Source organism: Phocoena phocoena, chromosome 3, assembly GCF_963924675.1.
Source record: "Phocoena phocoena chromosome 3, mPhoPho1.1, whole genome shotgun sequence".
Lineage (NCBI taxonomy): Eukaryota > Metazoa > Chordata > Mammalia > Artiodactyla > Phocoenidae > Phocoena > Phocoena phocoena.
Genome location: NC_089221.1, coordinates 125087043 through 125231221, shown reverse-complemented (window position 1 = coordinate 125231221; position 144179 = coordinate 125087043). Strand labels below are relative to the sequence as shown.

At 37.1% G+C, this 144179-nt stretch overlaps 2 protein-coding genes across 2 annotated transcripts; both read right to left on the bottom strand.

Annotated features, from left to right (window-relative positions):
• Positions 1-778: 778 nt before the first annotated feature.
• LOC136120290 (serine protease inhibitor Kazal-type 14-like) lies at positions 779-5922 on the bottom strand. Its single transcript, XM_065873727.1, has 5 exons — positions 5855-5922; positions 4958-5003; positions 4846-4894; positions 1779-1896; positions 779-824 (listed from the first exon to the last, which is right to left on the bottom strand). The coding sequence occupies exons 1-5, from the start codon at positions 5920-5922 to the stop codon at positions 779-781; spliced, it is 327 nt and encodes a 108-aa protein (XP_065729799.1).
• Positions 5923-37887: 31965 nt separating this feature from the next.
• On the bottom strand, positions 37888-103890 carry SPINK5 (serine peptidase inhibitor Kazal type 5). Its single transcript, XM_065873726.1, has 27 exons — positions 103836-103890; positions 102494-102519; positions 98491-98618; positions 96559-96628; positions 85827-85954; positions 83975-84038; positions 82282-82409; positions 80506-80572; positions 76920-77047; positions 75453-75534; positions 73222-73349; positions 71679-71760; positions 70442-70566; positions 69929-70004; positions 69455-69582; positions 66415-66513; positions 60286-60295; positions 58560-58687; positions 57851-57911; positions 55384-55511; positions 53710-53806; positions 52118-52245; positions 48410-48482; positions 47380-47507; positions 47148-47226; positions 40684-40814; positions 37888-38047 (listed from the first exon to the last, which is right to left on the bottom strand). Exons 1-27 carry the CDS (start codon positions 103888-103890, stop codon positions 37888-37890), a joined length of 2637 nt encoding a protein of 878 aa, XP_065729798.1.
• Positions 103891-144179: the final 40289 nt, after the last annotated feature.

Genomic DNA, 144179 nt, shown 5'->3' with positions numbered 1-144179 from the left:
GTGGCTTCTCCTTTGTTTTTGGATGTGGGGTTATCTTTTTGGTGAGTTCCAGTGTCTTCCTTTCGATGATTGTCCAGCAGCTAGTTGTGATTCTGATGTTCTCGCAAGAGGGAGTGAGAGTACGTCCTTCTACTCTGCCATCTTGGTTCAGGCAAGACTGGTAGTTCTGAGAATGCTCTTATACCTTCATTTAATTTCTAGATAGCAGTTTCCTCTCAGACAAGAGCTGTGAAAGCTTAGAGCACTCTCCCAGGGTGTACTTTTTCTATTCCAAGTCTGTCTTAGACAAACTAGAGCTGGTGGATGGATGACTACTCTGGTTACAGCTGCAAGGGGAAGCTCAGCTGGTTATTTTAGGCACGTTTCCTATTAATATATATATATTTTTAATTCTGAAGGAATATGGAAGAAATTTCTGTTGTGTTCTTTGGAAGACAACCAGGAGCCTTTACATATTGATAGATTATTCCACAGTTTACAGTATCAGAGACCTGATTAAGCCCTGTGTTTGTCTCTGACCTTGGGCTCAAATGTTCATTTTGTTCTACTTCTGAGGCTTGAGATACGGATCTGAGACCCATGTTAAATGAGACTTTCAGAAAAGTTTATTTATTAGGGAGAATATGGAAGGCAGCGAATCGATGAGGGGAGAGGTCTACAAGCTCACTAGGGGTAGCTCTCTGTCACTAAGAACACATCTAAGGAGGGGTGAGTTGCAAGAGAACGATTTTCTCAATGGAAAGATAAAAAAAGGTACTTCTTTCATGTCTGAGTCCACTCAGCATTTTCCATCATGCAGAAATCTAATTTTTCCCTGAGATTTCCTGAAGGAAGAATCAGAATAAATATTTCATTAATATAATATCAGAGCTACAAAAATACTTGTAGAATTATCTATCACCCTTATTTTATATTTGAGGAAACTAAGAGCATAAAGGACATTGATTACAGACAAAAGCCAGGTTATTGGATTTCCTACCCTGTTATCCTTCCATGATTCCAAGATGCCACTGAAGATATTATGACCTATATTATAAGCTCTTTGAAAATAAGTTACTTAATCAAGCCTCAGCTTATGATATATGAGGCATATCAGTCCTCATCTTACTCTGTCAATACTCTTACACTTTGGCTGAATTCCTCATTAGTAGGGGTGGCCTGAGGTTTACACATTCCTGTCTCATTGCTCTTTGTGAAAATTACAAAATGATCATTGGGTGGAGGGCTTCAGTCTGGTGCCACGGGGAGAGTTTTTCTCCCTGTGAACTTCATTGTCTTATACAGAGATCAACCCTGAAGCCACAGTTTAGTGAGACTTAGTGTCTAATCACTGATAATCATGTCACATAAATCCAAAAACTAAACTAGCCAGAGGACCCAAACTTTATAGTCACCTATCCTAGCTCAGAGTTTCAGACACATATGAAGTTGAAGATATCTGAGAGAAGGCAAAAGTATAGTTTGTTTTAAAATCAAAGAATTTTAAGGACTCAAAGGGATATTTAAAGCTTCAAGTGAAAAAAAATCTATCAATTGGCATATGGGAATGAGAGGGCTGAGAGAAGAAAGGGCCTAGCAAACACTACTGAGTACAGCGAGTCTGCTTTCCACTCCAGTGGGCTTTGTATTGCCACATGTTCTCCTGAGCAGGGACTGATTATTATCTGAGCAAACTGGAGCAAATTCCTGGCTTCAAGGCTGTTGTACTTGGTAGAAGAGGTAATCACCTTGCACTAAGCTTTTTCATTGTTCTCTTCTTTTCTCCCAGTATTACTCACATGCTCTCAACACACAAGATGCAGGGATTTTCATAGGTTACCAAATTGTTGCCACAGATGGGTTGATATATACCAGGGCAGGAGTTCACTGTTCCATTGAACCAACTCAATCTACTTTCTTATATGGACATTTCACATGAAATTGAGTTGAAAAGAATGATATGATTAGAATTACACTCACAGACACCCCTGGACTTTACTAGGAAAATCTAAACATAGAATCATATCCTAGTCTGACAAAAGCTCTCTAGCTTCCCCCTCCACAAAGCAAGGGAACCAGAACCCACGTATGTCCATCAGCTAACAACGTACGTGATGCCCTTGTTGTCAGGACCTCCTGACAGGAAGAGAGAAAGGAGGCCTGCTATGCTATAGTGGGAAAAGGAAGAGTGCGTTAACAGGACAGATTTGGGAAATTTAGCTTCTCTCTCAATCTCCTTTATTCTCAGAATATTTGACCTGGAATAAGTCTTAGAGATTTTCTGTGGTAACTCAGCTAAGGAAACTGAAGCCCCATAATTGGAAAAGATGTTTCACTGAAATCTATATGCCTTGACTTAAAATATTTATCACATCTTATCTACTAAAAATATCTCCAAGCTAACTCTTATCTTGAAGTTGTAAAACATGAGATCATTTAGAGTAACTCTCTGATTTTGTAGGGAAAACTGAAAACAAAGAAAGGGGCATGTCTCAGTGGGACCAGAAACCATGTCTGCTTGCAATGTTGGTATCAGTGATGGCTTGAGAGCAGTGACTCTGGGATGATTGAGCTTGATGATGATAGTCTCAGGGGCTCTATGATTACCATAAGATAGGTAGATAAATTACCTCTAATACAAGGTGGGTAGGAGTTTGGGCTATTTAGAGAAAGAGGGATCATATTTGAGCTCTTCTCCCTTCTTCCCTTATCCAACACCAGCACCATGGCCAGGTCACCACCATCTGTCTGTCACCCAGCTACTCCCTCCACTTTCTCCTTTCCTCTGTAGCCTCTAATTTCTGTAATTTAAACATCCATTGAATCATATTATTCCTGTACTTATACTCTTTTAATTGCATTTCACTGCACATAAAAAATTTCTTCTTAGTATAAGCTAAAAGACCCTATGTGATCTGTACCCTTCTGACTTTTCCAACCTTGCCTTATACCACCTTGCTCTTTGCCATTTTCCATGGTTTTCTTTTGGCTTTTTAAAAATTTTGTTTTGTTTTTGCTTCAAGTGCTCCATAGTCCCTCCATCTCAGAGTCTTGTGGTTTGTCACGACCACCCCATCAAATGTATTGTCTTTTTCTTGAACCTAAACTCATTCTGCCTTCAGAGCTCAAGTTATGACCTACTTCCTCAGAGAGTTCCCAAAATACAATCCCAACTTTCCATTCCTTTTTAAATACCTCTAATCAGTGTGTAATAAAGCATTTATACAATTACTTGACTAATTCCACACTCCAAAGAATTATAAGCCCATAAGGGTAAGGTCTGTTTCTGATTAGACTAACCTTTGTGTGTCCAGCACATATATTGGCACTTAGTCTTTCCTGTATAAATATGTGCAAAATGAGTAAGATTTTAAATAGTTCAAACTGAATGAATATAGTCAAATAATAGCAAGAATAGTTAGTATCATCTTTAAATATAGCTTTTTTTTCTCTTTAGAGTAGGATATATTTTCATCGGGTGAGTAGGCTATGTATTCATCTGTGTAACTATAACATCTGCTGCACCCTCTCCCTCCCTCTCTGTGTTCCAGTCACACAGGTCTTTTTTTTTTTTTTTTTTTTGTTGGTACGCGGGCCTCTCACTGTTGTGGCCTCTTCCATTGCGGAGCACAGGCTCCGGACACGCAGGCCCAGCGGCCGTGGCTCTCGGGCCTAGCCGCTATGCGGCATGTGGGATCTTCCTGGACCGGGGCACGAACCCGTGTGCCCTGCATCGGCAGGCGGACTCTCAGCCACTGCGCCACCAGGGAAGCCCTCACACAGGTCTTTAATCAGTGACTCACTGCTCTCCATCTGGGTGGCTCCTTCTCACCCTTCACATCTCAGATATCCCCATGCCCAAGAAGCCTTCACTGACCACATTGTTGATAGTAGTATCTCTACTTTCAAAAGATATTCTCTATTGTACCATCCTTTTTCTTTTATTTATAGAATTATTTATAGAATTTACTATAAAAACAGTCACTCTCTTCGTTTTTTCTGGCTATTTTTGTAAGCTTCATGAGAAAATAAGTAAGAATGAGTAAGGTTATTTTTGTTTATAAATTTATGGACAAGTGGAGGACTACTCTTGCAGGCAACCTTCTTAAGAGGAAAACTTTAGGACTCAACTCTATGAGACTAGAGTATAAATCCTGGACAAATTCTATAGACTTTTTTGCTGGAGCTATAGCCTCTGACAGGTTCTACACTCTGATCTCTGCATCCCTTGAAGGCCAAGCTGCCCTCAAAACATCTTTCTCACCAGTCAACTCATGAATATATTTTTTTAAGAAGTAAAATTTAAAATTTACTAATGAGACAAAAGCTTAAAGTGCAAGTGCTCCTGAAGTGAGGAACTGCAGTGATGCAAATCCACATCAAAAAACCAAAACAATCCTTCATTTCACTATTTCCCCCATTTATTAAACATTTATTTTACCCCATAATATGTTCAGTGCTCAGAGGTATAGCTGAAAATGAAAGAGGTGTCTCTGTCACTTTGCCCTCATACGAGTTGGAAACAGAATTTGAGGCTCTGTTCAGAGATTTCCTGTTCCTTCACATTTCCTCAGTCTATATCTTAGAGTTGGCGTTTGCCATTCACAACTCCCGTAGGCATTCTCTGCATATCACAGGGCAGTTAGGAGCATTCTTTCCACCAAACTGTGAGCCCCTCCAGAGCAGAAACCATGTTATACCCAAGTCTGTGGGCATATAAGAACCTGCCATGCCCCCTGGCAACCGCCAGTGTCCATAAACATTTTCCAGGCACTACCGAGGGCTCTGTGGTATACCTATGACCAAATCTCAGCTTGGGTCCCAGTTTGGATTACTCTCCTCTGAACTCCTATACCTACAGTGTACCTGCCACATTCATGTGACATTGAAGAACATCACTGGCCTCAGTAAGGTTCTAAAATAGTAATTCCAAAGAAAACTCAGAGCCTCGTTCCCAGGAAATTTAGAGGAAAATTACCTTAATATTTCCATGTGGTGGCCACCAGTGTGGAGGGCCTGAAACCATAACAAATGAAAATAGTTAAAGAATCTAGTATCTGGTAAGTCATAGCTTAATTTGTTGACAGAATAAAAGAGTTCTATGTAGTACCAAGAAAGCTTGCAATAATTGAAAACATTATTTCATTTATACATATATTCATTCATTTTTTTAAAATGTGGAGTGACTCTTTTACTCCTGGTAGATAATCAGCAGAAGACTATATAGGTACATCACTGCCAGTCCAGTGTACCAAATAATTTTTTGATTAACAGTAATTAGCCTGGGCTTGAGAGGATTCAGAGCTGACAGCCAATATATGAAAGAAATTAAGAAATGCTAGAACTTTAAAGAGATCTTTTAACCCAATCCCCATATCTTATGAAATGCCCAAGAATTCATAGCAGATATGTAAGAAAACTAAGCTCTTCAGTCTTTGAAGCTAGGTCGCTCTACATGACTTCTCTAAAAAAGGACACAAAAGATAATGACCCAGTCAGATATATGGCAGAGCATTTTCAAAAGTTCTGAATTTTTGTGATGCACTGTCTTGGAGGCATATTGCCAGTCACTTTCACATGTTACCTCACCCAGTCACCCAAGCCCCTGGTCCCCACGAGTTAGGTCTTATAGTCTGCATTAATAGATGGGAAAGCTAAGGCCCCTGCCCATTGGCCCAGAGCCTTTTTTTTTTTTTTTTTGATCACACTCCATTGTCTGTCTCTCTATATATACAGATATATAAGTATAGTATAATGGTACACTTAATAAAAATATATATACACAAAAATCTCAAAGCATTCTCTTCTAGATTATCATGTCACAGCCCAGCAATCAACCTTACATCCCTGCGCAAAACAGTTACATTACTCACCAGAAGGTAACGTCAAATGTATCACGATAAAGAACAGAAGTGAGCAGAGTACTGGGAAGGATTTGGCCATTTTTCCTCCTGGCGTGTCCTTAGAATAATTCTCTGAGATACTGCTTCAGGATGTTGCCTTTTGATACAATCACAAAAGAAGAGGCTATCAGGATATTAAGACCACTTCTGAAGTGAATATTCATCTCCAGTATACGTATTGTATGCTCCTTCTCCGAGAACAAATGCTCAGGAATAAACTTTGGTTAGTTACAAATAAATGTATAGATCTCAGTGACAGACCTGTGACTACTTAGAAGACAGAAGTAAATCAGACGTTACTGTTTGGGAATAACTGTATTATGTTAGGATGGAGATATTTTAAGTGTCTTGAAAAGGCACCTTACCTGACGATTCTCTCAAAATTTTTTTATTTGAAAGGATACAAAGAAAATGATGAGGCTGTTAGAGGCTTCTAGACAACAAGGGCGTCTCAATAGAGGAAGCAGGTCTGTACTTGGTCATGAAGCAGAGATTGCCTCTTGAGATTAAGACAAAGATTTCTAATACTCCAGGCCTACTTGGCTGTGCTGAGAATCTTCTGACTTGGAAAGCTAAACCCTCTTGGAGCATTCTGAGAGACTGCAAACTCTATCTCACAGGAGTTCCAAAGCTATTTCATCCAGACACAGAAAGGGAGAATTCAGTGAGCAAATCCTCCCTTGGGATTGCCTTTCCTTGTAGCAGCCTTTCTGACCCTAAAGAATGGTATATGGAGGTTCCAGGTCCTGACCAAGGACCACATTGAACTCTCCCTGTCTTCCTGTTCCTGCGAAAGTGACCTGGTCCTCCCTATGTCCTAGAGGCCTTTTTCTCTGCTCTGTAGCATATGTTGATAGGTAATATACATGAACTTGCATTTATGCTATGGTGTGATATTTGTTATCTGAGACACTGAGATGTTTCCACAGTACTCCACTCTCCAGGATGTCTGGAGGCTCCTGGCACAATGTCCAGAGCTGTCTGCTTGGCCTGCTCCTGAGACAGTCTATGACTCCAAGTTTTTCTAAATACATCCCCATCTCTTCCTGACATCTTCCCTGGATTCTTTTAGGAATGGAGCTTCAACAGTGGGAGATCCAGCTGTACCAGAACACAATGCCAGATGCCCACTCTCCCTGCAACATGTACCCAGGTTGACTCACCTCAGAAAGGAAGTGAGATGTAATGTAATTCTTTGTGGCTGGTGCCTCTCCTTTAAGGAGCATGTGTTAGAGCCTCAAGAGGGGATAGAATAGCTGTGTAGGAGAGGGAAGACACTGATGCATTGTGTGCTGGGCTGAGCAGGCCCTGGGAGGCCAAACATTTAGGATGAGTCAAAGACAAACTCAGCAGGAGGTGTTGGGGAAGGGAGTACAGAGATGCCTACAAGACTTGGGTGGTGGGAACAGATCGCTGGCCAGGGCAGCCCTGGGTGGGCAATCCAAAGAGGCAATAGCAGAAGAAACATACCACAGTAGGAAAGAGCAAAGAAGTATCGAATGTTCCACAACAATAATTAGTGCCTTTGGCCAGAATGAAAAATGTGGAAACAGCTGAGGAAGAGAGGAGGTTGCAGTGACAGATGAGGTCTGTGGATGCCATTTGCAGTGGGTCCAGCCTTGTCCTGTAGCAATCCAAACCTTTGCAGCTTTGTAACAAAGAAGATACCTTATCAGAGCTGGGTTTCCTCCTAATTTCTGAACTTCCTGCCTCTATGTTACATTTTTTAAAAAGCAATTCTTCTTATGTCAAGAAAATACAAGTTTAGAAAATTCAAAAAGTAGAAATATTCGAAAAGAAATAAAAAGACAAGAAACCTCAAAACCCATAGATAACTGTGAAACATAAACTGTATTGAATTATATCGTTCCAGTTTTTTAAAAAAAAATCTATACATACACAGAAATGAACATATATACACGTTCTTGTCATATTTGATCAAATTTTTGTATATATATTGTTTTACACTTTTTTGACTTAGAAATATATATTTTCTTGATCTTTAAATATAGTCATATAGAACATGAATTTAGATGCCTAGTGTCATATTCTATCACATATATGGATTTTTATTATATTAATATTCTTCCATAGTTGCTCAATTAGGCTGATTTCAATTTCATTATTCTTAACAATACTGGAATGAACAAATTTTTATTTACCTCAGTTAATTTGTCTCATTACTTCATTTCAATAAAAGCCTAAAAACAGACCTACTGGAAACTTCCAGAAAGGACCTGGGTCACTTAGAATATGAAAGAAGTGGTTTTCATCCAACCTGTGGGCTCTGTAAGTCTAATATGGAACAATTTGAAAATACCCTGTCATCTTCCTAAGTAAATCAGTCATCTCCCAGTTCACAGAGGTAGAGGCATCCCATTGTTTAGGAAGGATTCTGGACATAAAAGCAAAAGATCAAGTTACAATATTTTTGTCAACTTGAAAAGTAATTTTTCCTCTCTGGACGGAATTTTCCCATTTTCACAATGGGGTAATCAAACCTTCCTTAAGGAACTCTTTGGAGGTTTAAGTGAGCTAACATTTAAACAGCTTGGAAAACTGCCTGCCTCCGCTACTGATATGGGCTTTATGGGCTCAGAGCCGCAGATTGATTGCATTGTATGAGTATTCAAAGGTAATAATGAGCGTGAAATTACTTCCCACCTGATAATAAATAATTTACATTTTTCTCAACTTTGCTTTGTCACAGATTTTGTTATTAGCAGGGTATCACTGGTTAAATGAGTTCCCGTAGGCCTTCTACTGTCTGGGATTCTGGTTTGTCAGGAGTTGTATGGGCACTGGAAATACAGCCGTGAAAAAGAATGGCATATTCTTTACCTTAATGGAGCTTATACCTTGGCAGGAGAATATTATTAAACAAATAATTACTCGTGGAAGGCAGACTTGAAGAAGCAAATTTTAACATTTGAGTTTCCTGACTCTTGTGACATTCCAGTATGAATCATGGCCCCTCTGATACTCATCCATAACAGCAATGAGAAATCAAACAATAATTTCCACAGATCCAATATATTGACTAGGTAAAAGTGAAGCAAACTTTCCTAAGATAAAAGGAATTGCATATTATCAATATGTGACCCTGTTTAATAGCTGCAAAAATAAGATAACAGAGAGAGGTCTACAAACAGTATTTAATCCTGTAGATTAAATACATAGAGGAAAATACATAGAAGAAAAAGAAAAACATAGGAAAATATCAAGCTAAAATATTTTTAGCTTTTCCAAATTCCAGTTGAACTAATATTGGGAGAGGAGAGTAAATAAGACTGAGGGATCCCATCTTCCTCAAAGAATCCTTAGTCTTTGACTTCCTCATCATCTCTCATACCCATGGTTGAATTCCAGAAGCTACAATTTGGGGCTTTGTTCCTAGATGTCAGGCTCCTATTCCTAGCTATGAAATAATTCAGTTTGTATGTTCCAGTGTCACCTCAAACGAATACTTTAAAAAACCAACTCCTCACTCTACAGTCCAAAGCAGATTCTTTTTTTTAAGTTTATTTTTTTATTGAAGTATAGTTAATTTACAATGTTGTGTTAGTTTCAGGTGTACAGCAAAGTGATTCAGTTATATATATATATATATATATATATTATAAAACATATATATATATTCTTTTTCAGGTTCTTTTCCATTATAGGTTATTACAAGTTATTGAATATTGTTCCCTGTGCTATACAGTGGGTCCTTGTTGTTTATCTGTTTCGTATATAGCAGTGTGTATTTGTTAATCTGAAACTCCTAATTTATCCCTCCCCCACCCTTTCCCCTTTGGTAACCGTAAGTTTGTTTTCTGTGTCTGTCTGTTTCTGTTTTTTTTTTTGTTTGTTTGTTTCTGTTTTTTAAACAAGTTCATTTGTATCATTTTTTTTTTAGATTCCATGTGCAAGTGATATTATGTGATATTTATCTTTCTCTACCTGACTTCACTTAATATGATAATCTCTAGGTACATCCATGTTGCTGCAAATGGTATTATTTTATTAATTTTTATGGCTGAGTAGTATTCCATTGTATACATGTACCACATTTTCTTATCCATTCATCTGTCAATGGACCTTTAGATTGTTTCCATATTTTGGCTATTGTGAATAGTGCTACTGTGAACTTAGGGGTGCATGTATCTTTTTGAATTATAGTTTTGTCCAGATATATGCCCGGAAGTGGGATTGCTGGATCATATGGTAGCTCTATTTTTAGTTTTTTAAGGACCCTCCATACTGTTCTCTGTAGTTGCTGCACCAATTTGCATCCCCACCAACAGTGTAGGAGGGTTCTCTTTTCTCCACACCCTATCCAGCATTTTAATGATGGTCATTCTGACTTGTGTGAGGTGATAGCTCATTGTAGTTTTGATTTCCATTTCGCTAATAATTAGCAATGTTGAGCATCTTTTCACGTGCCTGTTGGCCATCTCTATGTCTTCTTTGGAGAAATGTCTGTTTAGGTCATCTGCCCATCTTTTGATTGAGTTGTTTTCTTTTTTTGTTTTGTTTTTGATATTAAGCTATATGAGCTGTTTGTATATTTTGGAAATTAATCCCTTGTCAGTAGCATCATTTGCAAATATTTTCTCCCATTTTGCAGGTTGTCTTTTCATTTTGTTTATAGTTTTCTTTGCCATGCAGAAGCTTTTAAGTTTAATTAGGTCCCATTTGTTTATTTTTGCTTTTATTTTCATTACTCTAGGAGATGGGTCCAAAAACATATTACTGCGATTTGTGTCAAAGTGTGTTCTGCCTATGTTTTCCTCCAAGAGTTTTATAGTATCCAGTCTTACATTTAGGTCTTTAATCCATGTTGAGTTTATTTTTGTATATGATGTTAGAGAATGTTCTAATTTTTTTCTTTTACATGTAGCTGTCCAATTTTCCCAGTGTCACTCAGTGAAGAGACTGTCTTTTCTCCATTGTACATTCTTGACTCATTTGTTGAAGGTTAATTGACCATAGGTGTGTGGCCAAAGCAGATTCTTACCACCATTAGGAATGTGGAAATCCTTCATAGGATTTTACCTAAGACTGCATGTTCTCCAGTAGAAAGGAAAGTCAATCCCACTGCCCAAACTGTAGAACTTTCACAGTCTGGTCCATTCTTTAACCAATTATAACTCCACCACAGTACTAATCTGCCATTCTTTAGGTTCTCAGAGCTGTTTCTCCATCACAGGAAAGCCACCACACAAGTGATCGGTCCCACCCTGGACCATAGGGGAAAGTCTTTCCCTTCTCAGGGTTCTTTATTGAAGCCACAGGACAACATTGTCCAGACTTGCATATCTGCCTAGGAAAATTTTGTTTAGACAAAAGCAGAGTTTATGTAAGTAAACTCACTTTTTCAACTTATAGGTTAAAAAAGAAAATTATGTAATTATTGTATAATTACATATATTTTTAAAACATAGGTTATATAATGTACTCTACAATATATCCACTCTACAATATGTAGACTTTGTCATTGTTGTTGTTTATAGTTAAGCAAATTATTTATTATTACAGGGTCAACACCCCATGTGCTCACCATTCCAGTCATGAGCTAGCATGACCATCATCCTAAAGGTCTCGCATGTGTTACTGCCTGAATATTTATATCCTCCCAGAATTCATATGTTGTAGTCAGTCCTCAATGTGATGGTATTAGGAGGTAGAACTCTTCAGAGATGATTAGGTCGTGAAGGCATAGCCCTCATGAATGGAATTAGTGCCCTTATGAAACAGTGTCTGGAGAGCAACCTTGCCCCTTCTCCCATGGGAAGACACAGCAAGAAGATAGTAGACTGTGAACCTGGAAGTGGGCTCTTACCTGACACCAGATCTTCTGGTGCCTTGATCTTGGACTTCTAGAACTGTGAGAATATAAATTCCTATTGTTTAAGTCACCCAATCTGTGGTATAGACAGTTCCCTACTTATGGTGGTTCAAATAACAATTTTTTGACCTTATGGTGATGTGAAAGCAATATGCATTTAGTAGAAACTGTACTTTGAAATTTGATCTTTCCCTGAGCTAGTGATAAGCAGTACAATACTCTCTTGTGATGCTGAGCAGTGAGCCACAGCACCCAAGTCAGCCATACAGTCGCCAGGGTAAACAATCCGTATGTTGACAACCATTCTGTACCCATACAACCATTCTGTTTTTCACTTTTTCAATATTCAATAAATTACATGAGATATTCAAGATCTTATTACTTTATAAAATAGGCTGTGTGTTATATGATTTTGCCCAACTGTAGGCTAATGTAAGTGTTCTGAGCACATTTAAGGTAGGTGAGGCTGGTAGGTTAGGTGCATATTTTCAATTTATGATGGGTTTATCGGGATATAACCCCATCCTAAATGGAGGAAGATCTGTATTTTGTTATGGCAGCCTGGCATACTAATACACTAGCTCATTATATGACTAACAGCACCCTCACTCACCCTCCACATTGATGCCAGAGTGATATTTTTAGAAACCAAATCTGATCTTGTTCAAATATTTAACTGATTCCATCAACAGAAAGCCCCCTCATGACCCATGCTTATCTCTCCAGTCTCATCTGCTCTGCCTTTTATCCCAGCTGAATTTAAGGACTGAATTCCCAGTGTTTCCTGCTCCTGAACATCCGTGTGCCTTTGCTTCTCATATTTATCCTACTTTGCATGCCCTTACCCACTTCATCCATCAGACTGACTGCTACTTCTCCTTCAAATATCATTTTACTTTTGTAACAGTTTCATGGCCGCATTTCTCTCCCTCACCCACCACAATGGGTTAGGTGCCCATCCTTAAAATGAACTGTCTTTACTACCACAACCCCATGTTTGCCGTTCTCTTATAGTATCACATTTCAAGCTCTATTAAAATTATTGACTTTCCACTCACATAGCTCTTTACCCCTAAATTATCTCTACTTTTGTGTTCTTGAATTTTTTCGTGCTTTTTAAATAACTTTTTTTTTTTTACTGTTATTAGTGTTCTTAAGTCCCTAATGTTCTTTTCTTAACCTGCTAATTAGTTGCAGTATTAGAAAATAACCACATGTATATCAATCTGCCCCAGTTAAGGGCTACGAATAAAGTTTGTGGAGTCTTCCTCTGGGTAAATAAATTATACTTTAGGTTTTCTGTTTAGGCTGGCCAGGTGTCTTATCTATGACTACTCATAGTCATAGATCATTTCTAGAATACATATCTGAAAACACGTTTTCTCGATGAAAGTGAGAAATTGTTAAAACATTTTATATTAAGAATAAATAAAATTTCTGTGTATACTTACACATTCATCATCATGAAGTTTCCTGAGTTGAGATCCTTTCTGTCTGGAAAAGTAAATTTTATTGAATGGGTCATACAGTTATTTGATATTTCATAATCTACAGAGTAAAACATAGTCATATGTCATTTTGTGTTGTCTGACCTGAACTAAGAATGAAGAGTGCTGGTTAATATTCTACCCTAGTTAGCTGATATTTACCATCAACATCTTTGATAGATGATCATTTTGCAAACAAATAAAAATATAAAAAACAAGATCAACATTAAAAGGAGATTGGGTACTTTTAAAGTAGTCCATGAATATTCAGATGGAAATCAAAAGCATAATATAGTGTGCAAACATTTTTGCAGTTTTAAAAGAAAATATGCACACATACATCTCTGGCACTTACAGTTTATGTAATTTTGTTATAGTCATTTCTCCTTTCTGAGTATTAGATTTCTTCCTTCTAAAAAGAAGATATGAGATAATATAATCAATACCATCTCAGTCTTCAATCTCTGATGGTTTTATTAGGGCATGAATTTGCGTATCTTGAGAGACTTTATTTTGTTGTGTTTTTCTGCGGTACAAGGGCCTCTCACTGTTGTGGCCTCTCCCGTTCCGGAGCACAGGCTCCGCTCTGGACGCGCGGAGCACGGACTCTGGATGCACGGAGCACAGGCTCCGGACGCGCAGGCTCAGCCGCCATGGCTCACGGGCCCAGCCGCTCCGCGGCATGTGGGATCTTCCCGGACCGGGGCACGAACCCGTGTCCCCTGCATCGGCAGGCGGACTCTCAACCACTGCGTCACCAGGGAAGCCCTGAGAGACTTTATTTTGGATAACACTTGCTATTATATTTGTAAATTTTCAGATGGTCTAGAAAAGAAGGAGGAAAATTATAAAAAGGAAGAAGAGTTTATTTCTTTGAGTATTCACTCTGTGTCAGCTGCTTAGCTAAGGTTTGACATGTTTTATCACAGTGAATCCGAAACACTATTATAATTTCTGTCTTACTGAATACAGAACTGTGTAGCGAATTGGGTATTTGCCTAATGTCACAGATCTACTAACTGCAGCCTGGATTCTAATCCAGATGTCTGACACCAAAGCCCGTGATTTTTTTTTTTTTTTTACATCTTTATTGAAGTATAATTGCTTTACAATGGTGTGTTATTTTCTGCTTCATAACAGGGTGAATCAGTTATACCTATACATATGTTCCCATATCTGTTCCCTCTTGTGTCTCCCTCCCTCCCACCCTCCCTATCCCACCCCTCCAGGTGGTCACAAAGCACCGAGCTGATCCCTCTGCGCTATGCGGCTGCTTCCCACTAGCTATCTACCTTACGTTTAGCAGTGTATATATGTCCATGCCTCTCTCTTACTTTGTCACAGCTTCCCCTTCCTGCTCCCCATATCCTCAAGTCCCTTCTCTAGTAGGTCTGTATCTTTATTTCTGTCTTACCCCTAGGTTCTTCATGACATTTTTTTCTTAAATTCCATATATATGTGTTAGCATACAGTATTTGTCTTTCTCTTTCTGACTTACTTCACTCTGTATGACAGACTCTAGGTCTATCCACCTCATTACAAATAGCTCAATCTCATTTCTTTTTATGGCTGAGTAATATTCCACTGTATGTATGTGCCATATCTTCTTTATCCATTCATCCGATGATGGGCACTTAGGTTGTTTCCATCTCTGGGCTATTGTAAATAGAGCTGCAATGAAGATTTTGGTACATGACTATTTTTGAATTATGGTTTTCTCAGGGTATATGCCCAGTAGTGGGATTGCTGGGTCATATGGTAGTTCTATTTGTAGTTTTTTAAGGAACCTCCATACTGTTCTCCATAGTGGCTGTACCAATTCACATTCCCACCAGCAGTGCAAGAGTGTTCCCTTTTCTCCACACCCTCTCCAGCATTTATTGTTTCTAGATTTTTTGATGATGGCCATTCTGACTGGTGTGAGATGATATTTCATTGTAGTTTTGATTTGCATTTCTCTAATGATTAATGATGTTGAGCATTCTTTCATGTGTTTGTTGGCAGTCTGTATATCTTCTTTGGAGAAATGTCTGTTTAGGTCTTCTGCCCATTTTTGGATTGGGTTGTTTTTTTTTTGTTATTGAGCTGCATGAGCTGCTTATAAATTTTGGAGATTAATCCTTTGTCAGTTGCTTCATTTGCAAATATTTTCTCCCATTCTGAAGGTTGTCTTTTGGTCTTGTTTATGGTTTCCTTCGCTGTGCAAAAGCTTTTAAGTTTAATTAGGTCACATTTGTTTATTTTTGTTTTTATTTCCATTTCTCTAGGATGTGGGTCAAAAAGAATCTTGCTGTAATTTATGTCATAGAGTGTTCTGCCTATGTTTTCCTCTAAGAGTTTGATAGTTTCTGGCCTTACGTTTAGGTCTTTAACCCATTTTGAGCTTATTTTTGTGTGTGGTGTTAGGGAGTGATCTAATCTCATACTTTTACATGTACCTGTCCAGGTTTCCCAGCACCACTTATTGAAGAGGCTGTCCTTTCTCCACTGTACATTCCTGCCTCCTTTATCAAAGATAAGGTGACCCTATGTGCGTGGGTTTATCTCTGGGCTTTCTATCCTGTTCCATTGATCTATCAATCTGTTTTTGTGCCAGTACCATACTGTCTTGATTACTGTAGCTTTGTAGTATAGTCTGAAATCAGGAAGCCTGATTCCTCCAGCTCCATTTTTCGTTCTCAAGATTGCTTTGGCTATTCAGGGTCTTTTGTGTTTCCAAATTGTGAAATTTTTTGTTCTAGTTCTGTGAAAAATGCCAGTGGTAGTTTGATAGGGATTGCATTGAATCTGTAGATTGCTTTGGGTAGTAGAGTCATTTTCACAATGTTGATTCTTCCAATCCAGGAACATGGTATATCTCTCCATCTATTTGTATGATCTTTAATTTCTTTCATCACTGTCTTATAATTTTCTGCATACAGGTCTTTTGTCTCCTTAGGTAGGTTTATTCCTAGATATTTTATTCTTTTTGTTGCAGTGGTAAATGGGAGTGTTTTCTTGATTTCACTTTCAGATTTTTCATCATTAGTGTATAGGAATGCCAGAGATTTCTGTGCATCAATTTTGTATCCTGCTACTTTACCAAATTCATTGATTAGCTCTAGTAGTTTTCTGGTAATGTCTTTAGGATTCTTTATGTATAGTATCATGTCATCTGCAAACAGTGACAGCTTTACCTCTTTTCCGATTTGGATTCCTTTTATTTCTTTTTTGTCTCTGATTGCTGTGGCTAAAACTTCCAAAACTATGTTGAATAAGAGTGGTGAGAGTGGGCAATCTTGTCTTTTTCCTGATCTTAGTGGAAATGCTTTCAGTTTTTCACCATTGGGGACGATGTTGGCTGTGGGTTTGTCATATATGGCCTTTATTATGTTGAGGAAAGTTCCCTCTATGCCTACTTTCTGCAGGGTTTTTAGCATAAAAAGCCCATGATTTTAACTACTAATCAGAAAGGAGTGAATTCAAGTTGTTGGAATGAAAAAAAAGAAAGAAAGTTGTTGGAATGGCTGGTAATAACCATTCTTAAAATCTCCTAGAAGCTGAGATGTTGTTTATAGTGAGGACTTAATATTTAATGGGTGGGGCTGGTGGTGGTGAGGATTCCAACTAATTCCAACTCTGCGTTTGGGCTTTTATTCTCTTCCCTAGACTTCTCCAGACAATCAGAGAAGCAACATGATTCTCCTCTGGGGTATGAAGGATAGATCAGTCTTATAACAGTGTCCATGGCTAACAGCCCAAATAGAGACAGCTGTCTTCTGAGTTTCCACTAAGTGATAAGAAAAATGTGACACAGGAGATTCATGAAACTTTGACCAAGAATATATTTCCCGCCTGAGACCCAGTTTCCTTAAATGTAATGTGGGAATAAAAATGTCTATATGTAACAGCTAATCTGAGGGACATTGTATACTATAAATGAGAATTTGGCTGGATAGCAAAAAAATATATACACATATATATCCTTACATATAGCTAGTTTTTCAAAACAAAGCAATGTCCAAAGAGTACTGGAGGATCATGACAAAAGGTAAGGTTTGTCAAACCATGTTTTTAAAAACCAAGCAGATTTTGGCCAATGTGAATTTTGTGATCATAAAACAAAAGCAAAACAGGGCTCCAAATTGAGTACTGTACTTACTGATTTAGCATACAAAACATGCATTCATTACTGTGAGTTTTCTGATCTATGCCACATAATGGTCTCCATTCCCTTGTGCATGCAATCCTGGCACTTTTTCTGTTGTATTTGGTGCAGTCCACCTGTAATTGGAAGAAGAATAATACCCTACATTCTCTTCCTTCAATTCTGCGTCATTCTCATATTGAGATGGTAAAGAGGGAGAAGAGAGTGGAAAGAATACTAGTCTCTTTAACTTTTCAGCAAACATGTCTAGAAGATATTTTATGGACCAGGTGCTGTGCTGCAAAAATAAATCAGACCTAGAATAGTCCTTAAATGAGAATTAGCAGTTTAAGAAGGAAATATTAATCTCTCTTTTTAGGGTTATAATGAGAGTCCAGTGGGATAATGAATGTGAAAAATACTGAGAAAAGTTTAAAATGCTACCAAAAGGTAAAACTTTACTTTATCTGCTCTTCTCCTTTTGCAAGGAGATTCATTTTGTAACCTTTAAAGAAAGAAACACCACCAGGAAAGTACAGTAGGAACAGTTTTACATCCTAGGGAATTATTTCAGCCCACTGTGAGTTTAGCTACTTTCATGACTCATTTACACATTAGCTCTGATTTCATTTTTGCCAAGAGCATGCCGAAAATGTACTCACCTCTGTCCCTATTGCTTGATCGCCAGAAGAGAGTAGGACGAGATTCATTTCGAGAGAAGGAATTGGAGAAATAGAAAATTCCACAATTAGAAATGCAAAGCTGAATTCATTTTGCACAGTAACTAAAACCCATTTCCCAACATCCCTTGCCCAGGCCAGACCTAAAAGAGGTCACTTCTTTACTCAGGGATAACTTGGGGGGAAGTCGGAGATATATGATTCTGACCAAAAATAATAATAATAATAATAATAATGAGGTGGTGGGGGGAATCTCTGGTCATTGGAGAAAGGGCTGTCCAGGAGATCCTGTGGGCATGCCCAGGGTAGAGTTGGGGTTATGGTCTCAAAGTTGTATAGGTGGTTTCTGAAAGGCCAAGTCAGAAACCTGAGAGATCCCGATGAGGAACTGAGCAGAAAGCTCACAATCCTTTTATTCTTCTCAGTCTCTCTTCCTCTTCCTCTTCCTCAAAGTCTGATTCACCCCCACTCTGTTGATTAGACCAATCAAAATAGATGTCTTCTAAATTTTCTTTTGACTTTAACATTCTATAATTACTGAAGGCTGAATATGTTGCAGTTAACGTTGCATGAATATTAAAAAGGAATACTAACTTACTAGGTGGAGTGACAGCTCATGTAGTGGCTGCCGGAGCAAGGATGATGCTCTTCATAGTGATGATGAATAAGGGTAGTAGAGAGATGCTGCTCTGAGGCAAGGAGTTCAGAGAGAAAGAGAGAAAAAGCAGTCTGCCAAATACACATATATATACTCAGGGCAGGGTCCCATCCTCATTAAAATTGGCTTTTGCAATGATGGTTGGCTATTAATCCAAGCTAGGGTATTTATTTCATTTGTCAAGGAAAGCTTCCTTATTATCTTGAGCTATAGACATTTGGAACAGCTACATCCTGAAACTCATCTACCAGAAGATGTTTTACATAATAACCCTTTGATCACTCAGCAAATATAATGGTGTGGCTATATTTGAGAACAAATAAAATCATAGGTGTAGTAAAGAGCAAATAGACATTTAAATGACGTATAAAGGGCATTAAGATTATATTAGATGCAGGAAAGTTGAAAAGGATCATAGAAGCACATTTCTTTAAAATGTACTGTAGTAGACAACATTAATAGCTCTGTAAACCTTGCTTTTCTAGAGCATGAACACACTTCACAACATTTTATGAAGGCTTGTTAAATGGTTAACCTTATGAAACAAGAAGAGCAGTATTATTGCTATTCTGCAGATGAAACAACAAAATTAAAAATATTAAGTATATTCTTTTGGGCTTCCCTGGTGGTGCAGTGGTTAAGAATCCACCTGCCAATGCAGGACACGTGGGTTCGAGCCCTGGTCCGGGAAGCCCCACCCACCAGAACACAAGCACCAGTCCCTTCCACAAGGAAGACTACACAAGGCACTAAACCAATCTCACCTACTGGGGGCAGACACCAAAAACAATAAGAACTACTAACCTGCAGCCTGCAAAAAGGAGACCCCAAACACAGTAAGTTAAACAAAATGAGAAGACAGAGAAATATGCAGCAGATGAAGGAGCAAGGTGAAAACCCACCAGACCAAACAAATGAAGAGAAAATAGGCAGTCTACCTGAAAAAGAATTCAGAATAATGAGAGTAAAGATGATCCAAAATCTTGGAAATAGAATGGAGAAAGTACAAGAAATGTTTGACAAGGACCTAGAAGAATTAAAGAGCAAGCAAACAAAGATAAACATACAATAAATGAAATTAAAAATTCTCTAGAAGGAATCAATAGCAGAATAACTGAGGCAGAACAGATAAGTGACCTGGAAGATAAAATAGTGGAAATAATTACTACAGAGCAGAATAAAGAAAAAAGAATGAAAAGAATTGAGGACAGTCTTAGAGAACCCTGGGACATTAAATGCACCAACATTTGAATTATAGAGGTCCCAGAAGAAGAGAAAAGGAAAGAGTCTGTGAAAATATTTGAAGAGATTATAGTTGAAAACTTCCCTAACATGGGAAAGGAAATAGTCAATCAAATCCCAGAAGCGTAAAAAATCCCATACAGGATAAATCCAAGGAGAAACACGTCAAGACACATATTAATCAAACTATCAAAAATTAAATACAAAGAAAAAATACTAAAAACAGCAAGGGAAAAGCAACAAATAACATACAAGGGAATCCCCATAAGGTTAATAGCTGATTTTTCAGCAGAAATTCTGCAAGCCAGAAGGGATTGGCAGAACATATTCAAAGTGATGAAAAGGAAGAACCTACAATCAAGATTATTCTACCCAGCAAGGATCTCATTCAGATTCGACAGAGAAATTAAAACCTTTACAGACAAGCAAAAGTTAAAAGAATTCAGCACCGTGAAACAAGCTTTACAACAAATGCTAAAGGATCTTCTCTAGACAGGAAACACAAGAGAAAGAAAAGACCTACAAAAACAAACCCCAAACAATTAAGAAAATGGTAATAGGAGCATACATATCAATAACTACCTTAAATGTAAATGGATTAAATGCTCCAATCAAAAGACATTAGACTGGCTGAATGGATACAAAAACAAGACCTGTATATATTACTGTCTACAAGAGACCCACTTCAGACCTAGGGACACATACAGACTGAAAGTGAGGGGATGGAAAAAGATATTCCATGCAAATGGAAATCAAAAGAAAGCTGGAGGGCTTCCCTGGTGTCACAGTGGTTGAGAGTCCGCCTGCCGATGCATGGGACGCGGGTTTGTGCTCTGGTTCGGGAAGATCCCACATGCCTCAGGGCGGCAGGACCTGTGAGCCATGGCTGCTGAGCCTGCGTGTCCGGAGCCTGTGCTCTTCAACGGGAGAGGCCACAACAGTGAGAGGCCCGTGTACTGCAAAAAAAAAAAAAAAAAAAAAAAAAGCGGGAGTAGCAATTCTCATATCAGACAAAATAGACTTTAAAATAAAGACTATTACAAGAGACAAAGAAGGACACTACATAATGATCAAGGGATCAATCCAAGAAGAAGATATAACAATTGTAAATATTTATGCACCCAACATAGGAGCACCTCAATACATAAGGCAAATGCTAACAGCCATAAAATGGGAAGTCGACAATAACACAATCGTAGTAGGGGACTTTAACACCCCACTTTCACCAATGGACAGATCACCCAAAATGAAACTAAATAAAGAAACATAAGATTTAAATGATACATTAAACTAGATGGACTTAATTGATACTTATAGGATATTCCATCCAAAAACAACAGAACACACTTTCTTCTCAAGTGCTCATGGAACATTCTCCAGGATAGATCATATCTTGGGTCACAAATCTTGGTAAATTTAAGAAAATTGAAATTGTATCAAGTATCTTTTCCAACCACAATGCTATGAGACTAGATATCAATTACAGGAAAAAAATCTGTAAAACATACAAACACATGGAGGCTAAACAATACACTACTAAAAAACCAAGAGATCACTGAAGAAATCAAAGAGGAAATCAAAAAATACCTAGAAACAAATGACAATAAAAACATGACAACCCAAAACTTATGGGATGCAGCAAAAGCAGTTCTAAGAGGGAAGTTATAGCAATAGAATCCTACCTCAAGGAAACAAGAAACATCTCAAATAAACAATCTAACCTTATACCTAAAGCAATTAGAGAAAGAAGAACAAAACCCCAAAGTTAACGGAAGGAAAGAAATCATAAAGAAGTAAATGAAAAAGAAATGAAGGAAACAATAGCAAAGATCAATAAAACTAAAAGCTGGTTCTTTGAGAAGATAAAATTGATAAACCATTAGCCAGACTCATCAGTAAAAAAAGGGAGAAAACTCAAATCAACAGAATTATAAATGAAAAAGGAGAAGTAACAACTGACACTGCAGAAATACAAAGGATCATGAGGGATTACTACAAGCAACTATATGCCAATAAAATGGAGAATCTGGAAGAAACGGACAAATTTTTAGAAAAGCACAACCTTCCGAGGCTGAACCAGGAAGAGATAGAAAATATAAACAGACCAATCACAAGCATTGAAATTGAAACTGTGATTAAAAATCTTCCAACAAACAAAAGCCCAGGACTAGAAGTCTTCACCGGCAAATTCTATCAAACATTTAGAGAAGAGCTAACACTTATCCTTCTCAAACTCCTCTTTAATATAGCAGAGGGAAGACACTCTCAAAGTCATTCTACAAGGCCAACATCACCCTGATACCTAAACCAGACAAAGATGTCACAAAAAAAGAAAATATAGGCCCATATCACTGACACACATAGATGCAAAAATCCTCAACAAAATACTAGCAAACAGAATCCCAACAGCACATTAAAAGGATCATACACCATGACCTAGTGGGGTTTATCCCAGGAATGCAAGGATTCTTCAGTATATGCAAATCAATCAATGTGATACACCATATTAAAAAACTGAAGGAGAAACGCCATATGATCATCTCAATAGATGCAGAAAAAGCTTTTGACAAAATTCAACACCCATTTATGATAAAAACTCTCCAGAAAGTAGACATAGAGGGAACTTACCTCAACGTAATAAAGCCCATAAATGACAAACCCACAGCCAATATCATTCTTAATGGTGAAAAACTGAAACCATTTCCTCTAAGATCAGGAACAAGACAAGTTTGCCCACTCTCACCACTATTACTCAACATAGTAATATGTTGGAAGTTTTAGCCACAGCAATCAGAGAAGAAAAAGAAATATAATGAATCCAAATTGGAAAAGAAGAACAAAAACTGTCACTGTTTGCAGATGACATGATACTATACATAGAGAATCCTAAAGATGATACCAGAAAACTACTAGAGCTAATCAATGAATTTGGTAAACTTGCAGGCTACAAAATGAATGCTCAGGAATCTTTTGCATTCCTATACATTAATGATGAAAAATCTTAAAGAGAAATTAAGGAATCACTCCCATTTACCATTGCAACAAAAAGAATAAAATACCTAGGAATAAACCTACCTAAGGAGACAAAAGAGCTCTATGCAGAAAACTATGAGACACTGATGAAAGAAATTAAAGATGATACAAACAGAGAGATACACCATGTTATGGGATTGGAAGAATCAACATTGTGAAAAGGACTATACTACCCAAAGCAATCTGCAGATTCGATGCAATCCCTATCAAACTACCAATGGCATTTTTCAGAGCACTAGAACAAAAAATTTCACAATTTGTATGGAAACGCAAAAGACTCCGAATAGCAAAAGAAATCTTGAGAAAGAAAAACGGAGCTGGAGGAATCAGACTATACTTCAGACTATACTACAAAGCTACAGTAATCAAGACTGTGTTAATGGCACAAAAACAGAAATATAGGTCAAGGGAATAGGATAGAAAGCCCAGGGATAAACCCACACAATATGGTCACCTTATCTTTGATAAAGGAGGCAAGAATATACAATGGAGAAAAGACAGCCTCTTCAGTAAGTGGTGCTGGGAAAAGTGGACAGCTACATGTAAAAGAATGAACACTCCCTAACACCATACACAAAAATAAACTCAAAATGCATTAAAGACCTAAGTGTAAGGCCAGACACTATAAAACTCTTAGAGGAAAACATAGGCAGAACACTCTATGACATAAATCACAGCAAGTTCCTTTTTGACCCACCTCCTAGAGAAATGGAAATAAAAATAAACAAATGGGACCTAATGAAAGTTAAAAGCTTTTGCACAGCAAAGGAAACCGTAAAGAAGATGAAAAGACAACCCTCAGAACGGGAGAAAATATTTGCAAATGAAGCAACTGACAAAGGATTAATCTCCAAAATATACAAACAGCTTACGCAGCTCAATATCAAAAAAAACAAGCAACCCAATCCACAAATGGGCAGAAGATCTAAATCGACATATCTCCAAAGAAGATATACAGTTTGCCAACAAACACTTGAAAGGATGCTCAACATCACTAATCATTAGAGAAATGCAAATCAAAACTACAGTGATGTATCACCTCACACCAGTCAGAATTGCCATCATCAAAAAAATCTACAAACAGTAAATGCTGGAGAGGGTGTGGAGAAAAGAGAACCCTCTTGCACTGTTGGTGGGAAATGTAAATTGATATAGCCACTATGGAGAACAATATGGAGGCTCCTTAAAAAACTAAAAATAGAATTACCATATGATCCAGTGATCTCACTACTGGGCATATACCCTGAGTAAGCCATAATTCAAAAACAGACATGTACCACAATGTTCATTGCTGCTCTATTTACAATAGCCAGGACATGGAATCAACCTAAGTGTCCATCGACAGATGAATGGATAAAGAAGATGTGGCACATGTATACAATGGAATATTACTCAGCCATAAAAAGCAACGATATTGAGTTATTTGTAGTGGTGGATGGACCTAGAGTCTGTCATACAGAGTGAAGTAAGTCAGAAAGAGAAAAACAAATACTGTATGCTAATTCACATATATGAAATCTAAAAAAAAAAAATGGTTTTGATGAACCTAGAGGCAGGACAGGAATAAAGACACAGTTGTAGAGAATGGACTTGAGGACATGGAAAGGGGAAGTGTAAGATGGCACGAAGTGAGAGAGTGGCATGGACATATATACACTACCAAATGTAAAATAGATAGCTAGTGGGAAGCAGCTGTAGAGCATAGGGAGATCAGCTCAGTGCTTTGTGACCACCTACAGGGGTGGGATAGGGAGGGTGAGAGGGAGACGCAAGAGGGAGGGTATATGGGAATATATGTATATGTATAGCTGATTCACTTTGTTTTACAGCAGAAACTAACACAACATTGGAAAGCAATTATACTCCAATAAAGATGTTAAAAAATTCAGGGTTCAAGAATAATGATCTAAAAATTCACTACCCATGTTCTTCTCTTTCTGGAAATACTTATACGAAGAATTAATCTGGTCAACAAACTAACATGACTGCATTTTCCTTTCACCACCTACTCAGTAACTAAGGATTTAAAAACAGTATATAGAATTACCTGAAACTCAACATCATCACAATACATTGCCCAAATCAAAAAACCCTTCAACAAATCCACGCTCATCTCTATTACCAGTTCCTTAACAGGCTCAGTTTTTTTCAAAACTAATTGATTAGGTGTGATTCTGGGGCAGCCAGCCTTTAATGTGGACATACACTGCACAGGAATTCCTAGCAATCCCCAACATGGGTCCCACACAGAGTAGATGTCAGTTTCGATCAATAAGTGTATATGTACAACAGTATCTGTTTCTTTTTCTCTAAATAAAATTATGTCTGACTCTGAGGTCTTCATTCTGCCTAGATTTGGGGAGATTTGGTCTCATTCATTATTGGAGTTTATGAGGATCTGAGATGCTTAAGCAGTGCACAGAAAATGAGAACAGGCCCTATAATCTCTGAACAGGCATGGTTGCTGCCTGCATCTCAGCAGTGCAAGCCAGCCTTAAATGGTTCCCCTCACTGAGGCTGCTCCATGATTCTGTACCACCCATGAGACAGGGTGATTTTTGACTGAGATTGAGAACCCCATGCATCTAGGGTTCAGCAGATACTTTGTATAGTCATACACTCAGCAGTCTCTTCCTCTTCAGGAAGCTGCCGGGCAGCAGTCTTGGTCAATACTCCGTCCCTTTGATTTCTTTTGAAAATTTAATTTCTTCTGCTTTGGTTACTTTCTAATGTACTCAAGCCATTAAGAGTAATTTTTTGCCCCTTTTTATGTTTTTGTCCAGTTTATTTCAAATATCCTGTAAAGTAAAAATACATACCTTTTTCTTCAAGCTTTGTGATAGACAGTGAAGGAAAGATAAAAAGAAAACTAGTTAATAGTTTTTAACTACTGCCTTAGTTGTTGATGCTGTGTTATTCTTGTTTGACATATTGACATTAAAATGACTATGTCAAAATTCCATTCATCTTTAGAAACCTACCTTGTGCTTCCAGATAAGTGCTAACCTGGGGGTAAACAGCTCCACCAGAAATTCTTCAGTGGGTACTTATAATTGGAGGTTCTCCAACTACCTGCACCTCTCCTGGGTGCCTGGGAACAGCCTCTGGGTAGAGACGGATGGGGCATTTCCTTCGTGAATCATCCATGTCTGTCTTGTGACCAGAGGCCAGGACCTAAGCAAATATCCTTTGTGAACACAACTTGTCAGAGCTCATTTTTAGAGACCTTGGCAGTAGGAGTTCTGGCAACTTTCTAACTTAAAATTTAAGGAGCAAAGTGGATCCAGAGATGAGAATATAATAGCTGGCAACTTTCCATTTTATTACTGCTCCCAGGACTTCTTTCGTGTTAAGTCAAGCCATTAGAATTCACTTTTCATTGCTAATCCCATTACTCTATGCTAAAAAATCTGCATGTGTACTGTCTCCTGCCACATGATCCATAGATTTGGAAGTGAAGTATTCCACAGATTAACAGACGTGACTGTTTCTGTAGATAATGAAGTTTTCTAGGATCATTTGATACAAAATCCACCCTTTTGTCTGAAAACATAATCAGATAATTTTCTTTACATGAAAAGCATGGAACTGTGGTTCATGAGGCCAGAGGGAGTGATGTAAGGGACATGAGATTAAAAACCATTTACTTGAATTTGTATTTCTCCTTTGCACTCATCTGGGTAAGCTTAGAAAAATCACTTCCCCTCTTTTGGCTTCAGGATTCCCATATACTAAACATGCTGGATAAATCATCTCTGATTTTCTTCTAGCTCTGTCAGCCTGGGAGTTTATCAATCTGAAATAAAATAACCTTTCCCTGATTGAGATTTTCTTTATAACTACATACCATATATTTAGCTGATAAAGAGCAAATTAATTAGTTGAAAGTTACAATAAGGCTAATTATAACAATACACTTCACAGCATATTTTTTTCTGGGCTCCTACTGCTTTTGCATTCCTCTTTAGCTGCAGCCTTTTCTAATATTTCTGAGAAACATCTCATGAATCTAGCCTTCATCTGGGGAGGAGATACATTTTATAAGTTCATATTTTCAGGTAATTTTAGCTTGTTTCCAACCATCAGTGCCAGCAATTTTAAATTTGTACCAGGAAGGGAATGCAGAATCTCTAAGTTCTTTGAAAACAAAAGTCCTTGTAGGCTTTATGTCATTGACCATAACTGAGAGTGCCTGTTTTAAATTTTCTTTTAAGTCTCTTAAGGGTCTAGCTTTAGTCAACAACTTTTAATAAGCAACACTCCATGCTGGGTATTTTGCTAGGCACTGGAAATAAAAACAAGAACATTAAACCGTCTCTTCTCTTAAAGAATTCACAGTCTAGTGAGAGAAATGGACTTGTAAATAAGCAACTAGGAAACAGTGACAGCTGGTAATATAGGTGTAAGGACAGGGTGTTATGGGAGCATAAGAAAGGAATAACTAATTCACAGAGGGGAAAGAAGTCATGGAAGGCTTCTAGAAAAAAGCTACACCTTTAATGAGGTGAGAAAAAATTATTCTAGAGTTTGAAGGAATGAACCTTGTGAGATGGAAGGAAAAAGTGGGAGAAGGACCAGGGGTGGATAAAGAGGATATGTTAAGAGGAGAGGACATAAAGGAACAAGTTTAAGGAAATTATTCAAGGGTAGAAAGGAAAGAGGAGAGTGTAAGAGCTGAGCCTGAAGAGGTGGACAGAGAGGGCTTGCATGTCAGCAGGAGTTTGGTGTTCATCTTGGGGGCTAGAGAAGCCACGTAAAAGTTTCATGCATATTACTATCAAATTTGGATTTCAGATCATCCCTCTGCAGTGGAGAATGCAATGGATGGGAGAAGGCTGAAGCAGGGAAATCATGTATAAGGCTCTTTCGGTCAATCATGAACGATTGATGATGGTTTAAACCAAAGATTTAATAGATTTAGTGATTAACTGTACAGAGGATAAAAGGTATCTGAGAAGATAATGCCTGGGTTTCAGGTTTTTCTCGTTTTACTGTGTTTTAGTGCAGTGTGGCTGCTTAGTAGGAGTTTTCAAAAAAAAAATTAAAATGAATTAAACAGATCTGTTTTGAAGAGGTCATTTGGAGATTAAAAAACAAGAAAGCTGTAAAGGATGAAGAGGTCATTTGGAGATTAAAAAAAAAGAAAGCTGTAAAGGATGGAGACAGGCAAGTCTGTTAGGCCATTGAAAAGTCCACTGAAATGAGAAAGAGGATCTAAAATTCATTAAAGAAAAAAATAAGGTAAATGTCTTTAGGCTAGAAAGATATTTACAAGGACTGTAACAGATAAGGATAGAGTGCATGGAATAGCCTGGAGGAAGACAGCTCATCATCCCTCAAAGTAATCCAGAAGGAACTACTGTCAAGTGAAAAGTCCATCAAGGATGATGAATGTTTTATGAGATTTTTTTTCTTGGGACTGATTTTCAAATGACCAAGTCTTTCTTTCTATTCTCCCTTCATGCTTGAAGAATGATTTATAGTCACATATTATTTATATTTAACTTTAATTTCAATACTGGAAAGAAAAAGGGACTTGTGTGCCAGGATGGTATCAGAGAAAGAACAAGATGTCTTGTTATGCTTTTTACTATGAGGGAAACAAGTACTATCCATCATTGGTAAAGGCCACAGGGAGTGCTATTTGAGGGCACATTCCCTTCATTTACCATGATCTAATTGTGCTATATATGAGACTGGCCTTGGTCAAAGTCAACCAGCAAGGCCACAGAGTATTGGATTGGAGTACAAATCTGCACTTTGAATGTGATTTTCTCATTTGTAAGCACATATTAAATGTTTAGAAATGTCAACATTTATTATCTTCTATTATTATCATAGAATAAGAAGTGTGGTTGGTGTTTAAGTGTACAGAAGGGAGCAAAGAGAAGACAAGTTACAAAGAAGAAGGATAAGGGAGATTCTTTTTTTAAAATTGAAATATAGTTAATTTACAATATTGTGTTAGTTTCAGGTGTAAAGCAAAGTGATTCAGTCATTACCTATCTACATCTATATCTATCTATATAGAGATATATTTTTTCAGGTTATTTTCCATTATAGATTATTGTAAGATATTGAATATAGTTCCCTGTGCTATACAGTAAATCCCTGTTGCTTATCTATTTTATGTGTAGTGGTTTGTATCTGTTAATCCCATACTCCTCATTTATCCCTCCACCCCTCCCATTCCTCTTTGGTAATCATAAGTTTGTTTGCTATGTCTGTGAGTCTGTTTATGTTTTGTATATAGATTCATTTATATTCTTTTTTAGATCCCACATGTAAGTGATATCATGTAATATTTATTTCTCTGTCTGATTTCACTTAGTATGCTATTCCGTAGGTCCATCCATGTTGCTGAAAATTGCAATATTTCATTCTTTTTAATGGCTAATATTCCACTGCCTATATAAACCACATCTTAAACCAGTCATCTGTTGATGAACACTTAGTTTGCTTCTATGTCTTGGCAATTGTAAATAGTGCTGCTATGAACATTGGGATACATGTATCTTTTTGAATTAAGGTTTTCATCTTTTCTGGATATATGTCCAGGAGTGGATTTACTGGATCATATGGTAGTTCTATTTTTAGTTTTTTAAGGAACCTGCATACTGTTTTCTGTAGCGGCTGTACCAATTTACATTCCCACCAACAGTGTACAAGGGTTCTCTTTTCTTCACATCCTTGCCGACGTTTGTTTATTTGTGTTCTTTTTGATAATAGCCATCCTGGCTGGTGTGAGGTAATAATTCATCGTGTTTTGATTTGCATTTCCCTAATAGTTAGTGATGTGTTGAGCATCTTTTCATGTGCCTGTTGGCCATCTGTGTGTCTTCTTTGGAAAAATGTGTGCTTAGATCTTTTGCCCTTTTTTTGATTTTTTTTTGATATTGAGTTGTACGAGGTGTTTGTATGTTTTGGAAGTTAATCCCTTGTCAGTTGCATCGTTTGCAAATATTTTCTCCCAGTCCGTAGGTTGTCTTTTTGTTTTGTCGATGATTTCCTTTGCTGTGCAAAAGCTTTTAAGTTTGATTAGGTCTCATTTGATTTTTTAAAAATTTTATTTCTTTTCCTTGGAAGCCTAATCTAAGAAACTATTTCTACGATTTATGTCAGAAAATGTTTTGCCTATGTTCTCCTCTAGGAGTTTTATGGTGTCATGTCTTTGTGAGTTTATTTTTGTGTATGGTGTGAGGGAATGTTCTAATTTCATTGATTTACATGTAGCTAAAGAGACAGATTCTTAACTATAACTGAGTTACAGCCTACAGGTCAAACTTGGCCCACCACCTGTTTTTATAAATACAGTTTTATTGGAACATAGCTATGCATATGAATTTACATAATGTAAATTCATTATATTAACACAACAGCAGCATTGAATGGTTGTGACAGAGGTTGTTTATCCCACAAAGTCTATCTGGCTCTTTAGTGAAAAAGTTTTCTGACCTGTAGTCTATACAAGTGCTCTCTGTACTTGTTTCTGAAGCCTTGAGAGAGAGAGAGGGAGACTTCAGGTGAGTTCCTGACATGAAAAAATAAGGAGTTTGACAGTGGTACTTCTATGAAAACCCACATATCTGAAGTATAGTTATAGAGAAATGCATAAGTCTGTGGTAGTGACCAGGAAGAGGTGATAGAAATAGTCTGGCCTTCTTTAGGTCCATCTCAGGATCATTTGTCACTTCCCGGTTTAGAATTTTAGGGCTGGTTTGTGAAACATCAGTAAGATGGGTCTGGTTTTCATTTACCTCCCATTCGGATGTCAAGATATAACTGAGGAAGCAACTCAAAAGTCAGTTTACTTGATAGTTAATAAAGCTATTTTATTGTGACCATTTTGACACAGATGACATTTTATATTTGCCTCCAGATTGTGTCTACAAAATAAACAACTTTCAGTTGTTTTTTTTTTTAATCTCAAGTAATGTGTTCAACACATTCACACTCTTAACCCCAATCCCAGAGCCTCAGTCCATTCCCTGCTTTATTTTCCTTGGTTCTCATTTCATCCCTGACCTCTGTCCCCCACTTTACCCTTGACTTTGACTGGGTCCCTGGAATTTTCTCCATTCCTGTGTCTCATCCCGTTCTAGTCCACCCTATCCTTCACCTCACCATATCCCTGAGCCACATTTTCTCCCTGGTGCTCAGAATTATCATCAAGGGTTGCTTAAGTCTTGAGTGTGAGAGAACATAGTCTTCTGTGCATATTACCTGATAATCATAATCAAAATAATAATGAGGAAGGCAGTACAGGGGGTTTGTTGTTGTTATCTCAATAAAATATTCAAAATGACATAAAGTGACTACTTCTCAAAAATCATATGTCGTGGCCAGGAAAATGGTATTTCTGAATTTCCTAGAAATAACCAGGAGAAGATACAATCTCAGATGTTATAGTATCTGTAAACCCATTCTGTATGTCCTGGAATTACCAAAGAAAATAGCAACATTGTTTTCTCATTTTTTTTTTTTTTTCTGAAATGGCTCTGTGTTTTCCTGCTTGAAAAATGATTTATAAGTCTTCTTTCTTTTTTCTTAATGATAACATAAAAAGAAAAAAAAAACACCATAGGGAATGATTTATCTTCACTCAGTTAGGACAAAGATCATAAAATCCTACTATAATGGGCCTAGTGGCAACTTATCTAAAAGAAAAAGGGCAGAGGAATCAATACAAAATTAACTCCCCAAATCCAAGTAGGCCTGCCATTCCCAGCACAGTTCTAGAGCTGAGAACAACTAGAAGCATGGTGGATTCCCCACAGCTTCCTCCATCTACAGTGTGTTCAGCATTAGCCTGGAACCTGCAAGTGAACAATGTAACTAGATACTGTCACAGGACACCGGTAGCAAGGTTCTGAGCATGAGAGTGTTTCAGCATTGAGGCAGGAGCTTATACGTGTTCCATCCCACCGCTATCTAGTGCTTATATTCTCTGGTGGATTTCTCATGTGTATTAGGTCGTTGTCCAGTTTAGTAGCCTCTAGCTACAATACATGTAGCTCTTGAGCACTTGACATGGGGCTTGGTAACTCTTGTTGCCTTGGTCTTCCCCCAGACTACGTATGGGTCCAAGGCCCTGATACAGGAAATTATGAATTATTGATTCATATCTGGTTTGGCTTTATATAGCTGTTGGCTGCCTGGGAACCCCTACATCCCCACCTCTCTTCTAGACATTCCTTCCCAGCCGTGAGAGCAACTTGAATTTGAAGAAAGCATTCTCCATCCACCTATAGGCTTAGAAAAACAAAAAGGTAGAGTTCATTCAGCTTCTGCAAAAACAAGTTCCTATCTTCCAGGCAGTGACAAAGAAATCCCAGAAATGGCGTTCTGCGGGGTTTACTTTTATTGAACAAGCAGTTGGACAGACAGCATTGTGATCAGGAGGTTTCCACAGCACAGACTGGGTGAAGATGTCTCTGTGCCCTCAGATCACAGAATCTAGGAGGAAAGAGATGGAAAAGACTGAAAGTCAGTGAGTCCATTCCCCCAACAGTTCTGTATTGTTTTCTATAGTAAATAAGACGAGCTCTGAAGAATTCTTTGTATATACAGATGGTGAAGGTAGGCAATTCAGAATTGGAATACACATTTTCCCTCATGGCTTTCACCAACTCTTTCATCATTTGACCTACAAGAGAAGATGGGTAGGTTAGATGTTAGAAACTCAAAGACATTGTAGAAATGCAGGCTATACATTCATGATGGTAATAACATAGTCAAAGAAATCCATAGATTCCTGCATTCTGCTAAGAATGCACAATTTCAAAATCACTTTCACATTTTATTCAGTTGATTCAGTGAGTATTTATTGAGTATCTAGTATATACTACCTGTTGAGGTGGATACAAAAATGAACTCTGCTCTTGATTACATGAGACCGTCATGGTAATGAAAAAAGGAAGGTGTCATTCACATCTTTTCACAAAGGAATAAATTAAACTTCAGAGAAGTTCACTGACTTGCCAAGATGTCACATTTGGTCAGGACTTAAGTCTAATTCCTCTAACAATTAATGCTTTACTATTATAGTTTGTTTTAGGCCATGAGATTTTAATCAGCTGTCTTCCTGCCTGACTCATCCATGTAGTTGTATATTCTTGAAATCAACATTTAAAACATTAAATCAACGTTTAAATTTTTTAAAAAGGTAACTGCATCTTGTCTGCTGGTACTACCTGGAACACTAGCAGCATTATTATTCCAAACTCAAACCTCCATTTTAGTTCTCACATTAACCCCATCAGGCTTCCTTTGATTTGAGTTGGCAAGCTATGGTCTTGTTGAATCCTGGAAAATCTTTGTCATGGAATTGAGAATAGTCATTTATTCATCTCAGAAAATAGTACTGGTATTTTTCTTAACATAGGAATTTCCTTCCAGTGTAGCTAATCTTTATTTAATTGAGATAATGCCTTTTCTAGAGCCCTTGGTTTTCAGAATCTCCTGACAACTAAAGGATGGTGGCAGAGCACAAGAAATGAAGTCAGGGCTACAGTGGACCCCGAACAAATGCTGATTAACTTTGGTAAATTGCAGGATTTCTCCCAGGCTGATTTTCTGTAAAATGGGAAAGATAACGATCCCTGCCCTAAATGCAGATTTACTGTGAGGATGCAGAAGGAAAGAGCAGATAAAGCTCTATATTAAATTAATCTTAGTAGTTACTGTATAATGAAAAGTACCTCGTAGAATAGGAAGTAAAAGTAGGATTTTCAGTCTATTTTTCCAGGAAAGTTGTGACTGCCAGGCCTTTTATTCATTCTTGGGATTCCAGACTCTCTTAGAGAATCTTCTACAGAGGAACAAGGTTTAGGCAATAGTTTCCAGCGTCCAGGATTTACACCCATAATGGTTATCAGAGCGGTCCTGAGCCATGACCCACCCATATCACCTTGGGGTATCCAATATCACATAATTGAATCATACAGCAGGAATTGAACCCATGCCCAGGACACCTCTTGCTCTAATGATCTGTTCCATCAGATAAAACCATAAATAATTCCTGTCATTAATAATGCCTGTTATGTAACTCTAGCGAGAAAAAAAAACACCCCAAAATGAAAGGAGGGAACTTGCAAAACCTTTTGTTCTTAGCTCTGGCGAGATGCTTCATTATTTGAATAAATACATCTTATTAATATTATTCTATGGCAAATTCCTCATAAAGTAGTTTGCATCATGTTGTCCACATGAGATTACAGCAAGGCATAGTCTAAGGTGTGGTCTATAAGACTTGCATAAAGATTATTTTTACCTCCCTGTTTGAGATGTATGTGACCAGGTATGTTTTTAAGATGGGGAGACAGGATATTCTGGCAATAAAAATGAGAAGCAGACCACTAACAGTTTATATCTAATAAGATAAGAAGATAGCCAACACAACATAGGGACTAGAGCAAAAGTTTAAAACCTCTCTTTATATATGTGTAATGCCCAGAGTAGATAAATGACTTTTTTAACCCGCATGAGAAAACAGTGGTCTCCTGACTTCATTCCAGTACCCTGCCTCCTACCCTGCGTTCCAGCTGCCAGTGTGAAACCAGAAACACCTAGCTTATAGCTCTTGTTTTTCCACTTTCCCATATCAAGGCTCGCTGATCTTTTGAATATGGTCTCATCTGGTATTGCTTAAGATCCTCAAGTCTGGCAGAATTGTTTTTAATTCCATTATTGCCAAAGCTTTCTGTGCCAGTGGAATAGAGTAAAAACAGTTGTGAATAATAATAACTAGCTATCAAATCTTAACTTATTAAAATATTGTTTTATTAAAGATAAGTATATTTTAATACCAAATATAAATTTATTATTTAAAAGAAATAAGCCTTGTGCCGGGGTCTGTTTCTCTACATTCATACTTTAGGCTCCTAGGCCTGATGATAATAATAAATGCCATTGCGTTTTAAACACTGGGCCAAATGCTTAAAAGTATTTATTAAATATTTTCAATAACTCAGTGAGAGCTTTGGTTTACGTATTTATGTGATTTGCCAAAGGTCTCGCATATGAAAAACATCAAAAACTCTGAACCCATATTTATCTGGTGACAAAAAGTTTTCTCTTATTTGAAAATTCCTAGTTTTTTCCCCAGGTCACATATCATCTTGCCTGAGGAAGAGATTCCTCAAATGCCATCACCAGGGAGAACGTTAAACTCAGCACATTGGTCTTCCTTACCCTCGGGATATATGTTCCAAGATCCCCAGTGGATGCCTGAAACCACAGATAGCTCCCAACCCCATATATACTATGTTTTTTTCCTATACATACATACCTCTGATAAAGTTTAATTTATAAATCAGGCACAGTTAGAGATTAACAACAACAATAATAAAACAGAACAATTATAAAGTTATGTGAATGTGGTCCTTCTCTTTTTTTCTCTCAAATGTCTTATTGCACCGTACTCACCCCTTCTTCTTGTGGTGATATGAGATAATACAGTGCCTATGTGATGAGATTGAGGTGAATGACATAGGTACTGTGACACAGCATTAGGCTACCATTGACCTTCTGAATAGGCCACAAGGAGGATCATCTGCTTCAGGTAATCCATCAAACTATGACGATGTTGATGGCTGGATGACAGGAGCAGATAATGTCAATGGTTGGGAATCTTTGATAGCTTAAGGTTTTTTTTTGCCAAAAACTTTTGGAAGGACATTGTAATCGGAAGGTGTCACTCTTTTTTAATAACTCATCAAAGTGTTGCTGCAAAAGTTGTAATCCTTTGGTGATCATACGGGTGACTTTAATGCTGTGTTCCATCCAAGGATCGTATTCCATAATTTTTTCCTTTAATATCTGTGCAATTTGAAACACTTTGGCAAATTTTGGTAATGTTCACATTGCTGGTTCTGCTTCAATTTCTTCATCTTCCTCTCCCTCTGTAGACGACTCAATAAGTTCTTCCAATTCCTCAGTCTTTAACACTTCTCGGTGGCCTTCAATATGTTCTTCCACTTCATCAAGCATGTCGGAATATCCTTCTCCATCAACTTGTCTTGCCCTGTGAATGATTTTCCTAACTTCTCCATTGATCCCCAGGAAGCCTTTAAAATCATTCATGACTTCATAAATTTTTCCAGCAGGCATTTACAGTTTCTAGGTCTAATTTATCCATTGCAGCTTCGAGGAATGTTATTGTGTCAGCAATAGTGAATGATTTCCAGCAGTGCGTTTTGTCCACATTAGGGTCTGCATCAATTGCTGATCAAATACCAGGCAGGTGTATGTGCCCTTGACAAATTGAATGATGCCCTGGTCAAGGGGCTGAAGTCATGAGGTTATATATAGAAGCAAAAATACAACCTTGAAATTTTCATTTTCATAGCAAATAGATTCAGGATGGCCAGGTGCATTGTCTGTTATTAGTAGGACTTTAAATTCCAAGCCTTCCTCTTCCAAGTATTTTTTCACTTCTGGGTTGAAGCATTGGTGGTATCATTCCATAAACAAGATGGCTATCACCCATGCTTTCTGATTATGGTTTCAGAACACAGGCAGATAATTTTTGTTTTTGAGAGCAAGTGGGTTCTTCACTGTATACTATGCCTGGCTTAATCATATGCCCTGTGGTATGTACCAGAGTTAATCTGGCTTTCCATGTTTTATGCCTTGGTGCCTCCTTTGCACTTTTATGAATGCAGGTTCTGTTGGGTATCTTCTTTCATTGTAATTGAAGACTTGTTTTGTATGACATCCTTTCTCTTTAATCAACCTTTTCAACTCTGTCAGAAATGTGGCAGCAGCTTCTTCACTGGCAGACGCAGCCACTCCAGTAATTTTTATATTTTTCAGTCCAAATCTATTCCTGAATCTGTGTAACCATACTTTACTTGTAGTAAATGGCTTGGTGTCACTAATTTCACGGCATCCCTTGCTGAAGTCTTGGTAGAGGCTTGATGCTTTCTGGCCCAGCACCTTGCCACCAGTCAGAACACAGTTTCTATTCGTCTTCCATCCACAAATCTAATGCCTTTTCCATCTTAACTAAGCACTTATCACACAATGTGGCTGTAACTTGTACACTTTGAGGTGGAGCAACAAAACTAACATAAATTTCTTTTTCCTTCTTCACAATTTCGTGGATAGAAAATTCATTCTTACCAAAGGTCTGAGCACCTCAGCACACAATATTTTTTTCCCCCTTATTAAGGTGAGAACTTTTACTTTGCACATAGAGGAAGAACTTTTTGGCTTTTCTTTGGCATATACGAATTGCCAGTGTCACTACTCTTGCACCCTGGGGGCATTATTCCTTCAAATAAGGGTGATTTGAACAAAAGACTGTGATGTCATGACAGTTGGTCTGATAACCTAGATGGCTAGTAAGTGACTAAGAGGTGGGCTATGCTGGAAAAAGGGAAGATTTACCTCCTGGGTGAGATGGAGCAGGACGGTACAGGATCTCATCATGCTACTCAGAACAGCACACAATTTAAAACTTGTGAGTTGTTTATTTTTGGAATTTTCCATTTCGTATTTTTGGACCTTGGGTAACTAGAACCATGGAAAGCAAAACCTCAGATAAGGTGAAAGTACTGTAATGTGTGTCATAACATCCTTGTAGGGATTTAAATGAAAAAGGCAACTCTTCATGTTGGTAAACAGCTTAATGCAAGGTATTGATAAGAGGATATAAGGTTTAAGTCCACTTCTTTCAGTATCTGACCTCGCTTGGTCTCTGTCTCATCTCTGTATTGCAGATCACAGAAAATAAAATCAGCTCTGCAGAAGTGTTACATTATGTACATTGCTCATAAACAGTCTGTCATTGATCCCAGTAAACTGTAAACATTTAAAAACGTTAACTACTATATTTTTATTCCCACATATTTCAGTAATCACTTATCTTCACAATGAAGATTTGACCAATTCTGGGGTTATCTAACCTAGTATCATTTCCCTGGCCAGAGAACTGTCCATCACTCAGTTCAAGAGAACAGAAGCAGAACCACCTGGTTCTGACACTGTAATCATGAACACCGGTGTACTTACAGATGCTGGCAGGCTGAGAGGTGTTGCTTCTGGGTTGCTCTTCTCCTCACACCTTCCTTCACTGCGTATGCGTGTATTAGTTTGGCGTATTCTAAAACAGAAGAGGAAGTTTCAAAGATGGGAAAACTCAAAGTTATAATGAAAAAAAAAGACAAAACACAACCAAGGATCAATATGACATTTGGGCATCAAACCAGAACTGAAATTAGGGGTAGGGGCCAGGATCTGCATTCAACTGCATCATTCAGGTTTATTCTCTCTCTCCTGATTGAGCCCCAGATTTGTGCTCCAGGCCTGGATCTGTTTCATCACATTTCATTCTCCTGTACACTAGACAGTCATGGAATTGTTGAATGTCAGAAATAAACTTGGAGATCATTTAGAGCAAAAGCCATTATTTTATAGATGGGAAAACTGGATCCCAGAGAGAAGTTTGACTTTATTGGATACCTATAATATGACTTGGAGATTATAAAATAGAATATATTTTGTAAAATTACTTTATATAAATATATATAAATTCTATATGTATGTTATAAAATATAACAATATATGATCATAGAGTGTGAATTTTATATCAGTAGTTGGAAAGAATCTTAAAAGATGAATTTTAATGACATTCTTGTAAGAAATACTATATAGCAAACATCTACTTGTTTGCTCTGGTGATAGGAAACTCACTGTCTATCAGGACAGTTCATTTTGTCTTTGAACATTGTGCAAGTTGAAACTGCTTCCCTATAACTTCCTCTAAGACCATGGAAACCAATAATGTTCCATCTTGCCTGGGATAGCCTGAATCTTCTCTTCCTAATGTATACTCACAGTTCTTTAGCTAAACAATCCTTTATCAATATTTTTATTATGGGCATTTCTATAATTTCTGAAGCTCCCTTGAGTAAACTTACTGTGGGTTTATACAGTGAATGGAATGCTTGTAGAGCACTGGATGGATAATTTAGGGCCTGACATTTACAATAAAGAGAAGTTGAAGGATTTCTGGGGTGAAAATAAGACATATATAGCAACAGATTCATGAATGGTTGTACTCATTCCTTAAACATTTAAGACATTTAAGAATTAACATTCCTTAATTATTAAAACTCTGTAAGATCCATGGATAGATCTCAAGAGATTTATGTGCCCACATTTTTTTTTTTTTTTTTTTTGCGGTACGCGGGCCTCTCACTGTTGTGGCCTCTCCCGTTGCGGAGCACAGGCTCCGGACGCGCAGGCTCAGTGGCCATGGCTCACGGGCCCAGCCGCTCCGTGGCATGTGGGATCTTCCCGGACCGGGGCACGAACCCGCGTCCCCTGCGTCGGCAGGCGGACCCTCAACCACTGCGCCACCAGGGAAGCCCCATGCCCACATTTTTAATGTTTCATCATTTTCTTTTCCTTTGTGGAAAGAGGTAACTTTCTCTATATTATCAAAGGAATCTTTGATCCCCAAATGTTTAAGGAACTACTGCCTTGGATATAACAGTAGTGTAGTGGAGAGAAAAGAAAACTGTGTTTAGACCCAAATCAACAAGATTAAAATCCAGTCTGATCTACTTCCTAGCTTTGTCATTTTAAACAAATTACCTGGACTCTCTGAGCCTCAGATTAACCATCTGTGCAATGAAGGTGATACCACTCTGTAGTGAGCAGTGAGGATTCAGTGAAACTGTGAATATGAAAGTGACTTACTTACAGATATAACACATAAAGCACTCATATTCAGATTTTAGTCTATGTATATGAACTGCAGAATGGCTCTTGCTTTTGTGAGTTAGTTGATTTAAAAGGAAATAAATGTAAATTCAGATATTTTCCTGGGATTGAAAAGCAGGATATCAGTCCCATCCTTAAATTCTGGGCCTTGCTTACAGTGTTCTAAGAAGGAGAGAATGAACATATATGGACTGCAATGTAAGTCTGAGGTGAGGTGGGGTAGAAAAGTCAAGATTTGCCAACATGCCCTTATTTAAAGCTGGTCAAATGAAGGCTGGGAACAGGTGAAGAATGTGAATGGAGATGAGAGTAAATAGCATTCGAGCAGAAAAGCAACAACAAATCTACAACCAATAATTAAAGTATTAAAACAAATTCCTTGTATTTAACTAAAATAAAAATCGCTATTCTTCTCAATAATCCTGTGAAGTCAGCTGGCCCAGAGAACTATCTCAAGTTTTCCAGGGAAGAAAGTGAATCTCAGGATGAGATAATATGCCTGCAGATAGATTGTGATAAATTGAGAATAGGTCTGCCGGTTACTCCAGTGTGCTTTCTTCTGCATGATAGCACTTCCTGCTCCAAGAAGACGTGGAGAGGATTGGAAATCTGTGACTATCAGGTAGTCATAAGGCCATCAGAGATTAGAGGCTGGGCTGACTCTGTATCGCAATGATTTTCAACTTTTTTCTCTTTCCACGAAGGGTAGATGATGTTCACGCTCCCATGAGTGCACATGGGCTTAGATTTTCTCTAATTATTGTAACCCACCACTTTTTCCTTTCTCTTCCACTCAGTAAACTATATGAACAGTTTTATTAAAGGGATAACCTTAAATCCTCTCTATTTTATGCATGAATAAGATCATTCACAACATTTGAATTTTAACTGCTATGATTAGTAAATTGTTTGCAACACACCTCACATTCATATCAGTACACTGCTGTGGGTCAGCACTGTCATCAAGAGCCTCTACACTGGAAGATGGACACATTGGACTTGTATACTTACAGATTTTCATGACAGAGCTTGCAAGGATTGCCGTATGTCTGGCCATCATCACCACAGACAGGCTGTAAAATCTTTGGACAAAGGTAACCCATCCTGGGTAATACTCGGTAGTGTTTGCACATCTCAGAGTTCTGAACAAGCAAAACATAAAGTACATTTGCTCAATGGCACTCAAGAGATAATGAGCTTGGGGAAAACCTCTTGATTTCCTCAATCATGTATGAATAAATGGTTAGTAAAGGAACTGTAACATAGGTTATACAAACTCACATATTCGTTTCACACCACTGTTAGGTAGATTTAACCTCCTAGATTTGGCTTCTTTTTACTAGGGAAGTTACGTAGCTAAACCAAGATACAAGGGAAAAGCAAAGCAATAAGAAAACAGAAATCCTACATGATACTGGGCACAGATAAACTGAGGTATGCCCATAGGAAAAAAACTACCATGCAAGAAATAATATCCCTTTTTTTTTTCTTAAATGAAGACACTGGTTATATACAATCTAGAAAGGAGAGACTCAGAGGTAAATGCTGGGTAACCATATGGGTTTTTGAGTCCCAGCTCTGCCACTAATTAGAGGAGTGATTTATCTGACTTCTCTGAGCCTTAGTTTCTCATCTGAAAAACATGAATAATAATAGCTCTTGCCTCATTTGCTTTAGGGAATCAAATCAGATAATGCATTTATATGTATACATAATACAGTGTTTGGCACACACTAAGTGCTCAGTATATGTTAGTTGTCAGTATGTTTCCCAAGGTAAAAAATACATAGATTTTTCATGTAGATGAAGGAACATTATTTCTTCTTGCTAGTCTTTTGGAAGTGTGAGTTTAATAATGATGATGATGATGATAATAATAACAACAACTTTACTAATCTTAAAGTATGACCAAAGGGAAAAAAACACAGAGAAATTTTAAAAATAGGATTATGAAAGACTAAAATTCAGTGGTGTCAATAATTATATTAAACATTAATAGGACCAAGTACTTCAGTTAAAGAACAGACATTATCAGACTGGAGAAACAAAATGACTCAACTTATAATATTTACAAGAAGTATACTTTAACTATATCTTTTTTTAATAATAACTATTTTTAACATCTTTATTGGAGTATAATTGCTTTACAATGGTGTGTTAGTTTCTGCTATATAACAAAGTGAATCAGCTATACTTATATGTATATCTCCATTTCTCCTCCCTCTGCATCTCCCTCCCACCCTCTGTATCCCACCCCTCTAGGTGGACACAGAGCATGGAGCTGATCTCCCTGTGCTATGTGGCTGCTTCCCACTAGCTATCTATTTTACATTTGGTAGTGTATATATGTCCATGCCACTCTCTCACTTCGTCCCAGCTTCCCATTCCCCCTCCCCATGTGCTCAAGTCCATTCTCTACATCTGCGTCTTTATTCCTGTTCTGCCCCTAGGTTCTTCAGAACCTTTTTTTTTTTTTTTTTTAAGATTCTCTATATATGTGTTAGCATACAATATTTGTTTTTCTCTTTCTGACTTACTTCACTCTGTATGACAGTCTCTAGGTCCATCCACCTCACTACAAATAACTCAATTTCATTTCTTTTTATGGCTGAGTAATATTCCATTGTATATATGTGCCACATCTTCTTTATCCATTCATCTGGCAATGGATACTTAAGTTGCTTCCATGTCCTGGCTGTTGTAAATAGTGCTGCAATGAACATTGTGGTACATGACTCTTTTTGAATTATGGTTTTCTCGGGGTATATGCCCAGTAGTGGGATTGCTGGGTCATATGGTAGTGCTATTTTTAGTTTTTTAAGGAACCTCCATACTGTTCTCCATAGTGGCTGTATCAATTTACATTCCCACCAACAGTGCAAGAGGGTTCCCTTTTCTCCACACCCTCTCCAGCATTTATTTTTATTTATTTATTTTTTTCAGCATTTATTATTTGTAGATATTTTGATGATGGCCATTCTGATCAGTGTGAGGTGATACCTCATTGTAGTTTTGATTTGCATTTCTCTAATGATTCTTTAACTATATCTTTATATTTCAACCAGTAGGTTCAAAGTAAAAGGATGGAAAATATATACATGCAAACACTCATCATACAAAAGGTGGTATATCTATATTAATATCCCACAAAGTAGAATTTAGGACAAGAAGTAATAGCAGAGATAAAGAAGAGAATTTCTAATTATAAAATAATAAGTTCAGTAATTAACAATCCCAAACATTTATGTACCTATAGTTTCAAAATATCTGAGGCAAAAACTGACTGACTGAAGGGAGAAATAGGCAAATTTACAAACATAAATGGAAATATTAACATACTTCTTTTTATAATTGATACCCCAGACAAAAAATATCAACGTATAATATTTGAAAAACAAAATTAACCAGCTTGACCTAAATGACATTTATAGACCTCTATATCTGACAGCTGCAGACTATACATTCCTTTCAAGTGGACATGAAATTGTTGCCAAAATAGACCATATTCTGGGTCATTAAGCCAGTGTTGATAAATTTCAAAATTGAAGTCATAAAATGTAAGTTTTAGGATCACAGTGGAATAATTATAGTAATAAATATGATAGCTATAAAATTCCTCAGTATTTAGAAATTAAGCAACACACTTCTAAAGAACTCATGACTCTAAAGTAATCATAATGGAATGTAGAAGTGTTTTGAACTGAATGATAATGAAAATACAAAATATCAAAACTCAGTAGCTAACTCAGTGATCTGAAGGAAGAGTTTTAAGTAAATACATAAAAAGTTTTAAAATCAATAAACCTCCATTTCAAGAAACTAGCAAATAAGCAAATTAAGCTCAGAGGAAATAGAAGAAAACAAATAATAAAGAAAAGAAATTTATGAAATAGAAAACAGAACAAAGCCAAACACTGGTTGTGTGAAAAGATTAATAAATTGATAAACTATTTACAAAATTGACAAAATGCAAGGAATACATATTAGCAATATTAAAAATAAAAAGTACACTATATAAATGTAGATATTAAAAGGATAATGTGGAAATGTTATTAATAACTGTATGCCAATAAATTTGACCACTTAGATGGAATTAACAAATTCCTTGAAAACCACTTTCTGAGAAGAAATAGAAAATGTAATAGTAGTCTGTTGATAATTATTTCAGAGGTATAAAGAAGTATTTTCTAATTTGTTTTGTTAAATAATTCAAACATCTAAAGGGACTGTTTTAGACTCTGGTGAGTTCCTTATCAATAGAGATAATTCAGGGAGAGTTTAGACAAGCCCCTTCTAAGAATCACTGGTAAAGGTAGGACTGAACCAGGTATATCCTTAGTATTTTTCAGGTATCTGCTGCCCCAAGATTGAACTACTAAAATAAAGGATTATAAAGAAGCAACAAAGACAGAATTATGCTTCTCTTTTCTTACATAGCACATCAACTCTGAACAAATTTTCCACCTCCAAAATAGACCTAGGATTCATCCACTTCTCATGACCTCCACCACTACCACCATGGTATAAGCCAGCCTCTGTGGATTACTGCTGTGGCTAACTAGCTGTCTAGCTTTTTCTCTTGTCCTTCTGCAGTGTATTTTCAATTCAGCAGGCAGAGTCATTCTTTCAAAACATAAATCACATCACGTCACTGCTCTTTTCAAAACCTTCATTCAGAATAATAGCTAACGCCTTTAAAATGGTCTACAAAATCCTACATAAGATGGCCTCTTGTTATTTAATGACTGCCTCCTTTATGACTGTCTCTGTGGTCACTCTGTGTCAACTGTACTGGGCTCCTTGCTGTACTGTGATCCCTGCCTCAAGGCTTTGCTGTTCCTCTTCTTGGAATGTTCTCCCCTCACTTACATGTATGGAATTGATCCCTTTAGGAGATGCAAATGTCACCTTCTCAGAGAGCTCTTTCCTGTACAAGCTACTTAAAATTGTATCCCAGCATTTACTATAGCATTTTTCTACTTTATTTCCCCCTTGCTATTACATTTTATTTATTCGCATCATCTATGATCTGTGTTCTTCCAGTATAAACTCCATAAGTGTAGAGAGTTGTATCTGTTCTGTTTATGGCTATTGTTCTCATATGCACAGTAATGCTTGGAAAATAGTAGGTGCTTAATAATTATTTGTAGAATGCATAAATGATAGCTAAATGAATGACAAAATGAATAATGAATGTTCTCTTCCCCAAGAGAAAGCTCAGCTCAAAACCAGGTTATTCAGGAGGAAGCATGATCGGGTTTCTGGTCTGCTGGTGGTATCTTATTTCTTGATCTGGTGTTAATATCACAGATATGATCACTTAGTAATAGCTGTACACTTATGATGTATACACTTTTTCTATATGACTATTATACTTCAGTAAATTTTTTTTTAAATAACACATTTTGGGAGGGATAAATTGGGAGATTGGGATTGACATATACACACTACTATATATAAAATAGATAACTAATAAGAACCTGCTGTATAGCACAGGGAACTCTACTCACTACTCTGTAATGGCCTATATGGGAAAAGAATCTAAAAACAAAGAGTGGATATATGTATATGTATAACTCGTTCACTTTGCCGCATACCTGAAACTAATAACAACATTGTAAGTCAACTATACTCCAATAAAAATCTGAAAAAAAAAACAGATTTTATTATTCACAAGAGCCAAGATACACACACACACACACACACACACACACACACACACACACACAGATAATGGAATATTATTCAGTCATGAGAAAAGGAAATCCTTCCATTAGTGACAACTTGGATGAATCCTGAGGGCACTGTGCTAAGTTAAATAAGTCAGACAAAGAAAGTCAAATACTGTATGACATCACTTATATGTGGAATCTAAAAAAGCTGAATCATAGAAACAGAAAATAGAAGGGTCGTTAACCAGGGGATGGTATTGGAGAAAATGGGAGACATTGGTCAAAGGGTACAAGCTTTTAGTTAAAAGATAAGCTCTGGGGCTCTAATATATGGTATGGTGATTATAGCTAATAATACTGTGTTATATACTCAAAGTTGGTGAGTAGATCTTAAATATTCTCACCACAAAAAAGGAATGGTAATTATGTGAGGTGATGGAGGTGTTAGCTAACACTATAATGGTAATCATTTTACATTCTTTAAGTCTATCAAATCAATGTGTTGTACACAAATTTACATAATGTTTTATGTCAACTATAGCTTAATAAAGCTGGGGGGGAAATAGCAGATTTTGTGAATAGCTCTTCTCCATGCTTAGGGATCCCTAGTATAGTGCCAAATTTACTAGAAATATGTAATTACTATGTATTTCACTAGTGTAACTCATCTATTATTCTACTTGATTTGGGAAAATAATTAGATAAAATTCATGTTTGATACCTTTCTTTCTTCTTTTTTTGGGTCATCAGATTAGGTGCTAAAGTCTCCCTTCTAGGACCCAATTCAAGATTGCACTTTGTGAATGAATATACTTCATGCTCTCATATCTTCTTTACTTCTTTCTACTCCTGACCTTGGCAAAGCTCTAAAAAAGCAATTCCATTAGGCTCAATGTAAATATAATAAGTATAAAATTACATATTTATATTTACATAAGTATATAATCAGTATAAGTAAGTTAAGCATAGCATTCCAGGCTGTTGGGAAAAGGACTTGGTTTGGAGGGGGAGTGGGAGGAAGTTGGGTGAAGAGCCTTTCTGGTCTGCTGAAAGAGTATTTATTCTTGTTTGAAATTGCTAAAATAGATATTTTAAAACTTGAAAAAAAATGATCAATATTAGAAATAGAATAGATATCCAGAAGTTGTACAATAAAGTCTTTTCTCAAAGCCATTCATCTACCAAAATGCATAATTCCCAACATGCTTTTCAAAAATGAACATTACTATTAATGTTTCATTTTGTGTAGTCAGTATAGAACTCATGAAAAGTTGCCTCATTAATGGGAAAACTTTCCTGGGGAAATTTCACTATTTCACTTTTCTAATTGAAGTCCATAGATGGATTAGAAGAGATTGTGCTGTTGTCATATTCTATGTGCTGCTATCGTAAAGCACTGAACCTTATTTTAAAACCCCCAATTGAATACAAGATGGCACTAGAATGCCAAGTCAAGAATTTATCACCTGGAGCTCCAAGCTTTTGATACTTTTTTTTCTTGTGTATAATTTTGGCGTCTATTTGCTTAATTGTTTTAAAACTTCAGAAAAAAAAATCCACTTGATAATAACAATAATTTGACAATTACCACTGTTCCTGCAAATGTGTGGTAATTGCATCAGAGTTGCTCTTAGGGCATTGAATTCCATGCTGTTTCTTTGAAGTTCTGGCCATGTCTTTCTTGTTTATCATTATATCCACAACGACTGGGACAGAGTAGGCATTCCATAAGTATTTGTTGAATGAATCAATCTTGCAACCAATCATCCAAATTTAAGTATAAGCACATCTAACATATATTACCTCTTTTCCATTGTTCTTTTCAACTGTGTTTCTCATGTAGTCCTGCTCTTTCGTTTTTCTTTTGGCTGCTTCCCTTCCCCTTGAAGAAAAACATGAGAAGAAACGCTTCAACTAAAGTGAACAAACACCTCAGGTGTGCTTTAAAAATAATTGTCATTTTCTCAAGCTGATGAGAAATGATTATTTCCTTTAAGACTCACAACTAAAGGCCCATTTTTGAAAAATAACTCACAGTTTTTCCTTACACATAGCACACATGTTGCCATGTGTCCTGCCACCTGGACCCTGGACAGGGTCACTTTCTTGGGTGCAAGTAAGTTGTCCATTTTCCATTTGACTTGTAAACTGATCACATACATCCTGAAAAGAAGGAAGGGTTACATTGGAAATGGCTATTTTCACGTAGTATTTGACTGAGTTTGAAAATTGGAAGATTTTGACTCAGGAGTTGGGCAGCCACTTAACCTTGCTGTGGGAGGCTCTATAACGGACCACAAAGGTGTCCAAGTTATAATTCCTGGAACCTGAAAATATGTAGCCTCACATGGCAAGCAGGAACTAAAGTTGAAGATGGAATTCAGGTTGCTAACCAGGTGACCTTAGAATGGAGAGATTATCCTGGATTATCCGGGTGGGCCCAGGGTAATCACAGAGATTCCTATGAGTGAAATAGGAAGGCAGGAAAATCAGTGTCAGAATGATGCAGCTTAAAAAAAAAATCAACTGAACTCTGCTGATTTTAAAGATGGCAACAAGCCAAGGAATGCAGGCACTTCTAGAAATTTTAAAAAAAGGCAAAGAAATAGATCTTCCCCAGAACCTCCAAAAAGGAAAGCAGCCCTACTGACACCTCGGCTGTAACACAGTGAGACCCATTTAGGACTTCTGAACTCCAGAAATGTATGATGATGAATTTGGGTTGCTTTACCACTGTTGGTAGTAATTTGTTACAGCAGCCGAACCTCATTTTCCCCATCTATAAAATGAGGTTGAAAAGAAACTTAGTTGACCAGGCTATTGAGATACTTAAACTACTATTTATAAAACTGTTTTATAAAGTGTTAGACCGAAAGATTTCCATCTGGTGTTAAATTTCTACACTGAAAAAGTTATCAGGGATAGATCTTCCCATTAATGATGACTTCTGATGTTCTAAGGGCATATCCTGACTGGTAACATTGACAACCTCTTTCCACATTTTTGATAGTTAAGTAATGACTTACAGAAAGACCATTCTTGCCAAAACCTAGTTAATGATTCACCTTTCCTAATGCTGATTCATTCCCATTTGATCTGTTCCGAGAATTCTTTTTTTTTTCCTCTGCTTCTCTTTGCCTGGAAAAGAAGAGTCAGTAGTCATCTTGCAGACACATACTCAGATTTGGAAGGGGCCTTAAGAGTTTATGTATACTAAACCACCTCCTTCACAGAGAACCTCTCTGCACCTCTCACAGATGGACAGTAACTGGTTATTAAGAAGCTCGCTCATTACAGGGTAGATATTCTAGGCAGATCAAGTCAAGTTAATCTCAGAGTCTCCTTTATTTGTATCCAAATTCATCTCCCTATAGCTTTCATCCTTTAGTTTTACTTCACATTCTCAGGAAAACACAGAACAAGCCTGCTGAATCCATTACCTCTTCCTGATATTAATCCTTTAGATATCTAAAGGCAAGTTTCAGGTCTCCAAGTCTGCCTTCCTCAGTTCTTTCACCTTTTTATCATAAGCTGTGGTTTTAATTCTTTACCAATTCACCATTCTTATTCCTCAATTTGTAGGTCAATCTATTATAGTACCATTTCAATTCATTATAATATCATTGGAGCCCAAGATAGAAAGAAGACAAGTGATATAGGAAGTACCTTAGGATCATGGTTTTTTGGGTTTTTTTTTTTAACCTTTCACTTTTCTGATAAAATATTTATGCCAGTGGTTCCTAAGTTTTCATGTACATTAAGAATCAGCTATGAGATTTTTAAAATCAGATTCACCGTCAATCCCAACAATTTTACTGACAAGCTCTACATTGGGATTCAGTAACCTGATTTTTAACAAGCAAGCCAGGTGATTCTGATGCAGTTGACCCAAGATCCAAATACTGCAGAACTCTAGTACACGTATTTCTCCTTCAAAGTTTCATTTGGTAGTGTATATATGTCCATGCCACTCTCTCACTTTGTCACAGCTTACCCTTCCCCCTCCCCGTATCCTCAAGTCCATTCTCTAGTAGGTCTGTGTACCAAACGTAAAATAGATAGCTAGTGGGAAGCAGCCGCATAGCACAGGGAGATCAGCTCGGTGCTTTGTGACCACCTAGAGGGGTGGGATAGGGAGGGTGGGAAGGAGGGAGATGCAAGAGGGAAGAGATATGGGAACATAGGTATATGTATAACTGATTCACTTTGTTATACAGCAGAAACTAACACACCATTGTAAAGCAATTATACTCCAATAAAGATGTAAAAAAAAAGTTTCATTTGGCTTTATGCTTAAAAGAAACGTGTATGAATGTATATAACATGAATATGTGTGTGTGTGTGTGTGTGTGTGTGTATTTTACAGAGCTCCCTTTTCATATATAAGAAATAGGGAAGTGGTAGTAAATGTATCCTGAGGATTCAAACAAATATAATAAAGTCATGACATCTTAATCAAATACTAGGAAAAAGAGACCACCTGTAATGATTCAGTCTGGTGGAATTCAATCTACAATCACAGCTCTGCTCAAAAATCTCCAGTGGCTTCTGATCACACATAAAATAAAATCCAATGTCCTTCTCTTGGCCTAAAAAAGCCTTACATGATCTTTCCAAATTAATTTCTGCAATTTTCCACGCAGTAATCTTGAGACACAATGACCTCCTCTCTCTTTCCTGAGCTTGCGAATTTCATATATATCTACAGAAACTTGCATTGGCTTCTGCTCTGCCTGAAACTTTCTTCCTTCAGATGGCCAGCTGGCTCATTTCACTCCCTTTTTCAGGTCTCCCTTACTGTCAGGCTTTCCCCAAACACCATAAAGTAGCACCTCCAATCCCTTTCTGTTGCCTTACTCTGCTTTACTTATCTTATCAACACCTGGTCTTGTTATGTAGCTTTTTACTTCTTTGTTTATAATCTGTCTTTCCTATATTATAGTTTCATATGGCAGGAATTTTGTCTTGTTCACTTGAAGAGCACCTGTCCGTGAAGAGTGCCTATTATATACTAGGCCGTCAAAAACCATTTATTGTCAGATGAATGGGTTCCAAAGATTGTAAAATTATTTGATTTATGTTGTTAAATACTTTGTTATGTTGTTAAATATTTTGTTACCTGGAGTACCAGGTAAGTATCTTTTTGTTTTGTTTTGTTTGTTTTGTTTTGTTTTTGTGGTATGCGGGCCTCTCACTGTTGTGGCCTCTCCCGTTGCGGAGCACAGGTTCCGGACGCGCAGGCTCAGAGGCCGTGGCTCACGGGCCCAGCCGCTCTGCGGCATGTGGGATCTTCCCGGACCGGGGCATGAACCCGTGTCCCCTGCATCAGCAGGCGGACACTCAACCACTGCGCCGCCAGGGAAGCCCCAGTTAAGTATCTTATAACATAGATGACATGGATTGTATCAGCAAAGTTTTATCTTAATAATTGTTTGCATCTGAGATTCATCATTTGTTCCTTCACAAAATTACCCACTATTAATATGTGATGCAGGAAGAAATAGTCATATGTGAAGAGCTATCTCAATTATGTACATCATACCTACGAAGTATGAGGTGTGCAAAGGGGCAACATAGGGTAGCATAAGAGATCATAATAGTCATTGTTTTATTGCTATTAATGGTGACACCTGTTATTTACTGAACACTAATGACAGTGCTAATAGTGACCATTCACATTTTTTGTGCACCTCCTTTGTGCTAGGCACTGTGCTAAGAGTTTTACATAGTTTTTCTCATTTAACTTTCAAAAGAAACATCATGTGGCTACTATGAGTATGGCTGCCCCACCCCCACTATAAATATGAGCAGATTAAAGCCTAGGGACGTGAAATAACCTGTCCAAGAACATGGAGCTGAAATAACCATATGATGCTAATACCCTAGCACTGCCCCATTCTGCCACCCTGCTTCTATTAAAGAATTTTATGACATGGAATAAATACTAGGCTGGTATTCAGAAGAACTGGATTCTAGTTTCAGCTCTGAAATCACTCCCCCATGAGACCTTGTACTTAAAAAAAAAAAATTCAGTTTTTCTCATCTGTAAAATGCAGCATTTGGAATAACTAGATTTTATCACATGGCCTGTAGTACCACAATCACAAGATTGTGATTTTTTTTCAAGGAGAAAAAAAATGTGTGTGGAGAAGCATTAAGTGCTCATTAAATGCATATCAATTAAATACCATAATTAATAACACTGTGATACATGCATCAAATTTTAGAACTATAAGTACCCATCAAGGTTACCTAGAAAACTACCTCAGTATACAGATGGGGCCAATAGTGGTTATGTTACTTGCTGCAATAACACAGATCAAGAGTGGCTGAGTTGGATCATTAACCACTCCAATCAGTACCATTCACCAAAAGAAAATAGGTAGAAGGAACAAACCCTGGATTGTGCAATAAATGTGTCCCATACATATGACATGAAGCCACCCTCTTAAACTATGTTGGTTAACTATTCCAATGACCATTGCAAACCATCCTTAGGATTTAGCCATGATGTGTTCTAAAGAGCAATTATCTACCATGATGACACAGTTCACAGAATTATGATAGAAAATAGAGTAGGAATCAGCCACTGATTAGCTGCCCTTACTAGGGCTCATTGTTCCTTAGGGGATGCAAGAGAAAGAGATAATATTTGAGAATTAACAAAAAGGGTAGTGTTCACGAAAGGAGCTATAGGCAAATGAGAAATAACCATTAATTCAGGAGGAACAGGTGACTATCTTTTAAACGTGCAGGTTGAGAGAATTACTTACAGTTTCTCTTTACACATGGCACACTTATTGTTGTATGATTTGCCATTTTCACTGCGTACAGGATCAATCTCCCGAGTACAGCTAAGTACTCCATTTTTCATTTGTTTCCGATACTCAGCACATTGGTCCTGAAAGGGAAGAAGAGAGCAGGCCTCTTGGATGACTTGGTCTGTTGTATTGTTATTAAGTTTGTTAAATAATTTGAGTAAGAAGTTCTTGTCTATGTTCTCTTATAGGGCATGTAACATCTAGGATTGCTGTCTACAGAAGAGGAGGGGCTGGAATCATCCATTTTCTAAGACATCTGTTGTCATGGGTAATGTTGCTTTTAAGGTTCTACAAAGGGAAATTATAAAGCTGGTTGGGATTTAATCGCACAAATCAAGGGTAAGCAAACTATAGCCTACAGGACTAATCTGTCCTGCTGTCTGTTCTTACATATGAAGTTTTACATATAAAACTTGAAACGCACCCTCACTCATTCATTTAAATATTATTTATGGCTGCTTTCCCACAACAGTGGCTATTCAACAGAGTTGAATAGTTGCGACAGAGACCGTGTGACCCGTAATGCCTAAAATATCTCCTATCTGGCCTTTTACAGAAAAAAAAAATTTTGCTGACCTCTAATGTAGATAGAAGGGAGAAAGAAGTGCTGGGAGAAAGCACAGAATCATGCAAAATGCCAAGGAAGACAGGCTTAAGCAAATTATGAAGAGAGAAAAAGGGTCTTAACAAGTCTGTCATTTGAGAGTGAGAACTCAGGTTCCTACAGGAGAAAATATGGAAAAACAGAAAAGCCAAAATTTATCAAAGGCAGATATTGGGCCTGTGTCAGATCTGGAGGCAAAGAGATGGTCTTGATATCCCCAGGTCATAAGAATAGAAAGAAGGTGGCTGTGATCTCAGGCAGTTGTTCACATGCCCAAGGAGTGAGCTTACATGCAACACTGCCATGCTGACACTTAAAAAAAAAGTCTCAGGAAATGTGCTAAACACTTGCCTAAATTATTTTATTGTATCCCTATAAGAGTAGTGCTAAGGAAGAGAAACTAGAGTTGAGTGAGATGAAGTGATTTATTCAGTGCTTTGCAAGTCCAAGTGGCATGGGTAGGATGATACCTCAAACTATCTGACTCGAAAACCTGTGCTCTTTCACCATATTACCCTGCCTAGGAACAACAGAAAATATACTTCCAAAAAGTGGCTCCATTCAGGGAAAAAGAGAATAATGAAAGGAAATGAAGAGCAGGTGATGCTGATGTGGAACATCTCCACATTTATACCACTTACTCTCCTAGGATCATTTATTGGCCTGAAAGCTAGATGATATAAAGAGGAGTCAAGAGACTGGGGTCTGGTATTCATGTTAATTATTTCCAAGTTTAAAGAAGTCAAAGCGAGCCCTAGAGAAACTAAAAATTGCTCAGATATTACTCTGCAGTCTTAAGGGGAAAATCCCCTGTCCTTCCAAGGATGCTTTCCAACTCAGCACTACATACATTCATAGCCTTTGACCATAGGGTCTGCCGGGGTCCCAGTGCCATTGAGTTGAGCCCACGCTGGTTATGGAAATTAGAGGCTGCTCTCACCTGAGCTTTCCCTCTTCTGCCACGTTTGCAACCATTCCGTGCAGCTTTTCTCTGATCTTCCCTTTCTTTTCTCTTTCTTTCTTCATATTCTTTCTGGCTGGAAATTGGAAAGTGGGAGGTAGGGAATAATAGATTACAGAGAGTGGAATGCATTTCTGTGAGTTTCTCATCATATGACCAGATTAGATTTGTATGGAATTCACCAGCATTTATTGAACACCTATTACATTGCAGGCCCTCTTTGAAAATATCAATAGAAAGATGAATTATGTCGCATCCTTTTGCCTGGAAGAGCTCTCATTGCAGTAGAAGAAAACCAGCGTTTACATAACCTCAAGCAAGACTAGGTGAACAATTAATTAGCATTTTGTAAATGCTCATGTGAACCTCCAGCTGGATTTCTCTCAAATACCTCATGTTCAAAAGGTCCCAAAATAATTATCTTCTCTGCCAAATGTGTTCTTCCTCCGGGATTCTCTTTCACAAAGAACAAAACATTGGAGCCATCCCTAACCACTCCCTCTCCTTCAGCTCGCATAGCTGTTGCCACAGGATGTTGGTTTCACTTTCACAGTGTCTCCTATGTTGACCCACTCACCTTCTATTCTAGCTCCCTTGCTCTAGTTACCTCTCACTGGATTACTGTAATCCCCTACTACCGCCAGCGGTATTCTGAATTTTAGTCCCTTCCTCTTTTCTTCTTTTTACTGCTGACACATGAATCTTCCGAAAGGAACCATATTTACGCCACTTACTCTCCTAGCTGAAAAATTTTAGCAGCTTGCCACTGTATATAGAATTGACTTCAAAATCCATGATCTGGCATTCACAGTTGGTGAAGTGGGTAAGCTCTAACTAAACTAAAATGACTTGCTCTCTTTATGTACATACAGTACAGTTTCTTTAATTTTAGATTTTACCTACGCTGTTCCTTCTTCCTCTCATTCCTTCCCATACTGTTCACATATGATCCAAATTACCAGATCTAATTCTATTCTTCCATAAAACTTTCTATTAACGCTCCCTTTCCTAAACTACCATAACACACTGTATATATCATTTTTCACTTAGCAATTCCTCCTTTGTGTTATATTAATTTATGCCCATGTCTAAACCTTACTGAACTATATGATTTTTGGTAATACTGTTTCATTCAACTTTGTATAACCAACCGTTATATACATTATACATTGTACATGTTCAGCAAATGACTGTTAATGACAAATATTTTAGGTGTACTTCCAAACTTTGTGTAAAGCTATCTTTAGTTTCCTAGAAGTGTGATTTTTTTTTTCCAAAAATGCAGGTAGAGGCGTTAAATTGATAGTAAAATCTGTGTATGTTCTTCCCGATGGGGATTACAAAATAATCCAGAAAAGGGATCCACCTGACAGCAAAGGGCTTAAGATTTTATCAAGAAAGATGGTGTGATCATTGTAAGGTGCTACCCCAGAACTAATGGAGAATGTAGTGTAATAACTTAGTCATCTATTGCCTATTTCTAGAATTGTGAATCTTAGCCTCTGTAAAGAGAGATTCACCCCAAAATGCTTTAGAGATCATCATTTGTCATTTTTACACGTAAGCAAAGGACAAACACAATCTATATTATCTTCCCAGCTCTTTGCCTCCCGGCTCTGCCACCCACAGCATGGGCTTCATCTGTGCACTCACAGGACTTCTTTGCACATGGCGCACTTGTTGCCATGGGTCTTGCCATCTGGGCCACGCACAGGATCATTTTCTCGAGTGCAGAAAAGACTTCCATTTTTCAGAAGGCTCCGAAATTCACTGCATGTATCCTAAAAGGAGGAGAAAAGGCAAGAGCTTGGGTATTTTCTTGGAAATTACTTTGTTGGGTCCCTACTAAGTGCTTCCTGGAAAAAAAAAAAAAAGAAAATGACCTATGAATGTTTCTTTCTGGCAACTGTTTTGTTCAAATCCTAGTAAGCACACAGGACTTAAAAAGAGGTTTCTGTTTCTTTTTCCTTGAGATATAGCCTCCAAATCCAGACTGAACCTGCAGTCACACACAAGCAAGAACCTCTTAATAAACTGGGTTCTCTGCAGACTGGTCACAGTCCTTAGTCAAGATTTTATTGTCCCTCTCTATTATATTATAATGCAATAAAAACACTGCACATGGCATAGAATTTTAAAGAATTAAGGTTTAGGTAGAACTCTGAAGTTCACCTGGTGCAACCATCTGTACTACGTCTCAATCCCCTTTATGTCATACCTGCCAAAAAGTGGTCTAATTTGCACTGGAATACCTATAGTGATGAGTTCATTACCCTCCAGATAGTTCATTCCAAAATTTCTTAGATCATTCCCACAGATTAGCCATAGTGCTACTTTGGGAGGATCTTGGAAAATATGTCTAATCAATCCTATAGGATCCTTATTCTTAGAGTTTTATTTTTCTAAGATGTCACTGCATGGGATGAATACGTTCTTTCAAACCAGTAAGCAAAGTCAACATATTTTACTTCCCTCAGAAAAATTGAGTATTTTTTCCTTCCTGCACGCAGAAAGTCCTTCATATATTTGGGGAAAGCTTTCTTGTCCTTCTCCATAGCTCCCTATGTGCTTTTCCAAGAGCAAAGCATCCCCAGATACTTCAGTCTTTCTGTTCCAATCTGTTTCAGTCATTTGCACCATTTTGCATTCTTAATTCTTCCCCTTTCTTAAAGAATTTAACATAATATTCCAGGTATGTCCAGACAAGCCCAATATGTTGACAGCTATATAATATCATTAGTTAGAATTCCATTCTGTCACCAAGAGACCTTGGATGAGGGGGTCTTGCCTCTCTGTGCCTCAGTTACCTCTTCTATAAAATGGAAATAATGATAGTATCTGTTCCACACAGTTAAAATAATAATGGCCAATATCTATTAAGTATTCAATATATGTGCTGAATTGTTATGAGAATAATGTGAAATAATGTATATCTACTATATCTACAATGACTGACATCTAGGAAGTACTCAGTAAATTTTAGCTTCAGAGTTATGAGGAATTGAGATAGAATAAGCAAATCACTTAAGATCATATAATTAATTACTGGTGGCAAGTAAGATTGAACTTGTGTTTTTTTCTGTATCTTTTAGTTCAAGTCAAAACTCAGTGAGGACAAGAGTGAGTTTTTTTCCCAGCTTTCCTTCAAGGTTCACTGCCTGATTCCCTAACTGGTCATATTTAGCAAAAGAAATATGATATGAGAGGATAGTTTATGGGTAGTAGCTAATGTGAAATCAGAAATCGTCTGATACTGAAGAATATTTTCTTATTGATGTTGCAAAGGGAAGCATATGAGCTACTCATATTATTTTTAAATTCAGGCTCACAATTGTGGGAAAAATAACCGTAAACAAACCAATCATACAGAATTCCAAGTGATACTTCATTGTAGATTATTTTTAATATCAGTAGTTTTTGATGGGGGCAAGGAAATACCCACAAACCTGGAAAAATCTACCTGGAGTCATTCATTTTGAAACCAAGAAAGTATTACTGGGGAAAGTTGCTCTTCTATTTTTCTGCCAACTGCTGACACCAGAGATAATTAAAGTTAAAGCAAGGAACACACCTGGTTTGACCAAATGTGCTCATCCAAAGCTACATAGTGTGTTAGGAATAATGCTAGATTTGGTGTCAGGAAGTCTAAGTTTGAATTGTTTCTGTTTTGCAGCTGTGAGAACTTTGAAAAAGTATGAAGATTCTGATACCAATAGTCTCACTACCTTTGTAAGCAAGTTCCTCCTTCTGGATTTTAAATCTTCATTTAAAAATAGGGCATGGAGTAAATCAGAGGTTTGCAAACTATGGCCCATGAGCAAAATCTGGCCTACCACCTTTTCTGTGTAAGTAAAGTTTCATTGGAACACAGCCATGCCCATTTATCTGCATATCATCCATGGCTGTTTTAGAGCTACAATAGCAGAGTTGAGTAGTTGTGACAGAGACTGAATGGTCACAACCTAAAATATCTACTGTCCGGCCCTTTAAGAAAATTTTATCAACCCCTGGACTAACTAAACCTTGAGTTCTCTCACATAGGCCTTCAGTGATTCCATGAGTTATTTTTAAAGAGAAACTGCAAAACCGCACTGTGGTATGAAGCTTCCAAGATAACTACCTTTTCAGCTCCTCTCTTAGGTCTTTTGGATTCAGCTTCTTTTTCTTTTGCTTCTTGCTGGCTGTAAGAGAAAGGCAGGGGGAACAATCAATTCTAGTACCCAATACATATTATCCTAAAGGGGAATCTCTCTTGATAGATATATTTCATTACTTCTACACCTATACCAACTTAGCTTGGGAGTAGAAAGGTAAATGTACACCTCTCCATATTGTTCTTCTTGTTTTTAGTATTGCTTAAAGAGTAAGACACATATGCCATGGCCAGCCAGTAAATAAATTTTCACTACTCTGTTTATTTTGGAAAACAAAGATATCGGCCTTCTCCTCAGAAAGCAACTAGGATACTTAAAAAATGACTAAATATTAGCAAATTTTTAATTTGCTAGCACCCAGTGATTACATCTTTGGATTATTCATGACAGTATGTATGCAGAGAACAAAAATTCCAATCGTCATATGCCATTAACTCTGGAGGAGTTTCCTCTTAGCACATAGTCCTCCCTTAATGGCAATTCAAGTACCTTTCAGAACACTGAGAACACTACAAAGAAATGCACCAAGTATATGGCTTTGTAAGAGTAAATCCCCAAACTCAGTGCAAAGATAGCCATCTGCCTCCTAGAAAAAACCTTCAATATCATCTCTCTTGCCCACCACAGGCCTGTCTTCTCCGACACAGCAGGAGCAGTGACTGCAGCTCTACTCACAAGAAGGCCACACACATGAAGCAGGTGTTGCCATGGATTTTCCCATCTGGGCCCTCGATGGGGTCATTCTCTGTGGTGCAGGGAAGACTTCCGTTCCTCGCATAGTTATGGTATTCACGGCACAGCTGCTGCCAAGTGAGGGAGGGTTTAAGAATCAGGTAACTAGGGCTTCCCTGGTGGGGCAGTGGTTGGGAGTACACCTGCCGATGCAGGGGACACGGGTTCGTGCCCCAGTCCGGGAAGATCCCACATGCTGCGCAGTGGCTGGGCCCGTGAGCCATGGCCGCTGAGTCTGCATGTCCGGAGCCTGTGCTCCGCAACGGGAGAGGCCACAGCAGTGAGAGGCCCGTGTACCACAAAAAAAAAAAAAAATAGAATCAGGTAACTAAATATTGAAAGCTTCCTCCACATCACCCCTTTGAAAACTATGATATAATGTCCCAAACATAATGGATGCATCAAGAAGACGATGCAGAAGGTTAGTATCAGCCAAGACGCTGTTCAGAGGCCTAGGTCACACATTGTTTGGAATATGAGATTGCTGTCACTTATCTAATTATAAAACCTTCAGTTTACCCGAATATTATTCTGGGCTAGGCACTGTGAGACATACAAAAGAGAATGATTTATTGTCCCTTTCGTAAAGCAATTTGTGGTTGGCAGAATAATAGCTCCTGCCCCCAAATTTGTCCAAGTCCAGATATCCAGGACCTGTGAATATATTGCAGGGCAGAGGGGACTTTGCAGATGTGTTTAAGTTAAGGACCTAGAGATAGGGATATTATCCTGGATTATCCTAGTATGCCCAATGAAATTAAAAGGGTCAGTCCTTAAAACTGGAAGAGTAAGACGGGAGAGAGTGAGAGGGAGATATGACTACAGAAGAACAATTAGAGATGCAATGTTGGTGGCCTTGAAGACGATGGAAACAGTCCAGGAGCCAAGGAACATGAACGGCCTCTAGAAGCTAGAAAAAGCAGAGACATTCATTGCAGAGTTCCTGGAAAATGAAGAAAATATGTTCTCAGAGTGGTTTCCTATCCTCCCTACACTTTTCTCTATTATGAAGAATAAGTAATGCAGAGTAAGAAGTAAAAAGAAAAGTGATTACATGTAGCAGTAAGTCAGTAAGCATTTAAAAGTCTTCTATCGGGGCTTCCCTCGTGGTGCAGTGGTTAAGAATCCACCTGCCGATGCAGGGGACACAGGTTCGAGCCCTGGACTGGGAAGATGCCACATACCACGGAGCAACTAAGCCCGTGCGCCACAACTACTGAGCCTGCCTGCCACGACTACTGAAGCCTGCACACCTAGAGCTCGTGCTCTGCAACAAGAGAAGCCACTGTAGTGAGAAGGCTGCGAACCACAATGAAGAGTAGCCCTCCACTCGCTGCAACTAGAGAAAGCCCGTGTGCAGCAACGAAGACCCAATGCAGCCCAAAATAAATAAATTAATTAAATTAAAAAAATAAAAGGCTTCTATCATAGACTCAGAATTGTGATGTCACTATAGTGGATCTGTAAATATTTACCATCAGCATTCTTTTGAGGGTGCTTAAATATTGGTGCAGAAGAAGGCTGATAAAATTGGTGGAGAGCAATATAAAATATATATGTTTATGATGTGTTGCACATCACAGTCTATAAAAGCTAGGAAAGATCAAGGTGAGGAGATTCAACAGGCCTGGAAGGGGAAGCTTCCTGGAAAAACTGAGAGTATACATACAGGATAAACCCTAGGAAAAACACACCAAGGCACATATTAATCAAACTAACAAAAACTAAATTCAAAGAAAAAATATTAAAAACAGCAAGGGAAAACCAAAATATAACATACAAAGGAATCCCCAGAAGGTTATCAGCTGATTTTTCAGCATAAACTCTGCAAGCCAGAAGGGAGTGGCCGGATATACTTAAAGTGATGAAAGAGAAAAACCTACAACGAAGATTACTCTACCCAGCAAGGATCTCATTCAGATTTGATGGAGAAATCAAAAGCTTTTCAGACAAGCAAAAGCTAAGAGAATTCAGCACCACCAAACCAGCTTTACAACAAATGCTACAGAAACTTCTCTAGGTGGGAAACACAAGAGAAGAAAAAGACCCACAAAAACAAACCCAAAACAATTAAGAATATGGTAATAGGAACATACATATTAATAATAACCTTGAATGTAAATGGATTAAATGCCCCAACCAAAAGACACAGACTAGCTGAATGGTTACAAAAACAAAACCCATACATATGCTGTCTACAAGACACCACTTCAGACCTAGGGACACATACGGACTGAAAGTGAAGGGATGGAAAAAGATATTCCATGCAAATGGAAATCAAAAGAAAGCTGGAGTAGCAATACTTGTACCAGATAAAATAGACTTTAAAATGAAGACTGTTCCAAGAGATAAGGAGGGACACTACATAACGATCAAAGGATCAATCCAAGAAGAAGATATAACAGTTACAAATGTTTATGCACCCAATTAGGAGCACCTCAATACATAAGGCAAATGCTAACAACCATGAAAAGAGAAATCGACAGTGACACGATAATAGTAGGGGACTTTAACACCCCACTTACACCAATGGACAGATCATCCAAACAGAAAATAAATAAGGAAGCACAAACTTTAAATGACACAATAGGCCAGATAGATTTAATTGATATTTATAGAACATTCCACCCGAAAGTGGCAGAGTACACTTTCTTTTCAAGTGCACATACAACATTCTCCAGGATAGATCACATCTTAGGTCACAAATCAAGCCTCAGAAAATTTAAGAAAACTGAAATCGTATCAAGCATCTTTTCTGACTATAACGCTATGAGACTGGAAGTCAATTAAAGGAAAAAAACTGTAAAAACCACAAATACGTGGAGGCTAAACAGTGTGCTACTAAATAACCAAGAGATCACTAAAGAAATCAAAGAAGAAATTAAAAAATACATAGAAACAAATGACAAGGAAAACACGACAATGCAAAACCTATGGGATGCAGGAAAAGCAGTTCTAAGAGGGAAGTTTATAGCATTCAATCTCACCTCAAGAAACAAGAAAAATCTTAAGTAAACAATCTAAACCTACACTTAAAACAACTAGAGAGGGCTTCCCTGGTGGTGCAGTGGTTGAGGGTCTGCCTGCTGATGCAGGGGACACGGGTTCGTGCCCCGGTCCAGGAAGATCCCGCATGCTGCGGAGTGGCTGGGCCCGTAAGCCATGGCCGCTGAGCCTGCGCGTCTGGAGCCTGTGCTCTGCAACGGGAGAGGCCACAACAGTGAGAGGCCCGCGTACCGTGCGGAAAAAAAAAAAAAACAACTAGAGAAAGAAGAACAAAGACAACCCAAAGTCAGTAGAAGAAAAGAAATCATAAAGATCAGAGCAGAAATAAATGAAATAGAAATGAAGAAAACAATAGGAAAGATCAATAAAACTAAAAGCTGGTTCTTTGAGAAGATAACAAAATTGATAAACCCTTAGCTAGACTCATCGAGAAAAAAAGGGAGAGGATGCAAATCAGTAAAATTAGAAAGGAAAAAGGAGAAATCACAAATGACACTGCAGAAATACAAAGGATTATAAGAGACTACTACAAACAACTATATGACAATAAAATGGACAACCACGAAGAAATGGACAAATTCTTGGAAAGGTACAATTTTCCAAGACTGAACCAGGAAGAATTAGAAAATATGAGCAGACCTATCAATATAAACAGTAATGAAATTGAAATCGTAATTAAAAATCTTCCAACAAACAAAAGTCCAGGACCTGATGGCTTCACAGGTGTATTCTATCAAACATTTAGAGAAGAGCTAACACCCATCCTTCTCAAACTCTTCCAAAAAATTGCAGGGGGAGAAACACTCCCAAATTCATTCTACGAAGCCACCATCACCCTGATACCAAAACCAGAAAAAGATATCACAAAAAAAGAAAACTATAGACCAATATCACTGAGGAACATAGATGCAAAAGTCCTCAACAAAATACTAGCAAACAGAATCCAACAGCACATTAAAAGTATCATACACCATGATCCAGTGGGATTTATCCCAGGGATGCACGGATTCTTCAGTATACGCAAGTCAATCAGTGTGGTACAGCACATTAACAAATTAAGGAATAAAAACCATATGATCATCTCAATAGGTGCAGAAAAAGCTTTTGACAGAGTTCAACACCAATTTATGATAAAAACTCTCCAGAAAATGGGCATAGAGGGAACCTATCTCAACATAATAAAGGCCATATATGACAAAGCCACAGCAAGCATCATACTCAATGGTGAAAAACTGAAAACATTTCCATTAAGATCAGCAACAAGACAAGGATGTCCACTCTCGCCACTCTTATTCAACATAGTTTTGGAAGTCCTAGCCATGGCAATCAGAGGGAAAAAAAGAACTAAAAGGAATACAAATAAAACTGATACAAGGAATACAAATAAAACTGTCACTGTTTGCAGATGACATGATACTATACATAGAGAATCCTAAAAACGCCACCAGAAAACTATTAGAACTAAGCAATGAATTTGGTAAGGTTGCAGGATACAAAAATTAATGCACAAAAATCTCTTGCATTTCTATACACCAACAATGAAAAACAGAAAGAGAAATTAAGGAAACACTCCCATTTACCATTGCAACAAAAGGAATAAACTTATCTAGTAATAACCCTGACTAAGGAGGCAAAAGACTTGTACTCAGAAAACTATAAAACACTAATGAAAAATATCAAAGATGACAAAAACAGATGGAGAAATATACCATGTTCTTGGATTGGAAGAATCAATATTGTGAAAATGACTATACTACCCAGAGCAATCTACAGATTCAGTGCAATCCCTATCAAACTACCAGTGGCACTCTTCACAGAATTAGAACAAAAAATTTTACAATTTGTATGGAAACACAAAAGAACCCAAATAGCCAAAGCAATCTTAAGAAACGCAGAGTTGGAGGAATCGGGCTCCCTGACTTCAAACTATACCACAAAGCTACAGTAATAAAGACAGTATGGTACTGGCACAAAAACAGAAATATAGATCAGTGGTAGAGGATAAAATGCCCAGAGATAAACCCACACACATATGGGCACCTAATTTACAACAATGGAGGCAAGAACATACAATGGAGGAAAGACTGCCTCTTCAATAAGTGGTGCTGGGAAAACTGGACAGCTACATGTAAAAGAATGAAATTAGAACACTACCTAACTCTACCCAAAAATAAACTCCAAATGGATTAAAGACTTAAATGTAAGACCAGACACTATAAAACTGTTAGAGGAAAACAGAAAAAACACTCTATAACATAAACCATAGCAAGATCTTTTTTGACCAACCTCCTAGAGTGTTGGAAGTAAAAACAAAAATAAACAAATGGGACTTAATTAAACTTAAAAGCATTTGCACAGCAAAGGAAACTATAAACAAGACAAAAAGACAACCCTCAGAATGGGAGAAAGTATTCGCAAATGAAACAACAGACAAAGGGTTAATCTCCAAAATATACAAAGAGCTCATGGAGCTCAATATCAAAAAAACAAACAATCCAGTTAAAAACTGGGTGGAAGACATAGACATTTCACCAAGGAAGACATGCAGATGGCCAAGAGGCACCTGAAAAGATGCTCAACATCAGTAATTATTAGAGAAATGCAAATCAAAACTACAATGAGGTATCACCTCAGGCCAGTCAGAATGGCCATTATCAAAAAATCTAGAAACAATAAATGCTGGAAAAGGTGTGGTGAAAAGGGAACACTTGTGCACTGCTGGTGGGAATGTAAATTAATACAACCACTATGGAGAACAGTATGGAGTTTCTTTAAAAAACTAAAAATAGAACTATCATACGACCCAGCAATCCCACTATTGGGCATATACCCTGAGAAAACCACAATTCAAAAAGAGACATTTACCACAATGCTCATTGCAGCACTATTTACAATAACCAGGACATGGAAGCAACTTAAGTGTCCATTGACAGATGAATGGATAAAGAAGATGTGGCACATATATACAATGGAATATTACTCAGCCATAAAAATAAACGAAATTGAGTTATTTGTAGTGAGGTGGAGTGACCTACGGTCTGTCATACAAGTGAAGTAAGTTAGAAAGAGAAAAACAAATACTGATGCTAACGCATATATATGGAATCTAAAAAAAAAAAATGGTACTGATGAACTTCGTTGCAGGGCAGGAATAAAGATGTAGACATAGAGAATGGACTTGAGGACACAGGGTGGAAGGGGGAAGCTGGTGCGAAGTGAAAGTAGCATTGACAATATATACACTACCAAATGTAAAATAGTTAGCTAGTGTGAAGCAGCCGCATAGCACAGGGAGATCAGCTCGGTGCTTTGTGATAACTTATAGGGGTGGGATAGGGAGGATGGGAGGGAGGTTCAAGAGGGAGGGAATATGGGGACATATGTATGCATATGGCTGATTCACTTTGTTGTACAACAGAAACTAACACAGTATTGTGAAGCAATTATACTCCAATAAGGATCTATTAAAAAAAAAGAAAGAAAGACATATCTGAAACAAAGATATGGGGGAGAGAACAAATATGAAAGTATGATGCCTGGAGAAACTGACACCTTTCTGGGAGTTACTTGATAAAGTCCAGGGATGGGGGATGCATATTTGAAACAGAAGAGTAACAATGGGAGTGGAGAGGAGGAGGAATGTGTTAAGACCATTTGAAAAATCTATTAGGATTTAGAAACTGATCAAACATTATGGATAAAACAAATTTTCAATTCTGAATTACTAATAAAAAGATGGTTCCAGGTAACAGAAAGTTACTGAGAAAATGAATCAGTTTAAAGGCAACATTTTAAACTGTGTCAACTTTCCCCCCCAAATTATTAGGCTTATACTTTTGAAGCTGTTGTTAGGAAACAGAATAAAGGTAAACCTTGTGTAAGGCTATGTGAGAGTAATCCTACATCTATGTAAAGACAGACTTTGCTCTGCTACTTATAAAATTGTAAAATTATAGAAATGTGAAGTAGATTAGAAATAATTAGAAAGTCAAAGGATTTAATTAATAGTCATAATTGAAAGTGAAAATACTAGTATTCCTCCATAGCTGGGTGCTGACAAAGATCAAATATGATAATATATGTGCTCTTTGTTTTGTAAATTGAACTAATGTGAATGATAGGGATGTTGTACTCTCTCTTTAAAATAGCTAAGAGGTAGGAATTATGTAACCTGAAATTAGTAAGTTGTAAAAATTGATAGTAATAACCTGTGCCTGACAACAGAAATCTTAAGAAAAGCCAAATAAGTTAAACTCCATTTTTTATGAACTAAACCTTAAATTTTGAATTATCATGAAATAAAACTGATACTCAGGAAACTTGTACTTAAGACTTTTTTTTCCAGGTTAAAGGTTATATTTATTCATTTTTTTAAATTAATTTTTATTGGAGTATAGTTGACTTACAATGTTTGTTAGTTTCTGCTATACAGCAAAGTGAATCAGTTATACATATACCTATATCCACTCTTTTTTGATTCTATTCCCATATAGGTCATTACAGAGTATTGAGTAGAGTTCCCTGTGCTATATAGTAGGTTCTTATTAGTTATCTGTTTTACATATAGTACTATGTATATGTCAATTCCAGTCTCCCAATTTATCCACCCCCATTTCCCCTTTGGTAACCATAAGATTGTTTTCTACATCTGTGACTCTATTTCTGTTTCATAGGTTCATTTGTACCATTTTTTTAAGATTCCACATGTAAGCAATATCATATGATATTTATCTTTCTCTGTCCCATAAAAAACAGGAAAACATTTATGCTAATGAGATATCTAGAATGTTACTGCAGAGAAAAAATGTCAGGGTATAATATAAGAATTTGTGAGAAGATTACCTTTGCAGTTTCTCCTTTAGCCTTTGCTCTTGCTCTTTCTTCTTGTTGACTGTAAGAAACAGGAAAAAAGAGAGACAGAAGAATCTTAATACAGTAGTATAGATTCTTAACATTCACAGGTTGATCATTCATTGCTTTGATTATTCTCAAGCAACTCCAAAGATCCACTCATAGTAGGTGTAATTTTATTGGGTAATAATTAGAATGATTTACCACACCTCAAGAGAATGGTGTTCAAGGGAAAACCCCTTAATTAATGAGTAAACCTATTTAGCTTCCCAGCAAATATCCTGGAATAGGACTTTCTTATTTGCTGATTCTTTTACATCTGCAAAAGGTGCAGAACTCTTTATAAAGTTGTGATATTTAGCTTCTGGGAGGCAGTATAGCATGGTGATTAAGAAGAAAGAAGAAAGACTCTGCAGCCAAATAGAATAAGGAACACAAAAAGTGTCTTAACCTCTTTGTGTTTTCCTCATCTTTAAATGGGGAAATGGAGTGGAGGGATAGAAGAGGTAATAAGAATACTTCTCTCATAGGACTGTTGTGAGCATTAAATAAGTTGATACATGTAAAGCAGTTAGAATTAGTATCCGGTACATAATAAAGTGATTGATAAAAGTGATTGTTATCATCAGCATTGTAAGCATTATTGAAAGTGAACACTCCAAAAACAGGCATATTGGGCTTCCCTGGTGGCGCAGTGGTTAGGAATCCGCCTGCCAATGCAGGGGACACGGGTTCGAGCCCTGGTCCGGAAAGATCCCACATACTGCAGAGCAACTAAGTCCGTGTGCCACAACTACTGAGCCTGCGCCCTAGAGCCCACACGCCACAACTACTCAGCCCATGTGCCACAACTACTGAAGCCCGTGCTCCTAGAGCCCGTGTTCTGCAACAAGAGAAACCACCGCAATGAGAAGCCCGTGCACCGCAAGGAAGAGTGGCCCCCTGCTCACCACAACTAGAGAAAGCCCGTGTGCAGCAGTGAGGACCCAACACAGCCAAAAATGAATAAATAAATTTTATTTATATAAATAAAATAAATAAATAAAAACAACAAAAAAACAGGCACATGATAAAAATGAAATGAGAGAAATAGCTGTTAACCATTTTGGATGAGTAACAGTGTTAGAAATTGAGTTTAATATACTCAGTCTGCAGCATAATTAGATCTATAATGCATATAAGTCAATCATGTTGTAGAGACAAAAATAATTTGCTAAAACGTTTTCATACATTACAGTCAACGTAAAAACTGCTCATTGATCAACTTAAAACTTTTTTAAAAGTTGAAAACACTATTTGTATATGATATTAAAGTGTTTAAGAAATGACTATGGAGGGAAGTATGGTTCTTAAGAAAGGCAATAGCCTTTGCTAACATATCCATAAAATATGAGGTAATAAAATTTTAATTGGATAAGGAATTTTTATATTGATGGAACAAGCTAACTAAAATAGCTCCAAAATTGTGGGGTTTCTTATACTTCTTTATATGGATACTGATCCAAACTTTACTGTGAGTCTAAGTTGACTATAGAAGCATTTTCTTTTCATAATGGAAACTTGTCAGAGGAAACAGCAGAGATGACCACTAGGTGGCAGACTTACTTGCTCATCGCTGAAAGATTAAGGTAAAGAAAAACAGACTGAGATGAGCGTAACAGGCAGATGTTACTACCAGAAGTTGATAATGGTTTTGCTAAATAATTATACCCTGTCTACACCCTACATTGAGAAATCTTATCATTTTCTTCATTTTTCCTGGGCCGAAATTTCCATCATTCTCATCTTCTCTGGGCCTTAATTTTTTTCCATCTATAACTTGGGATAATACAGAACCAATTTCATACGGTTGTTGTGAAGATTAAATGAGATTGGGTAGCAAAACCCAAGTATATGCCGATTATATGCCAATAAATGTTGGTTATGATAATTATATGGTCATCATCATGACTTCCATCTAACAGATTTTTTAATGCTTCCATGGCTCACTTACACCATGGGACAAATCTGCTGGGTTGTATTGCTCTCCACCAGGGAAGACGGAATGACTGAATCCTTTCAGAGATTCTGGGCATATAGAAAATAGAGTATCCCTTGGGACAAAGACTTAAGGAATACAGCAGACTCTGGTTTGAGAGGACATACCATGTTGTCTATTCTAAAGTCATACTTTAGTCCCCTGTAAATGAGGTATTCAACTCCTGTACAACAAAATCATCATTCCTGAAGCAGCCTTTCTCTAACTATTGCAGAGTTCATCTTCATGTTGTGCCCAAATATGTCTCCCTATATCTCTCATCAATTTTAATTCTGTTCCTTGAGGTCACACAGAACGAGTAGAAATAAAAATCATGAACACAAAACAAAAATTCCTAAAATTTGCCATGCACCATAATGATATCAATATATTACATGTAATCTCATGCATTTCCTCTTTCAGCTGATAATCCTTCAGAAAACTAAAAGCAATTAGTATGGTTGTCATAGAGTATTCTCTTCTCTGAAAAAAGGATTCGGAGTTCTTTCTGAAATGTCCTGAAATTATTCTGCATTTTTTATATCACAGTAGTTATCATCTGAAAGCTCTCCACTTGTTTTTGGAGTTTTTTGTGTGTTTGTTTTTTTTTTAGTTCATTTAAATGTGACACACAAGAAGAGGAAAACTGGGCTTCCCTGGTGGCGCAGTGGTTGAGAGTCCGCCTGCTGATGCAGGGGACACGGGTTCGTGCCCCGGTCCGGGAAGATCCCACATGGCCTGTGAGCCATGGCCGCTGAGCCTGCGCGTCCAGAGCCTGTGCTCCGCAACAGGAGAGGCCACAACAGTGAGAGGCCTGCGTACCACAAAAAATAAAAAAAAAAGAAGAGGAAAACTACACTGAAGTTTTACACTGAAGAGGAAAACGCATTATTCATAATTGTTGGAAAACTGCCCTTAGCAGTTCCCTGTCCCCACTGCCTCAGAAGCCCCAAGCTCTACTCACAAGAAAGCCTCACACATGAAGCAGAGGTTGACATGCATCTTCCCATCTGGGCCCTGGATGGGGTCGTTCTCTCTAGTGCAAAGAAGATGTCCATTATTCATGGATTTGCGGTATTCCCTGCACGACTTCTGTGAAATCAAGGAGGGAAGTTTGAGGTGTTGAACACGGGTTGGATCAGATTGCAAAAACTGCTGAAGTTTATACATTTTTCTTAAATGGCGGTCAGCACTTAGCAAATTTTAGAATGGTTCTTAACTTGGAAGACGTGAATATTTTTAAATGATCAAAGTTACAGACCCTCAACCTAGAAATAGTCACATATGCACATGTGTACATGCACACATATAAACAAATAAACAAACCACAAACTGTATCAATGTTTCATACAGTTTAAGGGAATTTATGGATTCCCTGAATGCCATCTATGGATCCCAGGTCCATATGCCTCTGACTTGTTGAAGAAGGTCCCCTCACCTCAAAGGAAGATGTATTCTTAGATTGCCTTTTATTTTTTGATTCATCTTCCCTCTTTTCTTTTTTTTCTGCTTGGCTAAAAAAGAGTGATTTAAAAAGAGATGAGTAAGAATCATAGAATCTCCAGATTGAAAGTGATCTAAAATACTCAAATATCATTCAGTTATTATAGTTATATATATTATGAACCATGTATGAACTGATGTACTGTTTGGCATATTGATATGTTTGCTAGTGATCTGTCGTGTTTTCAGATGATTTCATATCCCACTCTGCAAGGGTATGATCCCTGTTTCATGTCATTTACACTTCCACGGGAACTCAACCAGTGATTGATATGCAGGAATCATTCTTTGACAATTATGACATTGTGCAAAAATGTGTCACAAAAAAATGCCATTGATAAGAAACAAACACAATTTAAGAAACAAAATAGAATAAAGCTCCAAAAAAGAGAAATGAAGCAGAAAGGACAAAACCCTCCCTCATTTTCCCAGCAGCAGCTCTACTCACATCATAGTCGCACACATGGAGCAGGGGCTGTCATACATTTTCCCATCTGGGCCCTTGGTGGGGTCACTCTCTTCGGTGCAGAGGAGTTTTCCATTTCTCATAAACTTGAGGTATGGTCTGCACAGCTTTTGCCAAGATAGAGAAGGTAATTTGGACACACGTTTTATTCCCATTCAGAGCAGAAGTTTGAAGCATCTACATTGGTAGAAACTAATCTTTGAGCCCAGGATTTTAGTTGTGTTTTCTCTCAAATATAAAATTCAATTGAACAAAAAAAACCCTCGTGAGTTGCTAAGAGATGGAAACAAATAAGACATAATAGGATGTATAATAAAAGAGGTAGATAAGTAAACTCCACTATAATCTAAATAGAATAAAATAAGTGCAAACATACAGGTACAAGAAAATCTGTGAACTCAGAGGTTGGGACCATGAAATCTGATTGTGGAAATCAGGGAAGATGTCAGGGAACTAGGATACTTTGAGTGAGACTTTGAAGAGTAAATAGGATTTTCCTGGTTAAGAAATGGATTGAGAAATACACATTTTAGATTGCTAAAATAAGCTGAGAAGCACATGTCAGAAACTACCTGGCCTATAGCAGAACATGAATTTCTGAGTGACGGTAAGGAGCCAAATAAGAGAGTTAAGGAGACTGAAATGCATCCTTTAGTTGATAATGAGTTATTTGTGCATTTTAAGAAGAGCAGTATTATGATCTAGTTAATATTTTGAAACTTTACTCCAGCTGTGTTAGGGAGGATGGTTGGATAAGAAAAAGAATAGAACTTAAGGGAAGATTAGGAGACTTTCATCATCTAAAGAAGAAGTTAACGGTAACTTATATAAAGCCATGAAAATGAATATTGTAATATTTCAAAGGTAAAAACTATGTTTTCTGTGTGTGTACAATGTATTCTGAACCCAACTCAGATGTGAAATTTCAAAAATTCACATGTAGAAAATATACACTAAGTGTCTCAGGAAAGTGGTAAGCAAAAGCTAGCATAGTCTGTAAATGATGAAACTAGAACTAGATCATTTTTTTTCAGACTGCAAATAAGTTCTTCTTACTGTACAGAGTTAGTTTCTGAAGCAGCAAGAATTGATCAACTCCCATATCATTCATCTCAATGTCATCTCCAGATTGAAAGGTTAAGTTTTTCTGGGGATTTTTGCAGGGCAATATTCCAGCCTTTAGGCTCGTTGAAGTGTGTTCAAATTACAGTCTACTCACTGCATATGAGTCTGCTTTTCCAGGTTCTCTTTTACTTCTTGCTTTTGCTTCAGCCTTTTTCTTTTCTTCAGCTTTTGCTTGGCTGAATTAGAAAAAACAAAACAAAACAAAAACAGGACAGATCCATAGGACCAAACACAGTCAATGGTTTCTCCACATTTCTGCATTGCTAATCTGTCCTCCCTCCTCAAGAAGGAGCAACTGTGCCCCTTTATCACCACATACTAATGAGAAACAACAAAACAGCCTCCAGTGTAAGATACCATAACTTCTTCATAGTTTCTGCATAACACTGAAATAAAGACAGCGTTACTTGTGGATTTGGGAGACTTGCTTTCTGTAAATTACCTTTTTTGGCTGTGGTCAGAAAAGGAACATCATCAGTGTTCATCAGGGAGATACCAAAACTAGTACCATGGGCTTCCCTGGTGGCGCAGTGGTTGGGGGTCCGCCTGCTGATGCAGGGGACGTGGGTTCGTGCCCCGGTCTGGGAAGATCCCACATGCCGCAAAGTGGCTAGGCCCGTGAGCCATGGCCGCTGAGCCTGCACGTCCGGAGCCTGTGCTCCGCAATGGGAGAGGCCACAACAGTGAGAGGCCCGCGTACCGCAAAAACAAAAACAAACAAAAACTAGTACTGCGGTGACATTACACCTGGAGCCTGAAAGTGGCCTTAATAAAGCACATTGACTGGTCCCCTTGTTTCACAGAGACAAGGTGAGGTGGTGAGGGCTTTGCTTATAATCTCAGGATATGACAACAACTAACCCAAATTTCTCCTCTCAAGTCTATGTTCTATCTACCACGTCGTGTATGCCGTAGCTTTATTAATTCAGTTTACATGTATTGCTTACTCATGGCTGTGTTATCTGTAAGAAAATGTAGGATGGGTGGAAAAATATTAATAATTTCCATACATTGATAAACCAAATGAGCCTAAATTTGCTTTGTACAATGGAATTGCATGGTATGTACAGTTAACTGATGGTATTTCAACCATACCTGGTTGTCAATCAAATTACAAAGGACCAAAGATTCTAAATGTAGTCAACTACTTCATCTGAACTCAATCAGATAAACTGAGTACAGTCCCAAATTTTGACACCAAACTCAGTTATAACTTACTGAGAAATGTCACATTATATAAAGTAACATTTACTGTAATTTAATAAGAGTTCATGGTTGTTTCATGGGCAACTTCAATAATCAGTTTCTGCAGTAAGTGTTAACTTTGGGTCTTTGCCTCTCTGGAAGATGAGATGCCTATAAACTTGTACAACGGGTTCACAATATGAAGCTTCAGCAGTAGGGAGAATTTGATATTTGCATAAGTCAGGATGTTCCAGTGCTAAGAGAATGAGTGTCGGGGGTAACAGACATCTTGGCATAAATGCTCTAGGTACTTATTCCCAGCTCTATTACTTACATTCTCCATGTAACTTCTTGAACTCCCTTCCCAGTTTGCCCATCTATGAAACAAGCTAGTTCTATTAGATTACTGTAGGTTCCCTTTTCTCTTCGACATTCTAAAACTTTGTACTCACTAGAAGTCTTGACACAGGGAACACAAGTTGCCATGCATTTTCCCATCTGGGCCACGAATAGGGTAATTTTCTTTGGTACAGAAAGGGATTCCATTCATTGCATGATCCTGATACTCACTGCAGAGTTTCTGAATAAAGAAAATGAGACAGTTTAGATATGGTTCTCTATAAACTTTAGATACTCTTTATCAAAGATATTGGAAAAGAGGAATTAAGGATAAAAAAATAAAACATTTAGGATGTATAATTGTCCAAAAGTTTTGTGATATTTCTCTTCTTGTAAGATTCATCCACTTGGGGCTTCCCTGGTGGCGCAGTGGTTAAGAATCTGCCTGCCAATGCAGGGGACACGGGTTCGAGCCCTGGTCAGGAAGATCCCACATGCCGTGGAGCAACTAAGCCCATGAGCCACAACTACTGAGCCTGCGCTCTAGAGCCCATGAGCCACAGGTACTGAGCCCACATGCTGCAACTACTGAAGCCCGCACGCCTAGAGCCCGTGCTCCACAACATGAGAAGCCACCACGATGAGAAGCCCGTGCACTGCAATGAAGAGTGGCCCCAGCTCGCTGCAGCTAGAGAAAGCCTGTGCGCAGCAACGAAGACCCAGTGCAGCCAGAAATAATTTAAAAAATAAATAAATAAATTAAGATTCATCCATTTAAGTGTTCAACAAATATATTAAGTTAAAGGGATTAAATATGAATGTGATTCAGCGCTTTTATGTCAAGTGAAAAGGATAAGGAATTGCAATATAAAAAGCTAAGGGATATGACACATGTCTAAATTAAGTACGCACTAGCATATAGGAAAGAATGATCCAAGGAAGTTCAGAGAAGAGCTTATATTTGAGTTGTATCTTTAGAATGTGCCTAGGAGAACAATGTGGCAAAAAAGTCCTCCAGGCGGAATTATGATATGCAAAGACACAGGCGTAAAAGAGTATGTTATTTTGAGATAATCTGTTACAGTCAGGAGTATAGTGGCTAAAGAATTAGCAGGACACAAAGAGGAAGGTTTGGGAACTCGTTAGAAGGAGACTTTGAAGAAAGTCAAAATCAGACTACTGAACTTTGGAAGGACTTTGGACTTTATTCTTAGGAAATGAAAAACAATATTTATAGCAGAGAAGGACCTAATCAAATCTTTGTTTTAGAAAGATTATCCAGTCGGATGTGTGGAGGGTTTAAGTGACTAAAGACTGAAGCTAGGGAAACTATAGAAGAGAAGGAAGGAAGGGAGGGAGGGAGAGAGGGAAAGAGGGAGGAGGGGAGGAAGGAAGGAAGGAGGGAAGAAGGAAGGAAGGGAGAAAGGGGGGAGGGAGGGAGGAAGGAAGGGAGAAAAAGAAAAGGAAGAGAGAAAGGAAGGAAGAAATTGAAAGTGAAAGATAGGATAGTTGAGGGACATTTAACAGCTAAAATTAAAAGGACTGTAACCTAGGACTAAAGGAAAGAAAGCAGTTGAAACAGGCCTTAGCAATTAAGATATAGTTACATGAAGGCAGAAGGTGGACTATGAGAATGAGCTATTTTATGAAACTGAACTACACTTCATAGAAGGTGGGATAACTCTAAGAAATAAGTTAAATAGGGTCTCTTTAATGGAGTGAAATGGTCCAAATACACTCTAGAATACCTGTAAACATTAGATTTTCATAATGCCGTTGGTTCATGGAAGTATTTCCTACTCTGTGAAAACAACATGGAAGAATAATTGAATCTTGAAGATTGAGGAAGATGTTGGCTAGAAGTATAGAGAACAGGCAGGATGCTAATGTATCAATGCAAAAGAAAGCTATTAGGTATCTGTGCTAAGATGGCAGCAGTGGAAAAAAGGGAGATGACTAGTTAAGAGGTGTTTTTAAAGTAGAATGTCGTATGATTTTAAAAGGATCATATTAAAATTTTACATTGCTATTGCTTTCAAAATGAAAACCCCCAAAACAACTGTCACACATTTGAAGAATGTATATCAGCTTTGAATTCAGATCACCTTCATTCAGGAGTGCAGAACTGTTTTTACTAATGTGCCTTAATTTCCTCCAAATAGAGCTAAAAATTGTAATGTCATAAGTATTCTAAATCTTATAAAATAGTAACTAAAAATTAGTCTCCAGAAACCCATTAGTAGTGGAGGAAAAATAAATAAATATTGAAAATGCATTCTAGAGTAAAGTACACACACACACACCCTACAAAAGTCGTAGCTGAATTGATCAAACTAATCCTCACCTCAGTTTCTCTTTTAACTTTTTCTTTAGCCTTTCTCAGGTGTTCATCTGCTTTATTTTTTTCTTCTGAAAAATGCTGTTTGCTGGAGAAAGAAACAAAAATAAGGAAGTGAATATAGATGTTTTGAATCTTCAAGCTACAAAATAGTCATTTAGATGCAAGTGGAAAAAAACAGCTAAGTGTTCCTGAGTTTTAGAACAAACATTTTCAAATCACCCTAAAGCCCCTTATGAAATTGAAATCTTCACCATTTCCCCAAAGAACCCCTTTCATTTTGCCTTTAAGTTTGCCATTTCCTTCCACTGTAACAATCTTTCTTTTCTTTTTTTTTTTGTCATCTTCCCTTTTAAACCTCCCCAGCTTAAATTCTACCTTCTTTAAGAAGACATCCCATACCTCCAAGTGGAAATGAGTTCTACATCTTTCAGTGTGTTTTCATACTTGTATATTCTTCTCTTATAGGATAGTTTTCATTCTGTCTTGCAATGTATGTGTGTGTGTGTGTGTGTGTGTGTGTACATCCAAGGATTATTTTTACTATTAGCCTTAAGCTTCTTGAGAGCAGGGATCTTTGTCCATACATTCATTCATTCACTTATTTATTCAACATTTGGTTAGTAATTATTTTTCGGCAAGCATTGGAAAGCACTCTGGGCATACAGTTCAGTAGTTTACAGTATAAACACATACCCTATCTTCTTAGAACTTACAGATCAGTAGAGAAGAGTGACAAATAGTACTAGAAATAATTATACAAATACCAACTATGATGACTATTATAAAATAAAATTATCAAGTGTTATAAAGATTGAATTTAATTAGTGATTTTAGGAGATTTCATCCAAGGAAGGATAATCTTGAAATGCAAACCATAGAAGAGACATTAGCTGGCCAAAACAAGAACTGGCAGTCAGAAAGTGTAGGAAAGAGCTCACAGAGTTCAAGGATCTAAAAAAAAATGTGATGAGACCTTTGCTGAGCCATCTTTGTAAGTGCCGTAATTTATATGTTGTGGGATTTGCTCTTCCCCCAGGGTCAGATGTCCAAGATGAAAAGATAGAGTTAATCCAGTTCCCATATGAACATGGAGGTTTTTGTGGGCATCCCATCTATTCTGCCACAATGGGGTAATTACTGAAGGAAAAGAATCAAAGTCCTAGTGCCTGCTTTTAACCCTCATTCTGTACTATGACTAGCTCATAAAAAGGCCTACAAAGGTCATGGGAGAAAATGTTAACAAGTATTTTGTAATCCAGTCATCCTACTGGAAATTAGAATCCATTTGTATTAAAAAAGAAATATATAGCATTGGAGCCTACTTATTAGGTGGTATTATGATTTGTAGAGGACATAAAACAGCTCAAAAATTCTCAACAACAAATATTCCCACGAACATTGTTCTTATCATTTTAGTCACTCTCCACTTCACCTTTTGAGTAACTCCAAAGAAACCACATCTATACTTACAAAATTTCAGCACACAGGGCACATTTGTTGCCATGCATCCTGCCATCAGGGCCACGGACTGGCTCACTCTCCCGTGTACAAGCAAGTCTTCCATTCCTCACTTGGTTTTCATATTCCTTGCAGAAATCCTTTAAAAAGACAAGTAATTACATTTAGCACTTTTCTATTCTTTAATCTAGAAAATGTGCATCATGGATTTATAGTCAAAGAATGTCATATCTAGAAGGCGTTGGTGAACACACACAACGTGTTAATGAGAAATAGTAATTACATTGTCAAATTACTCGGTACCTGTATATACTATGTCGTGTGTTTATTAAAGGGTAAAAGAGCCTAGGAAAGAATAAGGCTGAGCAAATACTTTCTAAAATCAGATAGTTTTTGTTCACTTTCAAATCTATGGAAAAAGATAATAAATAAAAGATCTGTCGTGAGGTTCCAACAAAGACATAACAAAACACAGCAGCCAAGACAAAACAGAAGTGTTGCCAATGAGCAGAATATAGAATCTGTAAGACGAGATACTTAAGAGCTACTTAATATGGAACAAGTCAAGAACAACGTACTTAGTTTGCAAGGAAAAAGGAATAAGATGGTATCCAACAGCATTATGCTTACTCTATTTGTTTTCTCTGTGGATCATTTTTATATATACTCTGCCACCTTTATCAATGTTCATTTCTAACACTGCAGGTGGAAACCTCAGGAGTGAACCTAATTTTCCTTCATTACCCACTTAGAAATGCAGACCATCAAGACTAATCTTTATTTAGAAAACCTAAAAAGGTTGTGACTTCCTCCCAAAATTCAGAAGAGGTTTATACACACAAATTTCCTGATTGATGCTTGAATTCAGTATTTTCAAGTTTCTCTCTGTGTTTTGAAAATTCTATTTGATAAGGGCCATATATGTGTGTGTGTGGGTATGTGTGTATACAAAAGTTATATTTAATTATATATGATAAATATATATATAAACTTTAAAACACTATACCAAAACACTACTTGATAGCATATATTACTATAATATAATCTATAAAAATGCTTCTCTGTAGCCTTTTTCAACTGTATGACCCTCATCTTCCCATTTCAGCTAAAAAAGCGTGAGCATAAAGAGTATGGTTTATTCACTGCAGTATTATTTACAATAGCCAAGACGTGGAACAACCTAAGTGTTCATCAGTAGATGAATGGATAAAGAAGATGTGATATATACATATATACAATGTGTATGTATGGATGGATGGAATATTATTCAGTCATGAAAAAGAATGAAATCTTTCCATTTGTGACAGTGTGGATGGGTTGTAAAGGGTATTATGCTAAGTGAAATAAGTGAGACAGAGAATGGTAATTACTGTATGACTTTCCTTATATGTGGAATCTAAAAAAACAAAACAAAGGAACAAATAAAACAGACTCATAGATACAGAGAACAAACTGGTGGTTGCCAGTGGGGAGGGGAGTGGGGTGGGGTAGGGGAAATAGGTGAAGGGGATTAAGAGGTACAGACTTCCCGTTATAAAATAAATAAGTCATGGAGATGTAATGTACAGCAAAGGGAATATAGTCAATAATATTATAAGAACTTTGTATGGTGACAAATGGTATCTAGACTTATCATGGTGACTGTTTTGAAATGTGTATATATATATATATATATATATAAAATCAGTGTGATGTACACCTGAAACTAACGTGATATTGCATATCAATTATACTTCAATTAAAAAATGTATTTTAAAAAAGAGTGTGGTTTGGAGTCAGAAGGGAAATTAAACTGTGGCTCTAACTCACTGGGAGACCATAGCAAAGTCACATCACCTTTGAGACTTCAGTCTCACTACCAACACAAAGGCAGTTTTCAGAATAGCTGCTCTTTAGGACCTTTTCTAGATCTAGTATTCTCTGATTTAAAAAAATATATAACTCACACTTCATTAGGACACTTTAAAAGAGAATCTAATGAGATATTTGTCTTTAGAGGAGTAATGGGTGTGTTCCGAACTTCCTGGTTGTAACAATCTAGGAATACAGATGCAGAAGACAGTCACCTGATAATCACAGTGTGGTAATAAAATTGATGCTCAATGGTTCCCATAAAAGAAACAATGATAATTTCAGTTTATAAGTTGTGATTCATCCAAGGAGATTCTAAAGAAATGCTGTGTGATCAACCCACTGACAGGTTAATTATGGGGCAAATATTGAGCCATCACAATAATGCAGTCCTGATTAACATAATCATGTCCAATGACCCCACCAAAACAATGATCCCAGCCACAGACAAAAAGAAGGAAAAGTAGCTGAGGCATGATGAAAGACAAGGGAAAAGAAACTCCCTGTTTATGAAGTAATAAAATGTTGAATATCACAAGATGACCCAAAGTGTTATACTGAAATTTAACAACCACCACAACAAAATTGCTTTTCAAATCTCAGTGAGTGTTGAACACATTATGGATAATTGTGAATGCTCTGTGTTTCTTAATTTAAATTCTGAATGCCCTATTTAGGGTGTGACATTTGTTTCATTGAATGGCATTATGAAGTGGAAGTTCAGCTCTTAACTACCAAAAATTGCACCTGTGTCTCCCCTTAGGAAAACATATGCCCTACAATCCACAAAAATAGTATCTTTTTATTAGCACCAAAGGGTGCAGGACACAGAATCAGAATCCAACAGGAGGGTAAAATTGAGATCATTTACCCAGCCTCCTTATTTTACGAATAATGAAAATTGAGACCTGGACAGAAGAGATGAGTTGCTCAGTTTCACACACCCAGAGAAGGACTAAAACTCAGGTGTTCTGACTTTTCAACAAAAGACTACTCATTACCAAAGTAGCTGCTATCACTTTCATTGAAAGTAGGGTTTAATAACCTTGGTGATTTAAAATCCAGGCTGTGTTATCTACAATGCATATTCAATTAACGAAAGGAATAATTTTTTATACTAGATTGAAAAACTAAATCATCGAATAATTTGAAAAACCTTAATTTTAAGGTTATTTTAAAAACAATATCAATAATTGTTTGAGGTTTTTGTTTAATCAGAAGCATGACCTTTATAAATGCATGCCTCTCTGAACATAATAACCATAATGGAAAAATGAATAACTCATTTGCATCAGTGGGAATATACATAAAATACACCAGTGGATATACTGTTTAAAAGATTCTGGAATTATTTTCAAGTTATTCCTGTCAAATTTATATTAAGTTGCCTTTTTAACTAATTTATTCAAAGCAAAAGTAATTTACATTAAGTCAAAGAGAAATCTGGTGGAAACTAAGCAGAATTTAATTTGCATAAACTTTGTCTTGTTTTTTTTAAGCAAGCAGAGTATTTTGAGCTTTAGGTGGGAAATGCTATTTTAACTTTGAATCTAGTGATTAATATACTTAGGAATATTATACTAGGAATATTGTACTAGGAATTCAACTTGGGAAACTTTAAAATTAAGGAGAAAAGTTCAATGTAATAATGAAGAACAATGACATGATTGAATTACCTTAAAGGTTCAAGTATAAATTGTTAATATTTATGTCCACAAGAACCAAATTGTGTTGATAAGAAATTTACCTTTTCAGCAGTTCGTCGAATTCTGGTTTTACCTTCTCGCTTGGCATTTTCTTCAGCTTCTTTTAAGCTGTTAAGAAAAGAAAATAGTTGGTCGGTTTATGACTTTATCATATCTTCAGTGTCCAGTTCTGTGCTAAGCACTTCCATATCCTTTGCTCAACTTGCTCAACCCATCCACTTACATGAGACAAGCTTTGCCTGTCTTGAATGTTTGAGCCAGAAAATTGCCAAAGATAAGGATCGGTGTGAAACTGACTCACTGACAATCAATTAGAAGCCTTGTTCTGTAAAACTGGATGGGTGTGACTCCTTGATTGACACACAGAAGATTGTCAGGAAAACTTGCTTTAACAGGAAGAACCAAGAGCTTTAAAACAATGCTGTGACAAGGATGAAACCAAACTAAGCATTTGAAGTACATGTTGTCATCCACACCCTTATGTATAGCTTTTTTAAACCTTGTAAAGTACTTGTTTGCCTTCATGTAAAAGCACCCTTGTCAATAAAAGCTACGTTGAACTGAGCTTCTAAGTCCTTTCAGATCTATTATCTAACTGCAGTTCAACTTGGAGATAGACAAGACTATCTTAGTTCTACAGAGGAAGAAACCAACCAGGAGTCAGGGAGGTCAGATTCTCTTTTTTAGCTAGCACATGGAAAGAAACACAGGATCATAGAATTAGGGCAGGTTTGAGCACTAAAAATGCATGCCTCCTAGATAAGAAAGTGGAAATGAGGATGATTTCCTGTCTGGAAACCAGTTATAATAACTTTTTAAACCTGAGAGGACATGCCCTTGAATTCCACACAGCATACTATAATTTTCAAAGACAGATGTGAAGTCCTTTAATCTGTTAAATCTTTCTCTCTCCTGATTTTAAAAATCCAGTGATATAAATAGAGCACTTTAAGGCTTGCTGACAAACGGATTAGAGAATCTATGCTTTAACAGTCAGAATATTAAAGACTCTGTGGATCTTACTCATATCTGTGTCTCAGTGCTCAGAGCAGTGTCAGGCACTGAGAGAAAGATTAACCCAACAGTTCTTCCCTTTCATAAAGTCCCACCTTTTATACAACTAATAAATTCAGCCACATGACATTATTTTAAATTAGACTGTCATCTTCAGTGAGAGTATCTCTACATGCCTGAATGAAGCAGTGCATGTCAAATGACTGACTTAGATTATTCCACGAGAGCACCTTTTAAATTTTGAAATATTATGCCTTATAAAACACTGTGCATTTTCAAGTCATTATAATTAAATAAATAACTAGCATAACCGCTTTATCTACTCCTTTTTTTTTTTTTTTTTTTTTTTTTTGCGGTACGCGGGCCTCTCACTGTTGTGGCCTCTCCCGTTGCAGAGCACAGGCTCCGGATGCACAGGCTCCGGACGCGCAGGCTCAGCGGCCATGGCTCACGGGCCCAGCCACTCCGCGGCACGTGGGATCTTCCCGGAATGGGGCACGAACCCATGTCCCCTGCATCAGCAGGCGGACTCTCAACCACTGCACCACCAGGGAAGCCCTATCTACAGTGAGAGGCCCGCGTACCGCAAAAGAAAAAAAAAAAAGAAAAACTTTATCAGATAATATGAATTAAAAAGAGAAGAAGCCACTCTGGGAGCAAGGCCCATTTCACCTTATAAAGACAAAGGATAACATGCTTGAGGAAAAGGACTTTATCTCTCTGTGGAGTGGTTCGCAGGATAGCAACCAAGTACATTCTCATCAGGTCCACCTGCTAGCCAGCTTGGGGGTGAGGATACTTACAATAGCTGAGCACACATCACACACTTATTGACATGTGTCCTTCCATCAAGACCAAGAACTGGTTCATTTTCCCTTGTGCATCCAAGTCTTCCATCCTTCACATAAGGCCGAAAATCACTACATATATCCTGAAGAACAGGGAAAGAAACCTGACATTTACCATCCGGATGGTAATGCTTACAACACCATTTTCAGAAATTTTATAGAACCCAGTGCCCCTCTGCCTAGTGCACACTAGCTACCTAGAGCAATGCCAGTCATGTAAAAGTAGGTCAGTAAGTACTGTATAATTCACATGGTTAAATATAGGACTCATTTACTTGTTTATTCATTTATTAGTAAACGTGGATAACCTATGATGTGTTAGAACAAAGGTAGAACACAGTCCTTGCCTCAACTTGCTCACAATCTACTGGGTGATACAAAGAGACATTTAAAATACAACGTGCTACAGAGAACTGTATTCAATATCCTATGATAAACCATAATGGAAAAGAATATTAAAAAAAAGAATGTATATCTATAACAATCACTTTGCTGTACGGCAGTAATTAGCACATTATAAATCAACTATACTTCAATAAAAGAGAGAGTTACAAAAGATAAAACAATGTTACCTTCTCACTGTTTAATTATGGAAAATGTGGCTTTTTATATAAATAGGTTATTTATGTTAACATGTAATGGGTATTGTAATTTAAAATGAAAAATAAACATATTTTTCAAGTTCTCAGTTTTTACTCCTGATACAATAAATATCTATATATATAACTCACATAAAGAAAGCTCCGTGGGGTCCTCAGTAATTTTTAAGGGTTTAAATGAGTCCTAAGACAAAAAACATTGAAAACCACTATCCTAGAGTAATCCTACTTTCCAGGGATAAATGTATTTGTGATTTTTTTAGGTATCTCCCTTTTTTCCCTAAGCATATAAAAGCAAAAGCATATTTACACACATATACATATATTTATCTTTTTCTCATAAAAATAATGCTATACAGCTAAAAAAATACAATGTGCTAATATCCTATGATAAACCATAATGGAAAAGAATATAAAAAAGAATGTGTGTGTGTATATATATATAACCGAATCACTTTGCTGTACAGCAGAAATTAACACAACATTATAAATCAACTATACTTCAATTTAAAAAGACAAAAAATATAGTTTAAATAAATCTAAAGAAAAAAATACAATGTGCTAAATGTCTTGATGGGGGTAACCTCACTCACTTCCCCTATTATCACAGGCTCACAGAATTTTAGCATAGAAAGAAGGTGTTAGCCCAACTGTCATTTTTAGATATGGAAGCACTGGTAAAGTATGGTTAAGTAATCTGCCCAAAATCTCCTGACTGCAAGTGACATTGCTGGGGTTTCTACTCAGGTTAAGTTAACTGAAGTAGTTCCCTTTCTACAACACATGTAGTTTCCTTTCCCTCCCTCCCTCCCTTCCTTTGTTTTCATAGAAAGCAGAAATAGAGATGAAAGGTCTAAATACCAAAGTAACCCGCTCCCGTTTCGGGAACTATCAGTTGCTTTTCATCTAAATGAGCAGTATTCCATTTCAGGTGCAGCAAGAATGAATTCTTTCCAAACACCCCCATCAAAGAAGGAAGAGGAGACCATCTTCTTTCTTTTCAAAGTCAGCCCCCCAGTGTTCCCCCCAACTCTGACATTCGTCCTCACCTGCTCTGGATTACTCTTCTTACATTCTCCTTCACTTTTTATGCCAACTTGACCTTTGGTTTTACTGGAATTAAAAGTTAGTAGACACAGCAGTTTAATATCATGGAACTTCTCACCAAATGCAGTTTTTCTTCATGTATTGTGATTCTCCTTTGCTTTTGAAAATAGGTGTCACACTGCATTCTTTACTTTTTCTAACGAAAGTCTGTGTTTATAAATTACAGTCAAAGAAATTTGGAGAGCATGTTGGAGAGCTGATAAGATTCAGACCTGTAAATGTTATTTCCAGATTTTTTTTCCTGTTTCCAGAGAGGACCCATATCAGAAGAGTGGGAAAAAGTAAATCTTGTAACTAGATATTAGATGCCACCCAAGGAACTATTTTTTTTTTCACCCAAAGAACTTTGTTGTTGATCATGTTGTTTTAAATAATCGAATTCAAGTTTATAGTCCCCAGCATACTATTATACCATTCTTCATTTGGGTTATGATAACTAATATTTTGTTTTTCATGGAAAGTATGTAAGGCCCTAATTAATATTGTTCAGTCTCATAGAACTTTAAAAGCATATCTGAAAACACAGGAGCACAAAAATGATACACTTCCTACTCTCTAAAAAGATCTATAACCATCTGTATAACAATAAAAATATAATAAAAACAATAGGAGGAAAAAAACTAAGTAGTTAAAAGTGATAAGAAAAAAGTTATACCCAAAGAGATCAGCTGAGGAAAAATATAAAAATTGAATTCCAGTGTTATTGCAGAGTTTCCTAGCAGACAACTAAGAAAGAAACACAATGAGCAGGATGATTCTCATTGTCTAATAATAAGTCATATACCAGAAATTAGAGGCTTAGATAAGCTATCACAGGCTTCCCCACATAAAACATGGTAAGAACTAGTGTACAGTGTGTTCATAGTAGTGTTACAAATACATGTGTAATAAAAAATTGTTCTTCCTTTACCTATTTTTTGTTTTCTGTTTCTTTATATTGACCCTTGGTGAAAGTGGAAGACATAGTTTTAGAGTGTATTTCTGAAAATGCAGTCATGTGAGGGATCAGAGTGATGTAACTCAGTTGTGGTTTGGTAAAGATACTTATTATAAGGAAGGATAAAGCTTGTAGAACCTTAAGACTGAATATTTATCATTATCTCTTACTAGCCTTCTCAAACATTGGTTGTTATATTTGCAAAAACTGAAAAGCAGCCAATTCAAGACTGAGGTCATAAGCCAGAACCTGTAAAGGAGGGATGCCATCTTGTTGGCTGAAGACAGTCAATAACCAAACCTAGCCCGGAGGGTAGAGAAAGAACCAAATGAGGACAAAATATAGGGCAGTGAGATGCTTTAGCTACATTTGGTGAATGTTGAATAGATGGGAAGAAGTTCAATATTAAGTCCCAGTTACCCTAATATTATAAATTACTGAGCATTTAATAAATAAATATCATTTAATAATTAAATAATTCTCTATGAAAAAGGATATACTCCTAAGTAGGTAGAAAGGAGATAAATAGATAACAGATAAATGTGTATGTATATGTATGTATGAATAGATATACGTGTATGTGTGTGGTTGTATACAGATATAGATATATCAGATGTCTTACTTCACAGAAAGTGATAACCATCTGATAAATTGCCCACAAGTGTGCTTGTAAAATATAAAGTGTTATACTACATATTTTTTCTCTTAAGAATAGTAAAAGAAGTGATCCTAATAATTTATCGATGGCTAACTCCCACAAAATGGATTGTTATCTTAAAGATGTAAGAAAAAAATGTGTTATATAATTATACAGAGAACATGCTTTAGGGAGAAAGCCTGCTTCAGAGAATACTCACGCGTTCTCAGCACATAGTGTACATCTGTTACTGTATGTTTTCCCATCTGTGCCACAAACAGCTGCATAAATAAGGGTACAGATAAAATCCTCATCCCTTTCTCCTTTCTTGAAATCACTGCAATTCAACTGCAAGAGACATGATCAAGGAACATCAAACTATAAGAGATAAAATATTCCTTAAGTGCATAAATAGATTAATATTTTAAGCCCACAACAATATAACTCAGTGGAGAAGGAAAATATAATAAGGAGACTGCAGTGAACTAATAAACTCGTGGGTAATAAGGCATGGTCCAAGAACAGAAATATATAATCAGATTTCAGAAAAAATGATTTCAGTAAGATTTCAGACACCTGCTATCTGGGTGAGGTGGGCCAAGTCACCTCTTTGAAACTTAGCAAACTGTATGTCAATCAAAACCTGCCTGCCTTCTCTATAGAGTAGTCATGAGGTCCAGTAGACAATGGATATGAAAGCTCTCTGCAAACTATAAGCTACAGTAAAGTTTATAGTATTATAGATTAATGATCAAGAGCCAGATTGCTGGGTTCATAATTCTAAATCTGCCACTTATTAGCTATGTGATTTGGGTTACTTAACCACTCTGTGCTATAGTGTCCTCATTTGCAAAATGCATATAATATTACCAACTTCTCAGGATTATAAAGAGATTTAAATGTATTAATACATGTATAGTTCTTAGAACAGTGCCTAGCATATCCTGACCATTTACTGTTGTTGCTGTTGTTTTTTAAATGTTTTCTTTACTGATAATCAAGCCAATAAAGCTAAACACCTTTTAGGGATGATGAGATAAATACGAAAATCTCTGCTCTAATAATATGACATATATATAGGGACAAACCTGTTTGGTGAGAAAAACAATTGCACTAGGTAATAACTGATGACTAGTGTTGGAATCTCAGATCTGCCACCCACTCACTTCACCTCTTCGATTCTCACTTTCCTTATCTGAAAAATGGGAATTCACACCCTATCCACATTACAGGCTTGTGGTGAAGAAGAAATAGTTATGAAACGTTATTTGGCAACTCATTATTGTGACATAAGCTAGATATTCTGATTCAGAGTTAACTTGAACTTAATTTCTATCTAAAACCAAAGAATATGATACCACATTGCAAAACAAATTTTTTGATGTCATTATTGTCATGACAAAAATGTCTTTATTATAGATTTGGAAAACTTAGGATATGGACCTGTGACTTAGTATGGCACACAATATCAAGAATAAAGTAGGATAGACACAAATGTAAAATAAATTTTTGAAGAAGATTACACTGAGGAACTCTCCTAGAAGACAATTAAAAAGGAAAAAGAATTTAAACTAGAAAAGAAAATCTATGAAACATACCCCACTCTTCATGTCATATATTTAGGAAGAAGTTAAAAATAGAGTGAAAACAGGTTAAGTCATGGCCATGTGTGTTACCCCATTCACTTGGTTGTTCATTTATTCCTCAAAACCCATTACACATTTACTAGGCTCTAGGCATTCCACTAGACTGTGACACAGCAAAAAAAGAGAAAAGGAATACGTACTCTAACGGATTTACATTCATTAAATAGGGGAAGAGATAGACAGTAAATACAAAAACTTTAAATTATAACAAGTGCTATGAAAAATAAACTGCACGATATGATAGCACCCAGAATAGGGGCTATTTTAAATACAGTGTCAAGAAAGATCTTTCTGCAAAGGTAACATTTGAGGTGAGATGGCATTAATGAGGAGGAGCCGGGCATTAAAGACTTGCGGAAAGAACATTCCAGACATGGAGAACTGCGATTGCAAAAGATTTGTGATAGGAACTAGATTCTCCTGTTTAAGGGGCAGAAAGAAGAGAAGTGTGGCTGGAGCATAAGGAAAAAGCAGGAGCGTAAGGAAAAGCTGCTGATTTTCTCTCAAAAATCATTTCTGGAGAAACTGCAGAAGCATGGGGATAGGGATCCAAGCAATCAACTTGGGGCCATCACTCCTCTCCCGCTTCACCAGTGAAATCAACAGCAGCCTACTAGGTCACAGATGTTGGCAGGGTGATGGACAGATCAAAAGCCCAGCTGGGAGGTGATGAGAACAGGTGTAAGCATTTACTACTCCACCTCCATCTCCTCCAAACACCAAGGGCTGGTGGATCACAGCCTACAGAGAACAATTCTTCCTGATGCTGACAATTTCTGAGAGCTTACAGATGGATTCTTGACATGGTGAAGTGGCAGCAAACTGGAGTTAACACTGGTTCTAGAACCTTCAGCTCTGAGTCTTATCCTTTGTCCTCTCCTGACACTTAACCAGGAGAGGCAGAGGCTGAAGCTTGGCTTCAGTATTTTCTAACTCACTTTAGCAGAAAAAAATTTACTACAGAAAAATTAAAAAGCACACAAATATTATAATAGGATAAGAAAAGATACAAGGCAAAAGTGAATAAGAAGAGAGCAGAAGCAAAAATATTAATACTTAATATATAGAATTCAGTCCCAAATGCATCATAAGTAACAAAGAAGGACATTACATAAAGTAAAAGGAAGAAAAGAACAAGAAGGTATAATAATCATGAGCATACATTCAATAATACAGGCTCTAAATATGTCAAGTGATAACCAATAGAATTAAATAAATCAATAACTGGTGTTAGAGTTTTTAGCACACACTTCTCAGAAGCTGATATATCAAAGGAAAAAATTAAGGTGCTTAAGTCATTAGATTTTAATAGAAAACTACATCCAAGAAACAGAAAATAAACATTTTTTCAGAAGATATAAAACATTTATAAAAGTAGAATATTTATCAGGCCACAAAGAAAGTCTTAGGAAATTCCAAAGGATCAGTGTCATATGGCCCATGTTCTTTGACCACAGTTCAATAAAATTAAGTTCATTTGAAATGGAAAAAAAGTACCACATATTTGTAAATCAAATAATGTGTTACTAAATAAATTTGGGAGGGAGGAAAATTAAGAAATATTTGGCAAAGAATGACAAATGAAAACACTTCAAGTACAAATCTGAGACAGATGATCACTGATACCTTCAAATACACTTGTCATGAAATTTAGAAAGTTAAAATTTAAAGACTAACTATTGCTCAATTCACTGTAAAATGAGCAGCAGAGCAAATAGGAATGAATAACATAAAGAACAGAAACTACAGAGAAAATTAATAAAAAAGCTAATGTTATAGTTTTCTAGTACAACTGATAAAGAAAGAGAAGACAATTTAAAAATATATATAGTGATATTGGAAATAATTGAACATTGAGAAATAATACAATGAAAGCATATTGTGAGTATCCATATGCTAATGCATTTGAAAACCAAAATGGAGACATGGCTACAAAAAAAGTAGAAAATACCTCCGCTGGTGTACTAAGCAGGAGGAAAGTTGAACGTATCAATAAGTATATTAACTAATTGATATATTGGTCTGAGATATTCTCTCCCCAAAATGCCCCATTTCTAATGGACTTAAAATACATTTTTCTAAAACTTTGAATTTAAGGAGTATGTACTGGAGACATAGTTGGGGTTTTTTTTTTTAGCATATAATAGTCTCAGCCTTTTGATTGGGATGTTAAAACCATTTACATTTAATATAATTATCAATAGGATTGTATTTACATATGCTATGTTTCTATTTGTTTTTAATATACTCTTGTTCTTTTTACTTCTCTATTCTTCCACTATTGCCTTCTTTTTGGGTTAAATATTACTAGTGCGTCTTTTTTATTCTCCTGCTGATTTTATGCATTTATTATACATGTCATTTTCTGATCGGTTACTCTAGTGATTATAATAAGCATCCTAATTTATCACAATCTACTACCAATTAATACTTAATTCTAGTAAAATATAGAAACTTGGCCCCAATTGTAGCTCTATTTTCTCTGTCTCCTTTCATACTGTAACTATCATACACGTTATATTTGTACACCCAATAAAACAGCATTATAATCATTGCTATATACAATATTATATCTTTAAAAGAAGCTAGGTGAAAATAAGGGACATATATTTATAGAGTACTTCATATTAACCCCTATATTTACCATTTCTGGTGCTTTTTATTTCTTTCTCTAATTCCAAGTTACCATCTGGTGGTCATTCCTTTAAAGAACTTTATTATTACTTATAAGACAGATCTGTTAGCAACAATTTCTCTCAGCTTTCATTGATATGGGAATATCTTCATTTTGCCTTAATTTTATAGGGTAATTTTTGTGGATATAGAATATTGGTTAACATTTTTTTTCTTTCAGCCCTTTGAGCATCTCTTTCCATTGCCTTCGGACCTTCATTATTTTAAATGAGAAGCCAGTCATATATAATGGGTCATTTTTCTTTTGCTACTTTTAAAACTTTCTCTTGATCTCAACATTTTGATCATGATGAGCCCAAGTGTAGATCTCTTTGATTTGTTCCATTTATAGTTTAAATTCTTGAATATAAAGATTCATTATTTCATCAAATTTGATACATTTTAGGCTGTTATTCGTTCAAATAATTTTTCTATCCAGTCTCTGCCTTCTATTTCTGGCATTCCTATTTCACACATACTGGCATTCTTGATGTCTCAAGGACTCTGCGACTCTGTGCAATTTTTGTCAATATTTTTTCCTTCTGTACTTCTTTTGTTAAACTTTATTAATCTTTCTTCAAGTTTACTAATTCTTCTTTTATTATACAATCTCAAAGCTGCTTTTGAGCCTTTCTACTGAATTTTTAAAACTTGAGTTATTGTGCCCTTCATCTCCAGAATTTTCATTTGGTTATATATATACATACATATATATGTATATATATATATATATATATATATATATATATATATATATACATATACAAGTGTATATGAGGGTGTTATATATAACTTTTCACTGAAAATCTCTATTCATTGTTATTACGTTTTCCTTTAACTCTTCAAATATTGTTTTCTTTAGTGTTGGACACCTTATAAATACTTTATAGTCTCTGTCTGTCAAACTAACATCTGGAACCACTCAGACAGTTTCCATTAACATTTTTTCATGCCAACTATGGTTCATATATTCTATTTACTTTGCTTATTTCATAATTTTTGTTGAAAACTGGACATTATGGATAATATAGCTCAGCAACTCAATTTATAATTTTATTCCAAAGATGATTTTCGCTGTTTTATTGTTTGCTTCTTTGGTTGAGCTAAATCTCTGATCTCTTGCTCTCCCATAGTGTGCAGCTGTTGATGTGTATGCTAAGAAAATGTTTATTCAGTCATACCTTCATATCCATTGGGGGAGTGGTTCCAAGACCCCCATGGATACCAAAATCCATAGATACTAAAGTCCCTTATATAAACTATGCACATCCTCCTGTATACCTTAAATTATCTCTAAGATTACTTACAATACCTAACACAATTTAAGTGCTATGTAAATAGCTGTAAGTACAATATAAATACTGTGTAAATAGTGGCCAGCATGGGGCAAATTCAAGATTTGCTTTTTGGAACTTTCTGGAGTTTGTTTGTTTTTAATATTTTTGGTCTGTGATTGCCTGAATCCATGAATGTGGAACCCACAGACATGGAGGGATGACTGTAGTTTTTTGTTTTTTTTTTAAGCCTGACTTTTTAGGTTTTTTCTCCCTGGATCTGTGTAACTTAGCAGTAGGCCAATGATTAGACAGAGTTTATGCTCAAGCCAGTAAGGTGTCTATCCTCCACAGATGGACCTGTGTATGTAGGAGAGGGTATTCAAATTTCAGGCTACTTTTACGTCTACCCTAGCATTTGCTTTCCACTGGAATTTTCTTGTGTCTTCTAAGTGCTTGCACACATCCCTATGATTGTCCAGGACTTTATGAATTGCTTAGTCCCTTTTTGTCTCTGCTGCCCTGTTATGAAGACATAGCCAGAAATATGCTTACTGCTATAACCTAAGATCATCCTCCTTACTGGAGTAACCAAAAATATCTCTGGATATGTCAGCTGCCCACTACTCAAAATTAAATAAACCCCTTTCAACATTTGCAGTGCAGTTGCTGATCCACATAGCCTGCTCTGTTTTGGTAGACCCTCCATATCAACCAAGCCATGGGAGTGAGATGGGACTATCATTGAGCAAGAACATCATAGAATCCCATTGCTCTTACCCAGAGTCCAACAGTTTTTCAAGCATAACTGATTGTCAGATTAACATAGGCTGCTGGTCAATTTCCAGAATGCTAAAATGGTTGTTTTACTCAATTTTGTGTAGCCTTATAGTTGTTCTTTGCAGAGGGAATTAGCTGACCTCCTTATTCAGCAACAGTCTGAAGTGCCACCCCCTCAGGGTAATTTTATATTGATTCCCAAACCAGATAAGAATAATTAGTAAGGGGAAAGTATAGACTCATTTTACTTACAAAAATAGTTTCAAATTTTCTAAATAATAACTATGCAAATTCGTGTATTAAAAATGCATTATGATTAAGTATGATTTACCCTAAGAAAATAATAATGATTTAACATTTAGCATGGTTATCAAAAAATGTATTACGTTAATAGACTGAAAGAGAAAAATTGTAAAATTATTTCAATAGTTGCAGAGAAGGCATGTGATAATGATCAAAACATATTCAGAAGAATAAAAACAGAAAGGAACTTCTAAACTTACTAAAGTTTATAGAAAAAACACCTATAGTAAACAATATACTTAATGGAGAAACTTTAGCTATATTGCATTTAATATAGGCAGAGAAAGGGCAGATTGAAGTTCATTATCATTGCTACTGTTGAACTACTGTATTGAACTCTAGATCCTCACCAATGATATAAGGAAATAAAAAGAAATAAAGAAGTGACAAGATTGAAAAGGAAGTTATAAAGCTTCTATTATTTGCAGATGATGTGATCAACTTCCAAGAAAAAGACAACAGAATTAAAAGATAAATTATAAGAATTAACAAGATATCATAAAGGTTTTTAACAGAAGATAAACCTATAGAAATCAACAGAATTTGTCTATGCCAACAATAATCAGATATAAATACCATAAACAACAAAATACCACTCAAAAGAGCAATAAAATTACAAATTTTATAGGTATTGGCAAAAAATACCTGTGGAGAATATTTTATAGATTTCATAAGATACACGAAAATTATATGAATTAATAGGATATTCTATGCCTTTGACTTGGGCAAGTTACTATTGTAAAAAGTCAATTTTACCCAAATTAATTTATAAATTCTCTGTAGCCTTTACCACATTGAGTTCTCAAACTCAAGTTGGATTTTTTATAAACTTAGTAAATTTTTTATTTCAAATATATATGTGGAAAATATACATCTGTGCATAGGTAAGTCAACTTTGAAAAAGTGAGATAAGAAAGGGGACTTGTCTTATTAGTTATTAAAGAAATGAACAATATGAACAAAAAAGGGAACTTAGAAACACATACATGCACACCTATGAATTTAATATCCTACAAAGTTGGCAACTTAAATCAATGAGAAACACTGAATGAGTGAATTGATCAATTAAAAAACAAAAGTTTCTACATAGGCCAAAGATGTTAGTGATTAGAAATTATGGAGGATTTCAGAAAACTTGGGTGGTAGGAATGGAAATCATGAAAAGGAGTCAAATTGGAATATACATTGGTTGCAAAACCAAGACTTGTTGATGGATTGCATATCAGAGTCATAAGGTTAAAGGATGACATACATAGTAATGAAGAATAAATTGATGATGCAAGAGAGAGAGGATGTCTATAGGAGGAAACTCCTTGAACAAAGCATCTTATTCTGAGAGTAAGAAGCAGGGTTAATTTTCTTTTTATTAACATCTTTATTAGAGTATAATTGCTTTACAATGGTGTGTTGGTTTCTGCTTTACAACAAAGTGGATCAGCTATACATATACATATATACCCATATCTCCTTCCTCTTGAGTCTCCCTCCCACCTTCCCTATCCCACCCCTCTAGGTGGTCAGAAAGCACTGAGCTGATCTCCCTGTGCTATGCGGCTGCTTCCCACTAGCTATCTATTTTACATTTGGTAGTATATATAAGTCCATGCCACTCTCTCACTTCATCCCAGCTTACCCTTCCCCCCGCCGTGTCCTCAAATCCATTCTCTACATCTGCATCTTTATTCCTGTTCTGCCCCTAGGTTCATCAGAACCAATTTTTTCTTAGATTCCATATATATGTGTTAGCATACGGTATTTGTTTTTCTCTTTCTGACTTACTTCACTCTGTATGACAGACTCTAGATCCATCCACCTCACTACAAATAACTCAATTTCGTTTCTTTTTATGGCTGAGTAATATTCCATTTTATATATATGTCACACCTCCTTTATCCACTCAGCTGTCGATGGACACTTAAGTTGCTTCCATGTCCTGGCTATTGTAAAGAGAGCTGCAATGAACACTGTGGTACATGACTCTTCTTGAATTATGGCTTTCTCAGGGTATATGCCCAGTAGTGGGATTGCTGGGTCGTATGGTAGTTCTATTTTTAGTTTTTTAAGGAACCTCCATACTGTTCTCCATAGTGGCTGTATCAATTTACATTCCTACCAAGAGTGCAAGAGGATACAAGACGAAAAGACAACCCTCAGAATGGGAGAAAATATTTGCAAATGAAGCAACTGACAAAGGATTAATCTCCAAAATTTACAAGCAGTTCACGCAGCTTAATATCTAAAAAACAAACAACCCAATCCAAAAATGGGCAGAAGACCAAACAGACATTTCTCCAAAGAAGATATACAGATTGCCAACAAACACATGAAAGAATGTTCAGCATCACTAATCATTAGAGAAATGCAAATCAAAACTACAATGAGAAAAAAAAAAAACTACAATGAGGTATCACTTTACACCAGTCAGAATGGCCATAATCAAAAAATCTACAAACAATAAATGCTGGAGAGGGTGTGGAGAAAAGGGTTAATTTTTGATGGGAAAAATCTAAGCAGAGAAAGTAGATTGTTTTCTTTTACCGTTAAGAGGAAAATAACAACAATAAAAATATACTATAATTGCATTAATCTATTCACACACAGACAAGTAAACATCTAGACAGAAATTACTTGAAGGCAAACAGCCAAATATTAACTGCCTTAATTTGTAAGTAAATAATTTCCTAGGTAGCAAAACATGTAACCATAGGAACTTTATCTAGAGGTCAAAATTATAATTCAGGCATAAAATGGTAACAGAGAAGTATAATGTCTTAATATTCTATAATTTTATTTCTTAAGAATCCTATTTCATTAAAATTCAGTAAATGTGTGTCTACATATGAAAACGTACCACTAGTAATGCCTTAAAATAGTAGGTTTAAGAACGATGTGTGTGTGTATATGTGTGTGTATGTATTTGGGGGATTTTTGTTTGTCACTTTCTTGTATTTTATATTTTTAAACACCAACGATATATCAGTTTTTCATGAAGAAAAAAGAGGAGGAGGAAGGGAATGGATTTTATAGCATAAGCCTCTCTCTAAATGTCACAAAGAAAGGCAGATTTGAAAAGTATCAATAAAGTTTTCTGACCCTCACAGATTTGGGGGAACACAGAAGCAGCTCCCTTTTGCTCAAAGAGTTTGTAGTTATTGACCAATTGTGTGGTGACTATGTTATTGTTTTAAAAGTGAGACTGGTTGAGCCCGGGCAAAGATTTGGTTGAGTCGGTCTACTGTGGAGGCTGAGGTGCTCAGACAGTCCTGAGTAACACTGACAAGGAGAATGGTAGCTTGGTTAGACCAGGGATATTAATGTAATTTGGGTGTGCCTTCCCTGACTGATCATTTTAGTTATGTGTCAGAGGCAGGAGAGGAGGAAGAGAAAGAAGATATTGGAGAAGAAGCTACATAGGAGATCTGGAATAATATGAGTAGTTGTCAGAATACCTGGCAATAGCCCCAGCTTTGTCAATAACTTATTGTAAGACATTGTAGACAGAGATTTCAACAAGTCTGGGCCTATAACTTTTATTTTTTTGTATAAATAAGAATTTTTGTATAATAAAATATTATTTATAAAGGGAAATGGTTATGTGTTGCACCTGTATAGTTTCTTTCATTTTATTTAATTAAAAAATTGTTTTACCACAGAACAGTTTTCTCCAACAAATATTAGCCTGAATTCCAATTTGCAAAATAGATATAAATAAGCAAGTTTACTTGAATTAGGGGAAATCTCCAAGTATTAGAAAATATGTTCAGTCGGAAGAGAAAGAGGAAAAGAGAAAGGAAATAAAATGAGTCAAATGTCTGCTAACACATGTTAAACATTGTAGCTGGCTTTTAAAACTTAGTTTCTCATTTGATCCACATTCCATTTCACAGGTGAAAAAACTGAGACCCAGATATACATAAATTGTCCGAATTCTGAGACTTGAACTTAGTTCTACAGTCCCGTGAATTCTCTTGTTGGAGCTAAGACAGGACAGTAGAAATGAGAAATGGCCATGGAAGGCAGACATCACACTGGCTTACACCACCTCTTAGCATGTGTCTGTGCCCCAGATGTTTTCAGAGAGTTGGGTCATGGGTTGGACCTATGGACAAGCTGTACCAGATATTTAGCCTACCCCTGGACTACGCCATGTTCCCTCCCTTCTAAGTAGCTGGCCTCACAACAGGTATGACCTAGTAATTAAGAAATAAAGAGATCTGAATAGAGTTGAACATAATCTCTAAAGCAAATATGACAAGTTGACTCCAAATAGTCTCACCTTTGCTGGGGCAGTAGCCCTGGCTCTTGCTAAAGGCCTGGCCCTTCTCTGGGATTTTGCTTCTTTTTCTCTGGAAGATAGGAAAGAACAGAATAGCTCAGATATGCTTGACCAATTTTAGGTCTAACATCATACATGGTAAACTTAATTTTGGCTATTCTTCTCAGCTTAATCTAGCTTGGTAGAAGTGGAGGTATGTCTGGAAATAACCACAGGTACTGTAAATCTCTCCTCAGTGCTGAAATATATCTCAAATGTGGTTCTATTAAAGGCAAGAATCTTTACTGTTAACTGTATAACTGATTACCCACCTTAAATACTTCCATCATCCAGGTGGTCACTAACTCTAAAAGCCATTTATATCATTTGTGGAATGCTCTCTTTGAAAGACCATATTCAGATTGATCCAAAATCTACCCACCTGTCTTGGTCTGAGGTTCCAATCTCTAAGGACCCACAGAGCAAATTCAGCAATTTAAAGATAACTTTAATGCCTCATACAGTCTCCTCCTTTCCAGGTTAAGAAGCCAAGTTTATCCCAATATAATTTACATAAGTAATAAAGACAATAATGGTGTGAGTGACTTCAAAGTGATAAATAACCCACCTTGTATGTCTAAAGGCATTTAATTTTTATTTTAAATTATTTTTCAATAAATTTATTCTATTTATAGTTTCAGTCTCCTAACAAAACATCCTATGTAACAAGGAGGAAACTCTTTAGTAAATATTACACCTGCTGGTTTACATTCAGCTTTCAAGAGGCTAAGAAAGGATTGTTCACCTTGCCCTGAGAGTTCTCCCTCCCTAAATTTTGCCTTGCCTTCCTTTATCTTCCTACAGTGTCTCCATTAGGAGCAGCACATGTGATCAGAGCTTTGTTATCCCAATATTAATGACTATGTCAGATTAAATCCCTTGACACATTACCAACTTGGCATTTTAAAAGCTGATTATAATATAATTATCTTCAGTGGGTAAGTTTCGTATTGGCTTGGTATCAGAGTTGAAGTTGTGTTTTTTTGTTTTTTTTTTTTTGCGGTACTCGGGCCTCTCACTGTTGTGGCCTCTCCCGTTGTGGAGCACAGGCTCCGGACGCGCAGGCTCAGTGGCCATGGCTCACGGGCCTAGCCGCTCCACGGCATGTGGGATCTTCCCAGACCGGGGCACGAACCCGTGTCCCCTGCATCGGCAGGCGGACTCTCAACCACTGCGCCACCAGGGAAGCCCCCAGAGTTGAAGTTTTGATGGTGGTCAGAAACCGAGAATGAATTCTCTGTTCAAAACCAAATTCGGTCCCTTTGATTTGAGGACTTGCAACTGATAACTCAAGCCTTTGCCACCTATGGAGTGTCACTGGAGAGAAGGAAATAGTTAAGAAGCATTGCAAAGATGTCAGTAAACCTCCGGGATATTAATTCTTTCTGAGTTGTGGGGAGTTGGAAGCCACAGTCAATCCTAGGGTCCATCTCATGCTAGCATAATCCTAGATGTCTGAAGACACTGGCAGCTCACAGAGTCAGGGTGGATCTTGATTCTCCTGGTTGGCTCTCACAAGAAGAGTCTGGCATCATTCTCAGGGGTACAACAGAGTCAGGTCTTAACAGGCTCAAGAATTCTTTTCTCCCAGGGTCAGAAAACTCAACTTGGAAGTACATCCTCAAAAAACTATTAAGTGCTGCATGAGGTACTGATACCAGGCCCTCTGGGATATTTTGGAATACCAGGAGTGATTATTAAAATCTTTCCGAGTGGGTGGCATTTATCCAACTTTACTTGATGGTAGGTATCACAGTGATCTGCTAAGCATTTTTATTTACCCACTTAGATTTAGAAAAATATATTTGACAGAAAATAAAAATAATACACTTAGTAGTTCAGAGAATAACTGGTAACTCAAAACACTTGAAAGAAAGATTTAACTTTACTCACAATATCATTTTGCATGTGGCACATTTGTTGATGAACACTATTCCGTCAGAGCTCTGAAAAAGGTTTTTATCTCGGGAACAGAACAGTTTTCCATTTTTCATCAGTGCCCTATATTCACTGCATGTTTCCTTAGGAAAATATGAAAAAAATGCTTACAGAAATCTCATCAAAGCAAGACTTTACCTTCTAAGAACAATATTATTTCATGACCACCACCCGCTTTGTATGGAAGACATTCACTCAGGTGATACAGATAATACAAATAAAAGTAATGAATCTGGATTGTCTCTTGGAGATTGAAAATTCACCTAAAAGCATTCATCTAAAGTCATTAGTGAAATGGAAAGAAAAGGGACTTGGAGTCAAAAGATCTGAGGTTATCTTCCAGGGTTCTCACTTACAAGCCCAATAGCCATAGCAAATGAACTTCTCAAAGGCTCATTTACTCTATCTGTAAAAACAGAGGATATAAGTATATGTGTTTCATAAGTTTCATGTGGATTAAATATCATAAGCATGTAAATCCCTCAAAGAGTGCCTGATACATAGCAGATATTCAATAATTAGATTCTCTACCTCTCGTCTTCCTCCTGCTTTATTATTATAGTTGTTGCTATTGCCATTATTATTGGAATATGCTAAGATGATGCATATAAAATACCTAGCACACAGTTCAATAATATTGGCCATTAAAAGGTATAGGAAAATGTTGCAATATATTTGATGAAGGTCTGCTATATGTCACTCACTTTTTTTCTAGGAGCTTAATATTAATGGTGCATTTGCACTACCTAGTAAAGTACTGATTTAAAATGTTATACTACCTATTAGTTTAGGAAATCCACTGGTCCTTTAAAGCCTTTGTAATCTATGTTTTCTTTTTTTTTTCTTTTGGTTTTTTGTTTTGTTTTGACTTTGAAACTACAAAGCATAAAGATCCTTGTACCAGAAAAAATAAGTAAATCAATCAAGCCTTTGCTCCAGCTCTGACACAGGCAACCTCTTCCAAAGGACAGATTATAGAATTCTATTCAGCCTCCTATATCTTTATAATAATCATTCAGTTAATCCACAAACACTTATTATGAGGATACTATACTTTCCTGGGTGTCATGGATACAGCAATAAATAAGGCAGGAAGGATCATTGCCTAAATGGTGCTTACCATCTAATGGATAATGATGTAACTAACCTAGCATCCTATAAACAGGAAGCAGTTGGTAGCACTTGCAGAATGAATGATTAATGGTGAAGAAGAATAAATAATTTCAGAGACCAGCCCGAGGAAATTTCGCTAAGGGTGACCTACTAAAACATCTCTAAGAGTATTATCACCACCCAGTGATCTTATCTGAGTAGCAGGGCAATAATTTCTGGCAACAGACTGACAACTGGGCCTCTTGAGATCTGTGTCTGGTCTCTGATTCTATAGTATCTTATGCCAGTATTGCAAGTTACTGCTTAGCTGGCTGGATATAACTGATTCTATAAAGTCTAGATAAAAACATTGTCATAGAATCAGAGAACAGCCTGGTGACTCTGTAATAGAAATATATCCCTTGTGAGGTAGGTCTTAAAGAAAGTGCTGAAAACAAAGATTCATGATAAGAATGAAGCTTTAAATAGTTTTTAGTGGTCAACTGAAAAAGAACATTCTCAATCAAGATAATTCCTGAATTGGACTTCTCCTATGTCATAATTAGAAAAATACCTAAATCCTAGAAAGACACACTTTTATTTTTACATGAATGGACAACTGAGTCCCAGAGAACAGGTAAGAAATTTGTTCACAGTTTGTAATTAGTAAAGATGGAACTCGATGCTATTTTTCTGAGTTATGAGGTTATCCAGTGTATTCTTTTGGGAAATAGGAAAAGGCCATAAAAATTGAAATCAGCAGTTGTGTTTTTCTCTGGGAAAAATGAAATAACCTCCCAATGACCATAAAAGAAAGGGCTGAAACAGGAACAGGTCTGGACCATAAAGGAATCCTGAGTTGGTGAGATGACTTCCCAGCAACCGATTACTTGCAATCTAACTTCCAGTCTTTGGCTCATTTTTGTTTTGTTTTGTTTGTTATAGTTGCTCTTTGTGTTTTCTCCACTTGTCTCAGAGAAACTGGAGCCCTTTAGGGCCAAGCTCTTTCTGTTTTCCTTCACTGGATGTGATATTGCCCAGTGTTTTCCATTTTTCCTCCCTAGGCATCATCATAAACCCCTCAGGAGCTGGCATCACCCCTGCTCTGTGTTAGAGCATTATCAAGGTTGCCATGGCTTCGTAATAACTCTTCTGGGATGACAAATTTAAGCATATGGTAAAGATCCTTGCAGATTACTCCAGTGCTTTTCTGTGCTATTCTGGCTCATGTTTGTAAAATTCAACATGTTTTTATATTGTACTAGAAAGAACTTGAGCTACTGAACTTAGAAAATAAAATTTCCAGCACTATAAGAAAGACTAAATTAATAGTTTTCATTTCTGACAAACTATCCAAAGACTATGATCAGAAATATTTCCAGATAAATAATTATGTTTTAAATTCTTTTTGCTTTTGCCAACATGAGAGGTGGCTAAATTTGTTTTTAAAATGTTTTTCAGTGAAATAGAGTTCAACAGTATGAGAAATATCAGTGCAAAATTTGAAATATCCACCGAAACTACTACCCATTATCATAGACACTGAAAAAAGAAAATTGTGGCTTCATGCTCAGTAAGATTTACACAATACCCTTCTTTTTCCAGTATGAAATATCCAAATGAGCATGCTCTTCAATTCTCAAAAATCCAGGCTTTTTTTCTACCCTACCATCCCACTCTACTTAGGCAATAGAAGTTTCTGAACCTCTCTTTAATCAGGAAACTTAAATGAAATAATAGAGACTATAATGGAATTCTCTAGAATATTCCTGTAAGTTTCTTTAAAAAAAAAAGTAACAATAAAATACAGCAAGAGTATTTTAACTACATTTATAAGAGTTTTGGTGTAGAAAAGAATCTTTTTACTATTTTATTCTTTCAATGTTCGTGGTCTTTGAGAAACATAGCAAATATCTGCTACATAAATAGAAATATTTTCAATCTGAAATAATGGCACAGTTGTGTGTGTGTGTGTGTGTGTATAATTGGCTCTTTCAACGTGCCTTTCAAATAGATTAAAAAATGTTTAATTTCTATAGAAAATGATTCCTTTATTTCTCAATCAAAAGATCCCTTAGAGTTGGTGCAGACCCTTCCAGAGTCAGGGCCTCTGCCATCACAGGTGCTTCTGCCTGGTCTGCTGAGAGTTACAAGTAACTTCATGATTCACTCCCACCTCACCTTTAGATCCATGTTCTAATGCTATCTTCTCAGAGAGAACTTACCTGACTATCTCAAGAAGAACTGATACCATCTCCATCCCCAGAAATTCCTGTCTTCCATCCTGCTTTATTTTTCTTCTAGCACTAATCATTATTTAATGTTGTATATATTTTACTAATTTACTTATTAACTTGTTTGTTTTCTTCCACTAAAATGTAAGCTCCATGACGGCAGCGTTCTTTTTTGTTTTTATATCCCTGGCATCTCAAACAGGATCTGACATGCAGTAGATGCTCAGTAAATATGTATTGAATGAAATATATACACTGACAAGATACAGACAGCCCCTTTTTGCATAATGATCACAAGAAAAGTTATTTCAGTTTCCTATGTGTATCATGACTTTTCAGCTGTTAAACTGAACAACAGTAATTCACTAGTGTGTTTGTTTATGGAATTTTAAAGCACTCCTTTAGTGTGGCAGATTGCCTCTTTCAGATATCCATTATCATTAAGACGTTGACTGGTGTGAGTGTGTGATTCATATCTTGATTCATAAAGACCTGTTTCTGTGTTTTTAACAAAAGCTATTAGTACCCATGAGTATAATATATCTGTATTATAATATGAAGGTGTTGGCCACAGAACATTTTTCTTTAGGGATCTTGGAATGAATTCAATGAAGAGCAAAAGCAGGACTAACCTGAATTTCACCTTCACTGGCAGCATCTGGGACAAAAATACAGAAACCAAAGTTAAGGGAATGTAAAACATTTAATAAGTAAAACAATTTACTGAGTGTAGTAGCTTGCTTATTTTAATGGCAGTATATTTTAAAACCACAAATTGATTTGAACACATTAAAATTTACCATGGCAAATGAAGTGAGGGCACTGCACCAGGCAGTATATACAGTCACAAAGATCTCTCGCTCATAAAGTTCCAATTACTTTGAAAAATAATACTTACTCATATGCTTTCTGACCCCCTCAAAATATCTAATTTCTAAAAGATCCCTTCAGAACAAAGTATTGCAGGCCTCTTTTAAAATTATAACATAGTACACCTATCAAATATATCAATTATAGTTTTAAGGTATACTGTAGCACAAAGTTTATATCATATATATACATAAAATTAAATTTTCTGAATTCTGGTAGCTCTGCCTCCTCATTATAGCCACAAAAATTAGAGATCTGGTAAATATTAAGATTAAACTCACAGACTAATATACTCTCTCATTAACAGACTTTTTTTGTACCTATACACATTTTTAGGAAAGTGGGCATCATTTGTGTATAATGGTCTCCTCACTCTCCATCTCTGAGGTTTCCTTTTAAAATATGTAAATGCTTCATAGCAGGTTAAGTCTAGGCAATCTTGTGTTCCCTTCAAATTCAAATAACAAAAGCAAAAACCTACTTCCTAGCTCCCATAGAAGTCCCTTACCAATTAGATGAAATATTTTCAATCCATTTAGGATTTGAAAACACAAAAATAAAATTTGCTAGAAAGCACTACTGCTTTAAAATAAAAACAGATGACTGAATTTGAGTTTTTAATGTTTTATTTACAAATATAGTATTAAAATATACATATTAAGTACATCTAAGTTTTAAATATCTGTTATACACATAATTCATATCAGTATCAATTCATAGGCTTAATATCCTACATATGTATAATATATATAATTCATATTGTTATGAACTTTTATGTTTGGTGAGGGGAATATGGAAAAGAATCTATTAGCTTTTCAGAATTAATGTTGAATTAATGGAAGGATTTCTGATGGATAAAAATTCAGATTATCTCAAACTACTTGTCATTTCTAAAGATAACATAGCTATAAAACCACATATGTAATTCTTCAAAACTCTACGTCTGGCAAGATATTTCAGGGATATATATATATATATATATATATATACACACATACATACATACATACACACACACACTGAAGAAGGAGGGAGAGAGACAAGTCCCTGCCCAAAGCTTTAGGATGTGTGGCAAGAGGCTTAGACTACAGGTAAATTGCTCACCTTGTATGAGGCAAAGAGCCAGGGTCAGAAGCACTGGCACTGCAGCTATCTTCATGTTGAAGACAATGTAAGTTGGTTACACGACTGCTCCTTGCATTGCTCACCAGCTGGTGCTCTAAGACTGAACCTGTGGAGATGCAGCTCATTTATAGTATACTGTGGGTGACACCCACAACAACAGCCAAACTGTAAAACCAGTTGTTCAAGGTCATGCTAAACTTAATATACCACATCAATTTAGTTTCCATCTTTTAGGATCCTGTCAAGGTGGCAGATTTGAACAGGTATTATTTCTAAAGTACTTCTAATATGTCTTCATGATACCTCCCCTAGAATGCAACAGATTATGTCCAAGGACCCTACTCAAAGTTTAGTACTCCATAATCCTATATCAGAACTGAATTCCTCACCAACACCAGACACATTTCCTTGTAGACAAACATGTTTCTAACTCAGCTCCCTTCATAAGTGGGAGGGGAGGGAAAAAGAAGACAGATGGGTTGTCTTACAAGCCAAGTAAAGATTTAAAGATTTCTACATCTGAAGAAAGCTGTGTATAGCAAGAGCACCTAGGATTCCTTTTGCTTCCATCTGCATCTGTTCTAAAGTGTCTCAATTCAGTGTCACAGACACATATATAAGTTAGAATTGATGGGATCAAAGCCCTTTTAAATATTGTTCCAGAAAACTGATCTAAGCCTATCCAACGCTGAAATCGTGTCAATATTCTGAATCCCATCAAAGCTAGAATATTTCCCTTTCTTTTTTTCATGAATTTCTTTCCTATAAAATATAATCATTGGTCTCAAGGTCTGTGCTATAAGCTTTATTTCTTTCCAGTGGTTTAGTGAAATTAGTGACCATGGAAAACAAGTTCAAATTGCACGACTATCACAGGTTAGAAAATTGACTGTCTCAGATTAATGGAAAAAGAATGGGACAGGGAGTCAGAAAATTTGTTTCTATTCCTGTCTTTGCAACTACACAGTGTAACGGAAATGAACCTGGCTTTGATGCATTAATAGATCTGGGTTCAAATCCTGACTCACGAGTTACTAGCTATGTTGTCTTGGGCAAGTCACTTATTTGCTTTCAGCCTCAGTTTCCTAATATATGTAAAATAGAGATAGTAAAACTATATTGTACAATTGTTGTAAGAGTTAGGTCAATCGTGTGTATGTATGTGTACTGTTTAGAACAATTCCAAGCATATGTGGTAAGTTTTATAGTTAATGATAGCTGGCCTTGCATTTTTATCTCATTATAATGATGTGATTTACTAGGTAATTTCTAAGACTCCAAGAAAAGTCAACATCTCTTAAACGTGGTCCACAATGACAGATTTAAGTTTACTCGGCATAGAAATAACAATCCCCAAACATTCTGAAGTAAAATCAAAAAGTCAGGATATAGGTTCTCTTTTTCATCCTATCATTGTGTTCTAAACCATGACACCTGAAATAGATCAAAGTATTAACCATCTAAACTTTGCCAAAGTCATTGCTAGGTTTCGGTCATCACTGATGTCTATAAAAATTCTCCTCTGCATAATGACATACGAATACTAATCTTTTAATCTTCCATTTGCTCTGTTAGACCATATGAAATGTGTCCCAACCATATGGTAGAGAAGTTTAATGCCTTACAATAGAATTGGTGACTGTGTACTATGTTCTGATGAACACCAAATCTAGCCCAAATAGACAGTATTCCCAGGAGTGGAAGTAGTGATAGGGTGTAACAAAAGAACCAAAAGCTGATTGCATCTCTAAAGTATCCCTGCTATGAGGGAAGGTTGAAGGAGTTGGTTTCTTTCTTACTGAAGAAGAGTTCCTTACTAACACCCAGAACCTTCTGAAATGATGAATAAGAGGATTCAGACTGATAATCTCTTCCAGCAGAATAAGATGGCAAGGAGAAGATTCAGTGAGCACCCCCAATACTGGAAGTACATGTCAGCTGGCTCTTGTCTTCAGACCTACTTCTGCATTTCATTTTAGAAATGTAAATCCAGAGGTGATTAATCATACACTCTGTTAATCACTCCTTATTTTTGAAAACCATGGACTTTAAATTCAAATGAATGGGACTGAGGTTTTAGAGAACTGAGTTTTGGGTTAATAGAGTACTTTTATATTAGGTTATCAGAGTACTTTCCTGAAATTCTAAATTCTATTTTTTTTGGGGGGGGCAGCTCTTTCAATTATTCATCAAACGTGTAAAACCCTTTTTCTTCTCATTAAAAAGGAATGGAGTTAGGTTGTAAAAAGTATAAGCTTTACAATACAAAACATGTATCAAGTGGCCCAGAATCTGAATTCACATCAAGGATATTGACACAGAGGGAAGAGATAAGAAAAATATAAAGTAAACAAGATTTTGTAGATCTGTAATATTACTAAAGACAAAGGTTATTTCCAAAATCCAAAGTTAGCAGATCATTGTTCAGATCTTCTCTTTTTCTATGCTGAGATATCCTTGATGATCACAATAATTTAATAAATAATTATAGTCCCTTACAATTAAATCACCTTCCCCATCTTTCCAAACAATCTGTCATCCATTAGCTCTCATGACTTGTTTATGCAACGCAGTGATGCAGCAGAGTAGGTGTTATTGTCCTTTCCTTACCTGCCCAAAATGGCGCCATTAATAAACCTCAGAGTAGGAACTAGCTTGGATGGTAATACCAGCCTTGCCACTTTCTCACCTTTTACACCCTATGTGGCCATCGCATAGCATTTCAGACAGTTCAAAGAGAATCCGGACGTTAACAGTGCTTTAAACTAGGTTCAACATTCTACTGCTAACGTAGTCCTTTATGTTTATCTGCTCCTCTCACATTCATACACACACACACAACCATAAACCCATAATGACAAAAAGAATTACGTTGTGACCGTGACTGAAAAAGTATATGTCCTAACAGTTCTTAGAAGATGAATTAATTACTTTTTTATTTTCCTAATTTTTAATTTCCTTTCCTAAAATTCTCATGTTTTCCCCCATTAATTTAACATGTCTGTATTCTCCTTTTTTGAAAGACACTAACTGGAAAATAGATTTTACCCCCCTTTTCTTATCTTGAAATGTCCCATTAACAGGTACCTTTACTCCTTCTCTGGGAGTTCCTTTCTGTTTGTCTAGAAAGGCTGAGAAACTATAAAGATAAGCATGTCATTTTATCTAAGAACAGGATGAGATGGGCATTCTTTGATCACTAAGCATACAGACCCTACTATTTATAGACATAATTGTTGCTTATGTTAGATTAGGATTAAGAAAACAGGAATGTTTTAATACCTAATTTTTAACTGTATTAAATTTTATGTATCAGGTTATATTTTGTTCTTAAATACAATATCTAGCTTCTCCCTACAGCTGATGCTACTGGAACTCCTATTCCATGACCCTACACTATCCATCACTTGAAAATTCTGTACATTCTCAAGTCTCCTAGGATTCATTCTGACTGTAGAAAACAAGTTTGTGGAGCTACAGTCCTTTGGAAAAAAAATCACAATGAATTAATTCTGAAGTAGCTAGTATAATGAGTTTTGGCAAAAAAGTAACCCATATTTTACAGTGAAATACTTTTATGTGTGTGTGTATATACAATAAGAAAAAAACTGTTAGATTTATAAGCAAAAGTAGAAAAAGGTGGTGTATATATTACATTATTTGCAAAGAAATATAAAATTTGCTATCATTTGTGGTACACTTACTAAGTGACAGGTACAACAAAAAAGAGTATCATTTTTTTCTTTTTTTACAGGTTAAAAAATGGAGGTTTGGTGAGATTGTATAACTTTTCCAAGGTCATACAGCCTGTAAGCAGTGGTCTTTGCAAATGATAACACTCAATGAAAATAAAGGCAGTGAAATCCAGAGTCCAAGCTCTAAAATAACACACACTGTAGTGACCATATTATTTACACCTATAACTAGTTTATCTCAGACACTTCCTGTTATAGACTGAACCGTGTCCCTCCAAAATTCATATTTTTAAGTCTTAAACCCCAGTATTGCAGAATGTGACTGTGTTCGAGGAGAGGGCCTTTACAAAGGTGATTAAGTTAAAACGAGGCCGTTAGGGTTGAGCCCTAACCCAAACTGACTGGTGCCCTTATAGGAGGAAATTTGGATGTAGAGAGACACCAGGGATGCCTGTGCACAGACACTTACACCAGGCCACATGGTTTGTAAGCACTCAAGCTGTGGCTCACATCTAGGTTTTAAGACTTAAAAATTTCATTCAAACAAGTACCAAGTTAAATAGCACCAACCACTGTGTCATACAACAATCTTGATTCACTAGACAGAAAAAAGCAGTAAGAATGAATAATAAATCAGAGAATCCTCAGGTATGGGACCAAATTACCAAAATGTGATTTAACAAGTTAAAAATATAAGTCCAAAGTTAGATGTTATGGTATTCCAATAGATTCTATAATACTCCCCACATGAATACAACAAATATTTACTGAATGCATACAATTATCTGTTATCATGTGAGAGCCCAGCATTAAGCTTGTGAATAAAATAGATGTGGTCTCTAATCTCTAAGAAATTATACTCTAGTGGAAGAAATAGAAAATAATCATACAAATCATTGTTCACCTGACTTTGTGAAAATCTTTTAAAAACGATGTCCATAGAGTAAAACTAGCATATAATACAGATATTTGGCCTCTAGAAGGGAATTCCCTGATGATACTCTCAATTCTTAAAAAAATAAGCTGGGGTTAAAAAGGCGTATAGCCTTCAATCATCTGAAAAATTCAGTTAATCAAAATGAATCATTCCTTGTAGAAAATAAACTTATAGTTACCGGGGGGGCGGGTAAAGGAGGGGAAGGGATAAATTGGAAGATTGGGATTGACACATACACACTACTATATATAAAATAGATAACTCATAAGGACCTACTGTATAGCACAGGGAACTCTACTCAATACTCTGTAATGGTCTATATGGGAAACGAATCTAGAAAAGAATGGGGGCTTCCCTGGTGGCACGGTGGTTGAGAGTCAGCCTGCCGATGCGGGGGACACGGGTTCGTGAAGATCCCACATGCCGTGGAGCAGCTAGGCCCATAGGCCATGGCCGCTGAGCCTGCACGTCCGGATCCTGTGCTCCGCAACAGGAGAGGCCACAACGGTGAGAGGCCTGCGTACCACAAAAAAAAAAAAAAAAAAAAAAAGAAGAGATATATGTATATGTATAACAGATTCACTTTGCTCTACACCTGAAACTAACACAACGTTGTAAATCAAGTATACTCCAATAAAAATTTAAAAATATATATTTTAAATGAATCAGAGAATGAAATTTTGCTGTAGTCATTTCTTTTACCTGAATTTTAGTTTCCACTCTATTACTAGTTAGTTAACTAACACTATTGGGGATGGGGGCAGGAGTTATTTAAAAGTGAATTTAAAAGTGAATATAGAAATTATTTTGCATTTAGTGGGTTTTTTGTTTATTTTGAGTGACACCTCCCACATGATATTAATGCACTTCATCACCACATCCTTACTATAAAACACCTCTATTTAAGAAGGTATTTTCCCAGAAAGTAATTTTAATATTTCTGAGCAAGAAGCTGTAAGTAGTGGACATTTGTTATCTACATACACAACCTTGGAAAATGCAATAACCAGCTTTAGTCTATTTTTTCTGTCACTTCTAGATAGAAAATACTGCTTATGCTTCTGAGAAGTATTGTAAAACTGTATAGGAAATTATTTAAGAATTCTATGCAGTTACTAACATTAATAAAGGCTATTAATATACTTATTATTATTGTACTTATAGAGCAATTGCATATAAAATTTATTTTTATAATAGGATATTTATATAATAATAGAATGCAATACTAATTTGTATACAATATGTATATATAAAAATATTTATATACTGTCTATATTTTATATATTTGATCCTCACATTAACTCTTTGAGGTAAGCAGATAATATCTTATTTCCATTTCATGGTCAGTAAAACTGAAAATCAGCATGGTTGAATGATTTTCCTCAAGTCTGTTAGCCATAAGTGGAAGAGCTGTGACAGGAATTCAAGTTTCCTGATATATATATATATATATATATATATATATATATATATATATATGTATTTGTTCTGATATATTTTTTTCACATTCTCCCATATTTAACAGAGGTCTAAACACAAATTCAGTGAGATTAGGATAGGAAAGAAGAAAACATGGAAAGAGTACAGAAGAGAGGCATGTATTCAGAAAGAAAATAAAGGAACAGAAGGACACCAAATATACTGAGAGAAAAAATCAAGTTTGAACCAATCTTGGTGATGAAGGGCAATATTAACATGTAAAATGCTTTACAAATTACAATTTTTAATACATATTCTCATTTGGGCCTCATGAACAACCTTTTGAGTAGGCTGGACATACATTATTGCTAGCGTCCCCATTTTACTAAAATTTAGAGAGATCTTTCCCAAAGATACAAACAGTAAGTGGTGAAAGCTGGAATCAGACTGAAGTCTACTCAATCAAGATTCCATTGTCTTTTCCCTATGCCCTTTGGCTTTTTTTTTTTTTTGAAGATCAAAGTTTATTTACTACCTGCATACAAAAACATATTGCACATCAAACAACCAAAATCAAAAAAATAATAACAATAATGGAAAAAGGGGAAAAAAGAAAGAAAAAAGGGGGAAAAAAGAAAAGGAAAAGATACTCTACTGAAGACTAACATGTAGTTTATACAGAATAAACCTTCTGGAACACTGTGAAAGATGCTTGAAGCTTTCATAATTTCATCAGGAAGAAAATGATGAGAAGGCAAATAAGAAAACTAAAATACCTGAGTTATTTTCTGAAAAGAGAAACAAAAAAATATGTATGCTAAGGGATATACCAGGTTTTGTTTTGTTTCATTTTTTTTTTTTTTTTTTTTTTTTTTTTGCGGTACACGGGCCTCTCACTGTTGTGGCCTCTCCCGTTGCGGAGCACAGGCTCCGGACGCGCAGGCTCAGCGGCCATGGCTCACGGGCCTAGCCGCTCCGCAGCATGTGGGATCTTCCCGGACCGGGGCACGAACCCGCGTCCCCTGCATCGGCAGGCGGACTCTCAACCACTGCGCCACCAGGGAAGCCCTGTTTTGTTTCATTTTTAATGATAAGATTTCCACTTCTGGCCAAGATGCAGTAACAAGGAAAGAATATTTCCTCCCACCTGAAACAATAAAATAAAAAAATTAGTTAAAAAAAAAAAGCTACATGAAACAAGAGTTTTCTGACACTGGACATTAGATAATGCAGGTCATGATCCTTGGGAGTGGGAATAGAACCCAAGTTAGCTTTACATTGCCACAGCTTACTGTCTATAGTTTCCAGTCTGTTGAATAGATAGAGAAAACACAGGTAGAGCACAGCAGTCTCCCTGAGATGAGGATACAAAGCTAAGAGTTGAGGAGACCAAGGGAGGTAAAATTTACATGGCATGATACCAAGAAGAGAGAACTTCAAAGAGAGATTTGCAGCAAATTGTCCACCTAGAGTCTTCAACTGAGTGATAGTCAGTAACTGTGTGTGAGAAAACTACTCAAGGCTGTGGAAAAAAGGGTGCTAAGAAGTAGAGGGAATAATATCCAGAGTAAAACAGGAGAGGAGATGGCTTGTGTTCCCACCAATCAAAGGGAAAAACCTGTCATTTAGTTAGATATCTGAGAATGGTATTTCCCTAGTAGTGAGAAAAAATTAACCACAAAAGGTTGCTCTGGTTCCACCTAACAAAGCTTAAAAGCAAGGCTAGAAAGGATCAAAGTATTTTCAAGTAACTTTACTGTGTCCCAGCACAAACCTCAAGGACATTTAGAGGAAAGAAAAATATTCATCACTGAACAAAGTAAACATAAAATGACTAGCATACAATCCGAAATTATCAGACAAACCAAGAAACAGGAAATAGAATTTATGTTAAGAAGAAAAATCAATCAAAAGAATTGACTGGACTCATGATTCTAGCCAAAAGAAAGTAATAGGAACTGGAGTTACATTACTGCCTGCAATAAGTAAACAAATAAAAACAAACATAAAATATATGAAACAATGGTTTTCAAGATACTGGACAAGAGTCTCTTGAAATGCAGACAAGTGATCCATGAGAGATAGTAAACAAACAAGCTGCGACTTAAAATTGCCCAAGCTTACTGTCTTAAGAAAATTTCCAAGTCATAGAGAATGAAGGAGAAACTCAGGCACAGCCATACAGACTCTGTTAAGGAGACAGCTGAGATTCCAGAGAGATGAAGGCAGCTGGAATTTACCAAAACAGAATACTGGTGATGAGAGAGCTGAACAGAGTGCGTACCCTAGAAATATGAATAACACTTAAGCATTCAGCACAGTATGGATCACCAAAGGCACATGACGTAACTATTCAAGACCAAAGAAAGATCCACCTGTAATAATTAGAGAGAATAGCACCCTATGTTCATACAGGGTCAGGACTAGTACCTGTTCCTATCAACCACACTGGAAAAATCTCAAAATTCATAAGGCATTGGATAGAGTACTCAAAAGGGCTATGTCTCAGTAGTAGGGGATAATTAGTTCTAGCCTGAATATTTCTCTGGTCCTACCTAACAAATGGTAATAGCAAGATGCAAAAGGATACATACACTTTTCCTAACAGAACTGTGTCCCAGGACAAAATTAAAAATTATTTATAGAAATACAAAATCATTCACCACTCAATAATATAAAACTAACAATGTCTGGTATTCAATAAAAAATTACCAAGCATGCTAAGGAAGCAAGAAAATATGAAGAACAAGAAAATAGTGAGGAGAAAAATCAATCAATTAAAACTAACTTAAAACTGTTACAGATGTTAGAATGCAAGGACATTAAAACAGTTATAAATGTGTTCCATATATTTGAAAATATAAAGTAGAGATATGGAAGACATAAAAACAAAATACAAATTGGACTTTGGAGTATGAAATGAAAAATATACTAAATATGATTAATGATAAATTGGATGTCATAGAAAAAAGATGAATGAATATGAAGACATGATATAAATGATACAAAATAAAACACAGAGGAAAAAAACCTAAAGACAAGAGCATCAGTGAGCTGTGGGACAACTAATATAAGAAAACTGATATAAGTGTAATTGGAGCCCCCAAAGGTAGGCCTGGGAAGGCAGAAAAAAATACTTGATGTAGTAATGGCCCCAAATTTTCCACACTATAAACCAACAGGTCAAGAATCTCAATGAACTCCAAGCACAAGAAATGTGAAGAACTTACACCAAGGCACATCATTATCAAGTTGCTCAAAAATAGTGAGAAAGAGAAAATCTTCAGAGCAGTTGCAGGGGGTGGGTGAGTGGGGCAGGGAGAGAAGGCTCTGTTATATACAGAATAATAAAGATTAGGAAAGCAGCAGATTTTCTCTTTGGAAATAACACAAGTAAAAACACAGTGAAGCAACATCTTTAAAGTACTGAAAGAAAATTCTGTCAATCTAGAACTCTATGCCCAATAAAAACATCTTTTAAAAGTGAAGGTGAAATAAAGACTTTTTTATGTATAAAAGTTAAAAGAATTCATTCCTTACTCCATACATTTACTGGAAAAAATATAAAAGGAAGATTTTCAGGCAAGAGAAAAAAACATACCACATGGAAATATGGATCTACACAAAGGAAAGAAAATCATTAGAAAGGATAACGACATGGGTAAATATATGAGAATTTTTCCTATTATTTAAATCTCTTTTTAAAATAACTGCTTTAATAGTAAGAACTAAAGATCCTAAAGATCTATAGGTAGTAAATTAACAAAGGAGATGTAATGAAATCATAAAATACTTGATTTATCCAAAAGCAGAAAAAAAGAAAAAGGTAACAAGAAAACAGAAAGGACAAATAGAAAACAAAAAGATGGCAGACTCAGCTCTGACCATATCAATAATCTGTATTATATTTAAACCTATATATTTTATGTAAAATATATATTAAATGTAAATATATGCTATATAAATGTATTAGACATAAACATGTGTGTTATATGTCAATATGTAAATTAAGAGACAGATTGTCAAATTAGATAAAGGAAAATCCAATTATTTGCAGCTTTCAAGAAACACACCTTAATGTAAAGATAGAAATAGGTTAAAAGTAAAAGGATGGGAAAAGATAATATGATACTAACATTAATCAAAAGAAAGCTTGATTGGCTATATGAATATCAGACAACCTAGATTTCAGAGCAAAGAATATTACCAGAGATAAGGAGAATCATTTCATGATGACAAAGATATCAGTTCACCAAGAGGACATTTTTACCACTCAAAGTGTTTGTACCTAACAAAGGAGAGGTAGTCAAGAGTTATAGAAATTACACGAGAGAATATTTCTTATTGTTTCATTAGATGAAAACCAAGCATTCACGTTTATAAATCATAGTATCTGTTTATAACTCACCTTAAGCCAGAACTGTTACTCATTGGCATTTTGAATACTTAGGAAAGTCTTGAAATTCTTTATGATCAAGCAGAAAAAAAAAAGTTTTACTCCATGTAACCCAAGAAAGTAAAGCTAGAACCTGACTGAAGTTAGTAACAGGCTGTTATGACTCCATTGAAAGGGAAAGCTCTCTAACAATGAAATCTGTCCAGATATAAAGCACATGGTTGCCTTGGAGAGATTGTCTTTTATGCCATAAGTATATATATGGTTACTTAAACCATAAGTATATATGCCATATATGTCTTTTATGCCATAAGTATATATATGGTTACTTAAACCATAAGTATATATGCCATATATGTCTTTTATGCCATAAGTATATATATGGTTACTTAAGCCATAAGTATATATATGGTTACTTAAACCATAAGTAACACTTAATAGATCACATGCATGGGCTGCTACTATCTGGGCCTAGGGTAGAATAAGTGGATTTTAAACTATAAAATTTGAATGCTATGTAGAAATTAACTAGAGGCAATGAAGATAAAGATGGTATAGGATTAAGAAAATGTTCAACAGAGATTTGAAATTAAGCATTTTTCTCTTGTATACTTATCTATAAGGATATTAATGCCAATCAAAAATTTAGATCAATATCAATTTGTAGGAGTCATGTTGAATTTCAGTAGTTGAAAGCTTGAAAACCATAGGTGCTGGAAGTAAGAAGAAAAAAATAAAAAATTTTTCTACGCTAAGGAATCTAGCAACCTGGTAAGGAAGACAATACTTGCCTCAGAAATAATTCAATAGAATATAAAAATTTTTTAATTAATTAATTAATTAATTTATTTTTTGGCTGTGTTGGGTCTTCATTGCTGCACATGGGCTTTCTCTAGTTGCAGCAAGCGGGGGTTACTCTTCGTTGCGGTGCGCGGGATTCTCATTGCAGTGGCTTCTCTTGTTGTGGAGCACGGACTCTAGGCATGCGGGCTTCAGTAGTTGTGGCACGTGGGCTCAGTAGTTGTGGCTCCAGGCTCTAGAGCGCAGGCTCAGTGGTTGTGGCACACGGGCTTAGGTGCTCCACAGCATGTGGGATCTTCCTGGAGCAGGGATCAAACCCATGTCCCCTGCACTGGCAGGCGGATTCTTAACCACTGCGCCACTGGGGAAGTCCCAAACAAAATATTAAAGTGTCCTAAAATAAGCACAAATGAAGTGTCCAGGAAAGATACAGTATTTCTATCTGGAAGATAGGAATGATTTTTTTGAACGATGTAGACTTTGGATTGGGTGGGCCTTGAGGCTTGAGAATATTTGAAAATGTGGTGATGGGAATGTAACTGATATTTTAGCACAATGACATACACAAAGTTCCAGGAGCAAAATAATGTGGGGTCTCCATGAAAGACTATGTAATACCTTTTATTTATTTATTTTTTTGTGTGGTACACGGGCCTCTCACTGTTGTGGCCTCTCCCGTTGTGGAGCACAGGCTCCGGACACACAGGCTCAGCGGCCATGGCTCACGGGCCCAGCTGCTCCGCGGCATGTGGGATCTTCCCAGACCAGGGCACGAACCCGTGTCCCCTGCATCAGCAGGCAGACTCTCAACTACTGCGCCACCAGGGAAGCCCTGTAATACCTTTTGACTGCATCAATATATGAGAAAGTAAAGAGTAGAAAGTAATTTTAGAAGAGTGGGAGGTCAAAATGTAGCTAAAATAAACGATGGTGACCATCAAATGCTGGCAAGTATTTGGAGAAACAAGATCTCTCATACGTTGCTGGTAAGAATGTAAAATGGTGCAACCACTCTGGAAAATAAGTTGGCAGCTGCTTAAAAAAACTAAACATGTACTAATTATACTACCCAGCAGTTGCACATCTTGGCATTTATCCCAGAAAAATGAAAACTTATTTCCACACAAAAATCTGCACACAATCACTCACAGTAGCTTTATTTGTAATAGCCCCAAATTGGAAACAACTAAAATGTCCCTCAGTAGGTGAATGGCTAAACAAACTTTACTACACTGCACCACGGAACCCTATTCAGCAATAAAAAGGAATGAACTATGTATACATGTAACCACTTGGATGGATCTCAAGGGCATTATGCTAAGTGAAGGAAGGCTATCTCCAAAACGCACATACTGTAATTCAATTTATATAACATTCAAAATTACAGACATGGAAAACAAATTAATATTGGCCGGGGGTTAATGATGGCTGTTGGATGAGGAGTGGGGGGTGTAGATGTGACTCTAATGAGGTAGCATGAGGGAGGTCTTCATGGTGATGGAAAATTGTATATCCTGATTGATGTGTTAATTACACAAAACTACACATTCGATAAAATAATATCGAACCACACACACACATTTCATCCAAATCAAATTCCTAGTTTTGATTTTGTAGTATAATTATGTAAGACTTAATTATTGGGAGAAATTGGGTAAAGAGTACACAGGACTTCTTTGTACTATCTTTGCAAAATTCCAAACAAAGTTTTTAAAAATGTAGATTACAAAATCCTATGTTCTTTCTATAAAGTTTACCATGTACTTACCATAGGACCCAGAAATCTCACTCTTAAGTATTTACTCAAAAGAAAATTAAAACATATATTCACACAAAACTAACAAAAGAATATTTATAGCAACTTTGTTCATAATCACTGAGAAACAGACATGATCCAAATGTACATCAATTGGTGAATGGATTAAAAAAAAAACTATTGTACATCCTTACAGTGGATTTCTAATCAAGAATAAAAAGAAATGAAGCTTCTCCAACATGGGTGAACATCAAGAACATTATTCTAAATGAAAGAAGCCAGATATAAAATTCCATTCGTATGAAATGATAAATATTTATTATGAAATATTTATTAATATTCATAATAAATAAATACATATTTATTTATTTATTTGGCTGCACCAAGTCTTAATTGCAGCATGCAGGATCTTTAGTTGCAGTTGTGGCATGCGGGATCTAGCTCCCCGACCAGGGATCAAACCCGGGCCCCCTGCATTGGGAGCACAGTCTTACCCACTGGACCACCAGGGAAGTCCCCATATGACATTTTTAAAGTGACAAAATTACAAGGGCAGAAATCAGATCAGAGGGTGCAAGGGGCTATGAATCAAAGGAGAGGATACAGGATTGACCACAAAGGTGCACATGAAAATATTTTGAGGTGATGGTAGTTACATAAGTGACTGTCAAAACTTATGTAACTGTACACCCCAAAGTTTAAATTTTGCCTTTATAAATTTCACTTCAATAAACTTAACTTTGGAAAAAAATTGACATTAAATATACTATTTTAAAAACATTTATACACTTAAGTATTAAGGAAGATAGAAATGGATTTACAAGAAAATCCTAACATTTATTATCTCTGGTGGAATTACTTATGATTTTTTAATGTTCTCCTTTCATTTTCCTTGTCTGATAAGTTTTTTATACCAAGTAGGTATTATTTTTAAGAATAAAAATGCTATTTCTATAAATTCGTTAGGTATTTTTAGGGCTAGATAGAACACTGAAAGTCATCCAACTCCCCCCTTTAGTTTACAGATGAAGATATGAGGGCTAAGACAAATAGAATGATTTTTCCTAATTATTTCAATTAAAACCACACATCCTCAGTACCTTCATCCCCTAAGCGATATGATCTAACTATAAATGTCATGATTTACTTTGATGGGGTGGGGGAGATTTTCATCCTTCCAAACCCCCACTTCATAATGCTAAAGCAAAGTGTCTCAGGATTTTCCTGGACCATCTCCTGGAGGTGGATCCCAATAGTGTCTGGACAGAGAAGACTACTTCTCCAATCTGCACCACAGGAGACAAGCGGTTTTTGGAAATGTGTGACTTGCTAGCATTTTGATCTCAGACAAATCATGATAAGAGTATCATTCACTTGACAGAATTGTTGAGCAGATTGACATGATTGCGTGAAAAGGCTAAAGCAACTATTATTATTGGTAGCTGTTCAAGTTATACATGCTGAAGTCCTTCTTGAGAGCCAAAGGAGATGTAACTTAGAACTGTGTTGGGCTTTGGAGCAGTGCTACCTGGATTTAAAAACTGGCTTTTTTGCTGTGTAACCTGGGACAATTTACCTAAACTCTGTCTCAATTTCTTCACCACTAACCTGAGAAGGGTAACATCATTGCCATGAGGATTACGTGAGGTAACTTATGTAAAGCCTTTAGATAGTACCTGGCGTATGGAGAGTGCACAGTGTTATCTGTTGTTAGAAAGGTCTTCTTGTTAGCCTGCTGGCTACATTGAATTAGAGATCACAATAGGGAAATCCACTTCTGGGTCTTTTAAAGTATTGAATATTTTGTGGGAAGTGCTAAAAACCAGTGCTAATTTTAGGGGTACAACTAATAGCCTCCAGGGTGAAGGAGTCATTTCCTCATTAGTGTCCCTTCCTTTGGACAACATATTGTACTTCAGGTGGTGCAGCTTTTGTAAGGAGTTGGGTCACCCTCAGTGAACAACAGCCACACATGGCTGGATGGACTGACAGGTCATCTGAGCCATAAAGAAGTGACACCTGGGCTTCCCTGGTGGCGCAGTCGTTGAGAGTCCGCCTGCTGATGCAGGGGACGCAGGTTTGTGCCCCGGTCCGGGAGGATCCCACATGCCACGGAGCGGCTGGGCCTGTGAGCCATGGCCGCTGAGCCTGTGCGTACGGAGCCTGTGCTCCGCAACGGGAGAGGCCACAACAGTGAGAGGTCCGCGCAAAAAAAAAAAAAGTGACACCTTTTTAAATAGTTCAGAAAATCAAAGAGCTCATTCTAAGCTCTTAAATTTTCAAACATTTTCCCTCCTTAAAAGAGAGGAAATGTCTTATTATCCAGCAGGGGATGAGACTGGAGGGAATGCCTTTTCTTACCATTACCAGTCCCTCTTATGCCTTTAGCTCATTTGCAAGTTCATGAATGAAGTCAAAATAGTATTTGATGTGGAATTAGGAAGTCTGTGTTTTAATTCCAGTCCTCACTTTTAGCTGAAGTGAGACAGATTGCATTCCTAAACTACTAATGATGTGAGGCACATTGGGAAATGAACAAAGGCAATGAAAAGAAGGTAGGCCAGTTACACTGTACTGATGAAGTGTATCAACCAATATAATAAAGATATCTTCACTGAGGACTTTTAAGATAGTGAAGCTACTCTGTATAATACTTAAATGGTGGAAACATGTCATTATACATTTACACATTTGTCCAAACCCATAGAATGTACAATATCAAGAGCGAACCCTAATAAAGATATAATTAAACAGTACTAGTGGAAGGACTCATGAACTATAAGGTGCTGAGCAGAAGCTAGTTGCTGTTCTTGGTGTAGATTGGTATTATGTGCCTCAAGCTGCCTCAACTCCTATTTTATCAGGAATATTCACTTAAAAGGCTAGTTCATTACATCTCAAAATTTCAAACAATTATGTGGGGTTTGGGGAAGAAGAGAGGGAAGAGCTAACACATTTTTTTGCCCCTAGATTAATGACTATATGCAATCTTTAAATTAGTTAGTCCTTAAAAAATACAATTTGTCATCATCTGGGTGTGGTTGCATTATAAGATGCCACTGCTGTGAAGGTGGCTGGCAGTGGCACCAGGCCAAATCCATTGTGGGTGTGGAGACATCCAGAGTAATAAAGTAGCACTCCACCCTGTTGTCTTGTTGCCTAATTAACTGCTGTGCTCTGAAAACAACTCTTGGGAGTCAGAATAATCTCTCATCTTAGAGTTGTGATGCAATGGGAAAATGGCAGCCTACTTAGGGCAGAAATGCAGAACATCCTCTGATGTTGGTTTTCTGGGAAAAGAGGCAAGTGGACAGAAATGGGCTCTGAAATTCCCGTGGAAGTTCACTCTTGATTCCTTGCCCACTTGGCTTATGTTTCTGAGCTCAGCAAAAGGTGCTTGCATAACCCAAACAGCCTAGCCCCAGGCCTCTTCTCCAGAGGTGGAAAAAGTGAATATCATCTTAGGGCCAAATATATGCCTTTGCCAGAGCACACTTTTTTCCTTCCATTTCTCGTGGAAGTAAACAGTGAGAGTAGACATGGGGTGAATCCTGTTGCAAAAGGAAAAAAGAAAGACTGAAAACCTTTCAGGTCAGGCCCTGGCAAGAAAACACACGTAGCTCTCTTGAGTGTCCAGTCTTTGAGAGAGTTCAATACCCAAAGAACCAGGTGTATGTACATTTATGAATAGTCACAAACTTATCATAGTCTTTGAACAGGAATGGACTGTGGTGTATTCTAGTATATTCAAATATCTTCTTTTTTTTTTTTTTTTTTTTGCGGTACGCGGGCTTCTCACCGCTGTGGTCTCTCCCGTCACGGTGCACAGGCTCCGGACGCACAGGCTCAGCAGCCATGGCTCATGGGCCCGGCCGCCGTGCGGCACGCGGGATCCCCCCGGACCGGGGCACGAACCCGCGTCCCCTGCATCGGCAGGCAGACCCCCAACCACTGCGCCACCAGGGAAGCCCCCAAATATCTTCATTTTATCAGTAAGTCCTGACAAGGGGGAAGCCATAGATTCAAGGACAAAAAATTAGAGACTGGTCCAGCTGGAACTCATTTCACTTCTCCTGACTCCTAGCCCCATGTGTTTTTCCCAAACCACAACTTTTTCAATCACTCACTCATGCCTGATTTGGGGATTGACTCTTTTTTTTTATCACCCTGTATTCCAGGGAACAAACTCAGACTCATATATAGTATTTTATATAATGGGGTTTGACCGCTAGTTTACATTTTTATTAGTTTTAATCTATTTTAAATAAAGGCAATTTTGCCCCCCAGGGGGCACTCAGCAATGTCTGGAGACATTTTTGGTTGTCACATTTAGGGATGTTCTACGGCCCCTAGTGGATAGCGGCCAGGGATGCTGTTAAACATCCTGCGATACACAGGACAACACTCCCCACCCCAACAAGGAATTAGCCAGTCAAAGATGCCAACAGAGATGTTCAGAGACTCTACTCTAGAAATATTATCCAGAATTAGCTTCAGAGCTTCATTAATTATCTTGGTGATTATACAGCTGATTCTGGAACAAGGGATTCTGCTATGCCCCCAGAGGGTATAATGATAGAAAAGCCAAGTGATACTTATTTTCTAATGTCTTACAGGATTGGAAACTTTCTTATTTCTGATTTTAAAAATCAAATCCTCGCCTGAGTGTAGAGTACATGAACAAATGTTGAATCCATCAATAACCCGTTTTTGCCAGAGAAAGGACCACTTTCAAAAAAAGATGTAGAGGGCTTCCCTGGTGGTGCAGTGGTTGGGAGTCTGCCTGCCGATGCAGGGGACACGGGTTCGTGCCCCGGTCCGGGAGGATCCCGCGTGCCGCGGAGTGTCTGGGCCCATGGGCCATGGCTGCTGAGCCTGCGCGTCCGGAGCCTGTGCTCTGCAACGGGAGAGGCCACAGCAGTGAGAGGCCCGAGTACAGAAAAAAAAAAAAAAAAAAAAAGATGTAGAATACTGGACATTTTACTTTGTCCTTCTTTCTGTTTTCTCCATGTTTTCCAATCATTATTTTGTCATTAGCATTTCCAGAACTGAACTTCTCTTAGATCTAACTTCAAGACCCTTTCCTTCCAAGGATCTTTTTTCAGTGACTTTTCACCTTTGATGAAACTTCACCAAGCTACCTAGGAGTTCACAGCTGGTCACATACTAAAGGTTTATTTCTATTTCTGATTCTCTTCACTGTTAAAATCATGGTCTACCTTAAATTTGCATTCCATGTGAATTGGTTCAGCCACTGTGGAGAACAGTATGGAGGTTCCTTAAAAAACTACAAATACAACTACCATATGACCCAGCAATCCCACTACTGGGCATATACCCTGAGAAAACCAAAATTCAAAAAGAGTCATGTACCAAAATGTTCATTGCAGCTCTATTTACAATAGCCCAGAGGTGGAAACAACCTACGTGCACGTCATCAGATGAATGGATAAAGAAGATGTGGCACATATATACAATGGAATATTACTCAGCCATAAAAAGAAATGAAATTGAGCTATTTGTAATGAGGTGGATACACCTAGAGTCTGTCCTACAGAGTGAAGTAAGTCAGAAAGAAAAAGACAAATACCGTATGCTAACACATATATATGGAATTTAAGAAAAAAATATATCATGAAGAACCTAGGGGTAAGACAGGAATAAAGACGCAGACCTACTGGAGAACGGACTTGAGGATATGGGGAGGGGGAAGGGTGAGCTGTGACAGGGCGAGAGAGAGTCATGGACATATACACACTAACAAACGTAGTAAAGTAGATAGCTGGTGGGAAGCAGCCGCGTAGCACAGGGATATTGGCTCGGTGCTTTGTGACGGCCTGGAGGGGTGGGATAGGGAGGGTGGGAGGAAGGGAGACGCAAGAGGGAAGACATATGGGAACATGTGTATATGTATGACTGATTCACTTTGTTATAAAGCAGAGACTAACACACTATTGTAAAGCAATTATACCCCAATAAAGATGTTAAAAAAAAAAATTTTGCATTCCAGAGAATGCTTTCCTATCTTCCATTCTTCTTGCTTCTTTAGAACTTTCCTAAGTGTCTTCTGTTCTTTCTTTGGAGATTGCAACATTTCTGTCTTTGCAACATGTAATTCAATTTAAAAAAAATTTGTTAAAATAAGATCTTGAATATAACCATAACATACACAATACATAAAAGTGTTTTGCTTTCAACCAGAGATGGGAGGACTAATATGCCTCACCCAGCCTCCCCTTTTATTACAAGTGCAGAAACCATAAGTTTTAAAATCTTGGAGAGGGGTACCTGCAAAGAAGTATGTACTTATTTTATTAATCAAAATGAAAGAAGGATGAAGTATAAACAGTTTAAAAATAACAACGATGCCAAGTGTGGACTTTTCACCCTATTTTCCCCCTGCATCTCAATTGCTTGGAGGTATCCTAAATCTTGTATCTGTTGAAAATTCCTCATGTTGTGAAGAATTGTATTATCCTCATTGAACGCATTATTCAGATTTGCTGCCCCTTTCCTTCATTTTTAAAGACCACTTCTCAGGCTTCCCTGGTGGCGTAGTGGTTGAGAGTCCGCCTGCTGATGCAGGAGACACGGGTTCGTGCCCCGGTCCGCGAGTATCCCACATGCCGCAGAGCGGCTGGGCGCGTGAGCCATGGCCACTGAGCCTGCGTGTCCGGAGCCTGTGCTCCGCAACAGGAGAGGCCACAACAGTGAGAGGCCCGCGTACCGCAAAAAAAAAAAAAAAAAAAAAAACCACTTCTCATTTTCCATTAGCTCTAACAAAACTATTCATTCATTGTGCTTGCTTCGGCAGCAGGCATAGTCAAACTCAACGATTCGCTGAGTCATTACTGAGCATCAGTTTCAAAGTCAGTGGAAGTTACTGAAGATGAATCAGATAAAAGTCTTGCTTTCAAGGGTCTTGTAATAGAGTAGACAAGGCATATGCCCAATATAGCTTTACTTTGAAATAAAAAGTGATAACTGCCGAAAGATAAAGTGGCATGGGAATTTAGAATGAAAAAAATTACTATCAGCTGAAATATTAAGAAAAGGATTATAGGAGACATGAAATTTGAAAAAAAGCCTTGAGAGATGAATGGTCTGAACACATAGATATATAAGTGAGGCTCAGGAGAACTGTATTTGGAGGAAAAGTAATATTGCAGCGCTTAATTCAACTGTGACAAGAGGTGACTGAAAATACTGATAGATACAATTATAAAAGGATATTGGGACCAAAATGTAAAGGGCACAATACCTGGATCTTGGGTCTCATTCTGCTTTATCTCTCGTGGCTCTTTCTACATGATTTTTTTAAACATCAAATATTTTATAGGAAGTCTGTATACTGGATTAATGTTCTATTAAAGAAAATCTTGGTTACCTATTCTGCTTTAAATATTTGCTGATATGGACAAATTTTGGCATGCCAAATTGAAGAGTAATCTGATATACCTTCATAAGTTAGAGAATATAATAAGTGGAAACTCATCACCTACATATAATCAATAAGGAAATATTATTTAAAAACTTGGCCAAAGGTAACACAAATGACATTTTAGAATGAAACTGAATAGGCAATATAACTGGAAATGAGCCAAGCTTTATGTGTAATATTTTGAAAAAAGTAAAAAGAAAACTTATCAAATTTGTTTAAAAAGGATATGCAAGCTTGTGGTTTTAAAATATACTTGAAAGGGTCGGCAAGAAAATCTATTGTTCCCAGAGATGAAGGCCGGGGTTCGAAGTATTGCAATTATATTGACACAGTTGTCTACAAAATATGGAATTCAAAATTGTAAAATTACTTATTAGAGAAATGCAAATCAAAACTACAATGAGGCATCACCTCACACAGGTCAGAATGGCCATCATCAGAAAATCTACAAACAATAAATCCTGGAGAGGGTGTGGAGAAAAGGGAAGCCTTCTGCACTGTCGATGGGAATGTAAATTGATACAGCCACTATGGAGAACAGTATGGAAGTTCCTTACAACACTAAAAATAGAACTACTATGTGACCCAGCAATCCCACTACTGGGTGTAAACCCTGAGAAAACCATAATTCAAAAAGACACATGTACCACAATGTTAACTGCAGCTCTATTTACAATAGCCAGGACATGGAAGCAACCTAAGTGTCCTTTGACAGATGAATGGATAAAGATGTGGCACATATATATACAATGGAATATTACTCAGCCATAAAAAGAAATGAAATTGGGTAATTTGTAGAGATGTGGATGGACCTAGAGACTGTCATACAGAGTGAAGTAAGTCAGAAAGAGAAAAACAAATATCGTATGTTAATGCATATATATGGAATCTAGAAAAATGGTACAGATGAACCAATTTGCAGGACAGGAATAGAAAGGCAGATGTAGAGAACAGTTGTGTGGATGGTAGGGGAAGGGGAGGGTGGGATGAACTGGGAGATTAGGTTTGACGTAAATGCACTACCATGTGTAAAATAGATAGCTAGTAGGAACCTGCTGTATAGCACAGGGAGCTCAGCTTGGTGCTGTGTGATGGCCTAGTTGGGTGGGACGGTGGTGGGGAGGGAGGTCCAAGAGGGAGGGGATGTGTGTATGTGTATGGCTGATTCACTTCACTGTGCAACAGAAGCTAACACAACGTTGTAAAGCAATTATACTGCAATTTAAAAAAATTGTAAAATTACTTAACACCAAAACATGTCTGTAGCAGTTCACACACTTGAGTTTTACCTTTATGACTCTGCACTGATTGTAACGTAATATTAAAACCTTAAAAAATAAAACTCTGGCACCTCAGCTTTGTAGGTCCCTTAAGTACATTGTCAGTTTTCCAATCGGATCATTTATTTGAACTACTTTTGGTCTTCCAAAAGCCTTTTGATGGTTCCCCTAGGATCCTTCTTTCTTCTTTTGTATTCAAATTGGGTAGAAACTACATAACTTGAGATTTATCCTCTTAAAAACATCTTAAGTGTACTGTACAGTATTAACTGTAAGCACGATGCTGCACAGCAGATCTCTTAAGATTTTTTTCATCTTGCATGACTAAAACATGCATGATTGAACAATTACTCCCCATTTTCCCCTCCCCCTAACCCCTGGAAACCATCATTCTACTTTCTGTTTCTGAGTTTGACTACTGTAAATACCTCATACAAGTGGAATCATATAGGGACTCCCTGGTGGCACAGTGGATAAGACTCTGCAGTCCCAATGCAGGGGGCCTGGGTCTGATCCCTGGTCAGGGAACTAGATCCCACATGCATGCCACAACTAAGAGTTCGCATGCCACAGCTAAGGAGCCTGCGAGCCACAGAAAAAGGAGCTCACCTGCTGCAACTAAGGAGCCCTGCAGCCACAACAAAGGAGCCCATGTGCTGCAACTAAGACCTGGTGCAACCAAGTAAATTAAATAAATAAATAAATATTTTTAAAAAGTGGAACTGTAGTATTTGTCCGTGTGTGTCTGTCTTGTCTCACTTAGCATAATTTCCTCAAGATTTGTCTATGTTGAAGCATGTGACAGGACTGCTTTCTTTTCTGTGGCTGAATAACATCCGATTGTATGTATATACCACACTTTCTGTCTATCATCCTTCTTTCTTACTGCCACATGATATCCTCACAATTCATTCCCATTACTAGAGGTAGCTTGGGTAAAACCTCTTCTCTTCAGGGCCTAAAGAACTAACTAATATGTTTTTCACCTGTCATCTGATTTAATGTTCCCCATAGACCTATGTGATATTTTATCTCCATTTTGAACTTAGAAAGTGAGGCTAAGAATCTTAACCTAAGTCACAAAACTAGAGAGTGGCACAGACTGGATTCAAACCTAGAAATGTGTGACCACAGAGGCCATGCTATTGTGCTGCCTTCCAGACTTAAAATGCCAACAGTTGGGAATGTAACTTGGTGAAGCCACTATGGAGAACAGTATGGAGGTTCCTTAAAAAACTAAAAATAGAGCTATCATATGACCCAGCAATCCCACTCCTGTGTATATAACCGGAAAAAACTATAATTCGAAAAGATACATGCACTCCAGTGTTCATAGCAGCACTGTTTACAACAGCCAAGACACGGAAACAACCTAAGTGTCCATCGACAGATGAATGGATAAAGAAGATGTGGTACATATATACAATGGAATATTACTCAGCCATAAAAAAGAATGAAATAATGCCATTTGCGGCAACATGGATGGACCTAGAGATTATCATACTCAGTGAACTAAGTCAGACAGAGAAAGACAAATTGATATTACTTATATGTGGAATCGAAGAAAAAGATACAAATCAACTTATTTACAAAACAGAAACAGACTCACAGACATAGAAAACAAACTTATGGTTCCCAAAGGGGAAAGGGGGTGAGAGACGGACAAATTAGGAGTTTGGGATTAGCAGATACAAAGTACTATGTATAAAATAGAACAAGGTCCTACTATATAGCACAGGGAACTATTATAGTCAATACCCTGTAATAAACAGTAATGGAAAAGAATATGAATAAGAATATGTTTATACATGTATAACTGAATCACTTTGCTGTATACCAGAAATTAATACAATGTTGTTAATCAGCTATACTTCAATAAAAAATTTTTTAATGCCAGCAGGCTGTGATCTCACACTTCTAACTGAAAATAATAGTGTAATATTTTTCATAATACTTTCATATCTTTAGCCAATTGGATAATAAGACTGTTTTACTTGTTCCTATGTGGGATATAAATGAAAAAGGTAATAACATTCTCATTTACAGATGAGGAACCCTAAGATTCCACCCAATTTGGAGACTGTATAAAGTAAACTACTGCAGAGCAAAAGACACATGCTTTAGAGCAAACCTGCTTCACGTAACAGGTATATGAACTTCTGCACCTCTTTAGTAGAGAAGGAGAAATAATGACATTGATCTCACAGAATAATGGGAGGATTAAAGTTAAATGAAATCTAGCCCAATAATGGGCAAATAAAAGGTGTTCAATAAATGACTGTTCTCTTCCTCTTCCATTCCAGATCCCACCCACCAATTCTTTTTAAGAATGAAATCACACTGTCCTTAATAGTCACAAAACTCTTCAAGGTCAAACTATAATGTGAAATGCATGAAGTATGATTCATCATATAGGATTTCCTCAGATTTAAAGAATGTCATTTTATCCAGGACTATTCATGTCTATTTATGCTTACTTGCTAATTTATTTTCACCCCACCTTCTTCTAAAAAGTATTTAAGGCAGACAACTCAACTCCTAAATCAAATTTCCTAGATATAAACAGTGACATAAACACGAAAGAGCTCATTCTTTCTGAGATCTTCCAAGGAAACAATTGCCTATAGAAAAGGAAAGACGTGTTAAGGCACAAAGATCTGAAAGCCACATACATTTAGAATTGAGTACTGACTTTATCATCAAAAAAGCTACATTCTAAAAATTTGCCCTCTCTGAGCCCTAATTTCCATGTTGGTGAAATGAGAAAGTGGGATTAGTTGATCCTTCATTTTCTTCCCAATTTTATGATGTAATAACATTATGGAAGAAGAGCATCAATCATGGAGTCTGCCCACTACCTTAAAATTGAAGTGCAGGAGAGTGCCAGCTGCTACAAAGAGCCTTCCCTGTCCACCTGGCTTCAGGAAACACTCCCTCCTCTAACCTCCTCTAGCATATATATATTGACTTGATCACCCCTTTGACACATTATTTTAAGGATTAAATTATGACTTGCTTTTGTTTTCATAGCTGTATATCTAACAGAACAGAGACAGTACCTTATATACATTTTCATAACCACAATACATGATAAAGTATCAAAAGACAGTGACTGCCTGCTGATAAGGGAAACTTTTCATTCGCCCAAAATTTAAATTCCTTAATTCGTTTACAATTATGAATACTCCCTGGTCCATGCAGAACATTTTCTGTCATTAACATTGGTCTCAGACATTATAAACCACTTTCACCTTAATTATTACATTTGTTGCCTCCAATAACCTCAAATCTTGCACAGTTTTGTCTGATCTACATTTCTACAACATTTTACAAGCAGGGAAGCACGACAAGTAAAGAGCAATACAGATTAGGTTATGGGTCCTAAATCCACCATTACCAGCCATGAAAACCAGAAAATTACTTAAAATTTCTGACACTTGGTTGAGATTAAACTATTTCATAGAATTATTGTGAGGATTAATTAGAAAATATTTGAAAATTCCTAGGATTTAGTAGGTACTTAATAAACGGTAACTATTAGTTCCATATAAAATTAAGGTATTGGGAAGGAAAACATAATTATCTTTGTGCACAGATGACATGATCGTGTATGTAGAAAATCCAAAACAATCATAAAAAGACTCCCAGAATTAATAAGCGATTATGGCAAGGTTGCAAGATACAAGGTTAATATACAAAATCAGTCACTTTTCTATATTCTAGCAATGAAAAATTGAATTTAAAATTAAAAACACAGGGCAGCATGTGCTCTAGAGCATAAGCTTGTGCCTCTCCATTCTTCAATAAAAGAATGAAGCTTTCCTTTGCTTCTGAACTGAGCTCAGTTTTGTTCTATTGTCCTGAGAGACACTGGACAGGAGGACTGTTGTTAGGGACTGACTCCAGAGGGTGGTAACAAAACCAGCCATATGGCTGACAGGGTCTCAGTGCTCCAGCAGGGGGTCAGGTCTGAGCCTCTCAGGTGGGAGAGCCAAGTTCAGGACACTGGACCACCAGACACCTCCTGGCCCCATGTAATATCAGTTGGCGAGAGCTCTCCCAGAGATCTCCATCTCAACAAAGACCCAGATCCACTCAAGGACCATCAAGGTGTGGTGCCAGACATCCCATGCCAAATAACTAGCAAGACAGAACACAACCCCACCCATTAGAGGAGAGATTGCCTAAAATCATACTAAGTTCACAGACACCCCAAAACACACCACCGGACGCGGTCCTGCCCACCAGAAAAAAAGATCCAGCCTCATCCACCAGAACACAGGCACCAGTCTCCTCAAGCAGGAAGCCTACACAACCCACTGAACCAACTTTACCCACTGGGGGCAGATACCAAAAACAAGGGGAATTACAAACCTTCAGCCTGAGAAAAGGAGACCCCAAACACAGTAAGTTAAGCAAAATGAGAAGACAGAAAAATACGCACCAGATGAAGAACAAGGTAAAAACCCACCAGACCAAACAAATGAAGAGGAAATAGGCAGTCTACCTGAAAAAGAATTCAGAGCAATGATAGTAAAGATGATCCAAAATGTTGGAAATAGAATGGAGAAATTACCAGAAACGTTTAACAAGGACACAGAGGAACTAAAGAGCAAACAGACAATGATGAACAACACAATAAATGATATTAAAAATTCTTTAGAAGGAATCAATAGCAGAATAACTGAGACAGAAGAACGGAGAAGTGACCTAGATGATAAAAGAGTGGAAATAACTACCAGAGAGCAGAATAAAGAAATAAGACTGAAAAGAATTGAGGACAATCTGAGAGACTTCTGGGACAACATTAAATGTGCCAACGTTCGAATTATAGGGGCCCCAGAAGAAGAAGAGAAAACGAAAGGGGCTGAGAAAATATTTGAAGAGATTATAGTTGAAAACTTCCCTAATATGGAAAAGGAAATAGTCAGTCAAGTGCAGGAAGTGCACAGAGTCCCATACAGGATAAATCCAAGGAGAAATACGCCAAGACACATATTAAGCAAACTATCAAAAATTAAATACAAAGAAAAAACATTAAAAGAGGTTGAGGGAAAAGCAACATATAACATACAAGGGAATCCCCAAAAGGTAAACAGCTGATCTTTCAGCAGAAACTGCAAGCCAGAAGGGAGTGGCAGGATATATTTAAAGTGATGAAAGGGAAAAACCTACAACCAAGATTACTCTGCCCAGCCAGGATCTCATTCAGATTCAACAGAGAAATTAAAAATTTTACACAGAAGCAAAAGTTAAGAGAATTCAGCACCAACAAACCAGCTTTACAAGAAATGCTAAAGGGACTTCTCTTGGCAGGAAACACAAGAGAAGGAAAAGACCTACAATAACAAACCCAAAACAATAAAGAAAAAGGTAATAGGAACATACATATCGATAACTACCTTAAATGTAAATGGATTAAATGCTCCAACCAAAAGACACAGACTGGCTGAATGGTTACAGAAACAAGAGCCATACATATGCTGTCTACAAGAGACCCACTTCAAACCTAGGGACACATACAGACTGAAAGTGAGGGGATGGAAAATGATACTCCATGCAAATGGAAATCAAAAGAAATCTGGAGTAGCAATTCTCATATCAGACAAAATAGACTTTAAAATAAAGACTATTACAAGAGACAAAGAAGGACACTACATAATGATCAAGGGATCAATCCAAGAAGAAGATATAACAATTGTAAATATTTATGCACCCAACATAGGAGCACCTCGATACATAAAGCAAATGCTAACAGCCATAAAAGGGGAAATTGACACTAACACAATAATAGTAGGGGATGTTAACACCCCACTTTCACCAATGGACAGATCATCCACAATGAAAATAAATAAGGAAACACAAGCTTTCAGACACATTAAACAAGATGGACTTAATTGATATGTATAGGACATTCCATCCGAAAACAACAGAACACACTTTCTTCTCAAGTGCTCATGCAGCATTCTCCAGGATAGACCATATCTTGGGTCACAAATCAAGCCTTGATAAATTTAAGAAAACTGAAATCGTATCAAGTATCTTTTCTGACCACAATGCCATGAGACTAGATATCAATTACAGGAAAAAAATCTGTAAAAAATACAGAAACCTGGAGGATAAAAAATATACTACTTAATAACCAAGAGATCACTGAAGAAATCAAAGAGGAAATCAAAAAATACCTAAAAACAAATGACAATGAAAACATGATGGCCCAAAACCTATGGGATGCAGCAAAAGCAGTTCTAAGAGGGAAGTTTATAGCACTACAATCCTACCGCAAGAAACAAGAAACATCTCAAATAAACAACCTAACCTTACATCTAAAGCAATTAGAGAAAGAAGAACAAAAAAACCCCAAATTTAGCAGAAGGAAAGAAATCATAAAGATCAGATCAGAAATAAATGAAAAAGAAATGAAGGAAACAATAGCAAAGATCAATAAAACTAAAAGTTGGTTCTTTGAGAAGATAAACAAAATTGATAAACCATTAGCCAGACTCATCAAGAAAAGAAGGGAGAAGACTCAAATCAACAGAATTAGAAATGAAAAAGGGGAAGTAACAACTGACACTGCAGAAGTACAAAGGATCATGACAGATTACTACAAGCAACTCTATGCCAATAAAATGGACAACCTGTAAGAAATGGACAAATTCTTAGCAAAGCATAACCTTCCAAGACTGAACCAGGAAGAAATAAAAACTATAAACAGACCAATCACAAGCACTGAAATTGAAACTGTGATTAAAAATCTTACAACAAACAAAAGCCCAGGACCAGATGGCTTCACAGGAGAATTCTAACAAACATTTAGAGAAGAGCTAACACCTATCCTTCTCAAACTCTTCCAAAATATAACAGAGGGAGGAACACTCCCAAACTCATTCTATGAGGCCGCCATCACCCTGATACCAAAACCAGACCAAGATGTCACAAAGAAAGAAAACTACAGGCCAATATCACTGATGAACATAGATGCAAAACTCCTCAACAAAATACTGGCAAACAGAATCCAACAGCACATTAAAAGGATCATACACCATTATCAAGTGGGATTTATCCCAGGGTGCAAGGGCTCTTCAATATACACAAATCAATCAATGTGATACACCATATTAACAAATTGAAGGATAAAAACCATATGATTATCTCAACAAATGCAGAAAAAGCTTTCAACAAAATTCAACACCTATTTATGATAAAAACGCTCTGGAAAGCAGGCATAGAAGGAACTTACCACAATATAATAAAGGCCATATATGACCAACCCACAGCCAACATCGTTCTCAATGGTGAAGAACTGAAACCATTTCCACTAATATCAGGAACAAGACAAGGTTGCCCACTCTCACCACTATTATCCAACATAGTGCTGGAAGTTTTAAACATAGCAGTCAGAGAAGAAAAGGAAATAAAAGGAATCTAAATCAGAAAAGAAGAAGTAAAGCTGTCACTGTTTTCACATGACATGATACTATACACAGAGAATCCCAAAGATGCTACCAGAAAACTACTAGAGCTAATCAATGAATTTGGTAAAGTGGCAGGATACAAAATTAATGCACAGACATCTCTTGCATTCCTATCCACTAATGATGAGAAATCTGAAAGAGAAATTACGGGAACACTCCCATTTACCACTGCAACAAAAAGAATAAAATACCTAGGAATAAACCTACCTAAGGAGACAAAAGACCTGTATGCAGAAAACCATAAGACACTGATGAAAGAAATTAAAGATGATACAAACAGATGGAGAGATATACCATGTTCTTGGGCTGGAAAAATCAACATTGTGACAATGACTATACTATCCAAAGCAATCTACAGATTCAATGCAATCCCTATCAAACTACCACTGGCATTTTTCACAGAACTAGAACAAAAAATTTCACAATTTGTATGGAAACACAAAAGACCCCGAATAACCAAAGCAATCTTGAGAAAGAGAAATGGAGCTGGAGGAATCAGGCTCTCTGACTTCAGGCTATACTACAAAGCTACAGTAATCATGACAGTATGGTACTGGCACAAAAGAGAAATATAGATAAATGGAACAGGATAGAAAGTCCAGAGATAAACCCACGCACATACGGTCAGCTTATCTTTGATAAAGGAGGCAAGAATATACAATGGAGAAAAGACAGCCTCTTCAATAAATGGTGCTGGGAAAACTGGACAGCTACATGTAAAAGAATGAAATTAGAACACTCCATAACACTATACACAAAAATAAACTCAATATGGACTAAAGACCCAAATGTAAGGCCAGACACTAGAAAACTCTTAGAGGAAAACATAGGCTGAACACTCTATGACATAAATCACAGCAAGATCCTTTTGGACCCACCTCCTAGAGAAATGGAAATAAAAATAAACAAATGGGACCTAATGAAACTTAAAAGCTTTTGGACGGCAAAGGAAACCATAAACAAAATGAAAAGACAACCTTCAGAATGGGAGAAAATATTTGCAAATGAAGCAACTGACAAACGATTAATCTCCAAAATATGCAAGCAACTCATGCAGCGGAAGACCTAATTGGGCGGAATACCTAAAAATACATCTCTCTGAAGAAGATATACAGATTGCCAACAAACACATGAAAGGATGCTCAACATCACTAATCATTAGAGAAATGCAAATCAAAACTACAATGAGCTATCACATCACACTGGTCAGAATGGCTATCATCAAAAAATCTGTAAACAGTAAATGCTGGAGAGTGTGTGGAGAAAAGGGAACCCTCTTGCCCTGTTGGTGGGAATATAAATTGATATAGCCACTGTGGAGAACAGTATGGAGGTTCCTTAAAAAACTAAAAACAGAACTACCATGTGACTCAGTAATCCCACTACTGGGCATATACCCTGAGAAAACCATAATTCAAAAAGAGTCTTGTACCAAACTGTTCATTGCAGCTCTATTTACAACAGCCAGGTCATGGAAGCAACCTAAGTGGCCACTGACAGATGAATGGATAAACAAGGTGTGGCACATATATATAATGGAATATTACTCAGCCATAAAAAGAAATAAAATTGAGTTATTTGTAGTGAGGTGGATGGACCTAGAGTCTGTCATACAGAGGGAAGTAAGTCAGAAAGAGAAAAACAAATACTGTATGCTAATACGTATATATGGAATCTAAAAAAAAAAAAAAGGTTCTCAAGAACCTAGAGGCAGGACAGAAATAAAGACTAAAGATGCAGACATATAGAATGGACTTGAGGACACAGGGAGGGGGAAGGGTAAGCTGGGACGAAGTGAGAGAGTGGCATTGACATATATACACTACAAAATGTAAAAGAGATAGCTAGTGGGAATCAGCCACATAGCACAGGCAGATCAACTCAGTGCTTGATGACCACCTAGAGGGGTGGGATAGGGAGGGTGGGAGGGAGATGCAAGAGGGAGGAGATATGGGGATATATGTATACATATAGCTGATTCACTTTGTTATACAGCAGAAAGTAACACAACATCATAAAGCAATTATACTCCAATAAAGAAGTTATAAAAAATAAAAAATAAAATATCATTTACATCAGCACCCATAAAAATGAAATACTTAGGTATAAATATAGCAAAATGTGTACAAGATCTATATGTGGAAAACTACAAAACCATGCTGTATGAAAATTTTTAAACAACTTAATAAATGAAGTTATATTCCATAGTCATGGATAGGAGGACTCAATATTATCAAGATGTCAGGGGCTTCCCTGGTGGCCCAGTGGTTGAGAATCCACCTGCCGATGCAGGGGACACGGGTTCGTGCCCCGGTCCAGGAAGATCCCACATGCCGTGGAGCGGCTAGGCCCGTGAGCCATGGCCGCTGAGGCTGCACGTCTGGGAGAGACCACAACAGTGAGAGGCCGCGTACCGCAAAAAAAAAAAAAAAAAAAAGATGTCAGTTTTTTCAAACTTGATCTACAGATTCAATGCAATCCCAATCAAAGTCCAGCAAGTTATTTTGTAGATACTGACAAACTGATTCTAAAGTTTTTATGAAGACACGAAAGACCCAGGATAGTCAATACGATGGTGAAGAAGTAAAACAAAGTTGGAAGAGAGCTGCTATAAAGCTTAGACTTACTATAAAGTTACAGTAATCAAGACAATGTGGGATTGGCAAAAGAAGACAAAAAGATCAATGGAACAGAACAGAGAGCCCAGAAATAGACCCACATAAATATAGTCAACTGATCTTTGACAAAGAAGCAAAGGCATACAATGGAACAAAGATAGTCTTTTAAATATATGATGCTGGAACAAATGAACATCCACAAGCAAAAAACAAATAAATCCAGACATAGACTTTACATCCTTCACAAAGATTAACTCAATAGAAAGATTACCTTAAAATGTAAAATGCAAAACTATAAAACTCCTAGAGGATAATGCAGGAGAAAACCTAGATGACTTTGGGTACAGTGATGACTTTTTAGATACAATACCAAAAGCATGATCCATGAAAGAAATAATTGATAAGCTGTAGATAACCAAAATTGAAAACTTCTGCTCTGCAAAAGACAATGTCAAGACAGTGAGAAGACAATCCACAGACTGGGTGAAATACTGGCAAAAGATATCTGATAAAGGGCTGCTAACCTAAATATACAAAAAACTCTTAAAACGACAATAAGAAAACCTGATTTAAAAATGGGCTGAAGACCTTAAAAGAGACCTTACCAAAGAATATATACAGATGACAAATAAGCATATTTTAAAACTACACCACATCATATTTCATCAGGGAAATGCAAATTAAAACAACAGTGAATAAAAACAATGAATAAAAAAACAAATTAAAACTACACAGCTATCAGAATGGCCAAAATCCAGAACACTGGAAACACCAACTGCTGGTGAGAATGTGAAGCAACAAGAATTCTCATTCATCGCTGGTGGGAATGCAAAATGGTACAGCCACCTCGGAAGAGAGTTGGGCAGTTTCTTACAATACTAAACATACTTTTACAATACAATCTGACAATACTGTCCTTGGTATTTACCCAAAGGAATTTAAAATGTATGTCCACACAAAAACCTCCAATAGATGTTTATAGCAGCTTTACTCATAACTGTCCAGACTTGGAAGCAGCCAAGATGTCCTTCAGTAGGTGAATGGATAAGTAAAGTGTAGTACATCCAGAAACAGGAATATTAATCAGTCTAAATAGAAATGAGCTATCAAACCATGAAGATATATAGAGAAACCTTAAATGCATATTACTAAATGAAAGAAGCCAATCTGAAAAGGCTACACACTGTAGGATCCTAACTATTGATATATGACACTCTTGAAAAGGCAAAACTGTAGAGATAGTAAAAAAAAAAGTCAGTGGTTGCCAGGACACCATACACAAAAATAAACTCAGGATGGACTAAAGACCTAAATGTAAGGCCAGACACTATAAAACTCTTAGAGGAAAACATAGGCTGAACACTCTATGACATAAATCACAGCAAGATCCTTTTGACCCACCTCCTAGAGAAATGGAAATAAAAATAAACAAATGGGACCTAATGAAACTTGAAAGCTTTTGCACAGCAAAGGAAACCATAAACAAAATGAAAAGACAACCCTCAGAATGGGAGAATATATTTGCAAATGAAGCAACTGACAAAGGATTAATCTCCAAAATATGCAATATATGCAGTATGGGTGTGGGGTGGTGTTTGGAATGAATAATACAAGCAAAGAGGATATTTAGGGGAGTGAAAATACTTTGTATGATACCATAATGAAGGATACGTGTCATTACACATTTGTCCAGACCCATAGGTACATCATAGGATGTACAACACAAAGAGTAAACTATAATATAAACTATGGACTTTGGGTGATTATGACGTGCCAATGCAGGTTCATCAGTTGTAATAAATGTGCCACTCCCATAGGGGATGGTGATAACGGGGAGGCTATGCATATGGATGTTGCAGGGGTATATGGGAAATGTCTGTATCTTCCCCTCAATTTTGCTGCTATTTTAAAACTGCTCTAAAAAACTGTCCTAATTTAAAAAAATTTTTAAATTAATCTTACCTTGTGACTTCCAGCCTCAAAAGTCTTCCAATGACTCCTCCCAGCTTCAGAATAAAAATCTTCTACTCATCATGTTTCCACACTTCTACTAACTAGAAGGCTGATTTTGTTCTCTATTGCATTATGTGGTTCTTTGCTACCTTAGCAGACACACCCTAGGCCTCATCAGGACATGGAAATCTCAATCCCAAGATGCAAAACTAAAGTCCCTTTCTGATCAGATCAGCCTTCTTCCTTTCCACTGGAACTACCACTTTCTGCATCTCTGCTCAGTGGCCAAAGACCCATCATCCTCATGATCACTACCGCTCCAACTAGTGAGTGCCTACTCTGTGCCAGTCCTGAGTTCTATAGTGCTTATAACTCAGGACCTGGCACAGAGTAGGCACTCACTAGTTGGGAGCGGTAGTGATCATGAGGATGATGGGTTTTTGGCCACTGAGCAGAGATGCAGAAAGTGGTAGTTAGTGGGAAAGGAAGAAGGTGATCTGATCAGAAAAGGGACTTTAGTTTTGCATCTTGGGGATTGAGGATTTCCATGTCCTGATGAGGCCTAGGGTGTGTCTGCTAAGGTAGAAAAGAACACATAAATGAATAGAGAACAAAATCAGCCTTCTGTTAGTAGAAGTGTGGAACACATGCTGAGTAGAAAACAACACTGGTCACTAGAGGCCAACACATGGGCTTATCTCCAGTGTGGCAACAGGACCCATTTGAAGGAATGCTTCAGTCCCAGGATTAGATGATAGCATTTGCTTCATAAATTCCTTTAAAACTGAAGACCTGACATTTTAGAGTGACAATACAATAAATACATTTCCATGGTTTATTAACTTGAATGACAGAAAATAATCATTTGTAAAGGATGTAAGAACTACAGTAACGGCATGCTATTTTTTGTCATTCATTCACAAAGTTCATTACTTTAACAAGCAGTCACTGAGCAAGTAAGTTACAAACATGTAAGCAAGTAAGTTACAAACATGTAAGTTATCACAATGCAACATTTTTCTTCCTATTCTATACAAAGTAGAATGGGAAGATGGTCCAGTACACTGGGTCAAGTATATACATATACGATGAGAAATAATAAATATAATAAATATGCATACTTTCATCTTAGTAGCAAGAGAATGGAGGATCTTTATTGTTGACCCTGTTACATAGACCCTAAGTATTATAGGTATTAATTCTACTTGAAAAATGAAACTGCATACAGATATAGATAGGTAGCATGGCTACTTTCCGAAGTGCAGCTCTAACAAGGCCAGCAGGCTGACAGCTAAGTAACTACAAGATGTATTTGCTAAAGATATTACAGACAACTCTCTATAAAGAATAATAATTTAAAAGTGGAACTGAGAGACCCTCTAAGATCCCCCCAGATGCGGGCCCTCACTGATCCCCTGCGGATACCAGGGTCTCACCTGGGGGCCACCTCAGTGCCTGCCACCTCCCAAAACCAGTGCAGGGTCGGGGAGAGATGCATAAACAGTCACAGGACCCGGGATGGGCACTCTCTGGATGGAAGCCTAGAGCCTAAGTGTTCAAAAGGCTGCAGAGGAGGAAGATGGCGGAAGAGTAAGACGCGGAGATCACCTTCCTCCCCACAGATACACCAGAAATACATCTACACGTGGAACAACTCCTACAGAACACCTACTGAACGCTGGCAGAAGACCTCAGACCTCCCATAAGGCAAGAAACTCCCCCACGTACCTGGGTAGGGCAAAAGAAAAACAGAGACAAAAGAATAGGGACGGGACCTGCACCTCTGGGAGGGAGCTGTGAAGGACGAAAGGTTTCCACACACTAGGAAGCCCCTTCGTGGGCGGAGACTGCGGGGGGCGGCGGGGGAAAGCTTCGGAGCCACGGAGGAGAGCACAGCAACAGGGGTGCGGAGGGCAAAGCGGGGAGATTCCTGCACAGAGGATCGGTGCCGACCGACACTCACCAGCCCGAGAGGCTTGTCTGGTCACCCGCCGGGGTGGACGGGGCTGCGAGCTGAGGCTCGGGCTTACGTCGGAGCGCAGGGAGAGGACTGGGGTTGGCGGCGTGAACACAGCCTGAAGGGGTTAGTGCACCACTAGCCGGGAGTGAGTCCGGGAAAAGGTCTGGGCCTGCCGAAGAGGCAAGAGATTTTTTCTTCCCTCTTTGTTTCCTGGTGTGCGAGGAGAGGGGATTAAGAGCACTGCTTAAAGGAGCTCCAGAGACGGGCACGAGCCGCGGCTAAAAGCGCGGACCAAAGAGACGGGCAGGAGACGCTAGGGCTGCTGCTGCCACTACCAAGAAGCCTGTGTGCGAGCACAGGTCACTATCCACAACTCCCTTCCGGGGAGCCCGTGCAGCCCGCCACTGCCAAGGTCCCGGGATCCAGGGACAACTTCCCCGGGAGAACCCACGGCTCGCCTCAGGCTGGTGCAACGTCACGCTGGCCTCTGCCGCCGCAGGCTCGCCCTGCACTCTGTGCCCCTCCCCCCCCCCCCCCCCCCCCGGCCCTGAGTGACCCAGAGCCCCCGAAGCAGCGACTTCTTTAACCTCATCCTGTCTGAGCGAGAAACAGACGCCCTCAGGCGACCTACACGCAGAGGCAGGGCCAAATCCAAAGCTGAGGCCCTGGGAGCTGTGAGAACAAAGAAGAGAAAGGGAAATGTCTCCCAGCAGCCTCAGAAGCAGCAGATTAAAGCTCCACAATCAACTTGATGTACCCTGCATCTGTGGACTACATGAATAGACAACGAAACATCCCAAATTGAGGAGGTGGACTTTGAGAGGAAGATTTATTTCCCCTTTTCCTCTTTTTGTGAGTGTGTATGTGTATGCTTCTGTGTGAGATTTTGTCTGTATAGCTTTGGCTCCACCATTTGTCCTAGGGTTCTACCCGTCCTTTTTTTATTTCTTAATAATTATATTTTATTTTAATAACTTTATTATATTTTACTTTATATTATTTTAATTTATTTTATTTCTTTCTTCTTTTTTCCTTCCTTTCCTCCTTCCTTCCTTCCTTCCTTCCTCCCTGGTTCCCTCCATCCCTCCCTCCCTCGCTCCTTTCTTTCCTTCCTTCTTTCTTTCTTTCATTTCTTTCTTTCTTTCTTTCTTCCTTCCTTCCTTTCTTTCTTTCTACTTATACTAATTCTTTCTTTCTACTTTTTCTTCCTTTTATTCTGAGCCGTGTGGATGAAAGGCTCTTGGTGCTGCAGCCAGGAGTCAGTGCTGTGCCTCTGAGGGGGGAGAGCCAACTTCAGGACACTGGTCAACAAGAGACCTCCCAGTTCCACATAATATCAAACAGCAAAAATCTCCCAGAGATCTCCATCTGAACGCCAGCACCCAGCTTCACTCAACGACCAGCAAGCTACAGTGCTGGACACCCTATGCCAAACAACTAGCTAAACAGGAACACAACCCCAACCATTAGCAAAGAGGCTGCCGAAAATCACAATGAGTCCACGGACACCCCAAAACACACCACCAGACGTGGACCTGCCCACCAGAAAGACAAGATCCAGCCTCATCCACCAGAACACAGGCACTAGTCCCCTCCACCAGGAGGCCTACACAACCAACTGAACCAACCTTAGCCACTGCGGACGGACACCAAAAACAATGGGAACTATGAACCTGCAGCCTGCAAAAAGGAGACCCCAAACACAGTAAGATAAGCAAACTGAGAAGACAGAAAAACACCCCACAGGTGAAGGAACAAGATAAAAACCCACCAGACGTAACAAATGAAGAGGAAATAGACAGGCCACCTGAAAAAGAATTCAGAATAATGATAGTAAAGATGATCCAAAATCTTGGAAATAGAATAGACAAAATGGGGCTTCCCTGGTGGCGCAGTGGTTGGGAGTCCGCCTGCTGATGCAGAGGACGTGGGTTCGTGCCCCGGTCTGGGAAGATCCCACATGCCACGGAGCGGCTGGGCCCGTGAGCCATGGCCGCTGGGCCTGCGCGTCGGGAGCCTGTGCTCCGCCACGGGAGAGGCCACGGCAGTGAGAGGCCCGCGTAACACAAAAAAACAAAACAAAACAAAAAAAAAAAAAAGAATAGACAAAATGCAAGAAATGCTTAACAAGGACCTAGAAGAACTAAAGATGAAACAAACAATGATGAACAACACAATAAATTAAATTTAAAATGCTCTAGATGGTATCAATAGCAGAATAACTAAGGCAGAAGAACGGATAAGTGACCTGGAAGATAAAATAGTGGAAATAACTACTGCAGAGCAGAATAAAGAAAAAAGAATGATAAGAACTGAGGACAGTCTCAGAGACCTCTGGGACAATATTAAACTCACCAACATTTGAATTATAGGGGTTCCAGAAGAAGAAGATAAAAAGAAAGGGACTGAGAAAATATTTGAAGAGATTATAGTTGAAAACTTCTCTAATATGGGAAAGGAAATAGTTAATCAAGTCCAGGAAGCACAGAGAGTCCCATACAGGATAAATCCAAGGAGAAATATGCTAAGACAAATATTAATCAAACTGTCAAAAATTAAATACAAAGAAAACATATTAAAAGCAGCAAGAGAAAAACAAAAAATAACACACAAGGGAATCCCCATAAGGTTAACAGCTGATCTTTCAGCAGAAGCTATGCAAGCCAGAAGTGACTGGCAGGACATACTTAAAGTGATGAAAGGGAAAAAACCTACAACCAAGATTACTCTATCTAGCAAGGATCTCATTCAGATTTGATGGAGAAATTTAAACCTTTACAGACAAGCAAAAGCTGAGAGAGTTCAGCACCACCAAACCAGCTCTACAACAACTGCTAAAGGAACTTCTCTAGGCAAGAAACACAAGAGAAGGAAAAGACCTACAATAATGAACCCAAAACAATTAATAAAATGGGAATAGGAACATACATATCGATAATTACCTTAAATGTAAATGGACTAAATGCTTCCACCAAAAGATACAGATTGGCTGAATGGATACAAAAACAAGACCCATATATTTGCTGTCTACAAGAGACCCACTTCAGACCTAGAGACACATACAGACTTAAAGTAAGGGGATGGAAAAAGATATTTCATGCAAATGGAAACCAAAAGAAAGCTGGAGTAGCAATTCTCATATCAGACAAAATAGACTTTAAAATAAAGACTATTAGAAGAGACAAAGAAGGACACTACATAATGATCAAGGGATTGATCCAAGAAGAAGATATAACAATTTTAAATATTTATGCACCCAACATAGGAGCACCTCAATACATAAAGCAAATACTAACAGCCATAAAAGGGGAAATCGACAGTAACATATTCATAGTTGGAGGCTTTAACACCCCACTTTCACCAATGGACAGATCATCCAAAATGAAAATAAATAAGGAAACCCAGCCTTTAAATGATACATTAAACAAGATGGACTTAATTGATATTTATAGGACATTCCATCCAAAAACAACAGAATACACATTTTTCTCAAGTGCTAATGGAACATTCTCCAGGATAGATGATATCTTGGGTCACAAATCAAGCCTTGGTAAATTTAAGAAAATTGAAATTATATCAAGTATCTTTTCCAACCACAACGCTATGAGACTACATATCAATTACAGGAAAAGATCTGTAAAAAACACAAACACATGGAGGCTAAACAATACACTACTTAATGACGAAGTGATCACTGAAATCAGAGGAAATCAAAAAATACCTAGAAACAAATGACAATGGAGACATGACGACTCAAAATCTATGGGATTCAGCAAAAGCAGTTCTAAGAGGGAAGTTTATAGTAATACAATCCTACCTCAAGAAACAGGAAACATCTCAAAAAAGCAACCTAACCCTGCACATAAAGCAATTAGAGAAAGAGGAACAAAAAAACCCCAAAGTTTTTTTCCCAAAGAAGGAAAGAAATCATAAAAATCAGATCAAAAATAAATGAAAAAGAAATGAAGGAAATGATAGCAAAGACCAATAAAACTAAAAGCTGGTTCTTTGAGAAGATAAACAAAATTGATAAACCATTAGCCAGACTCATCAAGAAAAAGAGGGAGAAGACTCAAATCAATAAAATTAGAAATGAAAAAGGAGAAGTAACAACTGACACTGCAGAAATACAAAAGATCATGAGAGATTACTACAAGCAACTCTATGCCAATAAAATGGACAACCTGGAAGAAATGGACAAATTCTTAGAAAAGCAAAACCTGCCAAGGCTGAATCAGGAAGAAGTAGAAAATATGAACAGACGAATCACAAGCACTGAAATTGAAACTGTGATTAAAAATCTTAAAACAAACAAAAGCCCAGGATCGGATGGCTTCACAGGCGAATTCTATCAAACATTTAGAGAAGAGCTAACACCTATCCTTCTCAAACTCTTCCAAAATATAATAGAGGGAGGAACACTGCCAAACTCATTCTATGAGGCCACCATCACCCTGATACCAAAACCAGACAAGGATGTCACAAAGAAAGAAAACTACAGGCCAATATCACTGATGAACATAGATGCCAAAATCCTCAACAAAATACAAGCAAACAGAATCCAACAGCACATTAAACGGATCATACAC

Bases quoted from the DNA above. Each gene is read 5' to 3' on its own strand.
- SPINK5 (XM_065873726.1), bottom strand. From the start codon at position 103,890: ATGAAGATAGCTGCAGTGCCAGTGCTTCTGACCCTGGCTCTTTGCCTC. The intron at 71,761-73,221 runs GTGAGTACAAAG...TTTCTAATTCAG, and splicing joins TCCCTGTGTCAAGACTTCTA to CCAAGCAAAAGCTGAAGAAA. The intron at 47,227-47,379 runs GTGAGTTATTTT...TTTTTCTTCAAG, and splicing joins GCTATGTGTAAGGAAAAACT to GGGAAGGGAAGCAGCCAAAA.
- LOC136120290 (XM_065873727.1), bottom strand. From the start codon at position 5,922: ATGGCCAAATCCTTCCCAGTACTCTGCTCACTTCTGTTCTTTATCGTG. The intron at 5,004-5,854 runs TGGTGAGTAATG...TTCATTTGTTAT, and splicing joins ATACATTTGACGTTACCTTC to GGTTTCAGGCCCTCCACACT. The intron at 825-1,778 runs GTGAGTAATACT...TTCTTCCTTCAG, and splicing joins ATCTTGTGTGTTGAGAGCAT to GAAATCTCAGGGAAAAATTA.